Source organism: Anabrus simplex, chromosome 1 (genome assembly GCF_040414725.1).
Source record: "Anabrus simplex isolate iqAnaSimp1 chromosome 1, ASM4041472v1, whole genome shotgun sequence".
In the NCBI taxonomy this organism is placed as follows: domain Eukaryota; kingdom Metazoa; phylum Arthropoda; class Insecta; order Orthoptera; family Tettigoniidae; genus Anabrus; species Anabrus simplex.
Window position 1 is genome coordinate 55,954,573 of NC_090265.1, and position 144,179 is coordinate 56,098,751.

The 144,179-nt window shown below is 39.6% G+C and overlaps 1 protein-coding gene across 1 annotated transcript; it reads right to left on the bottom strand.

Annotated features, from left to right (window-relative positions):
• Positions 1–10,156: 10,156 nt before the first annotated feature.
• Positions 10,157–117,048, bottom strand: zfh1 (Zn finger homeodomain 1). The gene is made up of 6 exons (XM_067138799.2): positions 116,958–117,048; positions 88,377–88,684; positions 34,297–34,437; positions 15,017–17,224; positions 13,494–13,764; positions 10,157–11,677 (listed from the first exon to the last, which is right to left on the bottom strand). Exons 1-6 carry the CDS (start codon positions 117,046–117,048, stop codon positions 11,484–11,486), a joined length of 3,213 nt encoding a protein of 1,070 aa, XP_066994900.2. The 3' UTR covers positions 10,157–11,483.
• Positions 117,049–144,179: the final 27,131 nt, after the last annotated feature.

The following is a 144,179-nucleotide window of genomic DNA, read 5'->3' on the forward strand; positions in this document are numbered from 1 at the left end:
TTGGATCAGCAGAGTCATCTGAAAGGTGTGATAAGCCACAAATTTTGAAATTAGTATTCTTATCTCATTCAAGTTTGATGGAAAAATCCTAAAGCTTTTCTGAGTATCCATATATTTTTTATGAAATTTAGATTCTCATTAAGTCTTTCTTCACTGCAAATTTGGATACTTCTATTACTGAGCTGAAGTTATCTCTTATCAACATTGGTTCTTACAATGATGGCTTCTATACGCCTAGATCTTAACCAAGGCCTTTTTCAAATCTTGAATAAAAAGAGATAGTTTGCATGTGTTCGGACTCATTTCTTAACTTATTCATCAATTTTATAATATTCTATACACCATTTTACAGTGTTGTTACCACTTCCTGTAAGGCTAAATAACCCTTTTTAACTCTGAATTAGGTTAAAGGAAAGAAATTTGAGAATATTTAACTCCCTTGAACATTTAGTATTTATGCCAAACTTCAAGTTAATAACTGCTGGTAAGAAGGTGAAAACTGTAGTATAGTAAAAGAAATTAATGCCTTCATGTTAATGAAAGCACAATTTCTATGATCAAACGTGTAGCAGCAAAACAAATGGAAAGTCTTGACTAAACTAAACATCTCACATTTTATTAAAATAGAGGACAACAGATGTTTTCATTCATGTACAGCATACTCAGAATATGAACACACTAAAACACCATTCAGTATTTGTTAGACAAAGGTAATAATGCCAGGTGATTCAACGAGTAATGGTGCGCAATAAAGAACAATTTAGATCAATTCTGTCTCAGAACGTCAGAGAAGGGGTACCTACATATGCCTGTGTTCAGTATCTTGTGTGTAGATGGTACAATAATTTTATGCCAAGTGGGAGAGGAAGAGTGGGAAAAATGTGTTTCATTATTTTTGTACAAAAGTACGGATATATTCCAAGTCCTTACACATGTATGAGCAATAACTGCATGAACCTTGCATTGATTTTAAATTCAGATGTATTGGACCCAACTTTTACCTGTACTTTTCTCTATGTTGTACACAATTCACCTAACTGAAGATTTAGAAAAGTTCCCCTACAACATAAACAGTACCAGAACGAAGACTCTTAAATGGAAATATTGAACCTGAGATGCACCTACAATTCTATGAAGGTAAAACTTAAATTCTAACAACCCTTTTCAAGATTTAACAGACAAGTATGATTTATTTCATCTAAAAATCTCCCAACAGTACGTATAATTTCATCATGTAAATTTGTAATGAAGTTAAGCTAATGAACCAAAGTAAATTAGGGCAATACTATGTTATGGTGATATATTGCACCAGCAATTGGAGTATTAATCATTTTCGTTTTGTCCAGCAGGCCTGTAGCCAGCTTCAAGATTCTTACTGTTGATTACATTGGAGGAGGAAGCATGAACAGGTATCAAAGAATGGTAGAGAAATAGTTTGTACCAATCAGAAGGTACAAAGGATAGAGCTTTGAAAATCATTAAGTTTAGCAGTAAAATTAGACTTTATCATATGAGGATGTGTAAAAAAAAAGTAAAGATTCTCAGTTTTATTGCTCAGAAATAAAGAAATGAGCTCACACTACTGATATATCTGGTAGTTTGATAGATTACACACAGGTGCGCAAGTTGGAAAAACCAAAACTTTGGCATAGCAACTGTTCCGAAATGTTGAAGTACCTAAATGGGTGGTTATGGAAGAAGTGTGATTAATTTTCTTTGAGTGAAAACATGGAACCTATCTAAATACACGGGAGGACTGTGTTTGTAAATGGAGAAAAGCTTATGCCTGTCCAGCAAGTGTGGAAGTGATGCCATGAATGTGCAGAGGCTGGAAAGACTGTAAGAGACGAAGAGCAGCGTGACTGTCCATCAACATCAAATGGGTAACTTGACAAGCTGTGGTTGCGCGCAATGTTTTGACACATGAATCAAATTACAAGCTCAGCTTGCAATGACGGAGTGTCTTGTTTATTTTCACATACTAGATTCCCTTTGCAATATAAATTCTCACAATACACACGGCAAGAAATTGAGGGCATGTACTGTTGGTAAACAATGCTATATGTATTTCTGCGTGGCACTGTAATTGTAGAACAACAGTTTATTTTAATTGAAAGTGAGAGTGAAAGTGCTAAGTCAGGTCCTTCCAAATGCACGCAGCCAGTGACACAAAAGAACAGTAGTTACTAAAAATTGGAAAATAAGGACTATAATCCTGATATATATCCATTTTATGGATACGGTGGTGTTTCAGAAATACTTACAAACTTGCAATGTTTTTAGAGTAAATGGATCTGCTCTTTTTGAAACGATTTCAAATGATACATTTGTACCACAGCCAGCAGTCATTCAAGGAATGAAGTATTGATAAGCCATAACTTTCAATGGCATTAATGCAAAATGTGTCAATTATTTTCATTAGTTAATACTTTATGCATGTTTTTGTGTGACAAGTACGCTCAAACTACTGGCTAGCAAATTAAATCTGATTCCACAGTCAACAATGTGGCCATTTATTACAACTTGAATACCGACCTCGATAGCTGCAGTCGCTTAAGTGCGGCCAGTATCCAGTATTCTGGAGATAGTAGGTTCGAGCCCCACTGTCGGCAGCCCTGAAAATGGTTTTCCGTGGTTTCCCATTTTCATACTAGGCAAATGCTAGGGCTGTACCTTAATTAAGACCATGGCCGCTTCCTTCCCACTCCTATTCCTTCCCTGTCCCATCGTCGCCGTAAGACCTATCTGTGTCAGTGCGACGTAAAGCAACTAGGAAAAAAAAATACAAATTGAATGGGTTAACAGCACTGATGGAATAGTATAGGAGAGCAAATGTGTAACAGTGAATCAATGAGAGGTATTCATCAAAGAGCAGACACTTATTTTATGTTATAACAAATAATGGAGTGATGCTGAAATAAAGCACTGTTCTTTATCTTGACATGCCTTGACCTGTTCACCTAAAAAGTAAAAGCAAAGTCATCTCCGTACAGGCCATGAAGGCCCTGGGAGGGGTGGAAGGTAAAGGCTTCCACTATCCATAACCTCGGCACTCGAAGGGGTAGAGCGGTTAGCTCTACACCCAGCTGCCTTTCTCCCAGGAATTAACCTGATACTCATTTTTGAATGTTACAGTAGCTCATATCTAAAAATTGTAGGTACTGTATAGTTTAACTTTTTTTTTTGTAATTAAACACTTATTCATGCATTACAATTTCATTTATTTTTATTTCTGTCTAATCCGAGTATTTTGTTTTGTTTCTGTCTTTTTTGTGGTTCGAGGCAGTGTCTGCTCCAGTTGGCTCAAATTTCTTGGGCTCTACTGTATAGTATGCTATGGCGGCCCGAAAATTGTCATCCATATTTATAGGGTTACCATACATCCTCTTTCTCCTGGACAGGTCCTCTTTTTGAGGCAAAGAAATGTGTCCAGGTGGATTTCACAAAAATCTACAAAACGTCCTCTTTTTTGGGATCCAAAAAAAAAAAAATGCAAGTTTCAAACAAAGGAAATCAGTTGTCGCTGTAATTAATCATTAATAAATGCAACTGTAATACTTTTGACAAAAAAATCAATCTTTGATTTATTGGTGACATAATTAGGAAGTTGTCTACCCTGTATTCAAGCAGTATGTTCTGTCTTCTGCATTTGTTCTTTGGTGTTACTTCCGCTAGCCTTGGAGTTGAGGTTAAAGTTGCATTGTCTATATGAGATAGTGGTGTGACTTTGACTAATTTAAATGCAAAGTGCCGAAAAGGAAGTAAGTGTTTAATGATGTGATTATGGAGAAATACAAATCATTCAAAAGAGGAAGAAACCAACAGAAGGCAGAATGTTTGATTTGCCCTGCTGGAATATATATATATACCAGTTGCTGATAAAGGTAAGTTATTAAAGTATCGTAAGGATTACAATTGGATTGTATTAAATGTAAACCGATATTTATAATAATAGAGTTTAAAACCTTCACATTATTTTCAGGTGCATTGGAGAGAGATTTCTTCATCATCCAAATATTCATGACATAAAAGTGATAAAGACAGTAATGAGATAATTGAATGTAGTGATGATGAATAAACTGTCAAGGTACTGCAAATTTAGTGTTAAAACAACAAAGGAAAAGTCACCGTTTTAGTTTAGGGTTTAGTTTAAGTTGTAAACGGCATAATTTTATCAATAGGGATTGTCCTCTTTTTTTATATGCATTGTCCTCTTTATTTATTATGGACGTATGATAACCCTAATTTTGTGCATGTTTCTCACAGTAGGTGATACAAAGCCTTAACTCAGGAATTTCTAGGGAAGTAGGAGTCAGACTGGTCAGTTAGGGAAGAGATGGGATTCCATATTTCTTTGGCTACAGGTCTGATGCCCAAGTGACTGGTCCAGAGAGTATTAGTATACTGGAACTAATGAAACGACTAGTAACTTACTACCCACATCATATGACAACATGAAAGTAAACCATATAAAATATAGGTTTTCACATAATTTGCTTCATTGTACTGGTATTCTTTGTACCAGTATACGCTGCAACTATATGTAACTGACAAGCCAATTCCAAGGACTCTCATCACTTCTGCTATTCAGTGGAGGTGCTGGAAGACAGTTGATTTAATATCATGGCACGTAACATGTTAATATTCTATATCAGAACTGAGATTATAGCAGATTTTAGATCAAAAGGAAAGTACAGTAAAACCTACCTTTAGCGGAACCTTTATGAACCGGAAAACTGCCCATAGCAGAATATTTTCCCAGTCCCGTGAATTATGGTTTAATATTCATGTAAGCTTACCTGTATTTAGTGGAACCTATCTGGCATGGAAACAGAAGGCAACTTTGCTTCTATAATGGAAAAAATATGTAAATTTCCTTCCTAACCCTTTTCAATACAAGTGTATTCCGAATGGATCTAAGATAGCCGAGATAGCATTCGGCAAGGAAATATCCGCCTGTGTGCTCAATACTGTAATTTGGATTGCAAAAGCAGAGAAAGGAGTGTTGCCAAATACTGTACGTCAGTGCTTTCTCAAAGCCAAGTTTGTCTTGCACCCTGACAAAGGAACCATAATGAAAAAAATATTGATGTTCTACAACAAACTCTTGAACAGTGTAAGTATGGTAATGCCAATGCAGAAGATTACATGGCTATTGATCTAGAAGTTGAAACAGGGGGTGTCAGAAAACATCGAAGAGATCATCTCCCATTACCTCCAAGAAAAAGAAAACAGAAATTGATGGTGTTGACGATGAGAAGACGATGAAGATGTTTATGTAATGTGAAGTTCTACTGACATGTCCTATCAGCCATAAAGGACATTCAGTCTTTTCCGCTAACAAAAATGATGCAAACATTTTTTACATTAATTCCCATGCCCATATTTTAATTGAGAACTGTGCTACCGAAGATAATTGTGTCCAGTGTATAATTCTGGATTGCTGAAAGAAGAAAATGACAGTGCTATACCATATTACTATTGGTGTTATTTGTATAAAACATGTCATGTGTATTAAATAAGCGTACGTACAGTACTGTACAACTGTGCACTGTGAGGAGGTTATAAGCAAGAACAGATCTGGGTTAGTTCTGATGGACTAGTGTATATAAGTGTGTGATTAGTGTCATTACTGTATCTACTATCACACAAAATCATATAAATCTACTGCTAGCTTATATAATGGATGTATGTGCTTGTGTTATTTAATTTCTTAACCAACTTTATGAAACGAAATCCTGCATACAGCAGAAAAACTTTACATTCCTTTGGGTTTCCGCTGAGGACAGGTTTTACTGTAAATTCCTGATGCCTGTTAGAAAGAAATGCTTGTTTCTTTTACTCTCATAAACTATTTCTCCAATTAGGCAAGTAAAGATTTAGATTCATTGTACAGGTACCATATTATACTATTCACATATCCATTCTCTCTATATATATACTTTTTATATACAATATAAAGTGAGGAAAATATGGTCATATTTTCTGAAATGACTATTCTACATATAAGACTTGTTTTTCTTTATACCTCTCCGTGAAAAATTGGGTAGAAGAGATGATACACAGTCACTCAACCAAAATAATATTCTTACTGTAAGTTCAGAACAAACCAAGATCAAATGATTTGGATGGATGTATGGTTAAGAAACCTCTTTCTAAATCACTAACCAATCCTCATACTTAGGTCTATGCACTACATAGTTCACAAGAACAATTTTAAAGAGAACTAGTAAGGGAGAAAGTTGAAATGTATGTATAGTTTATATTTGATTAAAAGGGTTTGAAACATTCAAATAGGAAGAAATGCTGTTAAGGATTAGGGTATAATTGCATAAGAATAAATGGAGAAATCTATCAAGTCTAAATATAAACTTGAAGAACTACTAGTATTTATGATGAATGTTTTAATACCCATTTCCATTAAATTACTTTTCTGGGTCAGGAATTGTACTTGATTTCTCTGAAATATATTTATATTCCAAATAATGCATTTACAGTTATTGGACATATTTTTTGTTGAAAATACAGCATCCATAATTTGTGCTTTGAGTTCCTGCTTGAGGTTCAACAGATGAACAGGAAACGGATATAAAATTTGTCAGTCATAAATTATATCTTAGTACAGAAGTCCTTTTGTCTCTCACTGATAGTAATTTATGCCTGACAGAGTATCCATGGGAGCCAAGCACATGGTGTAGAAAATAAGTTTAGCCTCATCCACTTTTGCTACCAGGTGCCTGAGCAGCTTGCCACAGCTGTGACCCAGCCATTTTTAAAAAGCCACCTACTTGACTGCTGAGTTCCAGGTGCCTGAGCAGCTTGCCACAGCTGTGACCCAGCCATTTTTAAAAAGCCGCCTACTTGACTGCTGAGTTCTACATTAGGTGCATATTAAGGAAATCATTACTGAAAAAAATATTTACAAAAGACATAACGTCATTTTCCTTTCTGTTTCTATTTACACCCATACGTACGTCAAATATTGGAGCTGATGGAAGACAGAAAGGAAACTCAGTCGTTGTTCCTGTCCAGATTATTATTCACCCTTCCAGCGCTTTAACTGCCCACATGATCACATTTACTTTCATTATCTGAAGTTATCAGTTATTGTGCAAAATATAACATATTTCTTCTTCTGAAATCACTCTTATTACTATAAAATTTACTCATTTGAAGCTTTGCCTACTACACAACCACCATTGCTTGCGATTTCGATCAGTTTGAGAAGTACCAAAATAGGCTTGTAAACAACGAGTAAAAGAACACAAAGGGAGGGTTGTACAGTGTCAAGAAAAGATGTCACTCGAGTCATCTACTGGAAGAAAAATAAAATTCTGGGCAGAACTCTTCCGGTCTCAAAAAACACAAGCATATCAGAGCGTGCTGCAGTGAACGAGTGCTAAAGGACTTTACTCCTCTACAGACCATAGAAGACGGCATGCTTAAACGACCATACTCCTCTAAGGGAGCGAGGGTGTTGAAAGAATACAGAACAATATATCTCATTTTGGGCCTGCCATTGGTTTTTGTGGTTTTCCTATAACTGCATAGCCTTTGGTGGTGCTATTTGAGGATCCAACCAGTCTCTGGGCTGATGACCTAACAGACAGACAGACAGACAGTGATAAGAGGACAAACTAAACCTGAATATTCAAGTCTCTGGGCATTTACAGAAATCTGCCTGAAGTACAGCTGCATGTCCAAATCTAGCTAACGACCTCGATATTAAATTAGTCAATATAAAATCAATCAATCAATCAATCAGTCAATCAATCAATCAATCAATCAATAATTTAACTTCATTCTCCAATTCTTGAAATAACATATATAATGCTTGGTGAATTTATAAGATGTTCATAAAATAAGCAAAATAATGTTTTGGGTGTTACGTCTCACTAACTACTTTTAGGTTTTTGGAAGTATCTGAATTCTATCAGAACAAGGCTGGTGCATTTGAGCACCAGACTGAACTGGAATCAAACTCATCAACTTCGACTCAGGAGGCCAGGACTACTATCATCTGAGTCCCTCAGTCTAGAAACATCAACAAACTAATGGGGCAAAATAATTTTGACATAAAAGAACAAGAAAGCTTGTAAAAATCAGAAATAAAAAATAACAAACTTTGAGTATGAACTGCACCTTAGCTCTCAGCAGGATGAGCTGCCTATGAGCTGGAAGCAGAGGGTCATTATTATTTGGTGAGATGTAATAGCTCTGAGAAAGGCTCTGTGCTGGAACACTGCCCGTTTTTTTTTTTTTTTTTTTTTTCAAGTAAGTTTTTGAAAACAGAATACCGTACTAGAATGTAGATTTCGGTAAACAGATACATTACTCTGTAAAAGGTTGCTCATCCATCGTAGACGACGATGATGATGATAATAATAATAATAATAAAAGGAGACAAGTTACTCGAATAAGTTGTATGTTGCAAGTGTAAAAATTAGTTTTTAAGAATAGTTTGAGTACTTCTTAATCTCCTATATATGCTGAAAGAATGTGTAGATGTTTTGATTTCCACTTGACTTCATTTGCTGTCTCAGTAACGGCATTATGAGAGTTGATATCTTTGTATTATCTCCATTGGATGTTCCATTAGAACTTTAAGACATGATCGGCCAGTTCACTCCCAATATGACCATGATGTTCTTGTTCATCAGTGCAAATTGTTATAATAAAAAAGAAATAATAATTATTGAGAATAGTTTTAGTATAGCACCCACTCAGAGCTCTGACTTGGAGTTTAGAATTTATGGCTGATGATGCATGCAGTGACAGGTGAAACATGTACCATATGTTTAAACTTTAATATAATGATTGTATCATTGTCTTAAAGACTTTAAAAGTATTGAATAGGTGGTTTTCAATAAATTAATTGATAAATATTTTAAATATAAGTGGTATGTTCTGAGCTGTCAGTGGAGAGATGGTGTGGAATGGCATTAGTAGACGAATAAGTTTGAGTGGTGTTTTAAAAAGTAGGAAAGATCAAAGATCACAATGTGAAGATAAAGTTGGAATTCTAGAGGATAAATTGGAGCAAATATTCATTTAAAGGAAGGGGAGTTAGCGAATGAATAATTTACCAAGGGAGATGTTCAATAACTTTCCAAATTCTTTGTTGCTGCCGTGAGCCAGCATTTTAATTTCATACCATTTTGACTGCCTGTGCATCAATTTCGACTCTGGTTTACTCCACAGGATCTCCGTTGGACAAACTATGGCTGAGATTTTTGGGGCCAATGACCTAGGTGTTACGCCCCTTAAAACAACAAGCAAGCATTACCATTTAATTAATTTTGTCAAGTAAATATCAAATGTGTCGCCAGAAATCTTTTACATGCTGACATCGTATGACATGGAGTGTCGAATGGACTTTTTACAACCTTTCAAAAATCTAACTACCTCTGCTGGGTTTGAACCTGAGATCTTGAGATCCAGAGGCCAACACTCTATCACTGATCCACAGGGGTACCTTACTTCTAACCCAGTGACGGATGCAAGGAGCACATGGACTAAAACCTTAGAAAAGGTAGCAGCCAAATCGCAAATGAGTATAATAACAATGACACTGTTTGCCTTGTGGATGATATGCTTTGGAATCCCTTTTTAAAATTTCACACGCATAGGGCCCACTTCATGATGGACACGCCCCCCTCTGGCCTGCTTGTAAGAGCAAATACAATACCTATTCACAAATACTCCGGAACCATTGTCTATCACTATGCAACATGACCCTCCTCTTTAGGCATTAAAGCAGATGCATCACATAGCTTTCTCACAGGTTGCTATAATTCATAGTAAGTATTACAGAAGTTCCAGGCACTTTATTGCATACCAGAATTAATCATCATTCGTTACGATTGAAATGCTTTCATAAAGTTGGAAGAACTGTGTGAGAAGGAGTTCAATATCTCCTACCTGAATTCATAAGATGATGTCAAATTAGTGACCAGAATTTTTACCATTTAGGAAATTATATGGAGAATGAAGTATTACTCACTTATTTACCACAGTGCCTGATCTCATGAATAAATTTCAATGTTAATTTTATACACATCAAATCTTGGTTAAATTTAAATTCAAAAACAGGGAGTGACTTCTCTGCACTCCTAACTAATGATTACTGAATTTTATTTTCAAAAGGTTGATGGGTAAATGCTTTATTTTGACAAGTACTTCCTGACCCACTTTAAAATATGGCAGGATTACATACATGGAAGCTAGGTAGAATTGTAATAAAATGGGTGTTTACATTAGGCTAAGGTCTTATTAAAAATAGAATCAGGAAAAATAGATAATGTGGAAAGGTTAAAAGCAATCATCTGAAAATTGGAGGGTTGGATGTTAACAGTTTCTCCTTCCTTCCTTCCTTCCTTCCTTCCTTCCTTCCTTCCTTCCTTCCTTCCTTCCTTCCTTCCTTCCTTCCTTTCCTTTCATATATATGGCCGACCAAAACACATTCATGTTCCAAATATTATCACTACATTTCACTGCTGATCAGCACAGGACAAGGCTTAATGAGTGAGATTTTGCAAGAGATCATTTCTGCATTTTATAAATAATTCATAATACCATTTCCAGCAAAGTACTATAAACAGAATTTGAGATAAATCTCAAATATAAATTTCCATTATAATGTTATTTGGTACAAGTACAACTGTACTGGTAAAGATTGTATTAGCATCTCAAGTCAAAGTACTGATCATCAGCCATGCATGACACAAAATTTCTCACATTTTCATACACCAAAGTATCTCATGTTGAAGTATTGTCTTATAAACCTCCTACAATAAGGGTTGAAAAATTTGAGTCTACTGATATTAAAGGAATATCATTTACAGTGAAACACCTTGTGTTCCTTATATGAACAGATAAGTGTGAAACTGATTCTTCTACACAAAATGTTGAATTGTTAACAGCCATACAACAAAATGAGAATTTTGTATGTAATTACTGATAATAGTTGACATGCATTAGCACCATTTCTTGCCATCCAATACGTCTTTGACACTGCACTGTCAAAATCTCTTTTTTTCATATATTTACAAAGCCTGAGATGAAATATAACAAACTAAAGAGAGTATACAGAATTAATTCTACATTTCACTGCTGGTAACTTCACAAATGATATTCTGGTGAGCTGCTTAGACAAGACATGGAAGTATAATTTAAATGCCCAACTCAAATATAATCAAATTCATATGTCCATCCTTATAAAATGAAATTCAGTTCTGGTTTTTACAGAAAAATAAGAAAATATATACTACCCAAATGCAACAACTGAAGAGCTTTCACTTTTCAACACAACAGTACTGGCTGCATAATAAAAAATAAAAAATATCAGTTACAGTTACCTCTAGAACATGATGCATATTGCACTGCACAAAATAAAATTTGAAGAAACAGGTGATGTGCCATCCATGCAATTCACTAGATTTTTAATCACAGGAGACCCAAGCTTGCCATTTCTCAGGCACTAGCTACTCTCTATATGGCTTGCAGTAGGAGTAGCGGTGGTTCATGTGCTGGCTGTATGACCCGGAATGAGAGAAACGTTTAAGACACTTGGAACACTGAAAAGGTTTCTCCCCACTGTGGAGACGTTTATGTTCAGTGAGGTGGTGTTTGTGCTTGAATGCCTTGTTGCACACATCACATTTGTGAGGCCTCTGACCTGGAAAAAAAAAGGATGTATATTAAATGATGATTTAGCCACATACAGTCATAAAACTATTGCTAGAAGGAACTTTCTGTTAACAAGAATTTCTAACACCAGTATTATTTGATTACAGGATTACTTGATTCAAGAACTGGAAAAAATCCAAAGAAAAGCAACTAGATTTGTTCTGGGTGATTTCCGACAAAGGAGTAGCGTTACAAAAATATTGCAAAGTTTGGGCTGGGAAGACTTGGGAGAGAGAAGACAAGATGCTCGACTAAGTAACCAGGAATGAGTAACAAAGCAATGAATTAGACTGAACAAGATCCACCTTTTCAATACAAGGTGTATTGTTGGTTAAAATTACAACCTCGTGTATTTATGGTACCGGTTTCAACATCCATGGACGTCATCATCAGCCAATTAGGGTCATTATACAAAGATACATATTAAAGTTAAAACACACAAAATTGACCCTAATAATTAAAACTGTCTATAATAAGTTAAAATACAAAGCATATTAATGCTAAATGTCCAGGTTTGAATGTGTAATTTGTACAAGTTTGACAACTTGTTGGTGACAAATAAAAACCTGAGGCTGAGGAGCCTCGCAGAAAAACAAGTTCAAAGTCTTTGACACTCTTAAAATTTATAGATTTGGGTGCTTTGTGTGGCATTGGTAGCCACAACATATGCAGAGAACTGTATGCTGAGTGCAATGCGGTAAAAGAATGGTTGGTATTACTCTGTGAGCATAAAAATGACACTAAGTCAATAGATAATATATATGAAAACTATTTTCATAAAATATGATGTCATGTCCATATTATACTGGAGCGAGTGGATCTTGTGACCAGAATTGTGTGCTGACGATGTTAAAAGTGAAGATTCTCGATCCAATGCGGGCCTCGGTTGGCTGGTTGCGTGTGTTGCGAACATTCCTACTGGCATCATTGTAATGACCTATGTTGTTCAGTTGGGAAAACCACTAAAGCAGTCTTTCTGAGGTTTTAAAAAGGCAGGTGGCAAGCGAGAGTCTGTCATTATAATGAAAATTCTCCAACTTGATTGTGACTGATAGTAGGCAAGAGGGCCGACCATTAAAGTGACAATTCTCTAACCCAGTCTTCATGTAAAGAAAAGATGTTTGGTGACTTCCCCATTGCGTTTCTAGGGTAACGTTAAGAGCTATGCAATTTCATACAATCTTACTCACAACGTGTACACTATTTAACCTAGACTTCTGTGCTGTGCTGTGGTGGTTGGGAAGAAAGTTACTGATTCACTGCCCTCTGTCGACAGTTTCTGGAGTGCGTCGTGCTATTCCATGGTGGTGTTCTGTCGACAGTTTCCGGAGTGCGTCCTGCTATTCCATGGTGGTGTTATGCAGGTATTTCTGGAGTACAGGTCTCCATGTATTTGATAATGGCCTCAAGTTCAACTTCCTTCACAACCACTGCAGCACAGCATGACGATCCCTGAGTCCAGTTAGTAGAGGGCCATGGATTATATGGTCGTGACTCCTATGTTCTTTGAAGAATTTCTATTATCACTGTCAGAAGCAAACCTTCACATGCCCTGATGAAGCTGAATGTAATTTGGTGAAAGCTCAGCTTTTTTTACTCTCATAAAATATAAGAGGCTTTAATCTAGTCATCATATTTATTTTAATATTTACTGAACAGTTTCATCCACTCTACCAACTGAGCTACTCAGCCTGGGGGATGTGAGTAAAAGGAATCAGTACAGTTTGATTTGTAGCCCAAAGCAGAAAGTTCATTTGGAGTTTACTTAATTTATTCTTAGACACTGTGTGCATTTTTTTTAGTACCTGAATGTTCATATTTGTGTCGTGCCAGTGAACTCTGCTTTGAGAATGCTTTGTCACACTGGTCACAAATGAACTGGCCTTCAGGCTCCCCATCCAGCCCAGGTAGAGGGGGTAGTGCTCCTTTACTGATGGCCAATGCCAAGGCTAGTTTGTGACGTTTCGATGGTGAGGTTGCATCGTCATCACCCATTGCGTGGTCCATGTCGTGTGATACACCTCCAATGACAGAGTCATCCGCTTCATCTGTCGTGTCACCTCCATCGACATAACCCTAGAAAGAAAAAGAACCTTAAATATCTGGAAATAAGAAATTGAAGTCTCCTCTTTCCTGAAACAAATTTTACAAGGGTCAAGTTCACATACAAAATGTAATATAATTTGAGCAATCTTTTCAGAAATGATCGTACAATATAAATGATATCGAATAGGTGGACCTTCATTTTAATTTCTTATAATAATAATAATAATAATAATAATAATAATAATAATAATAATAATAATAATAATAATAATCGTATGGCCTCAGCTACCGTGTGCAGACATTTCAATTTGACGCCATCTGGCTGTCTGCTCATCAATTTCGAAGTTCCGTTTTACTCTAGGTGGCAGACCGCGTAAACCGAAACTCTCTTGGGCGTCTATGGCTGAGATTTAATGAATTTTGTCGGGTAAACACCAAATGTGTCACCAGAGATCTTTTACATGCCGACATCGTACGGCATGGAGTGTCAAGTGGACTTTTTTCCGCCCTTCAAAAATCCGACTACCTCTGCCGGGTTTGAACCCGCTATCTTGGGATCCGGAGGCCGACACTCTACCACTGATCCACAGAGGCAGCTATAATTTCTTATTAATGTGTTTCATAAATGACCTGTTGAATCCTTTCCTCCTTCAGTGTTTGTCTTATGTTCCTATTCCTTTACCACACATATGAATTTTTCTCTTCTGTCTCTTCCCTTTTCCTGTCTTTATCCAACTTTCTTCTTATCCCACACATCCCACATCAATAATGAAGATCTGCACTCCTCAGTGAGTGTTGAAACCCACCCTCTGATCAAGCTGGAAAGCATAAGAATTAAGATCTGGGCTCCTTGGTGAGTGTTGAAACCCACCCTCTGACTAATGAGGAGAGAGCCCATCTATTTGAACAAGGCAGTGTATGAACATGTGGAGACAGTGTTTGTCCTTAAGTGTTTTCATGTTTGTCCTTGTTTCTGCTTTTTTTTTTTTTGCTCTTCCCACTCTGTTCTATAATTTTACTTATCCTACTAGTATGCGTATTACTTCCTAGCTTCTTGTCCTCTAAATGTGTGGTGGTTGGATTTTGAAATAACTTCAGAAGATGTTTAAAAATTAATCTGATAACCGCTAAATGTTGATGCTATCAAATGAGCATAAATCTTAAATCTTTACTGCTCACAGACACAAATCTCAGATAGAAACTGAAAGCTATGGAGTCCAAGTTTTTAAGAGGCACCCCTCTACTGATATCATTAATAGAAAAATTCTTGTGGGGTACATACCTGTTTCCATGAACGTTTATCCGAGCTGGGACTGGAACTACATGCCCGGCCATTCTCGTGATGTGCAAGTGCAAACATAGGCATGGGAGAGTGTGAGGCATGCATATCAGCACCATACATTAGTCGATCCATAGGCACGAGTCCAACACCACCGTTTGTCCCATTTGTGAGTCCAGCTACGAGGCGGTGGGAGGCCACTGGTGGCTGGGCAAGTATCCGTGCTAGTCTGCTCCCGGTGCTCATTCCGTTGCTCAGTCCTTCGTGGGTGTGATGATGTATGTTAAGGGAGGATAAAGGAGAAGGGGTGCGACGGAATTCTGCTACAGACGACGATGAACAAGAGGAATGCGGATAGTGGGTCTGTTGGAACGGAAGGAATTGACGCAAAGTTGTATTTGCTATACCGCCTGGCGTAGGGCTTCGCGACGAAGAAGACTTCCGGCTTAGATTCATGGCTCCACCTCCTTCTTCACCAGAATCCGACTGAGCAGTAGCAGAGGCTGGCCTTAAAGGGGAACTGGATGGAGTTGAGGCCAACGAATGTTGTGATTTCTTGGTGGAGAGATCTAGGGGTTGTTCTGCACTAGTACTGGGACAAAGTGGTGAGGACCCTGATGAATATGATCCTAAACTAATAGCCTGAATATGAAGCTGTGACGGCTGAGTTGAAGGCACGATAGGCGCAGATGGTAAATTTGCTACTCCTTGCATTGATACTAGAGGGACTGAATTGAGGGGGAGGTACGGAACGTGTACAAGACGACCTTCTCTTCGGTCCCTGGCCCTTGTGTTCTGAAACCACACTTGAACGACACGAACTGGAAAACCGATTTTTTCAGCAATTCGAGAAAGTTCATCTTTTTTGGGTCGAGGGTTTATGCTGTAATGACCTTTTAGTATTGCCAGCTGCTCATCTGCTATCAGTGACCGGACACGAACTTTACGGCCATCTTCAGATACTTGGTCGCTGGTGGTCATGGAGTCACCTTCGAGTTCTTCCTCCTCCGTAACTAGATCTTTACTCGAGCCTCTTCCTTCACAGTCTTCCTCTTCACTCCCACTGAAACCACCATTGAGAGACATTTCTTCTGTCTTCACCGTGACAGCCTCTTCCAGTTTGGCAGCTAGGCCCTCGCTCTTCCGGTCATGCTGCTGGTCGCACAAGTAACGTTCGTGCTGATGGAGTTCAATTTTACTTGTGAACTTCTTCTGACAATATTTACAGGTATCTGAATTCAAGTCATCACTTGGTGCCTTCTGGCCCTCACCCACAGTCTCTAAACCACTACCTACTGCTGACGGTGAAGCAGCACTGGCAATGCTATGGCAGTCACTACCTGACGATGTTGAAGACAATTTCTGCATATTTGCTTCCAAAAGCTGTTTTGTTACTGTAGCATTTACTGTTTCTAAAATTCTTTTTACAGCTTCTAGGTCACCACTATTACTTTCGAGATCTGGTGACGTTCTATTAGCAGGAGATCTGCACCTTTCACTGTCTTCTTTCTCTTCTGCTTCCTCCACTACCATACAGTCATCCTTCTTCATTGCCTCATCGTCCTTCTTCTCTTTGTTGTGCTCATCTTCTTCTCCTTCGCATTCCTTTTTCAAATTCGTTGCAACTGTATCAAAATCTATGCTTTTACTGCTCTCCTGTTCCACTGATGCCTCCTCCAGCTTTCTCTCCTCTTCTGCTACAGTCAAGTGAGAATGAGTTGGAGCTGTGGTGAAGTGCTCTAGCAGGTGACTTAGAGACTGAGGAAGCTTATACGGGTTCATTCCTGAGGGAGGATGAGGGCTTAGATGCATGGTAGGAGCAGCCGCCATGTAGAAAGGATGCAAACTAGGAGCAGGATGAGGTGAAGCCGGGGGATAGGCACCTGGTACTCTCGGAGTTACAGCCGACAAAAAAGCGGCGGCGGCTGCATCGCTGTATTTTGGAAGTATCGGAGCAAATGCGTTGTTGTTATTGTTGCTGCTGTTTGTAATGTTGTTGTTCATGCCACGCTTCCCTCCTGGTATACGATGTTGTTGTGATGGACACTTGTCCAGCAAGGCGTTGGGTCCTCTGCCTCTGCCCACTTTGAGGTTCATGACGAGACACTTCTTGGAAGTCATATGACTGGAGTAAGAACCCGAGTGCGAGAAACGCTTTCCACAATTTGCACATTCAAAAGGCTTCTCTCCACTGTGGATACGAATGTGCTCCTGGAAAAGAGAAGAAAACATAAATTACTACATTAAGTATCATTATAATACGAGTTACTAAGTCTCCTGTAAGGATCAAGTATGGTGATCTGTAAATATCAAAACATGTTAACAATAATAATAATAATAATAATAATCATCATCATCATCATCATCATCATTTACATTATCACTAATCTGATGATTGGTCTACAGCCTCCTCATCTAGAATTTACAAGCAACAAGGAGAGCAGTTCTTTGCATTTGTCTCCTAACAACACGTACTCACTCAACCATGAAATGAAACAGTGGATTTTTATTAACTTCCAGACTAAAGTGTTTTGGGAGGATTTTATGCTTCATGTCTTTTTATTTCTTTATCAATCCTTTAAAGTTTACTCTTATAGCAATGATCAATGGACTTTACATATATAATTTCATCTTTCAAAACAACCAACTCAGTAAGAACTATCCTCTCGTCTCAACTCATTTCAAGCCCTTAAAAATCTGCAATTGGTGTACTAAATTCAAATTATAAGAGAGCACAGCTAAACAATACAGGCCTACTGTCATTTCATAGAACTGTACTGAGGCACAATACTTTGATTTATGAGTGTGTAGGTAGTACGCTTCCTTAAATTCATTTAACAAAATTACAACAGAATTCTACTTTTTACAAGATGAGGAACCAAAATTTAACATTAATGTAAAGAAATTAATATTATGAATCACAATTTCAATCTGAATGAACCAACAAAAATTGTTTCCAAACTCATGGAATATGAAAATTAAGTATGTAGGTTTGATTTAATAAACAGCACACAAAAGATGCAAAAATGTTCGTCCTTAAAGAGCTACATATACAATAATATACACGTGCATCTTCAGAGGGGCAAACTAGCAAATTTGAGCAACATGCATTCAGTAGGCTAAGTGTACTACAGTATTTCTTACATATCGAGATATAATGTCCAGTGACCTGGAAAAGTGGTAAGTAAAGATAAGTGTCTTCAACACATTCTCGTCTCTCACAACACTGACCTACAAAAGTTAGTTTCATCTAATACAAATGTTCCTGTGACTTTGGAGTACAGTATGTCAACAGTGAATAATGACTATTGATATACAAGCATTAGGTTTGGTGACTGACAAAAGCTTTATTCCTTAAGAGTCATTTATACAGGGTGAATCAAAATTCAACAACAAAACCTAGAAATGGGCTCCTCGTACAGAGAGAAGGAAAAAAAAAAAAAGTATCATGACATAGATCTAGAAATGCATAATTGCAAAGTTACCCGACCTTTAGTAACATTAATGCAATCTAACCTTCCGAACACTGTTGCAATGTTACACTGAATACGACTGGAATACCCAGTTCATGTATCAGATGAAGTGTTCAAATTGACCTCCTCTGCCTGAATAAAGGCCTCAACTCTTCTTCATATTGAATGCTGAACACGATCAAAAATGTCTGGTGTAGTGTGTACTGTCTAATAGGCAACCACAATGCGCACATGGGGTGATTTCCGACAAAGGCGTAGTGTTACGAAAAAGTTTGGGCTGGGAAGACCCGATGCTCGACTATGTGGTATGTTTCAAGCTGTCAGCGGAGTGATGGCATGGAATGACATTAGTAGATGAATAAGCTTGAGCAAAGCTTTTAAAAGCTGGAATTCAAGAGGACAGATTAAGACAAATATTTATTTATAGAATGAGGAGTAGGGCTTGGAAAATTATCAAGGGAAACGTTTGATAAATTTCCATGTTCTTCGAAAATGTTCAAAAAGAAACTAGGTAAACAATTGCTAGGGAATCTGCCACCTGGGCAACAGCCCTAAATGCAGGTCATTGATGACTGAATTGATTCATCATCAACAACAGTTGAATACACAACAGACTTCACGTGACCCCAAAGATAAAATTTCAGGGAAAGTATGTCCAGAGATAGGAAAGATCATAATATAAAGTTGGAATTCAAGTGGACAGATCGAGGCAAATATTCATTTACTGGAAGAGGAGTAAGGGATTGGAATAAATTATCAAGGGAAATGTTCGATAAATTTCCAATTTCTTTGAAAACATTTAAGTAACAACTACTGTAGGTAAACAATTGATAGGGAATCAAACAAAGGTCAGATAACTCTGCAATTACATTTCCAGGCCAATAATGACATATCCATATTTTTCTGCTCTCTATATGAGGAACCCATTCCTTAAGTTTTGCCATTGAATTTTGATGCAACTGTATATGCTTTAACTATACAATGCTGTCAGGTGAAAATGAATTAAACAAATGTCCACAGATGTACTGTACTGTACTACTAAACATGGGCGCCCATATGACAGTTTGTAGAGGGGGGCCTTGACCTGGGGGTATGTAGTATTTTTAAAATTTTGGAAAATGAATGGCGACCTGTTTTCCGCAGTAGAATAACACCCATGGTATCCGCTGCCTGTTGGGGGGGGGGGTACAGGGGGTGGGGGCACGGTACTACAACTTCTAAATAATACCTACTTTTAAATCATTTTCTTAAAATAAAAACACCTGACTACATTAGATTTTTGCCTTTCCCTGAGAGCTAGAGGGGGGCCCGGCCCCCCCCCCCATGGGCGTCCTTGCTACTAAAAGTCATAAAATTGTTATGATTTCAGTTTAAAAAATATAATTATTATATAGCCTCAGTCACTGAGCTGTAGATCTTCTTAAGCAGTATCATCTTAGCAGCTTTTTGATATTCTGATCGTACTTACTTGGAATTCAAATAGGTAGTTCCTGTGGATGAATGCATTTTAATTTTGTCAGTTGACACCAAATGTGCCATCAGAGTACCAACAACAGCAACATGGAGTGCCTAGATTTTTTGACTACTCTTCAAAAAGTGACTACCTCAGGTGAAATTGAATCCATAAACTTGAGATCATGAGTTAGACTCTCTATCACTCATCCACTGAGGTAGCTTATAATTTACAGAGAAAGTGGCTGTGCGGTTTTGGTCATGTAGCTTTCTGCTTGCATGCAGGAAATAGTGGGTTCAAACCCCACTGTCCGCAGACCTGAAGATGGTTTTCCATGGTGTCCCATTTTAACACCAGGCAAATGCCGGGGCTGCACCTTAAGGCCATCGCTTCCTTCCCACTCCTAGCCCTTTCCTACATTTTCATATTTACAGATAGCCAAGCAGCCATTAAGGCACTTGAAGCTGTCTGGGTTACATCGAAAATTGTTTGGTATTGTCATACAATACTCTTGAAGCTCTCAGAGTATAATATTGTTAAAATAATATGGGTACCGGGGCATGCAGGCATAGAAGGTAATGAAAAAGCAGATAAACTGGCAAGAAAAGGGTCAGAAACATCTTTTGTGGGTCCAAAACCAGTATGTGCCATCTCTTATAGACAAGCCCCACTTTACATAGGTAAGTGGGTACAAAAGAAACAAATGGAAAACTGGAAAAATGCTCCAGGATGCAGGCTTGTGAAAGAACTAATAAAGAGCCCAAACAAGAAGCATACTAAGGAACTGCTGGAACTCAGCAGAGAAAATATAAGATGGTTAGTAGGACTGCTGACTGGACACTGCCATCTTAAAAAGCACCTACATAGAATTGGAGTAATAAGAGGCAATGTATGTAGGAAATGTAATGATGCAGAAGAATCAACTGAACACATACTCTTTGAATGTGAGGCACTGGGAAGAATCAGAATCTCCATACTGGGATTACCTGGTGAAGAGAGAAGAAACATCCAAGAAGACCCAATGAGGAGGACCTGCAACTTTGTGAAGGGAGCAGGTATAACTAGGTGGGGATGAAGGAAAACACATGGTAGCAAAAGATCTTTGAGTTCAACACTAAAAGGAAGAAGCCCTTTCCTATCTCATCGTCGCCATAAGTCTTACCTGTGTCGTTGCGATGTAAAGCAAATTACAACTTATAATTTTGGTAATTAATTTTATTTAATTACTGTACTTCCAAAATTGCCTCTGTCATAGGTACGTGCCAAATTATATACATGAACAGTACCATAATAGCTGCTACACAGCAGCAAATTAACTCGCTGAAAGATGAGAGGTATAATAAAAATAGTTCACCCATTCATTCTGCTAGACGATATCCCTAGATTTAATATCGTTGATTTTTACGTCCCACTAACTACGTTTATGGTTTCCAGAGACGCCGAGATGCCGTAATTTTGTCCCACATGAGTTATTTTACATACCAGTAAATCTGCAGTCACAACGGACAGAGCCAGGATCGAACCTGCTAAGTTGGGCTCAGGAGGCTAGCGCTCTACTATCTGAGCTACTTACCCCAGTTCCCTAGATTTAGAACGTGAGAATGATTCTATTCACAGGCCATTAGACTTCCTTCCAGATCAATTGACACTTCTTTCAGTTTGAAATCCCTCTATATTTCTCAATAAAAATGCATGCTTTAACACACACACAATAGCAGTAATATGTAATCTATTATTGGGAAGCATTATTGTTCCACACACAAAGTAATTCTAAACAGAATGATTATTCGTGCACATGTACCGAAGAGACAAACAATTTATTTTTAATATGCTGTTATATTATGCACTGGACTAAGAGAGAGAAATCTGCTGTCACTGCTGCAGTTTATAATGGTAATGGATGAAATTAGGTACCATTAATTAATATTACTAATAAATACCACATTACAAGAAATAAATAGTAAAGAGAATAAATCAATTCACACTTACTTTGTCACACATCAAATGTGATGACTATATTGATTTATAAAATCTGGAGGGCCCATTTGGTTTTTAAGTTCATAAATGTAACTATTTCTTAGTAGTGACAGCCAAATTTGAAGCAAAAGGTTCTCCCAAGGATATTGTTTCTAAACCTTACCAAACAGAGGAAGGATATGATAATTCACACAACAAACCACATTTATTCTTTCATTCTGATTATTAGTCCCAACTAAGTTAATATAAATCATGCTAATGGTCCATGAGGACTTCATTTGCCATTTAAATCTATGCAGATCAATATTTAATAAATTAATGTAATCTACACAATAACAGTAACAATTATGCTTCCCAAATGGAAATAAAATTAAGCATGCAGGCACATTAATAAACTTAGCAGTGAAGAGAAGCAAAAGTAGTTTAGGAAATAGGCTTCCAATCGCAGAGCAAGGGAAACAAAAAGTGAAATTATCTTAAAACTTATCAACATTTTTATAATACTAATAAGATTGTACTGCCCCAGCTCGACTACCAAAATGCAAGTATTTAGTGTTAACGTCATTTAGTGACTATCAGGTCAATTTCGACATCTATAAAAATAGTTTTAAAAATCCCGATTTTAGAGTTTACTGTGTGAATAGTCGAGCCAGTCATAATATTACATTTTCCAATTTACCGTTTATCACAACAAAAAAAACCATGATGTTGGACGTGACACTAATCTTTTAAGCAAGGTTTTCCCACCAAAATGTCTGTCGAATGTATCTACAATGAGGGACATTATTATTTAACTCATCAGTATCCTTGAAACGATACATGCAGTAAGAATTAGATGCAGAGAAAGTTGACAGATACAAAAATAAACAATGTGATATAAAGTGTGTGTCATTTTTGTCATTTTTCAATCACTCATGTCTCCTGAGCAAATTTCAGAACTACCTGTACTGAAATTAGCCGAGCTTTATTTCTACATTCCTAGCATCATGCCAATGTGGAGAGGATATTTCCCCTCATTAACACACAACGGTCTAATGAAATAACCGATTTAAAATATTGATTAAATCAACCTTATTATAGAAGTATAACTTGAAGAACTTCAGTAGGTAATTGTGGTTCTTATGACTTCTGTATACTAATGGTATTCTGAAAATAATTGAACCTATTGGGATGTATTAACACAGAATAATATGACTGGTGTGCTAAATCGTGTTCCGGTGACAATAGACTTATGATATATTTTTATATTTGTACATAGGCTATTATTTATCCCTCCCTACTGTATCCAACAACAGTCCAGAGTTTTCCCGATTTAATGGAATTTTCAGTCATCAAAATTCTTTTGTACCGATTTTGTCCATAATCTCAGCACAAGCACACTAAATAATTGACCAACGTCACCAGCGTCAACATTTTGAACGCTGAATTCTAAATACTCTCACACAAGGGTTTTTTTCTCTCTTGGTGCATTCTCCCACTGCTAAGTTCCATATCACATGCTAAGTTTCTATCCAGCATACCTACACAAATATATCTAATCTAATGAAAATAAAAACATGCACTCACATGACAACGCAGAATCTTGAGGTCATTCCTAGGGGCAAATAATGGAGAGCCAGGATTTGCAGTTTGCACGGATGGCAACGATGATAAAACATAATCCACAAAAGGAAAAAAAAAATTGCACATATTAGCAGGCCAAGCAGGCAACAGGCAGCATGAGCAAAACATAAGCTATAGACACACACAACATAAAACACAGGCCATGCGGTACACACTGTTCTGATACACAAATAGCATGAGACTTAACAAAAAGCAAAACCATTAAAAAAACGGCACAGAGCCTTGGACAATAAATTACTCCATAAAACACGAATACAAGTAGATAGTCAGACAGCAGGATTGCCAAGTTTCTGTCTGAAAGAAATCAGGATTTTGGATTCGTAAATAATAATATAACGTACGACGTAATTCTTTTTTTTATCATTTTACTGTGTGATATCCAGTCGCTTTCTTAAAGCGGTTGTTCCAGTATTCCCGCGCAGAATCATTCCACTCTACTGACTTTCTACTTGATAATAGTATTAATTCAATTCATCATAATCACAATACCGAATTATAAAATCATTTTCAAAAGGACTAGTAAGAAAATTGAAATAAATATACGTCTTACGTCGTAAGTACTCAGTGCAGAACTCGGGGAAGTACCGGTACCACGCTACAACAAGCAACGATAGTTTTGTATCGTCATTTGAGCTTGCCCGATCTCCTGCGAGTGTCTGAACTACGTTGCCGCTACTTTATTCACAGCCCTCGTAGAAAGATCTGCACCAGGCGAGCCGCACATGTCCTCGGACAATATGCTAAATAAAAAATATAAAAAGTTTCTTTCTTCAACACTAACTACCGGGACTCTTCCTTGTACAAGTCCAAGGGATAATGAAAGTACTACGCCACGGCTACATTGATACATGCACGCACTTATCCTGGTTTAAGGAAAGCCTCCGTGGCTCAGGCGGCAGCGCATCGGCCTCTAACTGCTGAGTTCCGTGGTTCAAATCGCAGTCACTCCATGTGAGATTTGCGTTGCACAAAGCGGAGGCGGGATAGGTTTTTCTCCGGGTACTCCGGTTTTCCCTGTCATCTTTCATTCCAGCAACACTCTCCAATATCATTTCATTTATCTGTCAGTCATTAATCATTGCCCCAGAGGAGTGCGACGGGAGATGGGGGTTCATCCATTTCATTCCTGACCGGGTCGAATGACTGGAAACAGGCTGTTCATGTTCATCATGGTTTAAGAATGTTTCACAGATGGAATTCATTTCCACAAACCGGTATCATGTGTTCGCTAGAGCGCGATGAAAACAAACGTAAGTAGCTAGAGACATCTGTTGAGGAACTCAGGACATTAGTAGTAGAGTTGAAATGCCTACAGGCGTAATAATGAACGATGCGTTCTTAGAGAGAGGTACGTTTATTGCCTATCTGGGTGGGGGAAAAGGAGTAGGGGTATGGTTGCTATGGAAAAGAAGGAGGATCCATTCCGGTTGCCATGGAGAAAAGCCTGCTGGCCAGCTCGTGTTGCTTGGAGTTGCCAAACCTTTCACTTCTGAGTTATGTACGACACAACACAGCGGTCTGAACGAACGAACAAGTGAGCCAGAAGCGAAGGCAAAGGGAAAGAAATGAAGGAATGTGACAACACCGTGCAATTACCTCCAGCCCTATCTGTCAAAACGTTTCTTTTAATATTACTGGTATAGTCTGCAATAGGGAAGTTCATGATACTTATTCAAAGATTTATCACGAACTTACCTGTATCAAGAAACGTACCTCCCTTTACCCTGTATTTTCTTTTACCAAAGTGATATTTGCTTTACGTCGCACCGACACAAATAGGTCTTATGGCGACGATGGGACAGGAAAGGCCTTGGAGTGGGAAGGAAGTGGCCGTGGCCTTACTTGGGGTACAGCCCCAGCATTTGCCTGGTGTGAAAATGGGAAACCACGGAAAACCATTTTCAGGGCTGCCGACAGTGGGGTTCGAACCCACTATCTCCCGGATGCAACCTCACAGCTGCGCGACCCTAACCGCACGGCCAACTCGCCCGGTAAAGTGATATTTTGAAGGAAAGTAAAGACATTCCCCACTTAAGTATGCCAATTTCATTTGCGTATCAGCTAATAAAAATGAAAAAAATGAGGTTAATATAATAATAATAATAATTGTTTGACATCCCACTAACTGCTTTTACGGTCTTCGGAGATGCCGAGGTGCCGGAATTAAGTCCCGCAGGAGTTCTTTTACGTGCCAGTAAATCTACCGACACAAGGCTGTCGTATTTGAGCACCTTCAAATACCACCGGACTGAGCCAGGATCGAACCTGCCAAGTTGGGGTTAGAAGGCCAGCGCCTTAACCGTCTGAGCCACTCAGCCCGGCGAGGTTAATATAAGCAAAATAGTATTCTGGCAGGTCCCTTCATTAAAATGAATGTAATTCCAAATTAACGAATTATTGCCAAGGAAAAGCATTCTGATACGGTAGTCTGAATGCCTGAGCAGACGCGACGGGAGAGCGGACGATTCCCACTCGCCTGTCCGGCAGCCTCACTGCACTCCGTCCATTCAATATCGCTCTCTCCTGGCAACATGACAAAATATCATCAATAAAAATCCTACATTTAGAGCTGTTTCTATTTTAACGAGTGAAACATCAGGAGGACCTACTTATGATAGATGAGGAATTGATTTTTGCTCAAATGTGCATTATCTATGCGAGTTCTGCAGAATCATCAGGCTACCAAAATAGGTCTTGAGAATTTTTTATAGCACTCTAAACCAGAAATACTTAAAGCTTTTGTGTCACTGAAAATCTGGTGACACCTACGGACCACTTCCATTAAAAATGAAAATAAGCACATAAACTCAACTTTGCAGGTAATGAAAGTACTTAGATTTATTGGAAACGCATCACGTCATTACAGCGTAACATAAAGAAATGTATGAATAAAGTAAACAACTTGAACAAAAATTATATTCTTCAGTCTTTGTCACGCAATCATTAATGACCACCCCACAAGGAAAACGAAAACACAATCATCAAGCAAATTGAACGAAAGGAAATAACTCACTGTTTACTTCAGCTTTAAAGTCCATTTCGATGAGAACGATGTTGTTGTTGTATGGCATGAATAAGTTGAAATTGGGGAGTGGTATTTGACAAGGCAGCATGCTTGTCATTTTTGACATCCAGTATAATAATAATAATAATAATAATAATAATAACAATAATAATAATAATAATAATAATAATAATAATAATAATAATAATAATAATAATTGTTTTTACTACATTTTTACGGTTTTCGGAGACACCGAGGTGCCGGAATTTAGTCTCACAGGAGTTATTTTACGTGCCAGTAACTCTACCAACACGAGGCTGACATATTTGAACACTTTCAAATACCACCGAGCTGAGTCAGAATCGAACCTGCCAAGTTGGCAGGTCAAGGCCCGCAGCCCGGCATATCCAATAGATTTCAACTTCTTGTTCTGCTAGAAACAAGCCTCGCAAACGCTTGTATTAGCAAACGGAATCAGAATACCCATAGCTGTTCAACTGTGACGCTTTATTATTGTTTATTACTATGTAGTGCAAAAAATAACATTTCTCATGTATCCTTTTGCTGTTCGTGTTAAAATTACAGTGAATATAAATGTAAAAATTTCTATTTGACGTTCACGACCCTCTGTAGCCTACCCACGGACCCCTGCGCTCCATGGAATCCAGGTTAAGAAACTTCGTCCTAAACCACGGATAAACTGCTCTTACTAAACAGCGTGTACACTCGAGAGAAAATATGAGTGAGCAGTGTGTTGGAATCCAGTCGGCGGCGGCTAGTTACTGTATCGTAACATTTAACCGATCATTTTCTCATGGATTCTGTTATTTATTTATTTTCCTCATCTATTTTTAGTAGGGGCTGCCTGACCGAGGTGGTAAGGACCTGGGTTCGATTACCCCTCAGGAAGTCGAAAAAATTAAGAAACGAGATTTTCACTTCCGGAGTGCACATGGCCCTGAAGTTCACTCAGCCTACACCAAAAATGAATACCAAGTTAATTTCTGGGAGCAAAAGTGGCCGGGCGTAGAGCTAACCACTCTACCCCAAAGCCTTTACCTTCCACCCCTCCAAGGGCCTTCACTGCTTGTACGGAGACGACTTTGTTTTTCTAATCTATTTTTAGTTATATGACTTTCTAAATAATTGTATCTGTTACTAAGTGGGCACATCATAATGCAATTTACTACATAGTCTCACTTTTACAATATAATACTTTGAATATATGTATAAACATATTTTAATTACTTAATTAAGTAGACAAATTAAATCGTTTCATTAATGTTTACAATATATTTAATCACATACCAGAATAAACTATACCATATAAGAGTAACTCCAGACATACCCGGTATTACAAACAGTGGAGTTTTCTCAGGGCGTGAAAGTTTTGTGTCAACGCCCAGATAAAATCGGAAGAAAAATAATACATTACTTTACTTGACTTATTTAAATGCAATGTAACATTACAGTGCGTTTCTCTTTCATTACCGTTCGTTGTTCCACTCCATATACTGCCGTTACTCTTAGCACCGTTCGCAACCGTCTGCTAGTCTGCCAGTCCAAGGCGTTGGTTCTGTTTCCAATAATCCGGTAGCTTCACTCACTGGAATCGCTCCTTGCCTCGTGCTCGCTAAACCTGACCAAGGCGTTGTTTCAGTTTCCAACGCTTTGTGTTGATTTTTGTTTTCGAGTCCTGCGCGAGTGTATTATTGCTTACGCAACTAAATCGGAGGTTTAAATGTTTTAATATGGGCAGTGAAAGCATAGTAAACCAATTATTAAACACTAGTTTTTCGTTACTTTCTTATAGTGATTAAAAAAAAACAAGTGATTGTCAGTAGCCGGCCATGCTCAGCCATTTTTAGGGCTGCCGACGGTGGTTTGTTAATTTTCTGTACTTTACTTTTGCAATATTATATTATTGTATGTGGTATGTTGGGTATTCAGTCCAAAGACTGGTTTGATCCTCCACAGCTCCACCAACAGCTGTCATAGATAGCCTAGGTGTAACAGAGGAGGCTTACTAGGGAAATGAGTGAGATAGATTCCTGTTGCTTTCCTCACTGGGACAGAAGTTGCTATTACATATCAGTCTGCCAAGCCCACTGAAATGCATGAACCAGCTGACCCCATGAGCGATATTTTCACACCATTCATGACAGGGGCTGGCTGCATAATGAATAGTATTACTAGCAATGCTCATACCTCAGTCACTTTCATATTGTCAAAGCCAAGGATGAGACAGACAGGTCAGTGAAAGTAAATTTATTCTAACCTATACAAGAAAACATAGTGCACTGCAAACACTACATCCGGCCAGCAAAGGCATATAATATTATTACAGTATATAAAATGTTACAATGGTGAAGTGACTTAAATGGCCAAAGTATGTATGTCACATTTGAAAGAAAATCGTAATTATCTGTAGCCTTTCTCTTTTTCTCCATGGCTTTCTATTACATTAATTCATTTCGTGATGTGAATAAGCTGGTAAAAGAAATGGTGGGGGGGAGGTGAAATGTGAGGGCTTATATTTAATCCATTTATTTCATCTATAACAACGCTTGCACTTCTGGCTCAAGAAACGTCACTGATTACAATAGTCACATGCACTCATGTTTACGAGCTGGTCTTGGACTTCTGGCACCATTTACTTTTTTAAATGTACCCAATATCGGAGGTGAATTAAGTGCGCAACGTTTTCAGCCATGACTCCAATGCCTAAAGAAGAATGATATAAACAAAGTAACGCCTACGTTTCAGACTACACTGTTCGGACTGTTGTAAACGAGGCGCCACACCACATCAGGCCAGCCCTATCAAACACCTGACGGACACTGCTGACCTTCCATGTGTTCTGCTCTCGCACGCTGCACTAGTGCAACGCTGAGCGCATGTTAGAGTATCAGATGGTCATCACTGCCCTCAACAGTTTTTGAATAAAACAACATAAAATAGGAGAAAAGTAGGCGCTGAACATGATGAATTATGGAAAACAAGCCGATAAAAGGAACCCACTGAAATGAAAGGAAATGAAATGGCGTATGGCTTTTAGTGCCGGGAGTTTCCGAGGACAAGTTCGGTTCGCCAGATGCTGGTCTTTTGATTTGACTCCCGTAGGCGACTTGCGGATGAAATAATAATAATAATAATAATAATAATAATAATAATAATAATAATAATAATAATAATAATAATAATGATGATGATGACGACACATGCACCCAGCCCCTGTGCCAGGAGAATTTACCAATTATGGTTAAAATTTCCGACCCTGCCGGGAATCGACCCCTGCGACCAAAGGCCACCACGCTAACCATTTAGCCATGGAACCGGACAAGGAACATACTTTCATGAAAATTGTATTTTGCTTGTGTAGTGATAATGAAAGACGAAACATATGGAGATGCTTGGACATTCAAATTAATCTTTCTCATCATATATTTTTAGAGGGATGACTAGTCATGTGGTTTGACCATGGCGTCATCATACACTGCGGTTCAACATCTTACATGCATGTCCTACTTCAGAGGTTCTCTGATATGATGACATAAAACTCATTTCCTCAGAAAAGTTTTGCTTAATGGCAGAGGATGTGTTATCATCGTAAAAGGTGTTTCTTCTATATTAAATTATTATTATTATTATTATTATTATTATTATTATTATTATTAATAATAATAATAATAATAATGCTAGGTTTAAAGATCGGCGACCGAATTCCGAAAGGTCAGTAAAATTCCAGTATTCTGCAATTGGACGGTAGATATGGTCGCAAGATGGCAAATGCTTATTATTAGTCCGTGTTCCATCCTGACGAATAATGTTTTGACAATCCTACTTTTGAAAAGGAACACAACGAGGTAGTGGAACTGACATATTAAGTCTCGCATTCTGATATTGTTTTCGTTGTCTCTACAAGGAACGAACTATTAGTTTCACTTAACAATACCTGCAACGCCGAGCAGAGCGGTCACGTGTGTTAACGCATAACGTCTATAGAGGGGCGTGGGTTCGAACCCCACCGTCGGCTGTCCTGAGAATGGTTTTCTGTGATTTCCCATTTTCACTTCCAGGCAAATGTCGGGACAGTTCCTATTTGTACGCCACAGCCGATTCCTTCCACATCCTTACCATTTACCATTATTCATTTCATCTTCATCTCACTGGCGTCAGGAACGGCGTTCGGCAGTAAAAATATGCCATATAAAATCATCTCACCTCGTCCCGCGACCCCGTATTAAGAAACGGGACTAAGAGTGGGTACGTATTTCCAATACTGTACTTGAAACATTTACTTCGAAATTAGGGGCTGCCTGGCCGAGGCGGTAAAGGCAGACGTGGGTTCGAATCCCCGTCGGGAAGTCGTGAAATTTAAGAAACGAGATTTCCACTTCGAAGGTGCACATGGCCCTGAGGTTCGCTCAGCCAACACCAAAAATGAGTACCACTATCCGTAACCTCGGCACTTGATGGAGTAGAACCTTCATGGCCTGTACGGAGATGACTTTGCTTTGTCTTTACTTTGAAATTTACACACAAAACGCTTACCACCGAAAACAACCTACAGTTTATTCCATAGAATTGCAGTAGAACCTCTGTTAACCGAAACAAAGGCGGGGAATAGTTTTTTGAAGGTTCAGATGAAAGTAAATGAAGACAATGGGCTACAGACAACAGGCTACGTATAACAAAACAAAACTATGTTCCATAGTGCATGTAGGCCTACTGTAAATACAGAGTAGGTCCTACTTTTTTGTTCTGAAAAAGTCATATTTTCTTTTGTATTTTTCTTTAATAATAATGCCATTTGCTTTACGTCCCACTAACTACTTTTTAGGGTTTTCGGAGACGTCGAGGTGCCAGAATTTCGTCCCGCAGGAGTTCTTTTACGTGCCAGTAAATCTAGCGACACGAGACCGACGTATTTGATACCTGCAAATACCACCGGAATGAGCCAGGATCGAACCTGCCAAGTTGGGGTCAGAAGCCCAGTGCCTCAATCGTCTGAGCCACTCAGCCCGGCTACTTTTTCTTTTCCCATCGTTTGCTAGTCGCTATGTCACGCCACCGTTTCATTACCAAAACGTCAGAGTAACATAACAAATGATGTTTCTTTAGTTCGTTTTTGTAATTCATCCTTTTTTTTTTTTTTTTTTTTCCTGGTCGTTTCGATTAAACTGAATTTTGGTCAAAAGTGTTTCGGAGGTTTTACTGTAATACAAGAAATGGACTTGAGATTTACTTAACAGGCATATCACACACGATATGTGAATATTGTGAAGGACACACACTGGCTGTTACTATATTTTGCTGCTGTGAGTCAAGAGTTCCATCAAAACCTATTGGGCACCATCTGTTACATAAGGTGGGGAAAATAAAACTGGCCCCGAAAATATTTTTAAGACTGACGCGGAATTGATTCTACCCATCACAACAAATGCTGAAAACCGTGATTTCGATGCACCAATCGGTTGCTGTCACATGTCTGCGCTTGCAAATCTCCCGCATGCTCTGTCCCAAATATGTCGCCGTGTCATTGCGTGTGAGTTAGAGGAGCAGACGTGTTTAGTGACCAGTTGAATGCAACACAAAATGGCGCTCACGAAGAAACAGCGCGTATTCATTGTCGAGTGTTATGCGAAGCACAATTCGTGGAAAAACCTGCGAGTGAAGGTAAGTCTGGAACGAAGTCCTACGACATCTCAACGCCCTTTATCTGTGCAAGTGGGAATTAACGGATCGTCATGTCGAAACATTATCAAAAAGGACCTGCATCTGTATCCAGCAATGCCACAGGCCTACGGCTCTGAGAAAGATAAACAAGCAGGAAAGCTAAACGGTGAAGAAATGAAGGTGTTCCTCTGAGCTCTGGAGGTGCCACACGGAAAAACTGAATATGTACGGGGTAGTTTTAAAATAAGACCAATCCATGAAAATCTTCAAGAAAACTGAATGCGGTAATATGGACATGTTATAAGGACTGAGCCTCCAGACATAGGCTACTCCATCCCCCGCGCTATCATTCGGTCATTTGCCAACCAATTGCCACATAATTTTATACCTTACTGATGGCCGGTATAAAAGGGACTGCCTATCCGAAGAGGTCTAAATAATCTAGAAGGACATGGGTTCAGTTTTGAAACGAGAATTATACTTTTGGAGAGGCAAATGGTCCGGAGGTTCACTCAGTCTAGAACAAAAATGAGCAACTAGTCAATTCTTGGGATTAACGGCAGTTGACTTCAATAGAAAACTAGAGCGCAATACCGAAATTAGTTTACTCAAGAACTACAGGGTAATTAACCAGACCTCGTTGCTGGCAGTCAAAAGCAGAAAGGAAAGAATCATAATCCTCTGTTCTCGCTATAATATGAATTGGTAATTAGAAGGTTATGAAAAAATAAAGTAATTGCCGTGAAGAGATGAAAGAAATATTTTATGCTGCGGAAATTCTACGAACACGTTTAGATTATCCATGTGTAAAATGTCATCAATGTATGCGTGACCTTTCCGGTAATATTCTAAGATTAAAGAATACACAGAATGACCGCCCTTGTTTACTCCTTACAATGACTCACTCTTCTTGCCATCTACCATTACACTGTTTTTTTAAAGGTATAGCTAGTACTAGCCTGTAAAAACCGCCTCAGAGAAAATCATTAATTGTGAATCTGTATTCTGAGTATAGCAAACTATTCAGATGAAATCAACTATCAATCATAACAGACCACTTTTCGGGAGATAGTGGGTTCGAACCCGACTGTCGGCAGCCCTGGACATTGCACAGTTTTGTACAGTCACAACGAAGCACAACGAAACGCGCACTATTTCCGTGGTTTCCCATTTTTACACCAAGTAAATGCTAGGGGTGTACCTTAATTAAGACCACGGCCGCTTCCTTCCCACTCGTAGCCCTTTCCTGTCCCGTCGTCGCCATACGACCTATCTGTGTCGGTGCAATATAAAGCCAATTAGAAAAAAAAGTCCACTTTACTTGAAGTCTGTAACAACTTAGGAGAACACAAAATCAGTCACCTGAAATACAATCAAGGGATACAAAAATGTCTTTTGAAAGTTAATGCATAGAAGAGAATATGTTCAGATTTTGTGCAGGAATCTTATCCCAGCGTCGCGACAACTTATCTGTACGATGTAAAACAGATATAGAAAAATGTAAAATAAAAAAGACAACCTTGATACATGGAAAAAATAAATAAATAAATAAATAAATAAATAAATAAAGAATAGTTTTCCAGCGAGTGTTTATAGGCAAATATTATAAAGTCCGAATAATTCTAACAGCTGTTACTGATCCAATAGAACAAAAAATTGGTGAATAACGAGATTCGTAATCTCCTAGAATTAATTAAATGAATCTTTGACGAATTCTAGATAATTATAATGATATACCGTATCTAAAATTAACAATCCAGAATTTCCGACAAGATACTAGAATGTGAATTTTCTTCAGAAAGAATGTTACCATTTTCACACCATGAATTAAGGATAATTCTGAATGTCCAAGAAAATTATGTTTACAAATTTTCAACAGATAATTATTATAATGTTTAAAAATGAATAAAAAGCCGTGCATTATCATTTTGCTACATTCCCGTTGCAAAATTTGTCGTTCAAAATAGGCATAATTGAAAACATTCGAAAACCCAAAGGGCCAGTGACTGATATACTGACCACAGAGATATCACTCATCATGCAAACATGCTACGTATAGGACGATCATTCTTACCTTCAGGTGATGCTTGAATTTGAACGCTTTATCACACTCAGGACACTTGAACTTGCGAAGTACAGCGCTTTCATCGTGGCTGATCATGTGGCGTTGAAGACGATAAACGTTGGCAAATGTCTTATTGCACACCTTACAGGACTGAAACAAGGGAAAGGACGACGTTGTAATTCACTGGTCAAGTCCAGGGCATGCTGGCAGAATATTTCAATCAAGACTCCCCAAATCAACTACAACGAAAAACAGTTTACGTATTTCATGCACACAGTAAACGTCTAGCAGTTCTAGAAGTCTTCTAGAAGTATTCTTGGGGCCGATGACCTAGCTGTTAGGCCCCTTTAAACAGCAAACATCATTCATCAGAAGTATTCTTCTTCCTCACCATTTTATCAATTTATTTGAGTCGGCATTTGATGGGATTTAACCCGGTTTTTCGGAGGCCAACGCCCACCTTATGGTAGTGTGGTGTGTTGCGTTGTATTAAGAGTATAAATACGAACATAAACAGTTAGAATTAACATACTCGGACCGGCCGGGAATCAAACTCGGGGCCTTCTGAACCGAAGGACCATTTAGTCAAAGCGCCGGACTATAACTATACTCCTCATACATAAAGAGAATGTAGAAAGTGAAAACTGTGGACAGAGTCTGTTTGTTTCTTCATATGAGAGGGCTGGGAATATATCTTTAATTGCGACACACATCTGTAGGATTTATGCACACCTGAAAAAATGCTGAAGGTTTAAAATCTCTTAACTGTGTTTCAGGCATGCATTAAGGGTCTAAGCGAGGCTTTGTTTTCTACAAAATCTTTCTACGATTACCTATTGCAAAACTGAGGTATGACTTGTTAGAAATGTATATAACAGCTTAGGTTTTCACGGTCGGAGTTTCAATGAACAAAGAAGAAATTATCTTCTAGCATAGTCGACCACGGCCTACATGCTCGGAAGATAATTTCTTCTTTGTTAGGCATTGTTTCAAATCTCTCTGCCACTTGTGCTTCAATTGATAGTGAGAAATTGGTTCTCTGCGAATCATCTACTATTTTTTCGCAACTTCTGTGCTATTTACATGTTATACGCGAATCTTAAAGATAGGCCAGTGGCTACGTTTGCAGAACAAGGAAGAGTTTAATTTAAATATAAATTCTTGGGAATGAAGATATTTAACCTTCCCACGTCTCTAGAAAATTGTTATACTTCACAAACTGGTCAATTTTATTTTGTAGTCTGTAAGGGATATTAGAAAATGGCCTATTTAATTTTATTTGGCTGAAAAGCCTTAACAAGAGGAAATGGCACTTTATTCTATGATAGTAGTCTATTTCTTGAGCACTGTAACTACACAATAAGTTCCTTACACGTTAGGAAACTAACATTAAGAACATAAGTATTATATTACACGAAAAATATTTTAACAGCTATTCTAACAAAAATGCAGTAAGTTAAATCATAATATAATTTAGTATGTGCCACAACATGAGAAACAAAATAAATCGAAGACTGGAAATCCATAGTTTGAACGGTTATTTATCCCTTTCGGAACACTCTCTCCCTCGCACAAAGGACAGCTTGAAAGGTCATTCCTTGCACCTGAATAATGTACCATTATAGATTAATAATTGGATGCAGCAAAAAATTTGGGACCAAGTTATCATCAACCTGTGTTTTGAAGGAGGCGTAAAAATGTGCGTTATTAACCATATCCAATCGTTTCTCTAAGAGGAAGACATCGCTGAATCCTTCCAATTAGAAGAACTTGTTCGTAGCTCAATCGAGTAACTGGATATATAAGAATGAATCATCAATAAAGAGAGTGTTATCAAAGACCAATATTATTTGTAAGCAAGCAACAGAAAACAAACTGAATTCTGGACACTTGTATCAATGTTACAGCCTGACGCGCCGTGAAGAGCGAATCATCTCGATGAATCTCTTAACTAACCAAACATCATTTCCCTTCAATTGATGAGGGCTTTATTTCCTGTCATCAGACCACATTCCCCTCAGCTCATTATCCCAACCTTGTTTCAAATCTCCTGCCACTAACGGTAATTATATTATAACGGCTAAAACCGCATGTTCGTTAGTTAATTGGGTTGGTGAGGTGAGAGATTTTCTGAACAGTAAAATACGTCGCAAGACAGCGATACAGATTACAGTATATTACAGATGTTAACTAATCTTTACAATCCGTTCATCATAGGTAAAATACATACCAGTATATTGAATTATTTGTGGTCTTCACGGATAATCAAATCTCGTATTGAGTGTAGGTTATATCATTTATTAAACGGAATAAGGTTTTGAAAATTCGAATCCTCAACTCAATGGGGTGCAACAAAATATGATGTGATACTACTGTACATGGACACTATCAAAATACTTTATTACCAAGAATTGTAGACTACAAAGATACATATAATCCACTCTGTTGGTCGGGGCTAATGATTTCTATACGTGTTTCTTCAAATAGCAATAAAGCACAATCATCATTACTACCCTCTAAGAAACAATGGTAGAGATCGCAGCTTAAAACCTGATAGAGGTGGTTTAATTTTTGGAGAGGAAAGAAAGCTGTTACGGCACTCCATGCCGTGCGATGTCGGCGACATAATTCATGTTTACCGGACAAAATTAAAGATCTGTTTCTCCACCTTCTGACAGAGTAAAATGGAACGTCGAAACTGACAGTCTTAATCTCGTCAAATCAAAATGCTCACATTTGGAAACTGAGACCATACTATTAGTATTATTATCATCTTCATCATCTTCACAACGTCTAGCATTTTCAATAAATATTCTTAAAAAGCAGTTATTTTCACTCACACTACAACCTCCCCTCCTTTTCTATTGTTTTGTATTTTAGTAACTCTTCTTCTATACCGTATATAGGCCCCATATTTAAAATAATGAGTTTTGTCTGTACAATGCTCAGAATTTAAAAAGAATGACATTTCTGTAGCGGTCGTGTCAACACTAACAAGGAAATGCACTTTTTAAATTCCCGTCATTTCTGTCTGTCTGGATGTATGTGTTTTAATTTTAATTTCGTGTGGCTATTTCTAGCCGCGAGCCCTTGTAATGCAGACCCTCCGATGAGGGTGGGCGGCATCTGCCATGTGTAGGAAACTGCGTGTTACTGTGGTGGAGGATAGTGTTATGTGTGGTGTGTGAGTTGCAGGGATGTTGGAATTAACCAATGAAGGTTAAAATCCCCCATCCGGCCGGGAATTGAACCCGGGACCCTCTGAACCGAAGGCTAGTACGCTGACCATTCAGCCAACGAGTCGGACATGTATGTATGTATGTATGTATGTATGTATGTATGTATGTATGTATGTATGTACGGGCATCACGAGAAAATGGCTGAGGAGAATTTAATGAAAATCGGTATGTAGAGTCGGGGAATGATGCACTACAATCTAGGCTATAAATAATGTTATTCACGCTGAGTAAAATGGTAGTTTAGTCGAAGGCCTAACATTTAATTCTCAAATACTTATGCCATTAATGGTCCTATCGATAAACACTACATAACCAAAGTTACAGTATACAGAGTTAAATTTCCGATCATTTATGTCTTATGCATTTTTACCGTATCGACTGTCATAACAGAGATAGACTATTCGTGAATTTCTATTTTTGTTGCTAAGTACATATCTACGCCGAACTACAAGAAAATGGGTGCTACAGTCTAGGTTATCAATAATTTTTATTCACACTGGATGAAATGGTAGTTTAGGGGAAGGTGCCTAAAATTTATTTTTTAAATACATTATTGGTCCTGTTGAAAAGTATAACGTACCGTAACAGAAGTTGTAGAGAACACAAGTTCCAATAATTTATGTCATACAGTTTTAACATACCGACTATGATAACAGAATAATGAATTTAGACTTTTGTTACTTAGTCCCTATCAACGACAAGCATTGTTAACACGGAAATTTTGTTTAATCGTGTTAACTTGGGATGGTTTATGTCATGATTGTCTTACCTTTACATTAGATGCTCTAATATCCCAGAATCGAAAAAAAACGAAATGTGGTCTACAAAATCGAAAGCTCGAAAACTGATCAACAATAATATTATATTGACCATTGTTGTGATGTGATTTGTCTCTTCTGCTGCCACTCATCTCCGATAGATGGGTTTACTACTCCGTCAACGACGGGTACTGTAGCTAGTGTTCAAATAAAGAAAGAATCATCATCATAACCGCCTTTGTGGGTCGGAAGCTGAGTGTTCGTCTAATGATTCCCGATCGAGATCGTCGATTTTTTTTCAAGGGTGGGACAAATTCTTGTCACTCAATGGTACAATTGTCGACATCTTAAAGTACTCTGGTAGTGCGTGCAGCGTCTACTAGACATATTTGACTCAGGCTTAGAGTTTCCTAAGGAATACTGCTTTCGGTGATAGATGGCAGTGTAATCGAAACATCGAAACCGATATTTAAACCTATTAAATGGCAACTTCTTCTTTTAAATCATTTAAGAAAATGTTAAGTAAACAATTGATAGGTAATCTCTTTCCTGGGCGACGCACAAAATGCAGATTAGTGGTGACTGATTGATTACTACAAGGAAGTCTTCACCTGCCGACGAGGCCACACAATTAGTAGTAGTAGTAGTAGTAGCATTCTAGTGAATAAATAGCATAAGAAGTTAATTGATTACTGTATCGAAAATGGAACAATGACCGAGTTTATTGTGAGAGCATTTCCTGTACATCCACACAACTATACATGGACTGCGGTCACTTTTATCCGTTGATACGACTCAACACAACTCAATATTCAAATACGAACGAAGACGTTATTGAACACTGCATAATGTGCCACCGTAAATTCTCTGATTACACAATACCGTCGAATAGAAATATTGTAACTAAAATGAGGACGAAGAATCTAAAATAGCAGCTGAAGAGGTGAACAAATATTCCGATAATGATTCAGTTTACGAGTCTACAACGGGAAAGAAGTGAACTATTAGTGGGAGAAGACTTTATGGAGAAATAAAAAAAAATCAATTTACCCACTTAAATCTAGGAATTATATAAAAAAGGAATGTATACACATCCTGTTGTCTATTACCCAATATTTTTATTTCATTTCTTTAAATATTAAAAAAATATACTTCGCGGAAATACCCACAAAATATTCGACGCATCTAACCGATTCGTACAGCGCCATAGCAAGCAGTGGAGACTAGCGTAGCAACGTGTACAGCGCCATAGCAAGCAGTGGAGACTAGCGTAGCAACGTGTACAGCGCCATAGCAAGCAGTGGAGACTAGCGTAGCAACGTGTACAGCGCCATAGCAAGCAGTGGAGACTAGCGTAGCAACGTGTACAGCGCCATAGCAAGCAGTGGAGACTAGCGTAGCAACGTGTACAGCGCCATAGCAAGCAGTGGAGACTAGCGTAGCAACGTGTACAGCGCCATAGCAAGCAGTGGAGACTAGCGTAGCAACGTGTACAGCGCCATAGCAAGCAGTGGAGACTACCGTAGCAACGTGTAGAAGTGCGATTAGTATCTGAAGGCACAAAACCTCAGTTGTGCACATGTGTAATTGTTCCTTTGGTGAAATTTATTGTATAAGCATCAAATCAAAATCTCAAAACAAACTATTATTATCGTAGTTAAGTTGGTAAACCTTTACTTCTCTGTCGAAATTCGCTGAGAGAGCATTAAAGACCTACTATTTTGTAGCTTTTATTTTTTAATTTTGTTGTCTACCCCCCCCCCCCCCACTTCATTCACCATCCCGCCGGTAATTTTTGTTGTCGATAATTTTTTTGTGCGCCTTTCCACCACTTTCAATTCCCAATCGCCGCTAGTGAAGTGAAGTTCAAATCAATCAATCAACATTGATCTGCATTTAGGGCAGTCGCCCGGGAGGCAGATTCCCTATCTGTTGTTTTCCTAACCTTTTCAAAGAGTTTGGAAATTTCTTGAACATCTCCCTTGGTAAACTATTCCACTCCCTAACTCCCCTACCTATAAACGAATATTTGCCCAAATTGGTTCCTTGAATTCTAACTTCACCTTCATATTGTGATCTTTCCTACTTTTAAAAACACCACTGAAACTTTCCACGCCATCTCTCCACTGACAGCTCGGAACATACCATTTAGTTGAACAGCTCGTTTCCTTTCTCCCAAGTCTCCCCAGCTCAAAGTTGCAACAGTTTCGTAACGCTACTCTTTTGTCGGAAATCACCCAGAACAAATCGAGCTGCTTTTCTTTGAATTTTTTCCAGTTCTCGAATCAAGAAATCCTGGTGAAGTTGATTTCTAACCTCATGTTAATGCTCAGTTCTGCAAAGATGGGGAGAACGAATAATAGTGTTACTGGTTTTATGACCCATTTACGGTCTTCAGAGACGCCGAGGGACTGGAAGTCTGTCCCGCAGGAGTTCTTTTAGATACGTGACAGTCAATCTACCGACAAGAGGTTGGCATATTTGACCACCTTCAAATACCATCGGACTGAACCAGGATCGAACTGTCAACTTGAGCATAGAAAGCCAGTGGCTTAATAAGCCGCTCAGTCCGGTAAAAGGTGAGAACGTTTAAAATTCATAATTCAATTCAGGAGGCGAATAAACCGAGTTATCGCTGGGACTAAACCATAGTACCGGTATACAGACAAAAGTATATTTGTTCATGTTTCAAAGCTTGTCAGTGTCGATTCGATACCGGTAACTTTCAAATTTCAAATATGCGGGGAAATTTGGTGTTAAAATACTTCTGTTACCTTCACGAACTATTTTGAAGACCGGTTCTCCGCAGACAAAAGAAGATACTTGTAAACTTCTCAGCTTCATGCCAGTGGATAACATTCAAGAGTTATGTATGTATGTATGTATGTATGTATGTATGTATGTATGTATGTATGTATGTATGTATGTATGTTGGGTATTCAGCCCGAAGGCTGGTTTGATCCTCCACAGTTCCACAAACAGCTGCCATAGATAGGCTAAGCGACACTGAAGAGGCATACTGGGGAAATGAGGAGTGAGATAGTTTCCCGTTGCTTACCTCACCAAACCAGAAGTTTCTGTTCCAAATCGGCTTCCAAGCCCACTGAAATGCATGCACCAACCGACCCTATTAGTGATATTTTCACACCATTCATAGCAGGGACTGGCTGCACAAGGAGTGGTATTACTAGCATCGCTCATACCTCGGTCACTTTCATACTGTCAAAGCCAAGGATAAGATTGTGACAGATCATTGAAAGAAACAATTTTTTTTGTGTTAGTTGCTTTACGTCGCACCGACACAGACAGGTCATATGGCGACGATGGGACAGGAAATGCCTAGGAATAGAAAGGAAGCGGCCGTGGCTTTAATTAAGGTACAGCCCCAGCATTTGCCTGGTGTGAAAATGAGAAACCACGGAAAACCATCTTCAGGGCTACCGACAGTGGGGTTCGAATCCACTATCTCCCGGATGCGAGCTCACAGCTGTGCTCTCCTAACCGCATGGCCAACTTGCCCGGTACAAATTTATTCTAGCCCATACCACAAGACATAGTGGACTGTAAACACTACGTCTCGCTAGAAAAGGCATATTCAGAGTTATATACAAAGTTAAATGAAATCTAGCAATGTTTAAGTTGTTGAGATTTGGAACAGTCAATCTGGACAATGATGAAAATTGACACCAGCTAGTAGACTAGCAAAACTATCTACTGAGAACATCGCTTCCCGTGGCACGAGGTTATATTCAAGGTGGTCTCGGCTCAAGGAAGCCAGTCACTATTTTGACACTTCGAATCGATGGATAGTAGCTAACATATGTTTAGTAAATGTTTCTCGTAAATCACTCGTGAGTTTTATCATGAGACGGAAAACCAATTAAATTAATACTTAAAACTTCAAATTGAACACTGAGCTTTGACAACCGCACTTGATTTACCAATTTAGCTACGGTGGCTGAAGGCTGTGTGTTCGAGTCCCACCAATGTCTGGTTGGTCATGCTTGCTCTATATATAAGATCCCTTTGGCATATACTATACGTACTCGAGGCAACGAATAGTTTAGATCCTGTTGGAAATTGAAAATTTACTGGAGTATCTAAGTAATGAGTACAGCATGCAATACAAGAGTCAACATTGGAAGTCTTAATAACAAAATAGGCTGCAAAATCCAGTGCGAATAAAATATTCAGAGAGTGTCACACAATAGCGACAATTGGGAACTAGGAGTTGGTGGTGGTGGGGGGGGGGTTAGCAATAAAATGTACAGATAACAAAAAGTACCCGGGTTTGTGGGGTATAGAGGCGGAGAGGGGGGGGTACTACATAAATCAAAATTTTAAAAAAAGGCTACAAAATGGTAAGTTTTCTTATCTTCTCTGAGCTAATTTCGACAGAGAGTAACAGTTTCCCAAATTAAGTGCGGTAATAATATTTTTGTTGAGATTTTCATTCAATACTATACAATAAAACTTTCACCAAAGGAACAATATTACACATTTATTACTATTAAATAGAAGTAAGGCGTGATAATACAATTAAGAACCTTATAGTATTTGACTACACACTAAGAAACTAACAGACACTATAGAGACCGTCAGACTGACTAATGCGCGTGGCAAGCGGGGTAAATCATACCACAGTGTCCATGACTTTGAGGAAAAAAAAAAAAAAAACAACCTGCTACCCTTCCACACAGCACATGCAAAGTCTCCACGCCTTGCTGTGGCGCTATATAAATCGGTTAGCCGCTACAAACGACATTTTTTGCGTATTGCTGCTAATAATTTTGTTAATAATTTAAGAAAATAAAGGAAATAGCTGATAAGACAACAGGGCCTGTACATTTTTTTTATTAATTCCTTGTTTTAGCCGACTAAATTGGAATAAAAATGCAATGTTGTCGCCACAAAGTGGGGAAGGGGGGGGGGGGGGGTGAATGCTCCCCATCGCCCAACCTAATCGCCGCTACTGGTGCCGCAGAAGAGAAAAATGTTCGAAATATCTCACCATATTTTACCTATAGTTTTGAACCAAAACTCGACAGGAGTTAGTGCCGTCTGTGGATCGGTGGTTAGAGTGTCGGCCTCTGAAACCGAAGATCGCGGATATAAACCAGGCAGAGAAAGGCAGATATGTAAGGGCAAAAAGAAAAGTTAATTTGATAATCAATATCGTACGATATCGGCATGTAAATGATCTCTTGTGATACATTTTGTATTTACCCGAAAAGATAATTAAAAAACAGCCATAGATCGCCCACCGAAAATACCTTCTCTACCATCTAGTAACATAAAACGGAACGTTAAAATTGACACGCAGGCAGCCTAAATGACGTCAAATCAAAATGCATACACACGATGGCTGGGCCATATTATTATTATTATTATTATTATTATTGCCCGGATGTTTATGAAATGTCATATTTTTCCCTTTATATTATTGGAATGGAAAATACAAGTTAAGCGTTTTTTTTACGGTGACTAAAATTAAGCAATTTTTACGGGTCATATAACGTCATAGATTGGCTTTTTAACTCTTTTTGTCATTTTCTAGTAATTTTTCATATTATGGTCATAGAATATTTCCCCGTGAATTATCGTATTTTTGTCATACATTTTCGCATACCTACTTGCAGTCGTCTCAAAGACAGATTTTTCAATCTCCTAATTGTTGTCTGTAATTTCTAACAATTATCTTTCTTAGAAATAGGCCCTATATATTTATGTGAATTAGGAGGGTAAACTTTACTGAAAGAGACAAATGCGTAGAAAGCGACGACAAAAAAAAAAAAAAAAAAAAAAAAAAAAACCGAGTCACAATTGCACTCTTAATGTTTTGAAGTATTTCAAATATACCCCAATAACATCCTGCGATATTGAGCTGTCTTTTACCCCTTACTGGTGAATGTTGCATGAAAACAGAAGATCGTTCTTATTCGAAAACTTTAAAACGAATGTAATTTGTTATTGTAATTCTTTCTGATCGCACATCAAAATGTGACGTTCATTTCGTCCTTTGCAGAGCTGAGAGTTCCTCCGGATTGAGTAATTAAATAAATAAAAATATATTAATAATTAATATTATTAGACCTACATATTTATTATTATTGAATGTGCTAGATTTTAAAATTATGTTTTCAACTTAATGTTAATTTAAACAGCGGCAAGATTTCGAATATTTCGAAAATGTGACCAAAATTTTTAAAGTCATATTTATTGTTATATTTTAATATTTTAGATCATAAATCCTTGCATATTTCAAACATTTTGGGTCATAAACATCCGGACCATAATAATAATAATAATAATAATAATAATAATAATAATAATAATAATAATAATAATAATAATAATAATAATAATATAATATAATATAATATAATTATAATAATATAATAATATAATAATTATAATAATAATAATTATTATTAGACTATTATTATTATTGGTGGCAGTTACGATCGGAACATTAAGCAGAAAGATTTACACCACATTCCACATTCCACCACAGAAACACGCAATTCCTCTATACAGGTTTGGCGCCAGGAAGGGCATCCTAACGTAAAACAGGGCCAAACTTCATATGTGCGACACAGTTCACACCCGTGACCTCACAGTGAGTGAAAAGTGGTAGAAGAAGAATGTAAAAGCCTATATGATGTGCAAAATTGTTGTTTTTCCCACTCTCAAAACTTCAATCACTTCACGAACTAACGAGTTATATTTTTACAGCATGTTCCATTTTCTGACTGCGCAAAACGAAGAGGATCTATCCAGGAAGTTTTCCTCCCGCATCGCTATCTTCCTCCTCCAGTGGTTGGGTTCTGCTTATCTCCCTCTAACCTTTCCCTCAGCATGTTTCCTGTGCATGTATCACATGAACATGATTCGTCGCTGGAACACCTCATCAGTCTTTCCGGTCTGCGCCTGGTACAACCATTGGCTGCTTCGAGTACAAAAGCGTGCAACATGTCCTTTCGAAGAGATAAAACAAATGCCATCATAGACCATTTCTCTCTGTTGGCTGACCACTTCCCGAATGTAACATTGTCCATACTACCTACTAAGGAAGCTACTATGTAAATCTTCTCGTCCGCAGGATGTCAGAAGGCATAAGTTTATCTGGAGCAAGTCACCCAGTAATAAAACATCAAGGGTCTGAAACAGTGCCGTATTGAATTCTGTGGTAGGCTTTAAGCAATCGAAATCTCAAGAGCCCTCTCGCAAATTATATCCGTAATAATAATAAGAAGAAGAATCGTATCGCCTCTCAGCTATCGTGTGCACGTATTTCCGTTTGAACGCCGTTTAGGATGCCTGAGTGTCAATTTCGACTTTTTATTTTACTCCAGGAGATAGCAGAGTAAAATAGCTTTCATCCGTCTTTCAAAAATCCGACTCCATGCTACAGCCGCGTCTGCCCAAATAAATAAATAAATAAATAAATAAATAAATAAATAAATAAATAAATAAATAAATAAATAAATAAATAAATAAATAAATAAATAAATAAATAAATAAATAAATAATCGTGAAAATTATTCATCATGGTATCAGCAACCCCATCTACACTCCCTGAGAGTCCTCATCTTGGGAATCACTGTAGGTTTCGGAATTCTAGATAGATTGTTGTTATATAATTGTTTTGCGCGGCTTCTACAAAATACATATACAGTAAATAAAATAATATAGTTTATAAACTGTGCTAGCCAGTGAGCAGGCTGGATGGGAAATTGGTGGAGGAGCCAGTTCTTATCATGTAACCCCGGGATGCGGCAGCTCTGAAATAGCGTTCTGAATCACACATCGCTCACTTTCACCACATCACATGCAACATGAAAATAATATGAAGTTGGAAAAACACTAATGAGAAGTTTTCACCAGCGTTCGGCTCCACGGCATGCTGGCCTTTGGTCCAAGGGGTTCCAGGTTCGATTGCCGGCCTGGTCGGGGATTTTAGCTTTCATTAATTCCTATGTCTCGGAGGCTGGGTGTTTGTACCATCTCCAGCATTAGAATTCATCTTAGGTATGGCCCCATCCAAACAGACACGCAGGTCACCTATACGGCGTCAACTCGAAAGACCTGCACTAGACCTCTCCGAAGGCCACACGCCATTATTATTATTATTATTATTATTATTAAGTCCGCCCCTTTGGCTGAGTGGAATAGGCCTACGAGAAATGCGTACAATGGCCACAGTTTAATATAATAATGACTGTTGTTTTAAGATCCCCAGCATTGACGTAATGTAATGTCGTATGGCTTTTAGTGCCGGGAGTGTCCAAGGTGAGGATGAAATGAAGATGAAGACGACACATACACCCAGCCCCCGTGCCAGCGAAATAAACCAATTACGGTTAAAATTCCCGACAATGCCGGGAATCGAACCCGGGACCCCTGTGACCAAAGGCCAGCACGCTAACCATTTAGCCATGGAGCTGGACAGCATTGACGTCATCCACTGTGTGTAGTTCTAGTTCTAGTAAGTACACTCATAGGAGATCTTAAAGAATAGGCCTACTTCAACAGAGAGATGCTATATTCACAATCCACATAGAATATTTGCTTTAAAGACAACTAAAAAAAAGAGTTAGGCATAACTGGAGGAAACTGATATTATGAATGTGTAAAACTTTCTGAAGCAAAGCAGAAAATGGATGTTCAAAAGTACAATGGTTGTGGAATTACATTATTATGTATTAACAATTAAGCAGTTAATTAACATAAAGTTATTTCAAATCTATAGTATATAGTAAGTTAAAATCAATCACTATATAAATAAGTTTGAATTAAGTTAATCTCATTTTATTAAATGCACATGAAGGTAAGGTCGGGCAGACCACCAGGCTTAATAGCCTGAGTCCCGCCATGCAAAATAAGGCATTTAATTAATTATTATTAAAGAATGGAAATCCAAACAATTAGGTAAACTAAGTTCGACTCTATAAGAGCGCATGCCTGGAAGTGGCGTTCTGAGATGATCGAGTAGTTGAATACATTTAAAATTATTTCAGAATGAATGCTGTTAAGGAATGTTGAAAAATGGCAACAATACGCCCAGGCTTTCAACTAGAGTATCATACTTAACACTAAAAACTAAAATAATTATGTTTTTAAATTTCGTGTGGCTATTTCTAGCCGAGTGCAGCCCTTGTAAGGCAGACCCTCCGATGAGAATGGGCGGCATCTGCCGTGTGTAGGTAACTGCGTGTATTTGTGGTGGAGGATATTGTTATGGGTAGTGTGTGAGTTGCAGGAATGTTGGGGACAGCACAAACACCCAGCCCCCGGGCCACTGGAATCAACCAATGAAGGTTGAATTCCCCGACCCGGCCGGGAATCGAACCTGAGACCCTCTGAACCGAAGGCCAGTACGCTGATCATTCAGCCAACGAGTCGGACAAAATAATAATAATAATAATAATAATAATAATAATAATAATAATAATAATAATAATAATAACCAAATAAAACTAAAATAAACAATAATAATAGGCCTAATAATAATAATAATAATAATAATAATAATAATAATAATAATAATAATAATAATAATAATTCGGAGAAAAAGAAAGAACAATATTTCCATGAAAATCTCCAATAGAAAAGTTTCATTATCCTATATGAAGAAAATGTATTTGAAGAGTTACATACTTTTTTTTCGAGAAAATGTGTAGTAATATTTGAGACAATAAAGTACGCCAGACGATCGTTATTTACGAGGTAGAAAGAATAATGTGGATGCTATGAGTCTTAGAGCAATAATGTAAACAACCATTAAGCAGCCTCCAACGTGACCTGATCCTCTCCATATCGTCAGTACCGTGGAAAAGATCAGATTTCAGGGGGAGGTGTTTCACCGCATGGATGTTGTTATCCCAACCTTTAAAGAGTATACAGTAACAGACGTATACCATTGATGGATTGATATTATCCTGCAGGTTGCACAAGGAACGAATTATATTTCCGGCTGCCCACAGGATTTACTTCGTAATGGGCCTTGTATGTTGAGTACCCATACCAAAGGCTGGTTGGATCCTCAACAGATGTCACAGGTAGCCCTACCCAGACAGACCCTCCGTTGAGGGTAGGTGGCGTCTGCCATATAAGTTAGTGCGTGTAGTTGTAGAAGAGGAACGTGTTAGTCTATGTGTGGTAGAAACTAGTAGTGCCAGCTAAAATCCTACAGCCCTGCCGGGAATCAAACCCAGGGTCTTTCGAACAGAAGGCTGTCATACTACCATTCAGTCGAAGAGGCGGAAATAATAATAATAATAATAATAATAATAATAATAATAATAATAATAATAATAATAATAATAATAATAATAATAATAATAATACTTACTAGAGCATTTATCTATTCGCAATATTAAGTCCACTTCAATATTTTAACATTTTTGACAAGCCAGGCGTCCACTCCGGTTAGAATGAATCTCTATGGACTGGCCCTATTTGGTTCGCTAAGATTGAAAAATAACCTCCTTTAACTCATTGAGAAAAGCAACAGCAAACAACTACCTCACTGTTCATTATGCCATGTACGCCTTATTGCTTATTATGATACCGCCAACGGATTTTGCGCTTTCTCTACAGTCTAACCGTATAACCTTTGGAGGTACTATTTGATATATATATATATATATATATATCTATTTTTTTTTGCAAGTTGCTTTACGTCGCACTGACACAGATAGGTCTAATGACGACGATGGGATATGAAAGGCCTGGGAGTGGGAAGGAAGCGGCCTTGGCCTTAATTAAGGTACAGCCCCAGCATTTGCCTGGTGTGAAAATGGGAAACCACGGAAAACCATCTTCAGGGCTGCCGACAGTGGGGTTCGAACCTACTATCTCCCAAATACTGGATACTGGTCGCACTTAAGCGACTGCAGCTATCGAGCTCGGTATATTTGAGATTTAACAGACAACGCTATTAGACTGGAAACGTTGCAGAAACAATTCAATATCTAAGACATAACCATATACATTGATTACTCATTCAATTAGCAGGATAAAATATATCATGTCAAACAGAATTACAGTCGAACCTCGATATCTCGAACCTCCATTACTCGAATTTTCAGTATCTCGAAGTAACTTAAATTTCCCGGCCGTTTTTCCTTTTCTTCACGTGTATTTATGTCTCTGAAACTGAAAAATGAAAATCCACAGCCTGTTTCCAGTCATTCGACCGGGTCAGGAATGGAATGAATGAAGCCCCACCTAGCGGCGAGGATAGGAATTGTACCAGCTGCCGAAACCTGGCGCACAACTCTGGGGCAATGATTAATGAATAGCAGATGAAATGAAATGATACTGGAGAGTCTGGAATGAAATATGACAGGAAAAACCGGAGTAAATGGAGATAAAACCTGTCCCACCTCCGCTTTGTCCAGCACAAATCTCACATGGAGTGACGGGATTTGAACCACGGAACCCAGCGGTGAGAGGCCGGCGCGCTCCCGCATGAGCCACGGAAGCTATTTATATCTCTATTACTTGAAATTCGGTTACACGAATTTCTCGAAGCAAACATTTCCTCCCTTGAAGAAAAAACTACTCTATAACTCGAATTTTGTGCAACATTAACTGTGCTATACGGCATTTGTGGTTTGTGAGGAACAGTTAACAAGTAAAGAAAGGGTTAGAGTGATGCTGGGAGCTAATATGAGGGGAACCGAAAAACTAAAACTTCTAGTGAACGGAAAATCGTTGAAACCTCGCTGTTTCTCGGGTGTGAATTAATACCGGTCACGTACGAAAGCAACCCCCGAAATACCGGATGGCGAGCTCCATTTACGAATCTCGGCTGCGCGGTATTGACGAGAAGTTTCAACGTGAAGGGAGGAAAGTTTAACAGTAACAAACAGAAGAGACTAACGGATTTTTCCAAAGGATTTAACGAAGGTATGTTTCTTGTTTCACTACTGTATGTACTGTATCCTATTTCTAAAAAGTTACTATAATAAGGGTTATAATTAAAGTGATGCCGTAAAATAAAATTTGTTTGTATATTTGTAAATCATCATCATCATCTGTTTACCCTCCAGGTTCGGTTTTTCCCTCGGACTCGGCGAGGGATCCCACCTCTACCGCCTCAAGGGCAGTGTCCTGGAGTATCAGACTCTTGGTCGGGGGATACAACTGGGGAGAATGACCAGTACCTCGCCCAGGCGGCCTCACCTGCTATGCTGAACAGGGGCCTTGTGGAGGGATGGGAAGATTGGAAGGGATAGACAAGGAAGAGGGAAGGAAGCGGTCGTGGCCTTAAGTTAGGTACCATCCCGGCATTCGCCTGGAGGAGAAGTGGGAAACCACGGAAAAACACTTCCAGGATGGCTGAGGTGGGAATCGAACCCACCTCTACTCAGTTGACCTCCCGAGACTGAGTGGACCCCGTTCCAGCCCTCGTACCACTTTTTAAATTTTGTGGCAGAGCCGGGAATCGAACCCAGACCTCCGGGGGTGGCAGCTAATCACGCTAACCACTACATCACAGAGGCGGACATATTTGTAAATACTGTTAAAAATAATGTATTCAGTATAAGCCCGTAGCTACATATAATTTAATTATGTGTTATATACCCTACATGCTCGAAAACGGTGTTCTCTATATCTCGAAATTTCGATAACTCGAAATAAAATGTAGCTCCCAAGGTGACTCGAAATATCGAGCTTTCACTGTAATTTTATATTACCGGTACCTTACTTGGTACTGAAACGTATAGTAGCCAATTGTGGGTAGCTGCATATCTATTTATTTTTCATTAAAATTTGTTTCAGACCTTACTGTACAATGAGTGGCTAACGAATCAAAATTATTTAGACTTTCAAGCACTATTTTTATTTTGTATAATGTACAATTTAATTTACAAGCCTATTTTATTTCTAACAAAATATATCATCCCTTTAACATTTTGCAGCAATCAAACTTCACTCACTGTCAGTACAACTCAGATGACCGGAGACATTGTTTTGATGCTTGTTGCTTGTTGTTTAAAGGGGCCTAACATCTAGGTCATCGGCCAGACTTTGCTTTATTTAACCCTTCAACAGCACGTAAATCTTTCCAGTGATGCCACAAATTGATCAGCCTTTCTATAAACTAATTGTTTGTGCACTTGGCTTCATTAATTCTGTCTCCGAAGAGCTTCCATGTATCCTCAATAGTGTTAAATGTCTGGGCTGTTTTCGGTCAAATCTAACAGTATCACTCCATTCTGTTGAAGATTGCTCATTGCAGTGTTACTTGCGTGACACTAGAAACCATGTCCATAGGTGTTGAAATAGACAATGTCTCCAGTAGCCTACTTTGAGGTGCACGTCCTTCAGTCTATATCAATAACAAATCATCTCACGAAAGTTCGTCTCCGCAGCGTAACGGTGAGCACGATTAACTGCCATCCTTGCGTGCCACGGGTTCAACCCCCGATACTGCCAGAGATTTAAGAATGGGAGGAGGGCTGGTATGTGGTTAAAATTGGGGGTTTGCCTAAAAAGAACGACACCACCCCGAGACGAGGACACGAATTATAGTCCGGCGCCGGCTCCATGGCTGAATGGTTAGCATGCTGGCCTTTATGTCCAAGGATGAATCGAATTGGGGAGAGGAGATCGATTTGGCTAAATTTGACGAGAAGAAGAGATAGCATGATAGGACACATCTTAAGACATCCAGGACTTCTTCAGTTGGTTTTTGAAGGAAGTGTAGGTGGTAAGAACGGTAGGGGTAGACCAAGGTATGGATACGACAAGCAGATTAGAGCAGATGTAGGATGCAACAGTTACGTAGAAATGAAAAAGTTAGCACAGGATAGGGTGGCATGGTGGGCTGCATCAAACCAGTCTATGGACTGATGACTCAAACAACAACAATCTGTATTTGTCCAGAACTAAGGTTTCATATAAAATTGCCGCGCTAGTAATCACTGGACTCCAATTGAAAAGATAATTCGTAATTATTTTCAGATTTACAGCTTTCACCTGCTTTCATACGCCATTGACAGCACACGCGTTAGTTTCATTTGTAATACCCGGTTTCATGGCTAATGGTTAGCGTGCTGACCTTTGGTCGTAGGGATCGCGGGTTCGATTCCCGGCAGGATCGGGAATTTTAACCATCATTGGTTAATTTCGCTGGCACGGAGGCTGGGTGTATGTGTCGTCTTCATCATCATTTCATCCTCATCACGACGCGTAGGTCGCCTACGGGCGTTAAATCGAAAGACCTGCATCTGGCGAGCCGAACTTGTCCTCGAACACTCCCGGCACTAAAAGCCATATGCTACTTCATTTTTCAGTTAATTACTTAGTAATACACGGTACAATATTAGTATCTTCAAAAATCAAACTATCTTCGATCAAGATGTAAAATTACGGGTGCAAAAGGAATACCGTATATCAAAGGTTACGGCAGACGAGAGGTAACTCTAGAAGACTTAATTAGAAAAATATTGGAGGGAAGAGAGAGTGCGTGTGGAAGGGCGTTAATGTGCAGCTAACAAGTTAACTACGAACTAGTATACAACAACAACAGCTAAGCTGTAAACTTTATCATGGGGAACAGGTGTCGCCATAGTAACAGCGAGTAAAAAAAGAAAAGAAGCCGAAGAAAAAGCTCCCATCCTCCTTGTAGGAGGCTGGCTGCACCATCTGCCACTCACTCACCGGGGAGCCAACGGGTAAAGGGCGCCATTTTTCTTTATAAACAATTCTCAAGAGAAGGTATACCAAGGTGGACGCACAGTTCGTTCGTTTCTACTTTCAACAGTTTTTGCGAAAAATGATCACCAAATGAATGAAAAAGAATACATTAGATCGGTATTTGTAACGCCATTATTTTCTTATTATTCAGCGTTGAGAAGCAGACAGTCAGGGAAATCGGGACGCATAATAACAGTACAAAGGGGTTAAAATTACTCTGTGCTCCGCTTTCGCTCAAAGGAATCATGGTATATCCCTACTATTTTTGTATTATTCTAATACGGGAAAAGGAAGGAAGACACTCCTTTACTTCATGTCATGTTTACTTCTTCGGGTACAAGTGTAGAATGCGCGGGACTGAAGAGACAGACGATCGATCAAATCATGAATGAATGAATGAATGAATGAATGAATGAATGAATGAATGAATGAACTGAAAGAATGATCTGCATTTAGGACTGTCGCCCAGGTGGCAGATTTCATATCAATTGTTTTCACAGTATTTGCAAATTTACTGAACATCTCCCTTGATAAATTATTCCAATCCCTTACTTCTCTTCCTATAAATGAATATGTGCCCCGATTTTTCCTCTAACCTTATCTTCATCTTTCCTACTTTTAAAAGCTCCGCTCAAGGTTATCCGCCTAATAATGTCATTCCACGCTATCTCTTCGGGACATGCCACGTAGTCGAGCATTTCGTCTCCCTACTCCGACGTCTTCCCAGCCCGAAGTTTGCAACATTTTCGGAACACTACTCCTTTGTTGGAAATCACCCAGAACAAATCGTGCTGCTTTCCTTTGGATCTCTTCCAGTTCTCGTATCTGATAATCCTGCGGTGGGTCCTATACACTGGAACCATACTCTAATTGGGATCTTACCACAGACTTATACACGCCCTTTCCTTTACATCCTTACTACAATCCCTAAATACTCTCACAACCTTGTGTAGAGATCTGTAACCTTTCTTAACAACCTGGTTAATGTGATCTGCTGTCCATCTCACAACATTGTCTAGGTCTTCTTGGAGTCGCTCACAGTCCTAGAACTTATTTACTACTCTATACAGTCAGTGTACATACAGAACGATCGAATGATTTGAGTCAACAGTATTGAACTGTACAGTGACAAAAATCATTTTCAGTTACAAATCAAATGTTCTAACAAACAAGAACTCTACGGTTTTATTTTTTGTGACTGAAAGATCAACTGACTGTTGACTAAATATTACACCAATCCCACCAACCTCATAGACATGAGTATATTACAGTAAAGGATCGTTGATGACCCCGTTGTTATAAATAAATTAATAATTACTTAGTAATATACAAAATTATTATCTTCAAAAATCAAACTATCTTCGAGCAAGATGTAAAATTACGGGTGAAAAAGGAGAACTCTAGAAGTTACTGAATTAGAAAAATGTTGGAGAGAAGATAAGAGTATTTTATGATACCTGCGAAGGATATACATTTTATGACGCAAATATTTTTGATCAACCTACAGTATATGTTGATGAAACAAACTGCCATATCCGATGAGTTCAGATTAACCAGAGGAAATGGGCATGTCTATTTATCTGAAATATGTTGTCTAATTAATTTTTGATATATAAGAGGACAACCATTGAGGAAATATTAGCCCATTTGTCGTTCAAACACAATTATGAGCATGTATGGCTTGATAAAAATGACCTTGGGGCCGATGACCACGAAGTTAGGTCCCTTAAAACAATAATATAGTTTCGGGATCTTGCACTCGTGGAGAGGTGCTGCGGAACGCCAGGCGTAACAAGATTATGTCCGGTATAGCAAATTCCCTCAGAAAGAAAAAAATATAGGGTCGCCGAAGAGGTAGGCCTGTCCGAACTTGCCGATAACGGTAGCAGTAGGAGAATTGACATCATAGCCTACAAGGAATCAGAGGGTGTGGGATATGTAATAGACCTCACAGTTCATTTTGAAATCTCCACAGAGAAACCAGAAGACACTGATAGGGAAAAGAAGCTTTCTATGAACCGAGCATAATTTATTATAAAGATAACTTTGGACTGAAGGACATCAAAGTGATAGGATTAATGATAGGAGCTCGAAGGGACTATTCTTCGATTCATTGCGAATTTTTGGAAGCAGTTTAATTTACATGTTCCGGAACTACAAACTACAAAAGTTACGATGTTCAATTCCATTACTGAGAAATCATTGCTACGTGTTATAACTCTTATAGTTTAAAGACATTATGAAAATAATGCATTCAACAAAATTATTGTAAATCAAAATTATAATTTAATTTGTTTCATTATGCTCTGTTCACTGTGGCAACCTTCGACTGAGGGAAATTTGTAGTAAATAAATAATCATTAGTAAGTGGAAATTGTCCAGGTTTCTAGCCCGTAATCCAACTGCTCCCAACGATCCACACAGAGTTTGTGCCCGTCATTTTAAGGGCCCACTTTTTCCGAAGGACTATTTTTTCTATCCGTAACGTACAGCCTTGGTATTTGTGTGATGTTATAACAGGAACTCGTGGAAAATTATCTTCCGACGGGGAGTTTCGAACCCACCACCTACCGAATACAAGTAGTAGTTCTTAGATTTCTAGTGTTTTATGACTACCTGAGAAGGATATACTCTTTATGACCTAAGTATTTCTGATCCACCTACAGTATACTCTTCATCGATCATAACTGAGTATTTTACGAAACATGAACTCCAACATATCAGCATGCTCTGTTAAGGAAGAAGAGGATGGATTCCGTTGCATTCCTATAGCCTATAATCAGTTTACTAGTGGAGAGAGAACGATGTATCTGAAGAAAAAGAAGAAAGGCAGATATAAGAAGGTAATCTTCAAAGTCTGCACTAAATAAACAATTTTCATCACCCACGGCACACATATGTTTACAAATCCATCAATCTGTGATAGCTGGTATAAGGGTCGAGATTCGTAATTCACATTTTCAAACGTTGCAGTCAAGGTTTTTACGTCCCACTAACTAATTTTTGATGGTTTTCAGAGACGCCGAAAGTGTCGGAATTTAGTCCCGCAGGAGTTCTTTTACATGCCAATAAATCTGCCGACACGAAGTTGACGTATCTGAGCACCTTGAATTACCACCGGACTGAGCCACGATCGAACCTGCCAAGTTGTGGTCAGAAGGCCAGCGCCTCAACCGTCTTGAGCCACTCAGCCGGGGAGGACTTAACCACATGTCAAAGAAGGCGAGTTACTAACGGAAGAAATAATAAAAACGAACTCGGTATTTTACGGCAGGACATCGTATATGATTGTGCTGTGGAAACCTTGAAGTTATCAACATTTTCCAAAACGTAAGAGTGGTCAATCGAATAATTCCTACACGATGCATGCGATAGATAGCGGCTTGACGCACATAGCGACCATCGATACTTGTTCGAAAACCGCAATAATCACGCGATAACACTATTACCTCACCAAATACCGACAAATTGCGGAGTTGACGGTCGTGTGTAGCCACGGAACCACGAGGAAACGGAGCCGTTTTCAACGCTGAGGACGTACTATACAGTATTCAATCACCAACTAACCATTCTTCTTCTTTCTGGCTCCCCAGATGTCTCTTGTTATGAGGAAGGCTGTAATACCTATGACTTGAAAAGTACAGTTGCTCGGTATTGAGATGATGTCGGCCATCATTTTCTCCAGTGTGCAACACCACATAGGCCGTTGTAGGCTACAAAATTCTCCCAATGAAATATAAGTTACCTTCAGTCCGACTCCTTCACTGAATGGTCAGTTCTTACGGTCCTGGGGTCGATTTCCAGCGAGGCCGAGGATCTTAGCCACTTCTTGTTAATTCTTCGGCTAGGTAATTGTGATCGTCACAATACATATCCTCATTTTCATACACTACCAAGTACCATGGGAAAACGCAATTTTGAATACTTACATCCCTCCATACTGGCTTGGCATCAGGAAGGGCCTCCGGCCATAAAACTGGCTTAATCCGGATTAGTGTTGACCTTAGATAATTGAGAAAAAAAGCCAGAAATAATAACAATAATAATTAATTTGTATTTAGTTCTTCGAGATATGTAACAAAAATATACCATAATTGTACAATTCATTATCGTTCTAAACCAACGTCATCAACATACGGGGCAATGGAGCCCACTATTATTATTATTATCATTATTATTGTTTTGAGGGTCCAAGCATAGTTGTCATAGGCCCCCTTTAGGAGTGAAAGGTTAAAGGTTTCGCTATCCGTACCGGGCGAAGCAGCTGGGACGGTAAAGCGCTGGCCTTCTGAGCCCAACTTGGCAGGCTCGATTCTGGCTCAGTCCGGTGGTATTTGAAGGTGCTCAAATACGTCAGCCTCGTGTCGGTAGATTTACTGGCACGTAAACGAACTCCTGCGAGGATAAATTCTGACACCTCGGCATCTCTGAAAAGCGAAAAAGTATAGTGGGACGTAAAAACCAATAACGTTATATAGGGCCTATTAGTCTATTATTCGCTATCTGTAACCTCGGCGCCAAGTGGGACAGAGCCGTGAGTTTTATGCTCCGTCACCTTTTCTCCCAGGAATTAACCTAGGAAGTAGTCACTTATGTTGCAGACTCGGTGTAAGTACGTCACGAAAAGTAGAAGTTTAGTTTTCAAACATCTCAACTTCCTGACGCGGAATCCATCCGGGAAAACTTAGCGCGCCTTTACCTTCTCAGCAAGGCAGACGTCATCTCGCTGTTTTAGTCCTCCTTAACTAAACTGAATCATGTTGCCAGGTTATAGAGTACAAATTCCTCAAGACGGTACAATGTAGCTCACAGGTGACATAATCATAGGTAGCACGTAAAAGTTGTATACCGGGCGAGTTGGCCATGCGGTCAGGGCTAAGCGGCTGTGAGCTTGCACCCGGGAGATACTGGGTTCTAATCCCACTGTCGGCAGCCCTGAAGATGGTTTTCCGTGGTTTCCTGCCCGTTAAAAAGTCTTTCATTTTCCCGCGCTAGCAACGTCTTCTTTGTCGGTGCTGCTTTCACAAACCGCGCAACGAAACTGTCCCTCACATTTTTTAATTGACTTGCCACTAATTTTACGCTCACCGAGCTCGATAGCCGCAGTCGCTTAAATGCGGCCAGTGTCCAGTATTCGGGAGATAGTGGGTTCGAACCCCACTGTCGGCAGCCCTGAAGATGGTTTTCCGTGGTTTCCCATTTTCACGCCAGGCAAATGCTGTAGTTGTACCTTAATTAAAGCTACGGCTACTTCCTTCCCACTCCTAGCCTCTTCCTGTCCCATCGTCGCCATAAGACCTATCTATGTCAGTACGACGTAAAGCAACTTGTAAAAAAAAAAAAAAAATAGTTTACGCTCATGAATCCATACAGTGGCCAGCAAACGCTCTTCAATCGTATAATCACTTGTATCAGCTATTCTTTCATTATCTTGGCACCAACTGCTGTCAACAATCGAAATCGATAACAATGGGTATCTGACAATACAGTAGACATAAATAATGAGTAGGGGTATACGGACTTTGTGCACACTCTGTAGAATGAGACGACACTGCTCCAGATGTGGAGATAACCACTGCATTTGAATAACGAAGGATTAGTTTAATTTTCTTTGTAAGTGTTTCATTGGAAAAATATAGCTTGAAGAAAAAATCATTCCACTTGATCTATCCAACGATGAAAGCTTTTTGTTCTTCTCCGGTCACTCCTACTACCCAAGCAAATTCTTCTAAGTATCGCCAATGTTCTATTTTAATAGTCACACCGGGATAGCTTACGTTCGTATATTAAGTTGGTAAGTAGAGAATTTCATGGGCGCAGCCAAGGAGTGGCCACGGGCAAGGTTCGTGCACATACCTTACAAACTTTATGAGCTAACGTGATAACAGTCGACGAAATGCTAAACAAAATGTTGAGGGCATTCTGGACAGATCATGTGACAACAATGTTCTACGGAGAATGAAGAAAAACAAGAATGTACTGCTAAAAGATTTCACACAGTGGATTTTGCAGGCGCAACGACGGTGATGGTTTTCTTCCATAAATATTGTCTATGCTATTAATAAATCATAAGGTCAAACACAGTAAAGAGCAGAGTTGTACTTGCCCAATCTCGTGTTCTCGCATGACAACTTTATGTAGCTTTCTCTAGAGAACAAGGTTTTTCTAATATTTTTGTAGGCCTATCTATCAAGAAAAGCGAAAAACAATCTGTCAAGGAATGTTCTTTTTAAGGAAGTGTTTTTTTTTTAAATCTATTATCTCCAAGAATGTTTCTGAATAATATTCAATAAACGTTTGTGAAATATTGTTTCAAGCAAATTATAATATTTTTTTTTTGTGAATATATTTTTGCTGGTCCGCCCCTGTGGTGTAGTGGTTAGCGTGATTAGCTGCCACCCCCGGAGGTCCGGGTTCGATTCCCGGCTCTGCCACGAAATTTGAAAAGTGGTACGAGGGCTGGAACGGGGTCCACTCAGCCTCGGGAGGTCAACTGAGTAGAGGTGGGTTCGATTCCCACCTCAGCCATCCTGGAAGTGTTTTTCCGTGGTTTCCCACTTCTCCTCCAGGCAAATGCCGGGATGGTACCTAACTTAAGGCCACGGCCGCTTCCTTCCCTTTTCCTTGTCTATCCCTTCCCATCTTCCCCATCCCCCGCAAGGCCCCTGTTCAGCATAGCAGGTGTGGCCGCCTGGGCGAGGTACTGGTCATACTCCCCAGTTGTATCCCCCGACCAAGAGTCTGAAGCTCCAGGACACTGCCCTTGAGGCGGTAGAGGTGGTATCCCTCGCTGAGTCCGAGGGAAAAACCGAACCTGGAGGGTAAACAGATGATGATGATGATTTTTGCTGAATATCAATTGTATTGCATTTGATTTTTATTTGATTTTCCGTAAGTAAATTTAAACACGTTTTGCTAACATCTTTTTACCCTTCCTAGGATGTTGTGGTTAAGGGGGAGGGTCGGGTTTCTAGTACGCTAGTTTCTATACAAATGTTTCAAAACTAAACATGTTTTGTACCTGTTATAATGTACGGGTCTTAGCTTAATGCGCAGTAACGCGATGCCTTGAAAGAGTATTTTACTGGAGTTTCCCTGTATAGTACAACAAGGTGAAAGAATAACGTGCCTGGTAGACACACGAGGATCACAGAATGTGATGCCAGGGTAAGCTGTTGTGGTCCTAATGTACGCTAAACCACGAGCAATTCCTGTTACTGCTTGAAACATCAGGTAGCCACATCCTTTGGTTTCTTCACTACGAGAAGGTAACTATGTATAATGGCCTGCGCCTCAACAAACTCGGTGAAATATTAACCACAACGCTGAGAGTCGGTTCAGCTTGGAAGTCAATAAGAGAATACACACAAAGAAAATAATACTCTCAGTGCAACATCAACGTAATATTCATAACGTTATTGGCTTTACGTCTCACTAACTACTTTACAGTTTTCGGAGACGCCGAGGTGCTGGAATTTAGTCCCGCATGGGTTCTTTTACATGTCAGTAAATTTACTGACTGACGTATTTGAGCTCCTTCAAATACCACCGGAGTGATCCAGGATCGAACCTGCCAAGTTGAGGTCAGAAGGCCAGCGCCTCAACCGTCTGAGCCACTCAACCAGCAATGTAATATTCACACAGGAACAATATGTGCTCAGTTGCCTCGCGGTCCTGCGTTAGCAGACTATGGTCACTTAAGTAGGTGGTCCTTTCCAAATAGACCTGTAAAAGTTAGGCCTATTATAAACTTAAGATGAAAATTGGTACAGAAATATCAAATTTAGACCTAATTACTCCTGCTGCTCTTTCTTCCTCAACAAAAATGGTCTCTTTAGTCATACTTCCAATGCTCCCTTATTAACGCGGACTTAATTAACACTGGGCTCGGTGGGTTCGAATCCCACCGTCGGCAATCCTGAGGATGGTTTTCCGTGGTTTCTCATTTACTCACCACGCTGGGACTGTACCTTAACTAAACCCACGACTACTACCTTCCTAATCCTAGCCCTTTCCCATCCTTCCGTCGCCGAAAACCTTCGATGTGTTAATGCGACGTTAATCCACTTGCAATAATAATAATAATAATAATAATAATAATAATAATAACAATAATAATAATAATAATAATAATAATAATAATAATAATAATGTTTCTTTCTTTCTTTCCTTCTTAATCTGGTTACCCTCCAGTGGTGGCTTTTTTCTCGGACTCAGCGAGGGATCCCACCTCTACCGCCTCAAGGGCGTGAGACTTTGGGTTCAACTTGGGAGGAGGACCAGTACATCGCTCAGTCTGCCTCACCTGCTATGCTAAACAGGGGCCTTGTGGTGGGGATGGGAAGACTGGAAGGGATGGATGAGGAAGAAGGAAGAAAGTGGCCATGGCCTTAGGTTAGGTACCATCCCGGCATTTGCCTAGAGAAGTAGGAAACCACGGAAAACCACTTCGAGGATGGATGAGGTGTGAATCGAACCCACCTCTACTCAGTTGACCTCCCGATGCTGAGTGGACCCCGTTCCAGTCCTCGTGCCACTTTTCAAATTTCGTGGCAGAGCCGGGAATCGAATCCGGGCCTCCCGGGGTGAGAGCTATTCGCACTAACCACTACACCGCAGAGGCGGACAATACCTACTACTACTACTACTCCTAATAATAATAATAATAATAATAATAATAATAATAAATAAAATGGAAATGGCTTATCAACTGGCCAAAGACGTTTACAACAAAAAGTCCGCAAAACTCACACATTATTGCACTGTCATAAGACCATAGGCTTTGTATGCAGTGAAATGCCTTCATATGAACAATAAAGGCCAGGTAGAAAAATTGGAAATTAAAGAAAGAAAGAGAAAGAAAGAAATAAAGAAAGAAAGAAAGAAAGAAAGAAAGAAAGAAAGAAAGAAAGATCTTGAGCTGTAAGTTATACTCACGACCAGAAGATTTCTAATGCCATACGGGAGATGGGGATCACTTATGAAGATATACGAGAAAGCAACCCACTCGGGGGGAAACTAATGGGCCACCAGGGTTTTCAAGAAAGGCCAAAATTGAAAACGGGAAAGATGTGGACGGAGGAAAGAGAAGAGCAACACCGGCAACGAATGAAGGAGCACTGGGCAAAGATAAACACCCAGAGAAGAAAGCTGAAATAACGTGGTCCTTAGTACGCCGATACGAACAAATAATAATAATAATAATAATAATAATAATAATAATAATAATAATAATAATAATAATAATAATAATAATAATCATGCGATAGTCTAAGTTAACACGCCTTTGTCGTCCTAACACACGTAATAATAATTTTATAGATTTTATGTAAAATTTTATATATATTTTATAACTTAAATAATATGATTATGACTCGCACTTCTTTAAAGCAAAGAACTAGATTTCACCATCTAAGGTGCGTACCTCTTCAGAAGATATCTGCTTGTTACGTCAAGAGGAAAATGGCCTCGCCAAGCCAGACGTTGGCGGTGTGGAAGGTAGGCGGTGTCTGACTGATATGAATACGACCCACTTAATGCCTAGCAGACAGTAGCATATACTATCCCTCATCGGCACTCTAACCTCACTCCTCGCCTCTCCCCGTCTTTCTTTCTCTGCTTTTATCTGTCTCTTTGGGATCCTCTTTAAAAAATGTCCTCGTCTCCTTCCAACATTACCGTGTCGAGTCTTAAAGGCTTGTGAATTCGCTGACCTTATTTGTGCCTACTTGTTTTCAAAACCCCCGATTGAACGGAGTGGTTTTGTTTCTTGCTCGCGCTCTATCACAGAATGACTTTTCACACGGTTCGTCTTTGCATGCGAGTTCTCACATGCCGCTTGTTGGTTTCTTATTGCATTGCATCTGCCCTGAGAGTGACATGAAACAGCAAGTGTTGTGTACACGTGAAGAAATTCTACACTTCAACTTTACGTGCGCTTTCATAATGTCAGAAGTATTACGTAACTCTTTCCCTCTGCCTGCTTTTACTTTTTATTCCATACCGCCGTAAAGAAAACAGTCCCAACGGAGGACTTGGGTTGCGTAACACGGAAGAGCTTCTCATCAGCTAGGATTAATTAACTCCAAACAATTGACGACTGAAACAAATTCTGAAATAAATACCTTAATTTAGTCAACTCATTTATTAAGAACTAGCACCGTGTGCCAGTCACTGCTGAGCTAGTAATATTGTGTCCCTCAAACCACCAGCTGGTAGTGTCATTGTCACATGCTCTCTTTCAGACTTACTGCTGCGACTCGAAACTCCCATACACGATGATACTTGTATCGATACATGTTACAAGCAGGGCTTGCACCTTTTAACCGAGAAAATACAGAACTCGGAATCTCAAATCACTATTCCTTCGGCCTTAGGACCTATCACATCGATGGTAATACTGGTCGCTTTAGTGCTAAAAATCCAAACCAAATCCCACGACACAATAGCCCCGTAGGGCCATGGCCTACCAAGCGACCGCTGCTCAGCCAGAAGGCCTGTAAATTACGAGGAGTCGTGTGGTCAACACGACAAATCCTCTCGGCCGTCATTTTTGGCTTTCTAGATTGGGGCCGCTATTTCACCGTCAGACAGCTCCTCAGTTGTAATAGCGTAGGTTGAGTGGACCTCGAACCTACCCACAGATCCAGGTAAAAATCCCTGACCTGGCCGGGAATCGAACCTGGGGCATCCGGGTAAGACGTAGACACGCTACCCCTACAACGCGTGGCCGGCTTGTCGCTTTTATGATACCACAACTTGACTTCTACTAAGCTATGTTTGAATCTTGTTACAGTCTGATTTTTATATCGTATAAGCCTAATGGTAAACTTCTTCTAGTTCTGCTAAAGCTATGCCATGTTCTTCACTGGCTTCAGGCTCGACACAATAATTGTCCATAACGTGTGACTTATTTAGATTTTTTCGTTCTTATTGAATTTGACATTACTTTAATGCAACTTAGCATCAGTCAGTCCTTAATGTGTCATTTTTATTTCACACTTTACACCTTTGAACCTGATACATCCATACCCATACTATATTTTTCTAACCATTTGTAGCTTCACGAAACGTACAGAGTCGTTTATGTTTTTTTGCTTGCAATATTCATACACTCCACTTCGCAGTCTTGATCACCTTGCTCAACAGCAATTTTTCCTTGTTTTGAAAAATCATATTTTCAATAAAACTGAATAAGAATAGAATACAACACTCGCTAAGTTATTCATCTACAGCCTCACTAATAAAAACTCCCTACACAGTTGTTTAATACTTGTATAGTTACACATTGAATAAGCGCTGCACATGTTTCTTACTAATACACGTGGTATACGCACTGTATTACTATACTGCAGGTATACACTCGTTGCAAGCCATAGGAATCTCTTCCTGCAATTCACTGGCGTATTTCTTCGCTTTCACCGCCTTTATGATGGCTTTCGCTGGTTATCTAGGAGCAAAACCTTTCAAGAATCCGCGAGGTAGCACGAACAGAATACTCGAATAAACAGGAACAGAACAGTAATACCCATATTTCAACGGTATCTTATTCTCACTAGTAATAAGTGTGTCACTGATAATAATTACTAACCTCGTTCCGCGCTCATGTCCGTAGTGCTGTGAGAACATGAAGTTCTCACGATATAGCCTATAGCCACCTCTTGAATCTCTCAGTAAGTCATTTGTCTGTGGCAATAATGACAATTCGAGCATACTTTTCCATAAATACATATTTCATTTTAAACTTTCGTCATCTAGGAGAAATGGATTATTCCGCTTTTTAAAGTGTTTTATTTTGCGAATATGTTCAGTCTCCATAACCTGTAAATGTTCTATGCCTTCTATGTTACAAAATAATATCGTGGAGATCATCAACGTTATTTTCCATTCTTTCAATTTGTACTTAATTTATAAATCGGATATTTTAATACGATTATATTACTGTAGACAGCAAATACCACTAAAATAAACTACCATTCGTTTTTTTTCGTCACTCGCTGCTATACAACGCTTATACAAGGGTCATGGTCTGTATAAGCAATTTAGTGAATAACTGTAACAGATTTATACACAAGAGGCGTATACACGATTTATTAGTAACAAATTGCACATAAACGGTGTATAAACCTTGTATAAAAGTTATATACCGTTTATTAGTAAGACTGTTAATGTTCAGCACTCAACAGCGGTCTGTTAACATAACACTGGTACCAACCACTAATTAAGTAATAATTGAAGAACGTGAGCAGTGTTGCAGACACAATTAATTTTTCCGCTGATGGAACTCGTCAAATCTACTAACATCCATTATTTGGTATGAAGTTAAATTTAACTTCGACTACAAATCGAATTCAGAGCATTCCGCGCCCCGAAAGATTTTCAACCTGGACACGGGATATTTTGCTCGAATACGGGGAAGTCCTGAGAAATACGGGACGGGTGGCAACCCTGGTTGCAAGTATTATTTTAGTAACACGGTACAAAACACAACGTGTATTTGACATATCAGCAATAATCTCCACTTGTATTGTTAGTATCTCTGTCGTGAAATAATACTTCGAACGTGCAACTGATAAACTTCTTCCATTATGTTCTAGCACGTTTGTGCCAATCTCTTTGTAGCGAACTAAAAAGAAAACAATTAAATCATATCCGCAGATGGGGATTTTCGGGAAGAGTTATTAAATTATACAGGTTACATCTGTGTTCGCAGGATTCTGAGTATAAAGACTATTGAAATAGACAACTTCGGGAAACAGCATCAACTGAACTTGTTGAAAAATATAAGGTATGCGGATTCGTTGTGTTTTCCAAAGAGAACTTACAAGTTGTAGGTTCATTGAAAAGTGAGGCATCTTCTAATGAAATACATGACCTAAACTTGTGATATTACGATATTTTAAGTTTTAATGACTTGCCCATATGTCTTTCTTAACGGATATTCTAATTTCTTCTTTGAACAATTATGATAATGCTATTGCAGCTGCTATAAACACAGGTTGGAGTGGTAACATTTGGTCTTGCATTCTGAACTACACTCATGCCTCAAGATTCGACCTTAGTTTTAGTAGGCCTATATATATTATGTTGAACTGATAATTGACGTAAATCCCAGATGAGCTTTTAGTGATTTGTATGGATACCAGTATTACCTCAGATCTTAACACTCTTTACTCTCAAAGACTGTTGTTGATGGAAAAGTAATTTTACAATAATATTTTGATCAAATTATGGTTAAGTGTATCAAAGCGAGTTCACTAGCAGGAATCAACTCAATTGAAGTTTCTATAAATTCAAATATTAACCACCATAGGTCCGTAAAATGATCACCTATGCTCTTAATGGGAGCATTTGAGCTATGCAGAGTGAAGAAGAAGGATACCATCACTTGAATATCCTTATTACTGTTCAAAGTTTCCTTACATACAGCAAGTGTGCAAAACAGGACAAAGCCTGGAGGGTATTTCAGCTCCTGCAGTGAAAACCGGGACAACTTGAGCCTCAGTTAGACTTTGTTAGAACACTGATAAAATCGTAAAAATGGAACTATATTGGGTCCGAACGGTATGATATCATAAAGTAGTGAGTATTCTAGAAGAGTGAGTGATCGGAAAGGGCTGGTATGTTAATAGGTGAGGTGTGAAGGCGGGCGCCCTAGGAATAATATTAACGCATTGGAACATCCATTAAGAGGCTCACATTTGACCATTCGCGCAACTGGACTGCGAGTACTATGGTTATAACACATGCGCACTGCAATCAAACACTTAGCATATAGGCCTAATAGTGCTATGTGTTTGGCTGTTCGTGATGTTACTGTCGGAATTTCATCCTGAGAAGATTATTTAAAATCTTCTTGAATTTACTGGTGACCACTAGGATTCAGAACACCACAATCAATTCATCAATTAATAGCCTGCAGCATTTATGAACATATAACTTTCCAAGAAAAATAAATTTGTGATTTGCGGCGCATTGAGTGCTTCAACACGGGAATGAATGTAAATTATAACGCTATCTCAATATCCTGATGGATACCTTCAGTGCTGTCAGAGCAACGCCACGGATGACACCTTTTTGATTCTGAGCCTGTCGCAGAAATTGACAAAGAAAAACGTAATCATGGCTCTGCTTCCGATCTTAAATCGCATGACTTCAAGGTTCTTAAGATGATATTAATTTTTCTTTTCTTGCTTTAAGTCGCAATGACACAGATAACTTAGGTCTTACGGCGACGATGGGATAGGGAAGGGCTAGGAGTTGGAAGGAGGCGGCCGTGACATTACGGTACAGCCCGAGCATTGTTTGGTGTGAAAATGGGAAGTTATATTTATTTAGTAGAAGATACAAGGGTTGCAGCTGTTCTTTTTCTCTTTGTGGAATTCTACTGGCTTTTCTGACTGTTGGTTCCATTATAGGCCTATACCCCCGCTTTTCTTTTCTTTTTTTTTTCTTTCTTTTTTGTTGAAGGCGATGATTTCTGTTCGAAAAATGTTGTCAGAAGTGGAGAGGTCGCGAACTACTTCATACACTACTATGGCCAGAATCGTTCAAGCTCTAGGCCAAGATGGAACGCATTCGGTGATGTCTGGCATTAATTAGTTTCATCGTAGGCTATATACATTGATCTCGATATGACATTGTATTGACCAGGTGCGCCAGGATTTAATTCCGCAACCTTCAGCAAGGAAGACAAACGCCTAACCAACTGGGCTACACTACACAGTCAATCGCCTGATGAAAGAGAAAACATTATGATCCGAAAGGCCATTGTCATAATTACAACCCTGATGGCAAGAATCACAGTCAAGAAAAAACTGATGACTTATGTTTGTTTCGTTTTCAATTACTCTAAATTTAACATTAAGATGGGACCTTCAAGATTTTTTAAATAAATACTCGTCACGGAATAACAAGCTCTACCTGATAGTGTATTCCACAAACATTCGAAACCAGACCCAGAGTGGGTCTCGGTCCACAAGTGGCCACGGCTGATCCGTGGTCCGACAGCTCTGCACTCTGACCGGTCAACCGAGCAGAAGAGGGGTGGCCACGGCTCTACCGTAGCTCTACGCCTCTGCATTCGGGAGACGGGACATGGCTGGACCTCACGGCTGGCCCCAACCGTCGGCTGTCCTGAGAATGGTTTTGCGTGGTTTTCCATTCTCCTGCACTAAGGTGAATGCTGGGACAGTTCCTAGTATAGCCCCCTCACCTTCTCCAAGCATCTCCTTCACCGTAACAAATCTCCCGGCCTGAGAGACGGCGTCACCGGCTAAGAGGTCCGCCTCCCCCTTAAAACATTTTAATAGTAGTAGTTCAAAACCACTGCTCTGCGTTCGTTGATTGAAATCACAACGCCCACACGAAGTAGCTTACTTATGAGAATGACTTCCAAAAATACCGACTCTTGGAACGACACAGAATTGCCTACTGAGCAGTGTGTGCAGCAGGTGGCTTTCATAGGAGAAGAGTAAAGTGAGCAACATGTGAGCAAAATGAAGAATAGGAAAGAGCTAGCTGAATAGGGATAACGGGATTGTGTGGATGGTGGAGCAGGCAAGTGTACTTCCTGGACAAACCGGCTACTCGCTAATGAAGGCTCTATGCGTCATAAAATATTGTTACAGTATTTCAAGATTCACTTCCTAGCACAAAAAGTGATCGGCTGAAAATAAGTCCCCGAGTACCAACTCGACCGAAAATAAGGAGAACGTAATCATTGAGATTTCTTGGCTTGGCTGAGGTTTGTCTACACTTGGCCAATAAAACGGTGTACTTGTATGCTTTGGGAAATGGTGTAAATGATAACACCAGAAAAATTCTGGGGCTTAATTAAGGCCACGTTCAGTTTTTTCCACTCCTGTCACACCGTCACAATAAGACCTATTGTATCTGTGTCGGTGCGACGTACAGCAAATTGTAAAACAGATAACATTCATTGAGAATTGCCCAAACACTGCTTGTCGCGTATTCATTTTATTATTCATTTATTTATTTATTTACTTCTTTTTACAAGTTGTTTTACGTCGCAGCGACACAGATAGATCTTGTGGCGACGATGGAATACGAAAGGAAGCGACCGTGGCCGTAATTACGGTACAGCCCCAGCATTTGTCTAGTGAAAAAAATGGGAAACCACGGCAAACCATCTTCAAGGCTGCCGACAGTTAGGTTCGAACCAACTATTTCTCGAATGCAATCTCACAGCTGTGCGCCTCTAACCGCACGGCCAACTCGCACGGTACTACAAAACTACCATATCATAACACAACAGGCACTTGATTTAAAGTAGCCTAGTGTCTAATTTTCTTTTTAAAAATCACTCATCTAACATAACAGAACTACGGAAGTTTTTTTAAATTTTATTTTCCGCCATATAGCAGCTTGACATAGACTACGAGGATTTTAACCTTTGGTTCAAATATCTATATTTCAGAAAGAAAAAACCCGACCCACGAGGGATTTTTTCTTAGGTGTCGATACGTAAATAGGTAATTAAAACATTAACCAATTAGGAAGTTCTAATTCCATCTGCTAAATGTGTAGGCCACTAGAAACCCGATTCTTTGTGTGAAAATTTAGATTGGATTAGAACTCATCTTTTATAAGTCAGAATGCCTTTGTTTGTCTGTCAAAGGAGAAACTCTTAGTTTTTTTAATTCTTATTTTGCTACTGGTTTAACGTCAAAGATTGTCTGCGACGGAAAGATGCGAAACCACGGAAAACCACCCTCAAGGCTGCCGACAGTGGAATTCGAACCCACTACCTCCCGAACGCAAACTCACAGCAGCGCGACCCTAACCGCTCGGCCAACTCGCTCGGTAAACTTCCTCTTTTCAAAGCTCTATTCTGAGTATCATCCAATATAAGATACACCTGAACCATCACACAATGCACTTTGCTGTAGCAAACAACTACTGTACATCAACAAAACTTTTATCTCAGTATTCACCTCGTAAGAGTTAAAAATAGCCTCATTCTTGTTATAAGACGACTAAAAACTGGCCGGCTGTCAACGTCCCATGTAGCAAGGGCCGTATGCGGCGCCATTCACTTGTTTCCTAAAAAAACATGCCCCCCTGCTGCTCTACAGAGTCGTCCCGCTTCTACCTACTCGCCCTGCCTTTACGGTACAACGCAGTTTTCTCTAATCTTCAGTGTTCGTATCGTACGGACCGAAAATAACTCAGTAGACAATCGCATGTCCACAGCTGAAGATCTCGAAAGCCTCGTGCAACTAGTAGATTCTTAAAAGAATGTTGTTACTTTTCCCTTTGGATTTTTTTTTTTTTTTTTTTTTTTTTTTTTTTTTTGCAAGCTGCTTTACGTCGCACCGATACAGGTAGATCTTATGGCGACGATGGGATAGGAAAGGCCTAGGAGTGGGAAGGAAGCGGCCGTAGCCTTATTTAAGGAACAGCCCCTGCATTTGCGTGGTGTGAAAATGGGAAACCACGGAAAACCATCTTCAGGGCTACCGACAGTAGGGCTCGAACCCCCTATCTCCCGAATACTGGATATTGGCCGCACTTAAGCGACTGCAGCTATAGAGCTCACTACAATCCCTTTGGGAAAAAATAATCAAATGTTCATTATAGGTCTTTCAGTAAGATGTGTGATGCGATGTTACCAAGCAACCATGCAGGTTGTGATGTGAAGTATTGATGGATGGCCATGACATGCAGATCTACGGCCTGTGCAGCTCTCAAGGTGTTGTTGCTAGGTAACATCGCGTCACACATTTTGTTACACGACGCTATTTCGTTACAAACATTTTCGGATGAACACTAACTCAAAACATGTTTGTGTCAATTACTAGGCAAGAGATCAGCTGCTAACGTTTTGTACCCTAAATCGCAGGATTACGACAAGAAAATTATTTTCGCGTTTTCACATGTAAAATAATTATGGTGATGACAACCGTTAGGTGATCCTTCGGAAAATTTTCTCCGCCTTCTAATCGGTTTACAAACAGTCCAGCCTGGTTTTTCTGCTTTGAAAGCCGACTTAATTTAACTAGGCCTAAATGGCGCACTCTCTGAAGCAGTGTTATAGAAAAATACCAAACCATACCCTCATGGCACAACAGCCCCGAAGGGCCATGACCTACCAAGCGACCGCTGCTCAACTCGAAGACCAGCAGATTATGTTAATCATTGTCGGGTTGGCGTTTGGAAGGGCGTCTAAGCTTAAAGTAGTCCGCCCCGCGGTGTAGTGGGTAACGCGTCCGCCTGTCACCCAGCGGCCCCGGGTTCGATTCCCGACTGGGTCAGGGTTTTTAAATTGTACATGATTAATATCCCTGGCCTGGGGACTGGGCGTTTGTATCGTCCTTAATGTTCCTTTCCTCACATTCAACACTTTACACAACACATACATTTCCAAAAACACGCAGGTTCATAACATATAGTGCAAAGTAGGGGCAAAAGATCTACTTAGGTCGATGCCCCGAATAAATAGCATTATTAATTTCTTTTAAAGCTTAAAACAGCGCCATGTTCACACCCGCGACACTAGACTAGTGGAGGCATTAGTAAAATAGTAAATAAATAAATAAATAAATAAATAAACTGAAAGCGGATGGAAACTTCGGAGTAACAAAGAAGTTTACCAGAAGGTGGAAAGAATCTCAGAGACTATGAAGAAAAGGAGGCTGGCGTTTCTTGGACATCTATACAGAATGAATGCAAACAGACTTACCAAACAGATATTTGATTACTTCTGGAGAAAAAAAGACCACTACAGCGTGGATTAAGGAAACGAAGAAGGATATGGAAAGGTTAAGCATCTTGGAAGACCAGCTGTTAGAAAGGAATACGTTTAGAAACACACTGAAGAATTTGGAAGGTGTTCTAGCCGCAGGAAGAACTAGTAAGACCGGAAGAGCCTGGACAGATGAACAACGGAAGCAGGCCAGCGAACACATGAAGGAGTATTGGACACAGAGAAAACTCCGCACGAAGAGAAAGAAATGAAGTTGTAGCGTGATCCTTAGTGGTCCATTCGCTTGTTAATAATAATAATAATAATAATAATAATAATAATAATAATAATAATAATAATAATAATAATAATAATGTAGCGGTCACTTGGTAGGCCATGGCCCCTCGGGCCTGTTGCTCCATGGTTTTTTTTTTTTTTTTAAGGTTCTATACGACATTGGCTGCCGAAGTGAGCCTCTGTATTTGACGCCACTTTGCTAATAAAACAATGTACTTCTATGATTTCAGAAACTTTTAGAAACCGAAGTGCGCGACGCTAACGTGCAGATCTTGCGAGTTGATGCCCTATAAGCGACCTACGCACTTGTGAGGATGGGGCCCTACCTAGGATTAATTATAATGTTGCCAACGGCACAAACACCCAGTCCCCAAGCCAGAGGAATTAATCAATGAGGTTAAAATACCTGACCCGGCCCAGAGTCGAACCCAGGACTCCTTGGACCAAAGGCCAGCATACTAAAAATGTATCCATAGAGCCATTTATCCATTATTCTTCTTCTTCTTATTATTATTATTATTATTATTCTTATTATTATTATTATTATTATTATTATTATTATTATTATTATTATTATTATTATGTTTAACGTCCGCTCTGACTTGTAATGGTCTCAACAGATGCCAAACAAGGCAAAACCAGATCATGAGGGGCTGTGGAGACCTGTGGAAATCTGTAAGATGAGTTGACCTCATGTCATATGCCTCTCCGAAAATCAGAAATCTCTTTCCTAAAATTTTCAACGTTTTTGACAGGGAATCGAACTCATGTTCTTCCGGGTAAATAGACAAGCGTTTCTCAATCGCTGGGCCGCCGTCTCTCAAAGGTTGAGAACCACAGGAATAGCGCACGTCTTGAGCACCTGGGTTAGGCGCCTCTTTTCAACAGACGCCATGGTGTGGAAAATTTGTCCCACATGAATTCTTTAACAAGAATAAGAATAAATCACGTTCCTTTTTTTAGTATCCAACTTAATCTATGTTTGCGGTATTCTCAAAGTTTTACCGCTGCTGCTGTGATCGCAGGAATAGATCTTATGAATCTCACAAAGAACAAAGTGAAAAGCAGGTGTTAAAGCGCCAAATTTATGTATTATTTTAATTATTTGTACGATTTTATTTGTTTCTTAAGGAGGAAGTCAATCTTTTTAGTGCCGACTCAGTTAATAATTTCGTGCTTCAGCAGACTGAGAGGCTTAAAATGTTGTATTATTTGTAGGTCTAGTAGCCCCCTCTATGGATCAGAGGTAAGAGTGTTGCACTACTGAACTAGAAGAAAATGAGGCAGCACAGTCAATAGGCCTATTATTTACACTATTGAATTGAATTGAATTGAATTGTTTTCATTCCTCCCCTGGAGGAGGCGGCGGGACTCTTAGACGGTGACGCCGTCTCTCAGGCCAGAAGATTCATGGTAGTGATGGAAATGTGTGGAGAAGGTGAGGGGCTTGGCAACCGTGGCCTATAGTGTATCGGGGTAAGATGGTAATCGGGGTATGATGCCTATTTGCTCCTGTTGCTTCACTGTGTCGAGAGATCTCAGCACTGATCAGTCCACTACTTCCTTGAGTCAGTGTCTCGAACGGCAAGCGTTCAGTGCAGTTGTTACGGTCATTTTCCGCCTTTGTGAGCTTAAAATCGGTGGCAAGTATTAAAACTTACGCTGTGAAATATTTGCAGATGCATTTAGAAACAATAATAGTGATTTCTATACCGCTGCACCAGTTGTAACTATGTGTTAATCATGTAGCGTATATCTTGAAGTGTATGTGTGTCAAGTTACTACCTGTTTGCTGCCATATTGGATCACATATTTCAACTGGCATCTCACCCCGATCCCTGGGAAAGACGCCATATTTTCTTCGGGGCAAGATGGACACTCATAATAATTTACCATATATATATTAATTTGCCTAGAAATTATGTAAGAACACAAATAGAGGTCAGTGGAGTGAAGAAAGTCTCCATTGAGCAATGGACCGTGTAGAATCTGGTGGCATGAACTTTTTTCGAGCTTCTCAAGAGTATGACATTCCATATCGGACCGTGAAAAGGCGGATAGGGGAAAACAATGGCAAAAAACGAGGAATGGGACCTCAAAGTAAGACATTTAAACATATTTGAGTTTCAAATCATAAATAAATAAATTAAATAAATAAATAAATAAAAGTCAGAACTAATGACAATAATAATAATTACCATAAAACAATATTACTTTTTAGTAATAAATATTGTGTGTTGTTTCGTAGGTTGTCTTGGAACAGAAAATGAGAAACAACTTGTACTCTACATTAAGAGACTACAGGCTTCCGGATTTCCTGCTACCTGAGGTGGTTTGCGAAAACTAGCATTTCAATTTGACGAAGCGAATAATATTCCTTATCACTTCAACAAAGGATGCTTGCACGGCTGGCTAGGATTGGTTGCAGTCATTCTTGAGACGTTTTCATGATCTTGTGAAGAGAAAACCTCAAGGTCTTTCCATCCATAGGGTAATGGGACCCAACAGAGAAGACATTGGAAATTATTTCAAATTATTAGAGGATGTTCTCTTGCAGAATAACGGCTCTCACCAGCCTGCTCGGGAACTGAAACTCGTACAAGTGTTGCAGCTAAACCAGGGACCTCGTTTGAAAAGATTGCACCGATAACAATTTTGGAACCGCTCGAAAAAAGAAGGAATAAAACTGGATATGTGTTGACAAACCAGAAAAACCTAAAATGTTCGAAAGAAGCACAACACAGAAGGACCGGCCCGAAAAAAACTCCTCCTACCAGCAAACAAGAGAGAAAAGGAAAATCGACTGCTGAAGACAATAACTGTTGTGTGCAAAAGAAACTATTACGAAAGAACCGAACCTCAAGTGGTCGGAATTCAGCACATTCACTGTAAGAAATAGCTTCACGAAACATGCACAGATGAGGCAGATATGTATAAAGACTGCGCTAAAAACAGTAAACATCAACCGTAGAAGGGTTGGTAATTACAATGTATTATTGTTTATTTTTTATTATTTGACCATAAATCACATACTAAAATTGGTAACATTCATATATTTGTATCCAATTTATTTTGCCATCTTACCCCAATCTTCGGGGTGAGATGCCTAGTACGCTAACCTGTAAAAAATATTATACTACAGGATACAGATATTATGCTTTTAGCAAATACAGTGATTTTCAGTTTGAAAAAACCTTGCCAAACATGTGTAATAAATCTCGTTTTGAAAATCGCAGTATTTCCCCTCCTAATTTCATGTGGAACCAAAAAGTATGGCATCTTCCCCCGATGTACTCTATATTAGGAACTGTCCAGGAATTCACCTCAGTGCAGAATGAAAAACCACGGAAAACCGTTCTTCGGTCAGTCGACGGTGGGGACCAGCGTCTTTCTATCTCGCGAATGCAGAGGAGTAGAGCCACAGTAGAGCCGTGGCCACCCGTCCTCTGCTCGGTTGGTCGGTCGGAGTGCAGAACTGTCGAACTACGGACAAGTCGTGGCCATTTGCAGGCTGAAGTCTACTCCGTAACCGCCAACCTACTATGTTCACTGTCTCACTAACAATAGAACCTGTGGCTTACGTTCACAAGATTAAGGATTCCAGGAAGCAAATATATTTGGAGAACAGCATCACAGATATACAAGACACCTAAATACTGATAGGCCTATTGTAAAATAATGAGTACATAGTGCGAGCATAATTTGATTACATGAGCAAGTGGTTTTTTTTTTTTTTTTTTTTTTTTTTTTTTTTTTTTTTTTTTTTTTTGCTAGGGGCTTTACGTCGCTCCGACACAGATAGGTCTTATGGCGACGATGGGATAGGAAAGACCTCGGAGTTGGAAGGAAGCGGCCGTGGCCTTAATTAAGGTACAGCCCCAGCATTTGCCTGGTGTGAAAATGGGAAACCACGGAAAACCATCTTCAGGGCTGCCGATAGTGGGATTCGAACCTACTATCTCCCGGATGCAAGCTCACAGCCGCGTGCCTCAACGCGCACGACCAACTCGCCCGGTGAGCAAGTGTTGACATCTTCAATAGCTCGGAATAAAATCACGTATGGCCATATAAAAAAATGACTTCATCTTCTCTTAATTATCCAGATTATTCCACTCTTTGATAAAGAGTTTCTATACGTCATTATTTTATTAAGTTATTATTAGTCTATTGTTATCGCTCGACCGAACGAAGTGGCCGGGCTTGTCAACGCGCTGCGGCCATGGAGCCACGCTCTGAATTCAGGAGACGCATGGGTTCGAACCCCACGGTCGGCTTTCCTGAGAATGGTTTTCTGTGGTTTCCCACTTTCACTTCCAGGCAAATGCCGGGATACTTCCTATTCACTGACTATATCCGATTACTTCCACAATTTCGTTCACTATCATTCATTTGATTTTCATTAGCTCCTCAAAAGTGGTTGGCGTCAGGAAGGGCATCCGGTCGTAAAACATGCCACATAAATTCATCTCACCTCAGCCCCGACCCCGTAGCAAGAAATGGGACTAAGGGGTGGACGATTATTATTATTATTATTATTATTATTATTATTATTATTACTAGATCTATTATCGCTCGGACAAAACAACTTCGTTCCCCACCGGGCGAGTTGGCCATGCGCGTAGAGGCGTGCGGCTGTGAGCTTGCATCCGGGAGATAGTAGGTTCGAATCCCACTATCGGCAGCCCTGAAAATGGTTTTCCGTGGTTTCCCATTTTCACACCAGGCAAATGCTGGGGCTGTACCTTAATTAAGGCCACGGCCGCTTCCTTCCAACTCCTAAGCCTTTCCTATCCCATCGTCGCCATAAGACCTATCTGTGTCGGTGCGACGTAAAGCCCCTAGCAAAAAAAAACTTCGTTCCCCTGTAGGTGGAGGCGATAGAATACATCCCCGTTATCATCTGTCTATCGTAAGAGGGGACCAAAATCCCAGGGGACTCTCATTTTGAGCTTGGATTCATGACCCCGGGGCCCATAGCTGAACCTGGCACTGCTTCCACTTACCATCCGATCTTCTTTGGTCAACTGTTGTTCTCTTCCAACCCCGATGGTATTTTTGCGAGACCTATGAAATCTTTCAATTTCACGCCCTTCGAGACCCTTCCCTTCGTTCTTCCAAGTTTCAGGTCTCTTCCTTTTTTCTCTTCTGGTTAGTGTTACGAAAAGACTTTCTCTTAAAAATATATGCCAACATCACCGGTCCAGATTGAACATCAAGAATATGGCCTTTAAGTTGACAGATTAGAATTAAAGCTCACTTCTTCACTATCAATAGGATGTTAAATAACAGAACAGTAGGTATACGAAGGCACATAGATAGTTTTCTATGAACAAATTGTTGAGCCTCAAAGAGGATGTGATGTCACGTCCCACAACCGGATTCGAACAGGGTAACCTGAGCATTCACGGCAGCAGTAAAGGTCATTGTCTCTTGAACCCAACGTGCACACACATCACAAAAACAAGAAAAATCACATTCTTTTTTCACTCTTTACTATCTAACTTCATCTTTTTTTGCGGTATTCCCACGGTTTCACCGCTGCTACTAAGATCCCAGGAACAAAACAACAAAGTAATAAGGGAGAGAGGTAGGGTGGGGGACGCCAATCTAGCCCAGCAGCTGTTAAACTCATTATAGAGGGGCATGGCGTCATCTTCCTCGTGGCCCCGCCCTCTGACACCGAGATCGCATTCCAGGATCCATGGTGCCCCCATCCATACGTTTATACACACGAACAAAAACAGCAGGGTATATACTGCCGCCCGCCATGCTAAATACAGATATGACGACATTATATCAGCCTCCTTCACAACAACAATAAAAAGTGACCTACTCTTATGAGCCCTACGGAATTTCTTCTTTTTGTAATGTGTGAAAACTGTACGGGAGATGGCCAAGTGACCTCTAAGAACTCGCTCGCCTGCCTGGACACTATATTTTGTCAATTAAATTGTGTTAAACAGATGGAAGTCATAAAAGAGGGCGCTTCGTTCTTTGTACACATCGTCCAGCCCGTCTGCGGTGTGTTCTTGAAACAATATATCAAACACTTTAGGAGAGAAGAGTTTAATTGCAAGGTGACTAGTATTTCTTTCAATTAAGCAGCGAAGGGTCACATAAAAACGAGGACAACATTTGGAGTGACATTCTATTAATAATGGACTCAGCTTTTAGACTGCCGACATGATCAAGTTTTCAAAAAGAAAATCTGAAACTCTCCGGAGCAGAATGAAGGTGATAGAGAAATGATGCTAACATAATGAGGTCCAATGATAAAGACGGAAAGAAAACTGTAAAGCAGACAAGCTAAAGAACGATAACATGGAGTAGACTTAGGAGTGGATAATGTTGAGAAATTCAAGTAGGAAATGATATGATTAATTTAGCGGCTTTCTTTAGTCAAAGAAATAAATGTTTAGTCAGTGCCATTAATCTCAGTTAAGAGCAAAGTAAAAAGAACGCGTTATCTATTGTTTTCATTTCTTTTACAAGTGAAATAAGTTAGTGTTCATAATTTTGTTCCTTTCTTGCATGGTATAACTTGGTATAACTTCGGGTATGTAAGCCGGTTTGTAACATGAGCGATCGACAAAAACATACAACACAAGACAAAGAAAATAAAACAAACCAGGACTGTTTTAAGCTTCTAAATGTATGCAATGTAGATGAGGGAAAATGACCAAAGATGCCTCATGTCTCTGATATAAATCAACAAGAACATTTATTTTTTCAGTTTGTGCTTCGATTTTATTTTCAATCAAACCACAACCGGTGACACCTTGAAAACTGTGTTATACAGAGCTCTGTGTAACCAAGTGCCTGTGATAAGTTCTATTGTATGATTAAGCCAGGGGAAACTACTTTGCACCGGCTATTTGTTATTGCTTCACGAAAGTTCCAGACTCGATTCACACATTAAATGTGCCAGTTTGATAACCTAAATATGTTCCTAAACTGCACCACTATTGGTACATCCTCAAATCTTCGTCGCTAATTACAGATAACACTTGCATGGCTTATTTTCGTGGAAGTTCGTAATAGTCTAATTGCTCATAAATACGGGAATTTCTCGATTATATTTTTAAAAAGGTGAATGAGAAAATCTTACTGATGATGCTAATAGCCATTATTAATTAAATAAATGTCATTGTTCGGAGATTCCGAGGTGTCAGAATTTTGCCCAGCAGTCTCTAAAGGGCTGGTAAATGTACCGATATCCAGCATAATTGAGCATATTCAAACACCAGCAGACTAAGCCAGAATGGAACCCGCCTACTAACTGCAGTCACAGAAAACAAGTGCTGTACCATTTGAGCCACCCAATTTGGTTCATCCTGAATGATCTGACGACGTAGCCTAACAATAATAATAATAATAATAATAATAATAATAATAATAATAATAATAATAATAATAAGGACATTGTAGCATAGACAAAATTAGTTAACACATCGTCACTCCTATGTCAAACCCGCGAATGTGACAATGCTCTTCCTATATATTATTTCCTTTAAGACGACATTCCGGAGATAATAACCGACATTTTTGTCATTTTGGTGATTTTTTTATGACTGAAATTGAAAGGATTGAGTTTCATTTTTCTTGTCACGAAGTTATTCCGCTGAATTCAAACAATTTATCACTGCAATAATGCTTTGTTTGCCAATTGTCATTTTACATTTAAATCCCATTTTCTCCCATAGAATATTCGGCCAAAGGTAACAAAATTTGTATGGTATATGTATCACAAATACATTAAGAAATCTGCATATGGAATTTCTGATTGCAGATTTTTTTTCAAGTAGTGGAGATTTTTAAGTCCAAAATTTTAGAATGTATAAATTACACAAACTTCAGTACGATATTATCTCCTTATATAAATTATGTACAGAAAAATCGATACGTAGTGCTTTTAAAAGAAGTATTATCTACCTAATTAAGAATTTACATTAACACGTTAATTACATTTCATGAAAAAAAATGGAATTACAAATTTCAAAAGAAAACATTATTTTGGAAAAACTATTAACTGTAAGTTATATGACAGAAATGTTCGTGATGTCTCTACTTTTATGTAGGTGACATTCCCACAAAGTTTCGTGAAAATCCATACATAAGGTAAAATTATCTTTTTATCTGCGGAGTCACGCCTCCCGGCTACCTGCGGACGGGTAAATATGTTAGTGCAAAGAGAAATGTTACTATGTGAGTCATAATGAGAATGCACATAGGCCTACCTGTATACTGCATAACTTAAGCTATGTAGCATACACATCTCTTTCACTTTTTCCGGACATCTGCGTGGGAAAGATTTCGACAGAGAAAATCTTTTACAGAAATTATGACGTCGGGTTAGGTTGACACCGTTCGGGTATGTAAGTCGGTTTGTAACATGAGCGATCGACAAAAACATACAACATAAGGCAAAGAAAATAAAACAAACCAGGACTGTTTTAAGCTTCTGAAATATGAACAATAGAAAACAATATGTGGGAATGATGAACCCAGGATGTGTAAAAAAAAAATCTGACTCAAGATGTCACAAAAAGAAAGGGAAAAGAAACACGGAAGATTCAAGGCACAGATCCAAGCATGTCAGAAGGCAGAATGGAACTCTATTTGAGATGGCGGGAGTAAACACTAGCATTTTAAAGAAGGGTTTTGAATATCTATCGTACCAGAGCCCGATTAACGAATAATCCAACTAATAAATGATCATTGAAGTAGCTTCAGAGAATATCCAGATGTGGTTTATACTTGACGTTTCCCCGCAATGCTGACGAACAGAGTCTTAAACAGTGCTGCGTTGCGATAAGCTCGCTTAGTTTACATACGTCACATTTGTCGCGCCCGACACCTTCACTTCTTGTTGGATATCGCTTCGTCTTAGCGCGATTCCAATTTGTAGGGTCATCTTTGGTGCTCCCGTGCGTCAGAGGTAGAGAATCAGGGTCATAATGCTCAGGTCTGCGGGTTCGTTGCCGGCCGAGGAAGTAGTTTCTGAAGGGCGGCAAAAACTCTAGGGCAATCCATATTTTCGGTCGTTGACTTAACGTAATACTACCAAAATGAACTTGGGAGGAAGATAATATCATGGCTGGGTGTGCAAAAAGGTGTTAAATCATGACAGCATGATTCCGAGAAAAACACGTTTGAAAGTTCAAGAACATACAGCAGAATTAAGCATTTCATGAATGTTTAAAGAACAGTTTGTACTCTCCTCCACCCGTAGTCAATGGCAGAACAGTGTCTTACTTTAAATTATCCCTTCCTGCTCTTTTAACCAAGGTTTTCTCTATCCTACACACTGGTGACAAAATTAAAAATGACAATTTTAGCCGATTTCTGGTGTCCGTATCCCGTTTAGTGTTTAGAGTGCTTAAATGTGAGAAACTTGCATCGTTAGCCTATATCTACGGGCACATTAAGAAACGCCTTGTTAGGAGGATAAATTTCAGATCTTCAGGGTTTCTTTATGTCCATATCAGGCGTGGCTTTACGATACGATCAGCAGAGGTGCAGAACCACCAGAATGAATGAGCGATCCCATCCTTCATATTGTGTGTCGTTATCGAACCAAGGATCGACACCCATTCGAATACTGATGATCTGGCAATCTTGTTTGGATCTGTGAACGACAGAAAATTAGGTTGAAAGCATGAGGGCACACTTAACTCATCTTTCTCCGATAGGTGGTGAAGAGTTGCCCACAAGGTTCTGTACGATCTGCACACACGGCTGACCTCTGTCGTTAACATTTTTTACATTTTTTTTTTATAAGCAGAAGAAAGGCTTTATTTTGTGTAACATTTTAACTGTTGCTTTTCTTTTTGTACAAGTTACTTATTTATATCGTCGAAATCTGGGTCTTACAAATTGAAATGTATGTTTACCTGATTTTTATTTTTTTTATTTTCGGAAACTTCAAAGGTGATAGGACATGGAGTAAGGCATTTCTGAGGGAATGGAGGGCTCAGTTGGCAATAACCGTCTGCAATAAGAATTTAGATGTGTCTATTAGGTGGGATCCCTCGCCGAGTCCGAGGGAAAAACCAACCCTGGAGGGTAAACGGAAAGAAAGAAAGAAAGAAAGAAAGAAAGAAAACAATTATTTTGTTTGCCATGACGTTCGAGTTGGAATGTAATGAAACCGTGATGACCATCAAGCAAAATTCGAACTCTGTCCAGTCTAAGACGTATACGCTATTTTACTGTGAGTGCTGACTGTGTCAGTGATGACAGTAGTGTAACCATGCAGGGAAAAAAGTCCTAGTTGATGTTCAGACTTACTACTGGAAGCCGAGACCTCATTATTATATAATTTAAGACCCAATACATTGGAATAAGAATGACCCTGGGCAGGGTGACTCAGCTTTCTGAGCGCAAGTTGACAGGTTCGAAGGTGCTCAAATGCACCTCTCTCGCGTTCCAAAGATTTGCAGCACGTAAAAGAACTACTGCGGGTATGTAAAATAATAATAATAATAATAATAATAATAATAATAATAATAATAATAATAATATTTTCATAAAACAGATCAATTTCCTGGCCTGTGATCATCAAAAACACTAGAGTTATTGACCCCGAGTCCAGTTCCCCGAGAGACTCGTCACGTAGGACCAATCAGCCGTCAGCTGAGGATATGAGTTATGTGTCCAACAGCGATAAAGTAGGCATTAATCCCACGATGATTAGCTACGAATAAATCATCGAGCTGTCACATCCTGCGAAAAAAACTGTTTAAATGGTCAACTTTTCAGGCATTTAAAGACAATGTAATGTTATATAGGCCTATTGATATAATAACTAAAGCTCTATACATATAATAAAATCACCTTAGCAACCTGCCATCTTAAGTCTCGTTCCACGAACTGGGATTCTCCAATGTGCCCTCGAATATTTGCGCCAACAGTAGCTTTCAGGCACAGGAGTTTAATTTTGGAATAGCAAGTTACTTCAGTCTCAACATTTTAATAATAGGTTTAATTAATAATTACAAGCTTTGTTGCAATGTTGCCTGTTTAGAATTATAACAACTTGCACTTTACAACCGGCCAACAGATGATAAATTTACAAATTAATTTAACCTTTTCAGTGATAAATACACTCGAACCTCCATTACTCAAATTTTCAGTATCTCTAAGTAAAATTTCCCGGCCGTTTGTTCTATTCTCTCTCACCGGGCGAGTTGGCGGTGCGCGTTGAGGCGCGCGGCTGTGAGCTTGCATCCGGGAGATAGTAGGTTCGAATCCCGCTAACGGCAGCCCTGAAGATGGTTTTCCGTGGTTTTCCATTTTCACACCAGGCAAATGCTGGGGCTGTACTTTAATTAAGGCCACGGCCGCATCCTTCCAACTCCTAAGCCTTTCCTATCCCATCGTCGCCATAAGACCTATCTGTGTCGGAGCGACGTAAAGCAACTAGAAAAAAAAATGTCCTATTCTCCACGTGTATTTATTTCTCTATTACTCGAAATTCGGTTACTCGAATTTCTAGAAGCAAACATTTCCTTCTTTGAAGCAAAAAATACTGTGTAACTCGAATTTTGTGCAACTTTAACTGTGTAATACGGCATTTGCTGTTTGTGAGGAACAGTTAACACGTGAAGAAAGGTTTACAGTGATGCTGGGAGCTAATATGACGGGAATCGAAAAACGAAAACTTCTAATGATCGGAAAATCGGCGAAGCCTCGCTGTTTCTCGGGTGTGAATTAATTACCGGTCACGTACGAAAGCAACCGCCGAGGTCACGAATGACAAGCTCCATTTACGAATCTCGGCTGCGTGGTATGACGAGAAATCTCAGCGTGAATGAAGGAAAAGTCAACAGTAACAAAACAGAAGAGATTAACGGATTTTTTTTTCCAAAGGTATTAACCGAGGTATGTTTCTTGTTTCACTACTGTAGGTATGTACTGTATCCTCTCTTTTATAAAGTTACTATAATAAGGGTTATAATTCAAGTGATGCCATAAAATAGAGTTTGTTTGTTTTAAAATACTGTACTCAGTATAAGCCCCTAAGATACATATGATTCAATTATGTGCTATACATGCTCAAAAATGGTATTCTCTATATGTCGACATTTCATTAACTCGAAATAAAATTTAGCTCCCGAGATGATTCGAAATATCAAGGTTTCACTGTAGTTTCAAATGAACACACAAATCTATGCTGATTTATTTAAACAACATTTTACCTCGACTTAGCTCTGGGTCAATTGAACACATCCACTGTTTAAGTACTGTATCGCGTCGGAAGATTTCCCAGCACGTAAAAGAACTCCTGTGGGATAACATTCCGGCACGTCGGTTTCTCCAAATTCCGTAAATGTAGTTAGTGGTAAGTAAACATATCTATGTATTAAAAACGTTTACTAAAAACAACATTACCGAGCTCGATAGCTGCAGTCGCTTAAGTGCGGCCAGTATCCAGTATTCGGGAGATAGCAGGTTCGAACCCCACTGTCGGCAGCCCTGAAAATGGTTTTCCGTGGTTTCCCATTTTCACACCAGGCAAATGGTGGGGCTGTACCTTATTAAGGCCACGGCCGCTTCCTTCCCACTCCTAGACCTTCCCTGTCCTATCGTCGCCATAAGACCTATCTGTGTCGGTGCGACGTAAAGCAAAAAAAAAAAAAAAAAAAAAAAAAAATAATAATAATAATAATAATAATAAAACCAACACACTGTTCAGTTCGACTGGCGGTTCTACTGGACCAATTTGCTTCATTCTTCTTCAATTATGTCCGGAATTACCTGTCGGTGAATCATCATAGGTCTGTAAGTTCAGTCAAGTATGAGTAATCCTAAAATCAAATCCCTAAATGAGTGTACTTAGCAAGTTGCACACAGTTAAAGAGCAATATCTTCACGTAGATATCGGAGAAGCTAAACGATTAAAAATGGCAGCACGCAAACATGTCAATGAAAATAGATACACATATGACTTACTATCTGGAGAAAAATACTGTGGGGTAAGACACCCCTAGCACCCCTACAGTTGGGTACTGGGAAGGACTGACATGAACAATCACCGAAAACGACCAGTATTAGTGTCGAATCCATAGTTTTTAGGGTCACTGAGATGAATTTTGACACTCTGTATACCGTTTAAGTGTAAGTTGTGTTCATCATCCATCGGCATGCGAGTCACAAGAGGTGCAAAATAAAATCCACAGTTCTAGCCCTTCAATGTTGAATATGAGCTACGAATTTAGGTAAATAAAATATAAGAAAGTATGAGAATATATTCTTTATTTATTCCTAAAAATTATAATCATTTCTTAATCATCGTTATCCGGTCGATTAGATTAGCAGCTTGCTATTTTCTACGACTTCTTCTTAATCTGTTTACCCTCCAGGGCTGGCTTTTCCCTCGGACTCAGCGAGGGATCCCACCTCTACCGCCTCAAGGGCAGTGTCCTGGAGCTTCAGATTTTTGGGTCTGGGATACAACTGGGGAGAATGACCAGTACCTCGCCCAGGCGGCCTCACCTGCTATATTGAACAGGGGCCTTGTGGAGGGATGGGAAGATTGGATGGGACAGGCAAGGAAGAGGGAAGGAAGCGGCCGTGGCCTTAAGTTAGGTACCATCCCGGCATTTGCCTGGAGGAGAAGTGGGAAACCACGGAAAACCACTTCGAGGATGGCTGAGGTGAGAATCGAACCCACCTCTACTCAGTTGACCTCCCGAGGCTAAGTGGACCCCGTTCCAGCCCTCGTACCACTTTTTAAATTTTGTGGCAGAGCCGGGAATCGAACCCAGACCTCCGGGGGTGGCAGCTAATCACGCTAACTACTACACCACAGAGGCGGACTTTTCTACCACTTCGAGCACTAATCCGAGTCAATGCACAGTTTCACTTAAACCCTTTTAACTACATTCGGTGCGGACATTTTTCAAAAATCAAAAAATGCCTGAGGGTATTGAACCAAGGAACACATTAAAGAAAGAATTATGTGAATTAAGTTAATTTGCCTAGGATTTGAATCAAAACAAAAACGAGTAGTCTAAAGAAACAAGCGATTTTAGGCTGTTTTTTCGAAACTGCATTTAAGGCCGGAATTAATTTTCGAAATTTGGATTATAGTTCGATAGAGCTATCCAACACTCACAATTTGAAACCTTTCCGGGCCCTTTATCCCTTCAACTTTCGGCACAATTGAGGAAATTGCTTAATTTTACGCTTTTCATATATTTGCTAAGATATAAATTATATGCTATATATGCTAAGATATATTTTCAACATTCAAACGTCCAAAGTGATCGGGATTAGTGTTGTACCCACAGTTTTCGGGTACGCTACGCTAACTGGCGGTAGTCCCAATTACGGTTGGAATCGTGTACACCATATTCATAGAGCGACGCGTAAATATATACAGTCATCACTTATTTTTATTATCTATTTGAAAAGATGAACTACTTCGCAGACACCATGGGCTGCACAAGGACAAACTTCTACGCAGAACAAAATAACATAAAATTAAAACTTTAAACTAAACACAAAACAATAACTCTAAAGCTACAAAATAGGTCGTAACATATCAGTCAAAGTCACAATAAAGAATCTACAACAAATCACTTGACACATTATAACAGGTAGTACAAATCCCAAGCGTAAACACTTAAAAATATTCGGGTAGCGCATGGAGCATTTTCATATCAAGGTACGTTATCTGACCTATTGTCCGGCTAAATAATTAGCGTGCTGGCCTTTGTCACAGGGGTCCCGGGTTCGATTCCCGGCAGGGTCGGAAATTTTAACTATAGGCCTAATTAGTTAATTCCGCTGGTACGGGGGCTGGCTGTATGTGTCGTCTTCATCATCATTTCATCCTCATCACGACACGCGGGTCGCCTCTGGGCGTCAAATCAAATGACCGGCATCTGGCGAGCCGAACTTGTCCTCGGACACTCCCGGCACTAAAAGCTATACGCCATTTCATTTCATCTGACCTATTTATAACGAATTTGCGGAGCAGGACAGGTTCATGTAGTTCAATATTATTCCTGACGTTATCTTCGACATAAGTATGCACATTTATTTTACTTTTGTACAACCATTTATTAGTCTTTTAATGATTTTTAAGCTTGTGGTACTGTAAGAACAATTTTCGGCGTTGCATCCTGTAACAAATGTGGTTAAACTACTGTGAATGTCATCAAAGTCGCAAATTACAAATTATATTTTGGTCAAATATTTGGTTAGTTGTCAGTCATTTTCACATACTACGATAATTTTTCTAGTTCTAAATAATCAGGAGAATCGTTGTTCAATCTACGTCCTAATAGTATCGCCATAACCAGCAATAGCTAGACAAGTATGATGACAGGTACCGATGAAATATAATATTTCGTCAACATCATTTGTAAGGTTAAACAAGATTAAATGACTTTCTATATAAAACATATAATTAATCATTGGTTGTTAGAGAAATAGGTTAAATGACAAAAAGAGAAATTTATAAGATAAAATAAACAACATGAACGTCATGAACAACTGGAAGAGAAAAACCTATATGTATATTAGAAGATATACACCACGATCTTATTTAAATCCACGAAATTAAGTACAGCCGGAGACTTCTTAAACTAAAAATTTAAGATAGTGAGGAACAGGAAATTAATTTTTATTAACAAGTTACGAATTTTCCGAACGCAGTAGGCTGTCAGTGCTACTTCTTAACAAAGAAAATCCTTCATATTGAAGTAATGCGTATTAGCGTGTGTGAAGTCTGATAATCTGTGCGACGATCTACATAACTAAACGATTCTTATACGGTTGGTGGAAATCGATTGATGACCTGAAACTTGTAACTATGAAAGTGTTCAAAATTCTAGCAGATAGGCTGCTATCTTTAGTTTGAATCACTGACAACATGAACAAACGTGAATATGTTTAAGAACTGCTGCGTGAAAAGTTCAAGAATTTTTCATTTATAGTGTACAGATCATCCCGTGATAACAATAAATTTCAACCTGTAACGAACTTTCCAAAATTTTCAGTTTCTTCCGGGTAAGAGTTGAGGTTTAGAAGATTTGCACACAGTAAAATAAAGACATGGAAGTACGTAAGTCTACATTTATTTGTTCAAAATAGGCTATGGAGTAACGCAGAACTGCCTTGGTTGTATTTGTTATTGTGTGTTATTCATCCTTCGTGGGGAAACACGAGAGGCGAGGCAGGGAGGAATCTGTTAGTAGTGGAACCGATATTATACCCAGCTCTAACTTCCAAAAGCCCTCATCCCACTATCAGTCACTCATTCATAAATAATCTATAATTTATAGGCCATTGTATAATTAGGGGGTCACCCGAAGTCTTTCTTATCAAGCTACGTCCTCACACAAAGAATGCTGATGTAGTACTCACCACCTGAGCGTTGGGAGAATGCAGCAGCTCATGTTTCTCCAGCTGATCCTTGTGAAGGAACGTGGTATTGCACTGCGGGCAGGCATAGCCGCCGCCATCGCCCGCGGGTCGAAATTTGAATTCCGCAGGGGACGGTGATCCTGGGGACGGTAACGGCGCCTCGCTTTCGGCGTCACGATGGCAGGCCGCCACATGCTCCTTAAGCGCCTGGAAGCCGGGATACCCCTTGTGACACTGCGAGCACTTGATGAAGTATTCGGCTCCTGTGGGGTCTTCCACAGCCTTGCCAGTCGTGGGTGTCAATGGAACTGAAACATAACAGGCGTTAACATTACTTAACCGATACAAGTCGACAAACTGCTAAAAGGAGCATATGGTAACTTTTAGTTCGTAGGATAGTACTCTCAGGAAGAAAAACAAGACCACCCGAAACAGTTAAACGTCACTTTGACGCCTACTAGAGCATGAGTAAGCTAGTGCTTTTGTTGTAGCAGCAATCTACTTTTCTACGATACATATTAGCTATTATTCTGCTATAAATCCTTAAACACAGACGCACAAAAGCGTGCCATAACTGCTACGTTTCAGTTTATCCTACGGTCAACTGTAAGACTGTAATTTGATGTATCAATTGTTTCAAAACGTTATGAGTTCCTAAAAACTATCACCAAATTATGTCTATTCCTAAGTCCTCGTCTAGAGATAAAAATTACAACCTTACGCTGTAAAATGTTAATGTAAGGAAGAATCATTATTTGGATAATCACACAAATGGTATAGTTGATAAAGTTAGATCTCTTCATATGGTTTTTAGGGGCTGTAGTAAGGATGTAAAGGAGATGACGTTAAAGTCAGTAGTAAGACCCCTATTAGAGTAGGGTACCAGGGGATGGGACCCACATCAGGATTATTTGATTCGAGAATTGGAAAATTTCCAAAGGAAAGCAGCACGATTTGTTCTGGGTGATTTCCACAAAATAGTAGTGTAACGAAAATGGTGCAAACTTTGGGCTGGAAAGACTTGGGAGATGAACAGCTCGTCAAAACGGGATGTTCCGAGTTGTCAGTGGAATGACAATAGTAGACGAATAAGTCTGGGTGAATTTTTAAAAGTAGGAAAAACAAAAATATGAAGATTACGTTCGAATTCAAGAGGAAGAGGAATTAGGGATTGTAATCATTTACTAAGGGAGATGTTTGAAAATTTCCAAGTTCCTAAGTAGACAGCTGATAGGGAATCCGCCACCTGGGTGACATCCCTAAATGCAGATCACTGGTGGCTGATTGATTGATTGATTGATTGATCCGACGATCGTACCCCCGCTCTACATCGAATTTTCAGCAGGTTTAAAGAATTTGGAACGTGATTTTACGAAATTCAGGACTGTAGAAAGGGAGATTTAACTTACACTTGTGTAGGGTGATGTGGTAATTTAGAGTAAGGTGTAAAACGTACAAATAACTCCATTAATATTACTTCCATAGAAGATATTGCATACACAGAGTGAACTGGCTGCGCGGTACGAGTGGTGTAGGTGTAAGCTCGCATTTGGGAAATAGTCGGTTTGAATTCCACCGTCGGTAACCCGAAAGAAAGTCTCCTGTTTTCACACCAGTTTGCACCATTTTTGTAACACTACTCTTTTGTGGAAATCGCCCAGAACAAAGCGTGCTGCTTTCCTTTGGACATTTTCCAATTCACGAATCAAATAATCCTGACTGGTGTACGTTAAGGCCCCACCTTCCTATTCTTATCTATTTCCGATCCCAGCATCTGCACTACACGATGTCCTAGGATATACCAGTTTAATTACCGAGTTTCCATCTCCCATTTAGTCCACAAATCTTCTTTCAACGAACTGGACTGTAAAATATAATAAGAAAATCTGTGGAGCACTATAATTAGTGAGAAATGCAGAAATCTAACAAACCAAAATTCATTTTTTATGGATCAAAGGGCATGCAGGAACAGAATACAACGAAACAGTAGTAGACCTCTCAGCTAAACAAAGTATTACTGACGCACAGTTCCGTGCTATCGCACTTCCTCATACAGACTTCCTTCCCATTATCTGTACGAAAGCTCGCGAGAGATGGTCAACGAAATGGACTACAACAGGTTTTCACAGAGGACGATATTATACTGCGTTCAAAACCAATATTCCTACTAAGCCATGGTTTTGTTATGTCAACCTCATTCATCGGATTAAAGTACTCGACATCCCTATGTGTAATTATGATCTCCGTGTACAGCAGCTTTGGATCATATAGTTTTTTTTCTTTTTACAATTTGCTTTACATTGCACCGGCACATAATGTCTTATGGCGACGATGGGATAGGAAACGGCTACGAGTGGGAAGGCTACCGACAGCGGGGTGTGAGCCCACTATCTCCCGAATACAGGCTGATAGTTACGTAACAAACCACGCACCCACTTGCTCGATGTATTTGTTTGTTACCGTGGTTGTTTTACTTTCTTCATACTTTATACGTAGCCTAATTCTAGCGGAATTTCTCAGAAATGTCTGTAATTCTTTAGTTTTGTTGCGTTTAATCAGAGATACTGCACCGAGTTTCCGATACGAATTGATAAAAAAGAATGAACTGTGAACTTTAACAATTTAATTCCAGTGAAGGAATGTGTTTGAAAATTTTTGTCTGCAAGTGCCGACCTTCATTAACTCATTTCTTCAACGACTGTCCCTTTTATCTTTCAGGTATATGTCATGTTAATTAATTTGTTGTTTTGCTGGATGCATGGCTAATATGGCTGAAAGCCAAATATTTTTAAAAAACTTATTGTGTCCAATTTTTCTTATTTACTACAATCAGAGATCTTTACTGCAGTGTCCTAATATGAGTCGCTAACAACAAAACTCCTCCAACCATTTTTTTCTGTTCGATGTAAATTAGCTTATTTGAATCCACTGCAAAAAGTTGCAAACGACCTCTTTAGATCATAACATCTAGTTCGCGTAGATTACTCCATCTCGGCGTACAGGAAGAAATATTTTTTCCTCGTTCCAACTTCCTGCTTTTCTCTCACTCAAAAGTGACTCTTTATTCACATCACTAACCTCTTTAAAGCGTTTCCTAGAACGTGAATCTTGATTCCTCTTTCTACCTCTTCTTGATTCCTCTTTCTACCTCTTCTGATCTCGTATCTCTAATACCCATTGGTTGTTCGTTTTGTCAATTACCTCATTAATGCCATAATTTCTCTCTCCCAGAAGCTCATATGGCCTCAAATTGAGTCCGATATAACTGCACGATTTTTACTGTAGTAATTCAGCACATTATTGTTATTGATATGAAGTAAATAAAATTTAAAATATTAAGTCAAAATCTATATAAATAGCTCTGGCTGTGTACATTTGATATTTTCATACATTCTCACACCATCAGTTCAGGTGCAACTACTGTATTTCCAGAAAAATAGTGGGAAGAAATTGTGCAAGGGAAAAATGGAGAAATAAATGTTATATAGGATCCTCCTCTCCTAGGAGCTCCCAGTCGGTTAGACGCAGCCTCCAGTTGAGCCCGACATTGATTCTAATCATTTTGGTTACGCTCCTTGTTTCATCTTCCCTGTCCGTCCTAGCCGATCAGCTCTTAGATTTCTCCGACGCTGTGTGATTAAGATACCACCTCGTCCTCATAGTCATTTAGGCCCAGGCGCGGTTCTGCCTTTAGGTCACATGGTCACGTGCCCCTCAACCGATTAAAACTATTATAAAAATCAGAAAAACATTATGCACAATTACTGTCAGGACCACCTTCAGTGAGTTCAAGAGGCTATGATTCACCATGGTTGTTCTTGTTCTAGCAGCCCTGGACTAAACTAGGCAACATAGTAAAGGTCTAATCCTGGATGGGACCGACTCGTTCTTATACCTGAACATTATCCCCTCATTCAGCGAACTGTGAGGGGTGAAGGGGGTAATGGCAAATTCCATTGACCCGGTCACAGTATTTCTACGACGTGACACTTCAGCGCTGGTTCGTATTTTGAACTTACTTCTCCTACAGCCTACTAGATAGCACCCAGCTACACTTTCTTGTCGGCATATTTATTATTAACGCGCGCAAAGGTAGTGTTTGTAGCAAACCTGTGCTTACCTTGTACGTCTGTTAGATTAATCGTGTCCATCGGTGTCGATGTTCATTGTAAGTCTGAAAAGTGTGTGAAGATTAGTGTGATGTATTTGAGTGTATTCCTCTGCGAGCATAAGTGTTTTTAAAATGAATCAAGTGAGCTACTTACAAACAACATCTCTTAATTACGAAAACAGATTATTAGCTAAAGAAATGGGCCGACCAAGACCAGAGCTTAGCATAAATAGTTCAAAGATAAAAATAGAACCTACAATCGCAGTTTCATATACAAGAAATAAGAAGGTAGATGATAGATAGATATTTATTTCATTAATTAATTACAACGAGCCAAAGGCTCATACAGAGGAGTTGTACAATGAATAATATATTCAATGGCGGATTAATTTAAGATTAATTTAATTGATTTAATTGATTCCTAGTGTTCCTAATTCGTTGAATGTGCCCCACCCATTTCTATCACCACGAGCCGCCACTGTTTAGGCCTAATGACAAGTCATTTTTCCAATGTACATTTTGTTCTAGGTCGAATGATTTCTTCTGTTAACTTCTATTTTCTTCTTATTCAATAATTATTCGTGATAATCTTCGTTTACAGACAGTATTCTAGGGCGTTAAAATATTATTATTATTATTAGGCTATTATTATTCTATTATTATTTTTTTGCTAGGGGCTTTACGTCGCACCGACACAGATAGGTCTTATGGCGACGATGGGATAGGAAAGGCCTAGGAGTTGGAAGGAAGCGGCCGTGGCCTTAATTAAGGTACAGCCCCAGCATTTGCCTGGTGTGAAAATGGGAAACCACGGAAAACCATTTTCAGGGCTGCCGATAGTGGGATTCGAACCTACTATCTCCCGGATGCAAGCTCACAGCCGCGCGCCTCTACACACACGGCCAACTCGCCCGGTATTATTATTATTATTATTATTATTATTATTTGTTACTGAAGTTGGCACAACTATGGCCTGCATAGAACTTAAGGTTTCTTGACCTTTCTTTTCTTTTCTCTTCTCCTCTCTTCTCTTTCCAAAACCTCTCCATTCTTTGCTTCTCATCTTTCTCTCCTATTCGGAAATGATCCGTTCGGGCCTCCGATGTAGTGATTTCTTTTCAAATGATTTTAGACTGTCGACTCTGCTTCTGAACTCTCTTCTATTGTGGATCACCTGTAGTGGAATTCCGCATCCCTCTTGGCCGCTTCTACCCACTTGAAGGTGGCCCATGATGTATTTGAAGATCTTCTTGGTCAGTCTTTTTGTCATCCGTTCTTACTAGCTGTCCGACTCCAGCCTTCGTTTCGGCATTGCGTCCGTGACATTTTCAGTGTACTTGTAGAGCTCCTCATTTCTTCTTTTCTTTCAAGTCCCACCATTAGTCTTCTGCGGTCCCAGAATTTTCCTCACAATCTTCTTTTGCTTCTTCTCGAGTTCTTATAACTATCTTTTTTAAATTTAAAACAAGGCACTCTGAAGTGTACAATCCTTCCGGTTTTATTACTGAGATTATTATTATTAATTCACAGGATTATCCTCCTTCTTCTTCTTCTTCCGGGCAATGTTCCCTTCAAGATGTGGGGGTCCATATTTCTGCATCTCGCTCTCCACTTCGTCCTATCTGCAGCACCACTGGACTAGACACCGATGGCTTCCATGTCTTCTCGCAATAATTACCCGAAGTCGGGGCGCCTGGTTCGGCCTGTTTTAGAATTGTAGTTCCGTAAGAGCGTACAGTCCGCGAAACTTTTCGTGATACTTCGTTTTACGGGGATGAGAAGGAGAGAGCTACCCCGGTTCCGGTAATACTGCCAACTGAATGGAAATGGAATCTGAATTGTATCGATAGTATGATCGATCGGTATTAATTTTCTAAACCGTCGTCCGACTCCATGGCTGAATGGTTAGCGTGCTGGCCTTTAGTCACAGGGGTCCCGGGTTTGATTCCCGGCAGGATCTGGAATTTGAACCATAATTGGTTAATTCCGCTGGCTCGGAGGGTGGGTGTATGTGTCGTCTTCATCATCACTTCATCCTCATCATGACGCGCAGGTCACCTGCGGGTGTCAAATCGAAAGACCTGCATCTGGCGAGCCGAACTTGTCCTCGGACACTCCCGGCACTAAAGGCCATACGCCATTTCTTCTTCTGAACCGTCCTTTCCGTGTAGGAGTTCTAGGTTGTTCCTGCGATATACCTTGATTTTCCTTACTCATGTTTAAGCTTAACCCATATTTTGACTTTCCTGTGCATAAATAACAACAGTATTTAAAATGTTACAATTATACCACCAGATGTCTCACGGCAATGCATACTGGTTTCATATTTTTTGTGTCAGAGGTTGCCAGTACGAATATCGAAGATAACCGAGGTCTACCGATTCAGCACTAGTGAGCCGAAGTGTCACTAAAAGTTTCGCGCACTGTACTTAACCTGCGGAAGAAATTATGTTGCAGCAACGAGTTTCTCAACTTTCAGAATCAGAATACAATAGTTATTTACGCTACACGGGCCACAAGTGGGGGTTTACGTACGAGTTGAGATGTTTACGGCCGACAGGCTTGGCCTAAATTTCCGAACGAATACGTGAAATACTTTGGCCCATGTAATGTACAGTCAAAGAAGAAAAAAAAATAATGAGCGCAACTGGACAGATGCACACCAAATTATATCGTGCTGGAAGAGTGTAAAGGGGATCACACCAGAATACTGAAGGAATGCTTGAAAGAAATACACGGTAGAGAAGAAGGACTAGCCTTTCCAAATGGGTGACGAAACGACGGGAATATTACACTCAATTCTCGATTTACCGTAATCGGAACAACCGCGTTGCGGATTAACCGCGATATCAAAAACACTAGAAATGCACGAGTGGATGAGTTACAGTACTACAGAATTACAAAGGGTCGGGATAATATTGCCAAGTCGTAATAGTAGCAGGGGCGGCGCGACCTTGAAGTTTTGAAACTTGAGAAGCAAAATAAAGAAATAGTGTTTCTCGGCACAAAAACAGAAAACCATGACTGATTATTTTCAGTAAAGTTAGGCAGTCTGAATATTTGTCTTTATTTTTCCATTTATTAATTTTGCTAAGTGCTAGTTTTACAGCGACATATTGGGTAAGTTAATAAAAAACAATACAGTAGTATTATTTATTATAATTTTAACTGTTCTATATTTAGTTCTATTTTTAACTTATTGCGGGTTAACCGCGATTTTACTTATCAGAGAAACATTGTCCCTGTTAATCAAGAGTTGAGTGTACAACCAAAAACGGTCTGCCATTAGAAATTAGAAGGAGGTAGGGACAAAACGTGCTTGTCAGCTTGCGCAGGAGGGAGAAGGGCGTACAGCAACAAGTCAGGTTCAGAAAGATCGAGAGAGCCCAGTATTGCCAAATATAGCCTATAAGAATATTAGCAAAACGGATCTACCGCAATATTTACCTACGCAGAAGAGGACACAAGCGAGACCAAATTATCACTGCCAGATGCAGGTGAAGGAACGAAGCTCTGGCCAACAGGTACTGGGATAAAGAAAATCAAGAAAAGGGCAGAATCCATGGAGAAAGTGAAGAGACAACGGAACAACTTGCATACGAATGTAGGCGGGCAAAGAGTGGCGCCGAAGAAAGAACGCGTCAAGAGGCCGTCGGGAATGAAAGAGAGGGTGGGGAAATATGGATGAGAGACGTTCTACACCAAGGAAAACCTTGAACGAGTGTAAATAACAATTGTATAAATATTATTTTGTATTTTGTAGGCTACGAAAAAAACGTCGAATAGGCCTACTGGTATTAACATTGCAAATGCGAAATTCCATTCATTCTTTGTCGAAAGACAAGAAATAAAACTACTACTACTACTACATGTACTTCCCTCGCATTTAACATGCTATCAGACTGCATTTTAACTATTCGACTATCAAAATATATTTAGTTGGCGTGAGTGGCTCAGACGGTTGACGCGCTGGTCTTCCGACCCCACCTTGCCAGGTTCGATCCTGACTCAGTCCGGTGGTATTTGAGGGTGTTCACATACATCAGCCTCATGTCGGTACATTTACTGGCATGTAAAGGAACTCGTGCGGGACAACATTCCGGCATCTCGGCGTCTCCAAAAACCGTCAAAAGTAGTTAGTAGGACGTAAAAGCAAATAACATTAACGTGTAAACAAAAAATATAATTCACGTCTCATGTAGATACAAACCCTCTGCATACCCACAGCAAACATTAGTCTGTATCTACAAGTTTCTGAAAAAAGTGTACCTGGAAGGAACTTACATAATACCATGAGCTCATTATTTGTTTGAGCGACTGTACAATATTTTATTCATACTTGGCCTTCTTTATTTTTATTTAAAGAATATTACGATGAACAGATACAGTTCAGAGCCCTGTATTCAAACAATCAATGCAATCCATGAAAAATCGATATAATACAATGATTGGTTGACATACGATGCAGTGTTACAAGCTGGCATACAAGTAACTGGTTTTTTTCTTTCTTTCTTTTCTGATGGCTTAATTTATCTATTTGGCGATAGAAGTTTGGGTGCAGTAAGTGACAACAGTATCGTTAAATTCGACTTTCCATTCACTGATGAACGGTTTTTCGTGGTTTCCCATTTTCACACCAGGCAAATGCTGGGGCTGTACCTTAATTAAGACTACGGCCGCTTCCTTCCCACTCCTAGCCCTTTCCTGTCCCATCGTCGCCGTAAGACCTATCTGTGCCGGCGCGACGTAAAAACAACCAGCAAAAAAAAAAAAAAAAAAAAAAAGAAGTAAACATATTCTAAAATTCGACGCAGTATACGATACATAACATTGTAGGATTCAGAATGCAATAGGAGTAACACCTACAATGAAAAGCTGTGCCGAGATTGACAAGCGCACCTGCTCTGCGGCCGGGAACAAGGAGACGCGAGTGCAGGTGGCTGAGCAGAAGCGTGACACACAATGCAGATATCATCAAAATGTTACTGAGTCATAGGTGAGGGCAGACAACAAGGTTAACACCGTCTCATGTGCTGGACGTCATAAACACTTGCTTTAGGGAGCAATATCATTGTTCAAAATCGCTGCACTGACATACCCCGTGTTACCATGAAAGTGTTCTACACCGTAATAATTTGGGTCGTCCGCCTCTGAGGTGTAGTGGTTAGTGTGATTAGCTGCCACCCCCGGAGGCCCGGGTTCGATTTCCGGCTCTGCCACGAAATTTGAAAAGTGGTACGAGGGCTAGAATGGGGTCCACTCAGCCTCGGGAGGTCACTGAGTAGAGGTGGGTTCGATTCCCACCTCAGCCATTCTGGAAGTGGTTTTCCGCGGTTTCCCACTTCTCCTCCAGGCAAATGCCGGGATGGTACCTAACTTAAGGCCACGACCGCTTCCTTCCCCCTTCCTATCTTCCCATCCCCCAGCAAGGCCCCTGTTCAGCATAGCAGGTGAGGCCGCCTGCGCGAGGTACTGGTCATCCTCCCCAGTTGTATCCCCGACCCAGAGTCTGAATCGCCATGACAGTGCCCTTGAGGCGGTAGAGGTGGGATCCCTCGCTGAGTCCGAGGGAAAACCCAACCCTGGAGGATAAGCAGATTAAGAAAGAAAGAAATTTGGGTCTAGGGCTATTGAGGCCGAATGAATAGCGTGGTTCGTTAGTCGTTTGTATGTTCAAGGGTATGGGATATAATATTGGCACGGCCGGATGGCACTGAATTTTATTTATTTATGCCTTTATAAGTAGTAAACGTAGAGCTGTTGGCCCTCTCTTACATTTAACCACACTTTTAATGTTGAAAAATTACTACGAAATACGTAAAATTAAGCAATTTCTTCCATTGTACCGAAAGTTGAAGGGCTAAAAGGCCAGGAAAGGTTTCAAATTCTGAGTCTTGGATAGCCCTATGAAACTAAAAAGATAAATTTCGAAAATCACTTCCGACCTATATGAAGTTCCGGAAAAACAGCCTAAAATCGCTCGTTTCTTTAGGGTCTAATCGTTTTCTTTTTATTCAAATCCCAGCCAAATTAATTACATGATTCTTTGTGTAATGTGATCCTTGGTTCAATACCCTCAGGCGTTTTTTGAATGTAGTTATAAGGGCTTACGTGAAACTCTACATTGACTCACATTAGCGCTCGTAGTGGTGCTCAAGTGAAACAATACATTGACTCACATTTGCGCTCGTAGTGGTATAAAAAGGCAAACTGCCAATCTAATCAACCGGATGATGATTACGAAAAGGATTGTAATTTTTAGGAATCAATAAATAATATATTCTCATACTTCATTCTATTTTATTTACCTAAAATTCGTAGCTCATAGGATGTTTTCAACACTGAGTTGCTTGCCTGAAGGGCCAGAACTGTGGATTTTTGATTACAGGTTGCATTGTTTTTATTCTAGCTTCCTCTGTGGATCAGTAGTAGAGTGTCGGCCTCTGTACCCCAAGACAGTGGGTTTAAAACCGGCAGAGGTAGTCGAATTTTTGAAAGGTGAAAAAAAAAAAAAAAAAAAAAAAAAGTACATTCGATACTCCATGTCGCACAAAGTCGGCATCTAAAAGATCTCTGGTGACACATCTGGTGTTCACCCGACAAAATTCATGAAAACTTAGCCATAGACGCCCAAGAGAGATTCGATTTACTTGGCGATCTAGCGGGCCTAAAACGGAACGTCGAAATTGACGAGCGGACAGCCAGGTGGGGTCCAATTGAAATGTTTCCACACAATAGCTGAGGCCATGCGATTATTATTATTGTTTTACTCTTACAAATTAATTCCTCCTGGCATTTTCCCCAACATCTTGGAGTCGGTACTTCGTGTAGATTAGGGCCAGGTTTACGGACGGATACCCTTCCTGACGCCAACCCTATGTGGAGGGATATAATCGTTATTACGTGTTTCTGTGATGGTTAGTGACCGGCTCCATCGCTGAAAGGTCAGCGTCTTGGCCGTCGGTCCTCGGGGCCCCGAGTTAGATTCCCGGCCGGAATGAGGGATTTTAATCTTAAAAAGTTGGTTCGGGGATTTCGACTTTTGCTGTCCCCAACCTTACTACACCTCACCACACCGCACAAGACACTATCTTCCACCACAATAAAAAGCAGTTTTCCATACACGGCAGATGTCACCCACACTCATCGGAGGGTCTGCCATACAAGAACTGCATCAGACTAGCAATAACCACACGAAATTATTATTATTATTATTATTATTATTTGGCGGTGTGGTGTTTGCTACTGTGTGGAAATGAGGCTGTGTACAAATACCCAGCTAGCGAGTCAGATTAATTAACCAGGCGCGGATAAAATACCAGCCCCCCACCCCCCCTGACTGGGAATCGTATCCCGGTCCCTCCGATTGGAAGACTAGTACAGTGGCCATTCAGCCAAGGAGCTGGACTGATATTATTATCATTAATATTATCATGTGCTTGCCGAGGTATTGTGTAAAGTATTTGAAGCGTAGGGCCTATGTGGAATAATAATAATAATAATAATAATAATAATAATAATAATAATAATAATAATAATAATAATAACTTAATAATAATCGTATGATGTCAGCTACTCTGTGCAGGAATTTTGATTTCACGCCATTTAGGATGCGTGTGTGTCAATTTCGACGTTGCGTTTTACGCTACCAGATGCCAGAGGAACAGATCTCTATTCGACGATATAATGCTAGAACTGTATGAGTAAACATCGTATGTGTCACCAGAGATCCACAAAGATGTGATAAAACATAGGTGAAAGAGCAATTAGTGTCAAAGTAAAATATATGCGCCGGCTTACGAAACGACTCACACGCGTCCGTTGCATGACTGTGGAACTATTGCTGGAATAAAAATGACAGGTAAAACTAGAAATCATAGAGATATGCCTCTCCTCCGTTTTGTCCATTACTAATTGCATATGCACTCACGCGGAGCGCGATAAAACTTATTTACCAGATGAATGTGCTTTCTTTTCGTCCCAGAATCCCCTCACTATGACTCTTCTTCCGTTCATGGAGTATTGGTTCTTGACTTTCAGTGAGGAGGCATACATAAATATCCTTTTAGTAAGTCTTTCACTGTCCATTCTTTGATATGGCAATTTTTTAAAAATGATATTTTTTTTTTTTTTGCTAGCGGCTTTACGTCGCACCGACACAGATAGGTCTTATGGCGACGATGGGATAGGAAAGGCCTAGGAGTAGGAAGGAAGCGGCCGTGGCCTTAATTAAGGTACAGCCCCAGCATTTTCCTGGTGTGAAAATGGGAAACCACGGAAAACCATCTTCAGGGCTGCCGATAGTGGGATTCGAACCTACTATCTCCCGGATGCAAGTTCACAGCCGCGCGCCTCTACGCGCACGGCCAACTCGCCCGGTAAAAATGATATTTGTTCGTGGCGTCGACCTCTGTAGATCTTTTGCCACTACTTTCCCCACATGATAGGGACCTGCGTGTAAGCGTAATTGCGGAAGTGTAGAGTGTTGAATGTGAGGAAAAGAACGTTAAGGACGACACAAATACCCAGTCCCCAGGCCAGGGATATTAATCATTTACAATTAAGAACCCCTGACCCGGCGGGGAATCGAACTCGGGGCCGATATTTTCTCAGAATTCAGATAGACCAATAAAACAGGAGACATCATTTTCATCCACACTCCTTCTATACTGAGCCGAAACTGTTCCTAAGGATTTTCCTTTCTTGTTTTTTTCTAAAATTTTAGTTAGTGTTCAGCCTCCAATGATAAGGGTTTCTGATGCATATAATGTTTCAGGCTTAATTATCATGTTGTAGTGTTTTAATTTAGCGTTCCGAGATGTTGACGTTTTTAGTAGCCTATCTGTTCCATGTGATTATTATTATTATTATTATTATTATTATTATTATTATTATTATTATTGTTATTATTATTATTATTATTATTATTATCGACGGGACATGAAGCCGTGTTAAATAGATTACTGCACAGAATTGTCAAATACATACAACGACTGTAAAGATATTTGTACAACTAGATCTAGCAGAAATGTACGAAAGAAAAATCTGAAATTGCTTACAGAAAGGTAAAATTGTAATATCCAAAATTTCAACCGGAAGCAAAGGATTAATTGAAATTACGTTATATTCTTAGGCAGGCACTGCTCTGACTCATTCGCTGCAGTAGGAAATAAAACAAATGGCATGGTCATGGCCTTGACCTTGACTTCGTAACTGGACACGTAAAGGGAATCAATATTAGCCAACATAAATTAGTCGCGTATATCAATTCTCCAAATCAGAGATATTCTTCATGTTCCGGTGTACATGATGGAAGGAAGGAAAAGACGAATCCATTGTCAGGCATCTGGAATGCCAGCCATGAGGTTAGGCCCTCAGCCGACAAGCAAGACAGTTAACCGAAGTCTGCGTGAGGTCATCGCTTCTCAAGTCAGCAGAGGTCAACAATAAGATATGTTTAGACTTTCTTTGCTGCAACAGTTTAAAGAAAATAAGGCCTATACAGAATACTTAAAGGAACACGTGTTGAAAAACATGACCTGACCTCGCCCATCATCGAGTGCAAGTGGGGTCAAAGCTCGCATTCTTCTTCCTCTTCTTACTGTTCCGAGAAATGGATCTTAGGTAATGGAAGCTTCTGAGCGAGGAGTGGCATTCCTCAAATTGGTGGGATTGTTAACTGGCGGTAAAAAATATTAATGAAGTCAATTTCCACTGACAAACAAACCCTTTGTGAATCATTCTTATCATGCGAGCTGGAGGGAAGGGTATTTGCTTGAAAGAAAACTTGCATTACACGAATAACAGCACAGAACTACTCTACAAAGACCTATCATCCATCCAACAGTGCTATGAAGGCCATAATACTAAACCATAGGTTCAAAATTGGTTCATAACCAAAATTCTTTCTTCGTCTAGCGTCCAAGAGGTAGGTGAAAAGACTCTATCTTATTCAAAATCGACTTCTTAAACAATAAAAATAATTACAATGAAGATTGTGAACAATTTCGGGGTTGACGGCCGAAACATACCAAAAAATAAACGTATGCCGTCAATACAGAATGAGAGAGAGGTGACAACTAACCGTAGCTTCTAAATATTTGTCGCTGTTGCTGCATCAGTTTAAGGATTTTGGAATCATGGCCAACAATTTCATGTTGGAAAGGAAACGGTAGCAGACTCTCACGACAAAACGTAGCGGTGGCAAGAGGCTTTGAGCTCTTGTACTCGATTTCGAAATAAATACACAAAATACGGGGGGGGGGGGGGAATATGTAACAAATTGAAAGACAATACAGAATTTTAAAATAGAACATAGGCCTACCCTTTTATGAGGCAACATGTAAAGTACTTCACCTGTATGGCGTTTACTTTGGTTCATTTTTTGAGCATAGAAGTACCTATGCAAACCCGAGACTCTTAATCTAGGAACATAACTCTTTTGGAAATTTGCGACTAGATTACTTATTTACCGTGTTTATTATTCTCTATATTTTTCCACCAACTAGGAAGCGGATAATATTTCAGCTAAGAGAGCTATGAAGGCTGTAATACACTACAACACCGTTCAAAAATGAGTACAAAATCAAAATTCTTTCCTCGTCCAGTATCGAATTGGAACTGTCCACTTTATTCAAAATCTACTTCTTCGAAAAAGTCCTTAAGATAGAATACAATTTCTGGGTTGATTATCCCAGCTACCAAAAACAAGTATGGCATAAAGACAGAAGCAGTTGTGCTGATGTGAGGAAATCGATTGTTTATTTATAAATAAGTTAATTGTTGCTGCAAAATTTTTAGGACTTGGAACATCGTTGTCAACAATTCAGTGGATTTACTAGATACGAAGTTGTCTGTGTGACTGCGATGATGCTTGTGTACGTGTCATTTCTTATTAATTGGGGCTAAGGTTGGGAAGTACAACTAGCAGCTCTGTTTAACACGCGGAGTCATCAGATACATTTCCTTGTTCAATCAATTATTGTAATCCTTGTCTAAGATTTGGAACGGGGTTCGCTATGTCTCGTGAAGTCAACTGAGAATCTGGCTGATTCAATGTTACATTATTATTATTATTATTATTATTATTATTATTATTATTATTATTATTATTCCTGGCCTTTCACCAATTACTAGAGGCTGGCACGTCTTGTGGATTACACCCAGTTTTATGGCCGGGAACCGTTCCTGATGCCAGCCCTACCTGGAGGAAAGCATTTATTGCGTTTTTCTGTGGCCTAGTGTAAAGAACTGCATCCATAAAAATTCCATTCGTAAAGTAAGGCATGTATAAATATCACCGATGGACGGAATAAACAGGAAATAAACAACAACGAAGAATGGCAATATCTTATCATGAAAATAGGAAAGAAAACGTCGCTGGAGATTTTCAAAAATGTCCCATGTAGTTCGTCATGAATCGATGCCGAGGTCGATCAACACTACTGATGAACGAAAGAACTATCTTCAGCACGTATAATTTGGGATATGATTTCACTTGACGGGGCTACTAATGGTGATTGATTCAATTTGTAGATGAGAGTGAGATCTCAAGAGTTTCTCATGGGAGATGGTGAGAGAAGCAGCCGATTTTGCAAACCACCACGGTGGCAGACTCTCACGACAAAACGTAGCGGTGGCAAGAGTCGTTGTACTTGACTGAGAATTATCTCTATTTTTTGAAAAATTATGAATCCTGTGCTTGTGTTATAAATGAGATTCTTCTCCTATAGATGGTTGGCGACGTCTGCTGAAAGATAAGACACCTTACGTCTGAACTCTGAATGTGCTGCTGTATACGCCAAAAGAATGAACACAGTAACACTATACTATAGTATAAACAGAGAGGCAATAACAAAATTTTCAAGTTTCTTTAAACAGCCCGAAAAACAAGAGCTGTCATGACTGATTATACTCAAGGGGGGTTTACACATTCTTCAGTGGAGTTTCGCAGTCTGATGAAGATCAGGCATCCGTATTTAAATTCCATTCGGTTTGGTTTCTAAATAAGATAGTTTCGCGTCTGTGGATCCATAGTAGTCATCAAGTGGAATTTAAATGAAATATTAAACTGATCGTCCTTTTCCCCAAATGCAATGCCACTACATTCAAAATGACGGGGCTACTAATGGTGAATGATTCAATTTGTACATGAGAGTGAGATCTCAAGAGTTTCTCATGGGAGATGGTGAGAGAAGCAGCCGATTTTGCAAACCACCACGGTGGCAGACTCTTACGACAAAACGTAGCGGTGACAAGAGTCGTTGGACTCTTGTAAACGATTTCGAAATAAATACACAAAATACGAGGGGGTTATGTAACAAATTGAAAGACAATACAGAATTTAAAAATAGAACACACCCTTTTATGAGGCAACATGTACAGTACTTCACCTGTATGGGGTTTGAGCATCGAATACTCTTAATCTAGAGGCATAACTTCTTTGGAAATTTGCGACTAGGTTACTTCAAGGTTACTTATTTACCGTGTTTATTATTCTCTATATTTTTCCACTCTAACGCACTGTTTCCCTTTCATTATTAAAAGAGCTTGTATTTTAAAAGTAAATCGTTATCCTAAAGGACAAAACACCTCGTACATTTACTTTCCAACGTCTGTTGGCTTTAAAATTCATCTCTATACGCGGATAGAAGTTTTCCGCTAGATAAAAGCAATCGAATGAAAGAAAGCAGAAAATGATAGAGTAAGTATTAAAAAAAAAACCAGCTTCAGATTAATGTGAAGTACAGCTGGAACTCGAACGTAATGACATGCAGAAAATAGTACATTAACACTTCTTCCTGGATAGCAGCGGAAATTACAATCCATTGTGGAAGTTCTGACATAAGATAAACACGCCATATACTAACGAAATGTCAGAAAGGAATGTAAAATAATTGATCGACAAAAATCTTGTGAAATACACGTGAATCCTCTTCCTCATTCCGTACACGTTGTCAGGGATGTGGTGATTGTCTGCGACACAATCATTCTCCAGTTCTTGCGATATATTCCTACCTGGAGGGAAATTTGAAAATTGCTGCCAGTTGTTCAGCAAATCTGAGTTGACCAGCGTCGAGGAATTTGGCCTCTGAGTGTCTTACCATTTAATTTGCCCTCTATTATCAAAAGCTCGAAGTTGTCTTGTTTTAAAGCATGGCTAAGATATACGATCCTCTCATTGATAATGCCGCGCATTCTCTTCCGAATTCCCAATTCGTTGTTGATGGATGCGTTTGTAAGCGTTTCGATCCTTAGCTGACATGATATTCTGCGAGTGGGTGAACTTCAAGGTAAGGGAATATTACTTCCCACCATTTAGAGCAAGTTAGAAGGACAAACTAGAAGGGACAAAATTAAAACATCCACCCTCATTAGAAAATAGAACTATTCCAACAAAGCGGGTTCGATCCTGGCTAAGTCTGCCGTATTTGAGGATGTTTAATGCGACAACTCCGAGTCGCTGGCTTCGGACAAGTCGAAAAACTTCTAAGAGGCGAACTCCCGACACACCGATCTCTCTTAAAAGTATATTGTAATTTAATTGGCGTTAAAAAATAACATTATTTTTCATTGTGCGTGACTCAAGGGAATTTCTCGTTGTAGAAAAAGGTAAACAAATGAGGCAGTACTTCATGAAATCGTTAAGTTTTCTGTGATTATGTCGTGAAAACTATTTTACACCAAAGATATATCTACTTTTCATGTCAGCATCTCATTTTACCCAATTCGAAAAGATTTTTCTCGAGGAAACAAAACAGTGATATTATCAGTCCATAGGCCTACTCAACAAAGCAAAAATTAATTTGGTCGGGCCTATTCCTAACAAAATTGGGAACACTCTTCAGAGAAAATTGATCTCTCCATAAATATGACATAAACTCCAAATAATTCAGAACACGCCTTTGCAGTACATTAATTAGTGGCCATAAGTGTAATTTAAAATATTTGATGTAGAGTCCTCGATCAAACGTGCTCATTTTCATATGTTTATGTATAAAGGAAAACAAACCTTAAATACATTATACTGTTGGAGTGCGTAAGTACATGACGCAAACATACATTTCTACAGTACGGTACGGCGTGGTTCATTTTCTTCAACACATAAGCATAGCAAAATGAACACAACGAAAATTGTTCTGATGGAATCCGTTGTGGCATAGGAAAATAATGGATAGGAAGAGCATATGAGGCATCAGAACTAGACCATTGACATGGTTACGGGTGTGACAGGAAAAGGAGATCATTTCTCTGTCTGCTAAGTTCATTACCTGATTTCTGTGAATCTTGCCACTTGATAGACACCCCTATTTTTATACTGGTAGGCCTACCCAAGGTCTTACCAATTCTGATATCAGTAACAGTTAGTCAGTAATGAATAAATCATCTGAAATATTAATTTTGTAATCAGTGGTTAGGGGTGTGACATATACCTCAACTACACATTATTTTCTGTCCAGTGTAAGTATATTTGCAGTATATTCTCAAAAGCAATGTTAGAAAGGGTCCCTTCATTACAGTTTATATGAGTGTCACGCATTGCCTGCTGCTCACAATCAAAACTCTTAATTCCAATGGCTCGGGGGCTGGGTGTGTGTGGCACATTCAACATTAGAAATCATCCTAGGTAGGACCTTCATCTTCACAGACATGCAGGTTGCCTAATAGGCCGTCTACTAGAAAAAGACCTGCACCAGGCCTCTCCGGAGGCCATACGCCATTATTATTACTACTTAGAATATAAGTAATTTCAAGTTGTCATGTACTTTGTTTCCTCTTTTATGTATTTTTTCTTTCGTTATGATAAAATTATTTTTCATATAGACTAATTTATTGAAATATCTTGTTTTCATGTAGACCTAATTGTTGTTGAGTAATCTACGTATGTTTTAAATTCATTTCGTTGTTATAGGCCTTCTACTGTAAGCGGACATTACCATCAGAATATTTCCCAATAATAATAATAATAATAATAATAATAATAATAATAATAATAATAATAATAACATAGTGAAAAGATGAAAGCGTACTGGAAGAAAAGGAAAGAACAAAGAATTGAAATTGGCACGTGGTCCTCTGGTGGCCCATTCGAAAGAATAATAATAATAATAATAATAATAATAATAATAATAATAATAATAAAACACTTCGATTTTCTCCCTAGAGTCGGTTTTTTCTATACGTGTTAAGTCCCGGTCCCAGTAAACTTGGAAAACCGTACAATGCTGTAAGGGAAAAACAATGAAAATATTTCTGCTATTCAAGTAACCAGGAAGTGAGTTTATATAACAAAGAGTTTGTAGAGATACGATGCGACGTCCTTGAAAGGCGCCACTGAAGCACAGCGTTGATGCGGCTGAAAATAAAAGAAATAATGTTTTTTCGCCATAAGGATTGTTTGGCTGGAAAAGATCTAGGGTCTTAATGGTACTCGCCGTTGTATTTACAATTGTAGACATGGAGGAGCGTTGTTCCGACTCTGATAAAGTTGCTTTGAAGCAACATTTAAGAATTCCCTTCAATCGAACCGCCTACGTTTGTTTTATTAAAATTTTCAGTCTTATGATGATGATGCTTATTTACAGTGGACTAACATCTAGATCATCGGCCCACTTCAGTCTTTACGACTGTTTTGAGGCAGAGCTTTATTCAAGTTCTTTGGAAATAAAATCACGGTCCAGAGTTTAAGTACTGATCGAAGCCTGTGTGCATACCATGAAAATTATTCCTACATTTAATTCACCTTTCATTGTTAATATAGCAAGCAAGTTGGCTGTGCGTTACGGGCCGTGTAGATGTAAGGTCGCATTTGGGAGAAGGTGGATTCAAACCCCACCATCGGCAGCCCTGAAGATGGTTTTCCGTGGTTTCTCCATTTTCACACCAGATCTCTCTGAATTAGTGTGACGTTAAACCTCTGGCAACAAAATAATGAGAATATTCCTCTAAACATTTCTCTTGTAGCTGTTGCCACATGTTAAGTGTTCTTAAGGTATCAAGATCAACTGCTCAGAGTAAAATGTATTCAATTGCCGAGTTCTTATTTCGGAAATGTATTATTCTTCACTTGTGTTATATAACCTGAACGTTCAGCTTTGAAAAATAACTCCTCCAGTAGGCATATTTTAGAGTTTAATATAACTTTCTATGTAGTCAGTAGACTAATTGTTCTATCATTTACACTACAAGGTCTAATTTGAATGGCATAAAATATATATCTTAAAAAAACAGTGGCGCTACTGTCCTAATGGGCCTTTGCCTACCAAGCGACCGATGCTCAGCCCAAAGGCCTGCAAATTACAAGGTGACGTAAGGTCAACGCGACGAAGCTTCTCAGACGTCATCCTTAACTTTCTAGACCGGGGCCGCTACCTCACTGTCAGATAGTTCCTTACTTGTTCTGAGCAGGCTGAGTGAACCTTGAATTAGCCCACTGATCCAGGTAAAAAACATCCTATCTTTTTTTAAAAAATTTGCTTTATGTCGCACCGACACAGATAGGTCTTATGGCGACGATGGGATGAGAAACACGCCTAGGAGTGGGAAGGAAGTGACCGTGGCCTTAATTAAGGTACAGCCCCAGCATTTACCTGGTGTGAAAATTGGAAACCTCGGAAAACAATTCTCAGGGCTTCCGACAGTGGGGTTCGAACCCACTATCTCCCGGATGCAAGCTCACAACTGTACGTCCCTAACCGCACGGCCAACTCACCCGGTAAATCCTAATCTGGCCGGGAATCAAACCCAGGGCCTTTCGGTAAGAGGTCTTGCATAAAATTAAATATGTAGGCCTATAATGAGGGTTGCATGAGAAATCAAAACGGGGGTCAAATCAGGTAATGACAAACTTCTCCGTTAATAACAGATGTATGAAAAAGCTACAAAAGAGGTGGTGTGCAAAATATCTATCTTGTAGGTTTCAAGAATATTCTTCCGTACGAGGAATAATAGCAGTCACATTTTAAGATCTGCTGTCACTCACCTGCTCTAGGTGACATTACTACTCTATTAACGACGGGTTTGACAACTGTGAAAATAAGAGCCGAAAGATAATGGTCATAAAGTAGACCTACTAGTATTGGTACAGTAGTTATTTACTTTACTTGTCAGGTGAATGAATATACAATGAGTGTCGTCCTGTCTATATGAGAAGTCAGGTTGTAAATTTCACCAAGAGGAAAAGCCCTTAAGATTTAATTACTGTATTGATAGAGTGAAAGTGCGGCATGGGGAACACTGTACGCCGCTAGGTAAGGAAGGATCTCCATTGGGGTGCTCACAATAATGAGACTGTAAATAAAGATTAGAGATCATATCATACGGTTCTGAGGGTACTTACAGGTTGTTGTAAGGATGTAGCCTAAATGAGAGGGCGTATAAGTGACTCGTAAGACCTCTATCAGAGTACGATTCCAGGATTACTTGATTCGAGAATTGGAAAAGATCCGAAGGAAACACGTGATTTCCGACAAAGGAGTAGTCTTTACGAAAATGTTGCATAGTCTACATTAGGGTAGGAAGATTTGAGAGTAAGGAGACGAGCTTCTCGACTAAGCGGTATGTTCCGAGCTGTCAGTGGAGAGAGGGCATAGAATAACATTGAAATGGCGTATGACTTTTAGTGCCGGGAGTGTCAGAGGGCATGTTCGGCTCGCCAGGTACAGGTGTGTTGATTTGACTCCCGTAGGCGACCTGCGCGTCGTGACGAGGATGAAATGATGAAGACGACACATACACCCACCCAGCCCCCGTGCTAGCGTACCAATGAAGGTTAAAATTTCCGACATTGCCGGGAATCGAACCCGGGACCACTGTGACCAAAGGCCAGCACGCTAATCATTTAGCCATGGAGCCGGACATGGAATAACATTAGAACTCTTGAATGGGGTCTTTAACAGTAGCACAGCTCATGATAACGTTGAAATACAAGAGGACAAACAGGGACAAATATTTGTTTATAGGAAGAATAATTTACCAAGGGAGATCTTCGATAAATTTACAACTTCTTTGTATAAATCATTTAAAAAAAGATTAGATAAACAACTGATAGATAAACTGCACCTAGGCGACAGCATATCAGTAGTGATTGAAAGGCTATGTTTCACTTACGAGACACCATCTCTACAGCTAAGGAAGGACATATGCGTGTAGTATACTTTGTATTCAAGAGCAGACTTGTCTTGTTTAATAAATCGTTATAAAATATAGTGAAGAGCAATAAAATAACTAATACGAACGGTATTTAATAATGACAATACTGAAAGTGAATATCAAACTAAAAGGTGACAAGAATAAAAATATGAATCTAGACCAGTGCCCATGATGTCCGGTTATATCCAGGTGTTCAATGTCAGTTCGTAACAAACAAGCCACTTGGATCAGGATAGACATGCACGTGCGACCGAAGAAAGAACATGAACGTTATCGCACTGAATGCAAGTTTGATTGAGAAGGGAGCAGTTCGGCGACAATTGTCACAGACTTGCGTAATTCTAGGTATCCACGTCATTCATACCTCGCACTTGGTTAAGGTACAGTGAGTTATCAGAAATTCTGGACTACGTGCAGTACACTCAGCAGACTTCCCAGTAGCGCTTCGCCCAAACAAAGCGCTGCGGACAGGTGATGACTCACGGACTCGATTAGGAGGTCGTTTTGATGATGAATCAATGGGATTCTGATGTGGTAAACTGTAACGATATCGAACAAAGGACACAATATTTCAGGTGTATCAGAGTATACAGCCCAATATGGCAAAGCAGTTCTGAATCCAAATTCGACTAAATTAATTTGATTGAAGCATTGAAATGAAATGTCGTATGGCTTTTAGTGCCGGGATATCCCAGGACGGGTTCGGCTCGCCAGGTGCAGGTCTTTCTATTTGACACCCGTAGGTGACCTGCGCGTCGTGATGAGGATGAAATGATGATGAAGGCAACACATACACCCAGACCCCGTGCCATTGGAATTAACCAATTAAGGTTAAAATCCCCGACCCGGCCGGGAATAGAACCTGGGACCCTCTGAACCGAAGGCCAGTACGCTGACCGTTCAGCCAACGAGTCGGACAATTGAAGCATTAAAGACCCAGCATACAACAACAGATTTCGTGTTTATGTTGTAAACAACGAATCAGAGTACTAATTTGCAAATACCTTTACTTCTTTTTTTTCTTTTCGGAAGATATCATAGCAACTCCAAACGTGAAATTTACTTTCAGAAAACTAGATCAGCTGTGATATCTAAGATATGTTTAGTGCCAACTTGCATCTGATTTTTAGATGTAAACAACAACAACAGCACCATTCTTTTCCCCATAATATTCTTGATAGTTTGAAAACACCTTTGTTCGAGTCTTCAGAAGATACCACGAAAATTTCGAATGTGAAATTTGCTCGCAGAAAAAATGGATCAACTGTGATACTCACTTAGGACCAATGTTTTTGATATATATTTGTTTACAAGCTTCCCGCAACAGCTGCAGGTTGCCCAAGGACAAAGAGTACCTGAGTAACAATAATAGATATAGATGAAGAGATTAGCCCTACACGAGATAGCATAAAGTTACATAAGACTATGCAAAAGAGTGAAGCACGTCAAATATTTCAGTAGTCTATCGAAGAAATTATAATGGAAAATGAAATACGCCTACTCAGTAATCCTGACGTGTATCTAGCCTAGACAACATATACCTCGGCCTCGTAGTTTTCTGTATTATTAACAGGTAAGAAATACCAAATTCCGTGTGGTTATTTCTACCCTGATGCAGCCCTAGTAAGATGGAAACTGTATGTTATTGTGGTGGAGGATGGTGTTGTGAACAGGTGGCAGATAAGTTATGGAATTTGGTATTCATAAATATACATACAGTACATTCCCTTCCTTTCAGATACACGGAGGGAAGGTGAGTCAAATACTTTGCAATCCTGCTTAGCCTACGTAGGCCTATACAGTAGTATCTATGGAGTGGTTAATATTATTTTATTAAATGGTCATCAGCACAGCGAGTATTTATTGGTACGGTAAAGGAAATAAGAAAAGCTAGAATTGTGAATGCTACCGTGCAGAGGGCGTGACGGCCGAGCTACCACGTTACTAAATTCTCATGGAGATGGTCACGGGCTGGACCTGGTCGATGTATCGTGAAATCTGAAGTCGTAAATTACAACTGAAAACTTGCGTATATTCCGGTATTCTCCTACTTGAAATCGAGTATGTCAGTATTTACTTCAAACGAGTAAGCAAAGATCAGATTGTGGGTAACTGGTGAAAATTACCAGGAACTGAGAAGTAATCATTCACCTTTGACTTCCTGGTCCACTTTTATACGTTATAGAGATATAAAACTGTGAATGAAACACTTATACAATAAATCTCCTTCGAACTGACTGCATTAGTCTTGTCACGAGAAGTTACGAGGAAGTTTCGTCCCAAAATATTTTGTCTGACCAGAGTCCCCTCTGTAAGCTGTAAAGTATGTAAAGCCAATAAGAGAAAGTAATGGCGAGGACTTTATTTTTTTGGTATTATTTTGCAATAGGCTATTACTACCCACGATCAAATACAACGCAAAATTTCTCCGCTGTTCTTAAATTAATCATACCGGCGATCCACTTCTGTAGGCCGTATAGGCCTTTTATATTTTTTTCTTTGGTGGATATGCCCCACTTTACAATCGAGCAACCTGAGGTTTTGAATTCCAAACCTGGGAAGAACTTTCACAGTACCTTCTCCGGACACCTTGCCTCCCGAAACCGAAAATAAATTACTATTTTTATGCAACAACTAAATATGACTGAAAAAGACCGCATCAAGAAGTCTGCCATGAGGGGAAAATGTGTTCTGAGGCATTCAACAGACTGGAAGTTGAAAAATGTAAACATTGCACAAGACAGTCTGAAAAATAATTCTTGTTCTTATTATTGTCACATCACTCCACCAATATTATGTATACGTTGAACAGTAACCCAGCCCCACCCACTAATTCCCTGGCAACAAATCGTTTTAAGCCAAACCCACTGACGAAATGATAATATACAAGGAAAGTAAGATAAAATTCGTCCTCTGAAAGATTTTAATATGGAATATGCATGTAGGTGGGTATCGAGAACTTTGGACTGTTTGGAACTAAATCATACCAATTCTATGGGTTCCTACTTTGAGAAGGTTAGCTTCATTACGAAGTTCATTATATAGCTCGAAATGACAACCAGTACTTTTTGTATACACCCGGACTTACTTGACAGGCACAAAGTATTTTGTTTCAAACATTACAAGAATTAGTAGGAATTTGGAATTAACGTCACGTTTCCGACCAAGAGTGCATTCAACATTATTATTCTATACCTAGGTTCTTCCGCGATGATTATGACGACGCCGTTTCAATAATTTCAGTATCAATTGTTCGAAGTGCTAAATTGATAGAAAAGACATTCCAGTTATCAACATAGCACTAACCAGGTGCATCTTGATGACAGTGAACTTGATTTTCGCAAATTTTATAACGTGTATGATGAATCACGGATATTGGCATAATATATCTGGAAATTGCCTTGAATATTCAGTCCGAATATTGTTAAATCGACATTTTGGCATTTTAAGTGAGATGCACTTTTATGCATAGTTCCCGTGATGTCAACAGAAGTTCATTCCTACAGAAAGATCCTATAGGTAATTTAAAGTTGTTTGACATAGCCATTAGTACAAAATAAATCTCATAAAAGAATTCTTGGTTTGTACTATTCAGGGCACAAGTTAAAGACGCCAGGAAAATAGTATTTTGTAGTAATGTATTCTTTTCACTGACCTCGATTCAAATTTTTGGACCCTCCTGAATAGTATAATATATATATGGGGTTTTAAACATGTAGGGTATATTCATTCACCAACAAAATTCATCGATTTTGATAACAAACTGAAAATCAATTAGATTTTCTGAGTGACCGAAATTCCTAAAGATTAAAGAAAACAGGACATTTCAAATCTATCGACCTCTAACAAGTAGCCTACATGTTTCGAAGGCAATGCTTTAAGTCATTTTTTATAAACCAATGATATTTTAAAATAAATAACGTTGATAACGAGAACATAAAAAAGGAGTTTTAGCAGTAAAATAAGGAAAATCATAATGCTCAACGTCTTCGCGTATGAATTACAAAGAAGCAGATTACAGTATGCCTCCTCGGACACAGATACAAATAATTGCCAAATTCCTGACACCTGATTTTACAACAAGACGAATTTCAATAAGATTAAATACCATGAGAATAGGAACAATATAAACACATCACCGACATAATGAGACAAAAAGCGCCTACACGGAAACAAAATACAGCAGAGGCGAATTTTGGAGGGAAACAGCGCGGCAAGCGACAGCAACAAGTTACACTAGCAGCCGCTAGAGCGCATCGTCACATCCGCTACCTACCGCTCCTATCGGCCACAATATGAAGCATATGTAAGCTAGGTATTCCCATTCACGTGCAACAAAATCAGTCATCCCTCGATTGCTTAGAAAGATAGCGAATTTTGATGTCGGCAATGGGAAAGAACATATAGTAATGAAATACAACAATATGAGCATATAACATCCCATTTAACAGGAGAAAATGAATATAAAAACCCTCATAATTTTATATCACGAAAAAGTAATTACCGTACGTTAAATCACTTAGAAAGAAGAACACTTTTCATATTAATTTGTTCGTTCTACTAAGAATAAGAAACATCATGTTCAAAGAAACGCTTTTCGTGTTAGTTGAAAATACCTGTTAGTTATTAGAAGCAAGAAGGCAATGAAGAAAACACAAGTTTCGCACACCAAATATTTCACTATCACAGCTACAGTAATCATCATATGAAGTAATAAGATTTCATTCAGTTTCAAACCATGCAAAGCACAACGGAGATCATAAACAGAGACAGATAAACAGATACTAAACCAATACAAAAAGATACGGCGCTTTCGTTGAACTCCTTGGTTTTTCACTTATAGGCAGGTACTACAGACATCACGAAAATGTCCGATCTCAATAAAACTCAACTACAGAAATAAATCGCTATAGGTACTTATACAGGTAGGCTACAGACGCCGGCATCCTTTTCATGGCGAAACGAGGCTGCATACAAATGAGTCATTCGCTCATGAAGATAGTCTATATAGGCGAAGCACTAGCGAAAGAGTCAACATGTGATGCTGACAGAAAACAAACACAGCCATTGTAGGAGAAGAAACTTTTATGAAGGCTAATAGACTAAAGAAAGCTACCCTTAGCCTTCCAAGTGTGACCTTTTAGATTAAGTAACCTCTCGCCGAGAGCTTCAACTCGAAACCAAGAGTCACCCACGAGATTAAACGACAGAATACATGCGTACCTCCTAGTCTTATTATCTTTCACACAGATATGTAGCTTTGAAAATTACGTTAAGAAGACACGTGTAATGTCCTTGAATGAGCTTGTTAAATTCTTGTACATAATCACGCCATAATACTCTAAATCAACAAAGCAAAAGAACACACAGTGTTAATTTGAAGTCTACTAATGTGACAAGCATTAATTATTACACCGGCTGGGAAGCACCGACAACAATGTTTACATGCGCCAAGTTCACAGGTAGCCTACTCAGCTGATGAGCTAATATCACTATCTTATGTAGAAACTCGTTTAAAACTGCATAATTAAAAAGAAACGTACCTGACAAGATAAGAGACATTTTATTACTACGCAAAGTGGTAGACCCTCTTGTCTAGACAATTGCACAGTTCCTGAATGTCCGAAGGTATTACATCAAAATAACGAAGTGGAGTTTTCATAACTTCAAACGGTTAAGATTCACTGTCATAAACACCATATTTTCACACTGGTCAGTAACAAGTTCATTACATATTTTGCATTGCTGATAATATAGAACAGAATCACGTGAAGAAAAAAACTGTCAATCAATTAGTGCAATTTATAAATGGAAAATAAACTCAGTAGAAGTTCGGGGATTCAATTTTCTTCCTCACTCAACTTATAAACTAAACAAAACTTTCTCTATCAGCACAAGACGCGTAGTCATGGATTTGGCGATGCTATCAGATATAATTTGACTTTTAATATTGAGGAAATGAAAGATGCAACTAACGTGTTCAGTCTAGATAAGCAAAATATCTAGCGCGAATAACAGGGTTCAAAATTAAATTATTATTAAATGTTAATAACAGAACAGTTGACAAGAGCTCTGACAGCTGATAACATCAATGTTTATACTCCGCTGTTTACATCTGAACATTTCAAAAGAAAATTTTACTACTTTAACTTCCAGTGCTATGCAATAAAATTCTAAAATCTGATCTACTTCTTTGTTATGATACATTTTGTGAAGAGCGGAATGCGTTATTTTTCCGTCTCGAATTTTCAAGAACAAAATACAATCTGTAAATAAAAGCACATGATTCTTCAAAGTTCGTTAATGAACAGGTAACTCACACTGACAGGTGCTCCATACGTTGGCGAGACTCCATAGGCGGTACGAGTAACTATCGTAACAGCCAAACATGCTCTCTGTACGCGCCACCATGGCCCACTGGCGCGCGCCCGTTACGGCCCGAACACACAAACGTGGCTTCTCCCCCCCTCTACCTCACCCTGCGCGCGCACCGGTGCACGAGGAGGAACGACCCCACACGAGTACAACCGAAACGTACGGATTGCCCCTCCTCTTAAAAACTATTATATACAACACTTCAATAACCGCCACCCCCTCTCTCACACACTGTTGTTTCGTTTCCCCCACTACCACCACTTCCACCTTGCTCAACCCCCCACCCACCTTCCCCTGTTATCGCCCCACTCCTATAAACAAGTAGATCAGACTGATATCATTTGATTTTGATGGATAATTAATCATCTAAAAGTGTACTCCACCATACCTGATGCTGAAGGTGGGTAATTATTGATCATTATCACATAATTTTGCATCTCAACTTCTCACAATTAGTTATAACTAGACGAATATGTTTTTACAAAAATACTTCAGGTGTTAAGAAGAAAGCCATACTCTCCAGTGCCAACTTGGTTAAGGCGACACTCCGGAGATAAAAGTCGATATTTTGGTCATTTTAGTGGCATTTTTTATGACTGAAATTGAAAGGACTGAGTTTGTTTTTTCTTGTCACGAAGTTATTCCGCTGAATTCAAACAATTTATCACTGCAATAATGCTTTGTTTGCCAATTGTAATTTTACATTTAAATCTCATTTTCTCCCATAATATTCTGCCAAATGTAACAAAATTTGTAAGGTATTCTATATGCATTACAGCTACATTAAGAAACCTGCGTATGGAATTTTTCATTGCAGAATTTTTTCAAGTAGTGGGGATTTTTAAGTCCAAAACTTTAGAACGTAAAAATTACACAAACTTTAGTACGATATATCTCCTTATATAAATTAAGGTTATGTACAGAAAAATCTATACGTAGTGCTTTTAAAAGAAGTATTGTCTACCTAATTACGAATTTACATTAACATGTTAATTAAATTTCATGAAAAAATGGAATTAAAAATTTCAAAAAATCATTATTTTGGAAAAGCTAATGCCTAATTGTATATGAAAGAAATGTTCGTGATATCTCTACTTTCATGCAGGTGATATTCCCACACAGTTTCGTGAAAATCCATGCATTAGGTAAAAATATCTTTAAAACTCCGGAGTGTCGCCAATGTAACTTTAAAAGTTGAATAGTTTAATAGTAAAAGTTTTCAGGTATGTTATAGTGTTATAGCCTACTTATATTTTATTTTGAACTTCGACAGACTGTTTAGCCTTAGGCTACGTTAATAGTGGACATTTCATTACTAAGATAAAGCAGGCCAATGTTGTTCTTTCAGCTGTAAAAATTTGAGACTCTAATTTACATGTTGTTAATAGAAAAGAAACAAAATATATGCAAAGAAGTTCTGTTATCTCTAACGGCAAAGAATTATGCTTTATAAAAATATTGAGTGCCTTTACCGGGTTGAACCGTGGTATTGTTTTATATACCATAGGCTATGTAGGCGTACAGGATGCCGACGTTTCCAACACATTGCATCGTCAGCATTAGTAGATTGATGTAAACAAACACAAAGTCGCCTGCCTACAGCATATTATCTTCCTCGCTGAATAATTATTCCGAGTTGACTGCGCGGTTTGGGTCACGTAGCTTTAAGCCTGCATTCGGGAGATGGTGGGTTCGAACCCCCACTGTTAGCAAACTTGAAGATGCTTTTCCACGGTTTCCCTTTTTTCACACCATGCAAATGCCGGGCCTGTACTTTAATTAAGGCCACGGTCATTTCCTTCATAATCCTAGCCCTGTCCTGTCTCATATCCTATCTGCGTCGGTGCGACGAAAAACAAGTAAATTACTTTCATAAGTCAACGGGGGTCGGTTGAATACACATTTCTCCAGATCAAATCGCACATGGAATACCATTCAAAAAGTAATGGATGTTATATGGTAGGCTATGTAGTATTTAGTGTACTGGCCTTTGGTCCAAAAGGTCCTGAGTTCGATTCTCGACTGGGTAGGGAATTTTAAACTCCATTGGTTATTTCCGAAGTTCGGAGGTTGGGTGTGTGTGTCGTCTTCAGCGCTGAAGCTTATCATATGTAGGACTCCATTCTCACAGAAGCGCAGGTCGCCTATCAGACGTCAACTCGAAAGTCCTGCGTCAAGTCTCTCCGGAGGCCACATGCCATTAATTGTCCGGTCCATGGCTAAATGGTTTGCGTGCTGGCCTTTGGTCACAGGGGTCCGAGGTTCGATTCCCGGCAGGGTCGGGAATTTTAACCATAATTAGTTAATTTCGCTGGCACGGGGGCTGGGTGTAGGCCTACGTGTCGTCTTCATCATCATTTCATCCTCATCACGACGTGCAGGTCGCCTACGGGCATCAAATCAAAAGATCTGCATCTGGCAAGCTGAACTTATCCTCGGACACTCCCGGCACTAAAAGCCATAGCCCACGCCATTTCATGCCATTAGTTAAGCAGTCTACAGTAATTGTAGTCTACACTGTTTTTATTACCCATAGGCCCTAGTGAATTAATTTTCTTTCTTTACTGATTAGGCTCTTTAATTTGAAAGTCTTAAGCACATCAAAACCAACAGTTACAATTCCATTTTCTCTGATTGAAAATATTAAATCCATGGTATTTCTTAGGTAAGATTCACATTTATTGGCTTATTAATTGCAAATATGTTACGTCGTTAATTTATATCCGTTTGCATGGTTGCAGGTCCTAAAATGGTTGGCTTTCATACAACTTGTGCCTTATACAAGTCATGTAAACATAGTCGGAAACGTTTAAGTGAAGGAATACAAGCCAGGTAGGATATTCACTTGCTAGTTTCTTCAATCGAAATCTTTCCCGATATGCCCTATTCCATTCAGCAGCAATGTTAGGAACTATAATTATCTGTTGAGCAGATTGAGCTCGTCTCTTCTTACTGCGAGCCGTGTGTACTGCACCGCGGTTCACAATAAATTGACGTGTTCAAATTTCATTCAAGTTTGCAACTTAAAAACTTCTGATGGAATTGACCAACAGAAATGATATCCATGTCGTTGGTTTTGCCATTTCTTGCCCTTTTCAACGATCTAACAAAATAATATTTAGCTCTCTTATGTTCAATTCCAATTGAGATTTCTCGAAGGACTGCTTTTGAAAAAAAAAGGGGGGGGGGGTGAAATTTGACCCCTTATATCTCGATACTCAATGGTCCGATTTTACTTCCGCTCAAAAGATGTGGACCTTTTCTTTTCGAACAACACCTCCTTCATTTCGATATAGTAAAAAGTGAGAAACTCACAGGCGGAGCACGATTGTCAGAGGAAGTCTCTTGCCACCTTACGACAGAACCTCGTACGGAAGGATACTGACGGACATAGATTCGTAATTTATTCCGGACTATCTGGTGCTTTTAATGACAAACTAATTTCTAATGCCTAAACTTCTTTTTTGCTATTTTGCTATTTGCTTTACGTCGCTCCGACACAGATATGTCTTACGGCGACGATGGGATAGGAAAGGCCTAGGAATGGGAAGGAAGCGGCCGTGGCCTTAATTAAGGTACAGCCCCGGCATTTGCCTGGTGTGAAAATGGGAAACCACGGAAAACCATCTTCAGTGCTGCTGACAGTGGGGCTCGAACCCACTATCTCCCGATTACTGGATACCGGCCGCACTTAAGCGACTGCAGCTATCGAGCTCGGTGCCTAAACTTCTAAAGCTACCCACTACTGCTATTAAAACTTCAGTACAAGGCATCTCACCGCACCTGTTTACCTCGAACACACTGGGGAAGTGAAGCCGAACTCTTGCCTTGTTTACATCGACCTACCATCGCTGACAATGCTTGTACCCCTACTCGATCCGAGGTAATCATTCTCCCCAGACAGCTAAAATCAATTACGGAGGTGAACGCTGATCACTGTGCCTCGTCTTATGTCACATTTCCATTCCCAGGCTTTCGCGAACGTCGGAGTACTTTTTTATATTTTTCACTGAGTGTTTGCAAAGCCATCTGCTCTATGAAATTACTCTCTATCTGCTTCTTCTATTTTTAATAAATTTGAAAACGGTATGATTGTAGAGGGCTGGTCTCGCGGTGTACGGGTAAAGTGCCTGCCTCTTACCCGGAGGCCCCTAGTTCGATTCCCGGCCAGGTCAGGGATTTTTACCTGCATCTGAGGGCTGGTTCGAGGTCCACTCAGCCTATGTGATTACAATTGAGGAGCTATCTGACGGTGAGATACCGGCCTCGGTCTATAAAGCCAAGAATAACGGTCGAGAGGATCCGTCGTGCTAACCACACGATACCTCGTAATCTGTAGGCCTTCGGGCTGAGCAGCGGTCGATTGGTAGGCCATGGCCCTTCGGAGCTGTTGTGCCATAGGGGTTGGTGTGATTTATGATTGTAGAGGTCTGGACATGATTCTTGATATAGATAACTTACAATACTGAAGTAGATGACTCTATATTTTCCCAGTGTGTGAGTAGCTTGCTTGGCGCCTTGTAAGTGAGGCCAACAGGATATTCGTAAGAAAACTCGACATTCGGTTACAATTCCAGATGCTTTTTTTAGCTTTCAACTTCAGTGCCCTTTTGTAAATATCCTTAGGCCCTACTATCATAGACAAATTTCAATACTTCTCTAGCATTAGTCACCTCCTCTAAAATGAAATGGCGTATGGCTTTTAGTGCCGGGAGTGTCCGAGGACAAGTTCGGCTCACCACATGCAGGTCTTTTGATTTGACACTCGTAGGCGACCTGTGCGTCGTGATGAGAATGAAATGATGATGAAGACGACAGCCCCCATATCAGCGAAATTAACCAATTTTGGTTAAAATTCCCGACCCCGCCGGGAATCGAACTCGGGACTCCTGTAGCCAAAGGCCACCATTTAGCCATTGAGCTGGACAGTCACCTTCTCTACCTGTACAGGTTCCTTAGATAATTAAACATTCAAGTTATAATTACTGGTTTTACATAGATTAGTCTGATTATGTATCATTACACCAAACTTTTTGAAAAAACGTGTTTTGAAAATTCACTTCATTAACCTTACAAATGTTGATTTTGTAAATCAATAACCAACTACCATTAGTCCTTAATGGTATGTTCGAGGAAGGTCATTCCAGGAATTATTAATGAACAAGGGGAGTGTTTAACCCCTATATGAGGATTTGCAGAAGGCAGAAGTATATTTAGAGAGCAGTGTGAAAAGGTACCAGTAGTTGAACATATTCCAATTCACTGTCGGGATGAGTTGCTCAGAAGGTTAAGGAGGCTTTCTGAGCCCAAGTCGGCAGATTCTATCCTGGATCAGTCCGGTGGTATTTGAAGGTGCTCAAAATACGGCAGATTTGCCGGCACGTAAAAAAAAAAAAAAAAAAATCCTGCGGGACAAAATTCTAGCACCTCGGCGTCTTTGAAAACCACAAAAGTAGTTACTGGGACTTAAAACCAATAACAGTAATCGGGAAATAGTGGGTTCGAGCCCCACTGTCGGCAGCCCTGAAGATGGTTTTCCGTGGTTTCCCATTTTCACACCAGGCAAATACTGGGGCTGGGCCACGGCCGCTTCCTTCCCATTCCTAGGCCTTTCCTATCCCATCGTCACCATCAGACCTATCTGTGTCGGTGCGACGTAAAGCAAAAAAAATAATAATAAAAGACACTCACTTATTTGGTAGTCTATGGTCTAGGATGTACGTGTGGCAGCGTACATTGATTGGCGTCAAAACACCGTGTGTTAGTGTCAAGTCGGTGAATTTAGGAAACGATACACAAACCATAGTCTAATACTTCGATAAATTACACTCAGACTACAATACCTCCTCAATGTCTTTCATACTCTCTTTGTATAATAGACTATACCTACTAATAGAATAAAATATTCCAGGAACTTTTCCAGGATATTTCCTAAAATGATTAAATATTCCAGAAGTATTTAAAATGTTTATAAATATAGTCTACCTAGTGCCTACCACAAATATTCAAATGTCCGGGGTACATTACGTATCCAGTATCTATAGTGTCGCTGAAGAAACACTACCGTGTATGTGACAATGCTCTTCCTATCCATTATTTTCCTTACTGGTCACGCCTCCCAGCCACTATGGACATGCAGTCCATCAGAACATTTCCGTTGTGTTCATTTTCCCGCGTTATGTGTATTCGAATGTTATGTTTGCATGACATATTTACGCACTCCTACTGTATAATGTATTTAAGGTACATTTTCCTTTACATACGATCACTGGAAAATGAGCACAATGAAAATACTGTTCTAATGGACTGCACATCTGTTTGTATAGGCTATCTTTCTTTGTTTCTTAATCTGCTTACCCTCCAGGGTTGGGTTTTCCCTCGGACTCAACGAGGGATCCTACCTCTACCGCCTCAAGGGCAGTGTCCTGGAGCTTCAGACTCTGGGTCGGGGATACAACTGGGGAGGATGACCAGTACCTCGCACAGGCGGCCTCACCTGCTATGCTGAACAGGGGCCTTGCGGGGGGATGGGTAGATAGGAAGGGATAGACAAGGAAGAGGGAAGGAAGCGGCCGGGGCCTTCAGTTAAGTATCATCCCGGCATTTGCCTGGAGGAGAATTGGGAAACCACGGAAAACCACTTCCAGGATGGCTGAGGTGGGAATCGAACCCACCTCTACTCAGTTGACCTCCCGAGGCTGAGTGGACCCAGTTCCAGCCCTCGTACCACTTTTCAAATTTCGTGGCAGAGCCAGGAATCGAACCCGGGCCTCCCGGAGTGGCAGCTAATCACACTAACCACTACACCACACCACAGAGGCGGACTGTTTGTATATCACTCTGCATAAATTACATATCGACCAGTCTGAAAGAGAAGAAGAATGAGTAGCCTAGAGCCTATGTGTCCCTCCCCCATACCTGAGTTTGAATAATTGTATTTTAATCATAGATTATTCTTTCTTCGGTATAAGTATTTTGCTCAAAACAAAACTTAAACATGAAGGCCACACATTTAGATCTTTTTATTAGCAAAAATAAAGCATAACGGGCCAATACTGAACACTCTAACCAGTGGACGAATTTGTCAAACAGTTGAGTTTAAAATTTCAAAGTAGGGTGTAAATAATTCAAACTATTTTTACAAAAATTATATGTCTTACGTATTTTAAATAACAACAAAATAGAAATATAAGTCCCTCAATTAAGGCTTGTTTGATTTCTATGTAAAAAAATCAAGTGAATTGATGTTCTCCGGGTCCATGAGCGAGAGCTATGTTTGGCAAAGGGAGGTGATGGAGTGGAGAAGCAATTTTTCAGGGGAAAAGCGAATCAAACCAGTGTTTGACTCATTTCTTTATGGAGTAGGGACAGATTTCTGAATCTAGTTCAAAATGTAAAAATATTTTAGCCAACTACGGAAACAAAAAGTAATGAAATGACAATTAAATACTTTTCACAATGGAAGACTAACCCTGTACTGTATTTGTTTGGTTAAATTAGTGATCATGAACTCGTCATGCACAGAACTGTGTAGTAGGTGAATCCCGTCATTTTTTCCCGCCCGCAGTGTTTTACGTCATGTAATCGAGCAGTGAATTCAAACAACTGTAGGCCTATTATTAGTAAGTGCGGTAAGCAGTTTATACGGTATAGTTTTTAGGTGGAATTTACTTTTAAAAATAAGTAAAATGGTAGCCTACGATAAAGGTAATTGGTTTCGCTTAATGATTTTAACGCTAAGCAAAAGTTAATCACGGGAAGAACGTGAAAGAACTGAGAAGCAAAGTCGAAAATAAAACTTTAGAAAAACGAGGCAAGAAGGAGGAGGATTAGGAGACAAAAAAAAAAAAAAAAAAGAATAAGAACGTAACGGATGTTAGGTTTCTTTAATACATAGCTTGCATATTGGTAAATGGGTTTTTGTCTTCATACATTTTATTGTCTATTTTCTGTCATTCTTGAAAAATGAAAATCTACAACCTGTTTCCAGTCGTTCGGCCGGGTTAAGAATGAAATGAATGAAGCCCCCATCTAGCGGCGAGGATAGGAATAGTACCGACTGACGAAATATGTCGCACTCCTCTAGGGCAATGATTAATGACTGACAGATGAAATGATATTGGACAATATTGCTAGGAATGAAAGATGACAGGGGAAACCGGAGTACCCGGAAAAAACCTGTTCCGCCTCCGCTTTGTCCAGCACAAATCTGTGTATGCGAGGATCTTCAAAAGGCAGAAGTATTCAGTCAGCAGTATGTAAAGATTGTTGGTTACAAGGATAATGTCCAGATAGAGGAGGTGACTAATACTAAAGAAGTATTAAAACTTACCTATGACAGCAATAAGATACAAAAGTTGAAAACTAGAAAAGCAGCTGAAATTGATAAGGTTTCGGGGGATATACTAAAGACAATGGGTTGGGATATAGTACCATATCTGAAGTACTAATTTGATTTTTGTTTGCATGAAGGAACTTTACAAAATGATTGGAGAGTTGTAATAGTAGCCCCTGTATATAGGTCTAAAGGAAAGGGTGATAGACATGAAGCTGAAAATTACAGGCCAGTCAGTCTGACATGCGTTGTATGTAAGCTTTGGGAAAGCATTCTTTCTGATTATATAAGACATCTTTGCAAATTTAATAAATGGTTTGATAGAAGGCAGTTTGGGTTTAGGAAAGGTTATTCCACTGAAGCCCAACTTGTAGGATTCCAGCAAGATATAGCAGATATCCTGGATTCAGGAGGTCAATTGGACTGTATTGCGATTGACTTATCTAAGGCATTTGATAGGGTAGATCATGGGACTACTGGCAAAAATGAGTGCAATTGGACTTGACAAAAGAGTGACTGAATGGGTGGCTCTGTTTCTAGAAAATGGAACTCAGAGAATTAGAGTAGGTGAGGCTTTATCTGTCCCTGTTAAAAATTAAGAGGGGAATTCCTCAAGGCAGTATTATCGGACCTTTATGTTTTCTTATATATATCAATGATATGTGCAAAGAAGTGGAATCAGAGATAAGGCTTTTCGCAGATGATCTTATTCTGTACAGAGTAATAAATAAGTTACAAGATTGTGAGCAACTGCAAAATAACCTCGATAATGTTGTGAGATGGACCGTAGGCAATGGTATGATGATAAACGGGGATAAAAGTCAGGTTGTGAGTTTCACAAATAGGAAAGGTCCTCTCAGTTTTAATTACTGCGTTGATGGGGTGAAAGTTCCCTTTGGGGATCTTTGTAAATACCTAGGTACATAAGGAAAGATCTTCATTGGGGTAATCACATAAATGGTATTGTAAATAAAGGGTACAGATCTCTGCACATGGTTATGAGAGTATTTAGGGGTTGTAGTAAGGATGTATAGGAGAGAGCATATTTGTCTCTGGTGAGACCCCAACTAGAGTATGGTTGCAGTGTATGGGACCCTTACCAGGGTTACTTGATTCAGGAACTGGAAAAAATCCAAAGAAAAGCAGCTCGATTTGTTCTGGGCGATTTCCGACAAAAGAGTAGCGTTACAAAAATGTTGCTAAGTTTGGGCTGGGAAGACTTGGGAGAAAGGAGACGAACTGCTCGACTAAGTGGTATGTTCCGAGCTATCAGTGGAGAGATGACGTGGGAGGACATCAGTAGACGAATAAGTTTGGATGGTGTCTTTAAAAGTAGGAAATATCACAATATGAAGATGGAATTCAAGAGGACAAATTGGGGCAAATATTCGTTTATAGGAAGGGGAGTTAGGGATTGGAATAACTTACCAAGGGAAATGTTCAATAAATTTCCAATTTCTTTCCAATCATTTAAGAAAAGACTAGGAAAACAACAGATAGGGAATCTGCCACGTGGGCGACTGCCCTAAATGCAGATCAGTAGTGATTGATTGATTGATTGATTGATTGATTGATTGATTGATTGATTGATTGATTGATTGATTGATTGATTGATTGATTGATTGATTGATTGATTGATTGAACACATGGAGGGACTGGGATTTGAACCACGGGACCCAGTGGTGAGCCACGGAGGCCTTTCTACCATTCTTATTCTTGTTATTATTCAGTGTTCTTAATCTTACTATTTTTTTACCGGTTTTTAATTACAATTTTCACTGGAGTACGGACTTTCAGAGTGAATATAGGGAAAATTTGAGTAGTTTGCAGGTCATCATCGAGTACTCAATCCACAGACTGGTCTTCTTCTTCTTTTTTCTTCTTCTACCGCTTTTCTCAAATCGGTGGGGTCGTGGGTGTTTGTGGATTTGGCCCTGCTCTACGGCCGGATGCCCTTCCTGACGCCAACCCTATAAGGAGGGATGTATTTACTATTTCCTGTTTCTGTGGTGATTGTAGTGTAGTGTGTAGTAGGCCTACACAGACTGGTCTGCTGTCACGAAATGATGCTAAGCCGTACGGTTGTACGCAGTCCTTTCCATTGCTACGTAGTTTCTCATTCCGGTATCTTCCTGAATTTGTTTGAGATAAGTTATGTATACCTTGGTCTTCCTCAGGCTCGCTTTCCGTTAATGAATCCTTCCATAATAATTGTCATCAGCTCAGGATGGCGTAAGGCGTGGCCCCACCAAGAAAGTCGTCTTTTGCGAATCAGTTCTATCAGAGATCTCTTCCGATTTATTCTGTGCAGTACCTCGGTATTTGTCACGTTTTCTATCCACGAAAGTGTCAATTCTTACGGGAACACCACATTTCAAAGGCCTCAATACACTTTACACAATTTTTATTTATTGTCTGTGTTTCTGAGGCGTACAAAAGAACAGTCCAAACAAAAGTATTAGGATCCTTATACGAAGGGGGAGTTTATTTCTACGCAATGACTTCTTCTTCTTCTTCTTCTTCTTCTTCTTCTTCTTCTTCTTCTGTATAAAAGCTATCTTAACTTTAGCAATTCAGCTCTTTATCTCTGCCACATTCCTTCCATCCTCAGTCATTTTCTGGCCGAGACAGGTAAACGTTTGGACTTGTTTGATCTTGTCATTGTGGATCGTTAGGTGGAGCAGTTTTAGCGATTACAGGTCAGCAGGTACGTAAAATAAAATGGGTTGGCAACACTGAATCAAACAAATTGGCAACAATACTCGCAAGCAACTTATCATCGCGTACGACTGATAGGCTTCTATGAATAATGAGCAGGTGGGTACCCGGGTTTTCGGATATCCATACCTGGTGTAAGGGGTACCCGATTGTTTTCGCTTAGGGTAACTCCTCTGACGGGAACACGGACTTAATTATCCGATCTCGTAATCAGCTCTAATTCAAACTTGTGACCTTAACTTTGACATTTCGATTTGCTTTACGTCGTACCGACAAATATTAGTCTTATGGCGACAATGGGATAGGCAAAAGCTAGGAGCGGGAAGGAAACGGCTGTGGCCTTAATTAAGGCACAGCTCCAGCATTCGCCTAGTGTGAAAATGGGAATCCACGGAAAACCATCTTCTGGGCTGCCGACAGTGGGGTTCGAACCCACTATCTCCCAAATGCAAGCTCACAGCTGCGCGCTCCTAACCGGCCGCTCGGTACCTCGATACGTGGATACGGGTTTCCTAAGTTGGTGAAAATAAATATATTACGTCTCGTCTTAATTCCGGATAAAGGACACTTTCATTTTGTTGGATTATTATTTAAAGGTTGTCTCTTAAAATGTGCCGTTCATACAGCCCTTTCCCAGCCACTCGCTGTCTCTCGTGCCTCGCTCTCAACCTTGACAACCCGAGGTTGCCACATGCCAAGTACGGAGGCTGCCCACTTGGAATCGCCTGTCTTACGATGTCGGCATGTAAAAGGTCTCTCGTGGCACATTTGGCATTCACCCGACAAAATTAATTAACATTCCGCCATAGATCGTTCAGCAGAGATCTGGTTTATTCTACCTTCGGACGTCCTACTACTTTTGTAATTGTTGGGGACCATGAGATGCTGGAATTTTGTCCCTTTGAAGCTCTTTTTAGTAAATCTATTGATACGAGGACTGCGCATTTGAGCACTACTGATAGAATTAAATAGAACGTCGAAATTGACATTCTGGCAGTCTAAATTGCGTTAAATTAAAAAGCCTCTCTAGGCCAGACGATTATTAGCCTATGATTATTATTACTTACATCTCACACCTTCTGATAGTAGCAGCAACAATTAAAAAGTAATACACAGGATGAAAATATTGTCGCTGTTCGGGCAAAAGGTGATATCTCCTAATTGCTCTTTTATCCATTATTTTCCTTAAGAATGGTCACCGCTCCCAGCCACATGTGCATACCTAGTCCATCAGAACAATTTTCGTTGTTCATTTTCCTATGCTTAAGTTACGTGTAAAGGAAAATGAACCTTACCGTACCGCACTCTAGGAATGTATGTTTGCATGACTTATTTAGCCAGTGGCATGCGGTGAACATATTCATTACCCCAGCTGCAAAAATAGGTTTTTTTAGATATAAACAATCGTAGCCCCACTACACTCTCTAAAGTCAACATTACTATTTTAAGGCTGCATTTTTCGTGTAAAGGTCTACCTGAGAAAGATCTTTCAAGAATAGTCTCAACCACACGATCGTACATACTTCCAAATTGATATCCGCGGCAGTGACGACACCATCATAACTTAAGCTATAGCAGATTTTAAACAATGTACTTACAGTTTCATCCGGTGACGCTTCGTGATAGTACAGTCATGGTTTTCACAAAAATACACTGGGACTAACTATTTGTTTTTTTACTTAAAAAGCCTAATCTAAACTAATCAGCAAAATTTAACTGGTATTTTACCGTCGTTGAAATGTTATAGTTTCACTCGCACACTGAGTATACGTGCATCGACGACAAACGAGGGAAAATATTTGTGACGACGTATAACGCACGTTATATTCATGAAGAATGGCACAGAACTCGCGAAGCCTTCACCTATAATCCAAGAGGAACACTACAAAAATTCACTATATACCACCATCACAGACACCATTCGCGCTTAACTCTGTGTTCATGCTGGGCAACCTAAATATTTTTCTGCGGCTATCGGAACACATACTCTAGACGTGCCGTCAATGAATTGCTCGAAAAAACTGTATACTTGCCGAAATCCAAGACTTAAATATATTCTTCTATAAGGTACATCCGGGACAGATGCCGCTCCGGTACAGATGCCGCATACACTGTAGCTAATGGTTCCCATCGTTACAGCTAGATGGCAACATGTATGGTTTTTCAGTTTCTAAGGAAGAACTACTGTCTGCAAGTGTGACGAAATTTGCTCGTATGTTACGTCAATTATAGCCGATATCTTGAGGCGAGCACATGTTTCCTCCTGACAAAGTTTTTCCGTGTGTTAATTTGTTGTGTATTAACTTGGTTTCAAATGCTTAAATCAGCCCTTTTTAGTGCAGTAGAAATCAGAAGCATAGCTGTAGTTGACAGCTTATTTTGGGCCATGATAGCCATGAGGTACAACAACAGGAGAGTGCGGCGTCTCTACCTGATAGTTGGGAGAGTTGCCGCACAACAATCCGGCTGAGATGCCTCATTGCTATCAGATTCTAAAAGCGATCTGGAAACATTCAATACTATTCAGAGTGTACCGGCATTTTATTCGAATATTTTATCGTCTAACGATTTTTAATATACATAATTTTTATTATTGCTTTCGTTGGCAACATTATTTTATTATATAAAATTATATTATTTTCAGAATAAAAATGTACGACATGCCTGCTCAGTATAAAAGTAAGGGCACTGTTAAAAGACTTCAATGGACAGAGGAAAATTTAAGAGAGGCTGCTAAAAGACTGAAAGCAAAGGAAATACGGACCAGGGAGCAGAATGGTACTGTAGAATTCCGGAACGAACACTGAAACTTAGAATGCAGTCAAGAAATCTGCAAAAATGTTCTCTGGGTTCAGCAGGTATAGCTACTTCAATAATCACCGAAGTCAAATTTATATGACTGGATCCAGTGTTTGAGTTACAACTAGTGGCTGCGTGAATCTTCCTCTACACATAACGACTGTTGCAGCAAAATTGCTAGAGAACAAAGTTTTAAGAAACAATCTGTAAAAATTTGTAAGAGGATAAACATCAGTCTTTGATTCAAGAATCCTGCCTTAGACATGTTTTCAAATTGCTGTGTCAGTACAGAATTATGTTCATTATTATTTTGATGTTTCCTTTATATAACACAGTGAAGAATCAATTGCACACGCACATTCACAGTAAACCGAAATTAAAATATGATTAATATAATGTTGTAAATTATGAGATAGATTCTTTTACCATTGAATGATTATATTATATGGATATAATTGTCCTGTAGTACGCTCTATTGTTGAGTTATATTAAAGTTGAAGAAATTGACTTCAATTTGATTTTCTCATTAATTTACTTGCGGCATCTCTCCCGAGCAAAGTCAGCATCTATACCGGGTTCCAGGGAGAGACGCCAGTGATGCAACAATTTCTTTGTTCTTTCCTTTCTCCTATTTACTTTCAATTACCAATATTTTGTTCATCTCTGATCAAATGTACATGTTTTCAAAGTAAATTTACCGAGATTTAACAAAAGACATAAAAAGTGCGCCAACTTTACCGGAATTACCTTACTACAATTCATTTCATATAGGCACTGGCTCTATTTTTATTAGCAAGACGATGTGCAAGTGGCTATACTGTTAAAATGTTTATATTTTTCTTGTAGTCTTTAGTGTGTGGCGCAGAAGAATTCGAGTGTCAAGTATTAAAACTAACACCCCTTACCTAAGCTAGCTCACCTGTCGCCGTAAACTGCTGTCGGGGCAGGGGGCACAGCTCCGCCTCGAGGAAGCTTCATGTGCATGCGTCACCCAAGCGACCTTAAATTTCGCTCGGGGATAGCTCTCTATCGCGCCGGCAAGGAAACTCAGCTCGCTGGAGAAGCTGAACTGCGATAGTGCGAGCGGATTGTCGACACAGCTGTACTTGGCTTGGCTTAGATGTTCGCAATTTTTTAAACATTATAAAAAGCGTTCTGAGGAATAAGTAGAAAATGTGAATACAAAGTTCTTTACCCCAGCAGCGCTGGGGTAGATGGGGTTCAGTGCGCGCCACTGTAATTTACTTAAGGTAAAGGGGCCTACAGCCAGTTTAAGCATCTTGTGCTGTCTGGATGACAGCTGCCCAGTCAGATAGCGTAAAGATATTGGACTGCCACGTGATTTGATTGACAACATCCCCAGCTGTACTGCCTGGCGTTCATGACCAGAGCAAGCATAACGTTGTTGGTATAACTCTTCCCCAATCCCCCCTCAAAGCCCATATGCTTATTCGTGTCCCTTTCGAAGTATTCCACTTTAACGTTATGATGGTCTCAAAGAGGATTTCCGGTGGGTGGCCACTGAATATAGCCTCTAGGGATTTTACCAGGCTGTGCGGAGTGGAAGCGATTGTTTACAACTGATGAACATCTTATCGACTCCTTCACTACTCATATCATCGTGACATCCGCGTTGCTCTCTGATGCATACGACAATACTTGCACGTGTTTCGAGATATTCTGCGTCGTACTGGCAGACACATGCTATAAATACAATCGGAAGGTTCAACCACTAACCACAGCAGATCCGCAGCTTTAAGGAGTTGTGGTCTTCCAAAGTAAACTGACGTAGGCTTACTGTGCGGTAGGCCTACTATAATCTGAAATGTCAAACCCCACGGTCGGCAGCCCTGAAGACGATTTTCCGTTGTTTCACATTTTCACACCATGCAAGTGCTGGGGCTGTACCTTAATTAAGGGCACGGGTGCTTCCTTCTTACTCCCAACCCTTACCAATCCCATCGTGTCCGTAAGACCTATGTGTCGGAGAGACGTAAAAAAAAAAAAAGAACGTACCGAGGTGGTGAAGCTGTTTCTAGGCAAAACCTCCAATGGAGGTGAACTGCATGTACAATTTTAACCGCATCCCAGCCCTCCTGCCATTCGCAATTCCCTGGCAGTATTGGGAATCGAACCCGGGTGTCCGAGGACTGCAGCTAATAGCGCAGATGTGGACACCAACTTAGTGATATGAGGGGAAGTTGTTTGAGCAGAATGAATGCATAACCCGATTTCCACAGCAACATGACATAATTTCACTCTTATTCACGACCGAGAATAAGTTATGTGTTCGCAAAGGTGTGTAGAACGAAACACAGTTTATAACTTGAATGTCAATGCGCGGATACGAGGAAACTCTTTATTTTGTTCCAGCTTCTTATAAAATACAAGAAGGCCATCTGGAATATTGTAATACCTATCGTTCAAAATGTTGTTACATTGAAACTTTATCAGGGGGTTGGGTGTATGTGTCGTCTTCATAATCATTTCATCCTCATCACGACGCACAGGTCGCCTACGGGAGTCGAATCAAAATACCAGCATCTGGCGAGCCGAACTTGTCCTCGGACACTCCCGGCACAAAAAGCCATACGCCATTTCATTTCATTTCATTTAGGCCCTACCACTTTTCCCTTTGCGAAAATCAAATAATCATAAATATGTCTCCCGGTTATAGCAATCCATCAACGGCTGCTAATTTCAGATGGCAACTAGCCATAAGACATAGCCTGCACTGTTGCTAGGTAACATTGCCTAACCATTCATCCATGCTTTACATCACTGCCTGCACGGTTTCTACTGTAGGTAAAATTGTCTAACCATTCATCCATGCCTTACATCACTGCCTGCACGGTTGCTAGTAACCATTCATCCATGCCTTACCTCACTGCCTGCACGGCTGCTAGGTGACATTGTCTAACCATTCATCCATGCTTTACATCACTGCCTGCACGGTTGCTAGGTACCATTGTCTAACCACTCATCCATGCCTTACATCACTGACTGCGCGGTTGCTAGGTGACATTGTCTAACCATTCATCCATGCCTTACATCACTGCCTGCACGGTTGCTAGTAACCATTCATCCATACCTTACATCACTGCCTGCACGGTTGCTAGGTAACATTTTCTAACCATTCATCCATGCCTTACCTCACTGCCTGCACGGCTTCTAGGTGACATTGTCTAACCATTCATCCATGCCTTACATCACTGCCTGCACGGTTGCTAAGTAACATCGTCTGACAAACCTTCCATACCTTACATTACTGCCTGCACGGTTGCTAGGTAATATTCTCTAACCATTCATCCATGCCTTACCTCACTGCCTGCACGGCTTCTAGGTGACATTGTCTAACCATTCATCCATGCCTTACATCACTGCCTGCACGGTTGCTAGGTGACATTGTCTAACCATTCATCCATACCTTACATTACTGCCTGCACGGTTGCTAGGTGACATTGTCTACCCATTCATCCATACCTTACATCACTGCCTGCACGGTTGCTAGGTAATATTCTCTAACCATTCATCCATGCCTTACATCACTGCCTGCACGGTTGCTTAGGTGACATTGTCTAACCATTCATCCATACCTGACATTACTGCCTGCACGGTTGCTAGGTGACATTGTCCAACCATTCATCCATACCTTACATCACTGCCTGCACGGTTGCTAGGTAATATTCTCTAACCATTCATCCATGCCTTACATCACTGCCTGCACGGTTGCTAGGTGACATTGTCTAACCATTCATCCATACCTTACATCACTGCCTGCACGGTTGCTAGGTGACATTGTCTAACCATCCATCCATACCTTACATCACTGCCTGCACGGTTGTTAGGTGACATTGTCTAACCATCCATCCATACCTTACATCACTGCCTGCACGGTTGCTAAGTAACATCGTCTGACAAACCTTCCATACCTTACATCACTGCCTGCACGGTTGCTATGGTTACACTTCCATCACACATTTTCTCGCGTCACGTTACACTAATTTTCGGATGACCCTGAGCCATAAGATATATTTATGTCAAAATGTTTACTTCAGACTACATTGCAAAACCATTGTTGAATTGTTTGTGTTATTGTTTAGGACTTCACTGTAGCTGTCGGTGTTACAATTGGGCAAGTCACATGGTTTTAAAAAGGGAATTCTTCAAAATCTTTGCCCTGTCGACATATTTTCGCCTTGCCAAGAAACATTTAAATCACTCAAATGGTTAGTAATCGGCTGAAAAGGCAAGGTGAACAACCCAACGCGTCACTCTCTGAGACACATCGCATCAACACCCGCTCTCACAATAGGAACATCCTGTAACGTTCCAGACGTTACAGTGTAATTATGTTAATTTTATTATGTGTAATTAATTCAGGAATTTAACGTCATGATATTTATTTGGTATGTAATTGTATTATAAGTCATGTTTAATCATTTGCTCACTATCATTTCATTAATTTGTAACTATACCGGGCGAGTTGGCCGTGCGCGTAGAGGCGCGCGGCTGTGAGCTTGCATCCGGGAGATAGTAGGTTCGAATCCCACTATCGGCAGCCCTGAAAATGGTTTTCCGTGGTTTCCCATTTTCACACCAGGCAAATGCTGGGGCTGTACCTTAATTAAGGCCACGGCCGCTTCCTTCCAACTCCTAGGCATTTCCTATCCCATCGTCGCCATAAGACCTATCTGTGTCGGCGCGACGTAAAGCCCCTAGCAAAAAAAAAAAAAAAAAAAAAAAATTGTAACTACGACTCATAAACGAGGGCTGAATATCCTAATATTCACTTAGATTCTTGCGACAGTTGGTTAAAATTAACTTGCAGTAGATTTCAGTTATCTTGCCACATCACCGAGGAGGAAGGGAGGACAAATTTAGACACCAAGTTCTGGGAAAAGCGAGCACGTGTTCACGCGTCCTAACGTAAGCTACCGTATTTCGACCAGAATTATTCGAACTGATCAACGCCTATATTTTCAAAGGAGCGTCATGTTGCCATGGATACTGATTGAAAGGACGAATAGAAGAACAGTTGATATCTTGTGTGGGACCCATCTACTCTAAAATCTAGAGTGGGGAGAGAAGTGTCATCTGATTGGACCACGTGTAGCGGCCTGTAATTAGCGCGAGAGAAGGTTATAAAGAGCGTGTTGGAGCTCGTGGCATTACTGAATCAGACTTATTCATTCTTATTCGCTCTCTACATTATTCTACGAGTTATTCTACAGCTTCTACTTGATTTTCTACTTGATTCTTTCTTCTCGATACTTAGAAATTCTGAATGAGGGGTGTATAGCCACTCTTATCAGGAAGTACGTACAGCACGGCTATAAGACCGGTTTGAACCAGTCTAAGTCAATAGATAGTTTTAATCTAGATAGAAATGAAACTTCAGAGAACATTTTCAGTAAAGTTGGAAGGATTCTTAATTGAGTATCCTCTCCATATAACCCAAGGTGGTTCTTCTAACTATGACGTAGGGCTTATCTCCAATATATGGGATAAAGCATAATAGGGAGTGTTAGTTTTGAAGTCATCTTCCAATTAGTGGTGGGTGCAATTTGCAAGGCAGGAATGGTACTGAACTGCAGATGAAGAGATATCAAAGACGACCGGTGATGTTCCCGCTACAAGGAGGGAAGCTTTCCAAGGACCAGCAGAACAAGACGACATGGTGAGCAAGCGAGTTAAAGATATTGCAAGTTTTCGCGAAGTAGAGTCATTCAATTTTTTATTAAATTCATTTTCTATGTTAAATTCAGTTCTCGTTAAACCGTCGTCATTCATATTAAATATAATAAATAGTATTTTTCTAGTTTATTTTAATCAATTTGCCTTAATTAGCCTTTTGATTTCTAATTCTCCTGCTTAATGATTAGTGTACTATCACCTCACCCCTGTGATAAGAGTCTGTCCAAGCTTGATTATAAATTTTATCTTTAAGTCCTCAACTTAAAGATTGGCGCCCTTTACTTGCTTGGTTGCATTTCTCATTTGATGATTGTTCTCCGAGAGGGGAAGTCACATAAATGGCGCCCAACGTGGGGCGAGAAAATCATTAAGTACGGAGCAGTTAATAATAGTAACAATATCAGAATTCGTATTGTGGGCAAAATTTGGATATCCACGTTTCATTAAGAGTGTTTGATTGTGGGAAGGGTCATGGCTGATCAGACGAAAGAAGAGAGGATGTTGCGCAGTGGACGGGCGATAAAAGGCAATAATGTATTGAGTTCAGAGGAAGAGTTGTGTAGTCTTGTAGAGGAAATTGAAGATAGAAGTGTAAGTAGTATGGAGAGTGAAGGCAAGCAGAAAGAAGTCAGTATGGAGTCAGATGATAGTAGGATGGGGGGCGAAGCGGAAGTAAACACTAACAATGAAAGTAATAATAATGATCAGTTAATGGGAATGATGCAGTTAATGTTAAGTAAGATAGAGGACAGTAAATCTGAAATAAAAAATGAATTGGAACAAATTAAAACAGATGCAGAACAAACTAAATCTGAGCTTAAAAGTGAATTGGAACAAATTAAAACAGATGTAGAACAAAATAACACTAAAATTGAGAGTATTAAATATGAACTTAAAGAACAGTTAGAGCAAACTAAAGCTGAATTAAGTAGGGAGATGAGGGAAAATAAGGAGGAAGCGAATCGGAGAATGTACGAACACAGTAGGCAGTTACGCGATCTGGTGGTAAAAAATGAACATTTTAATAAGCGATTAGAGGACCAAGAAAGTGAATATGTACGGCAAGGGAAAAAGGTAGAAGAAAAGTTTGCGGAACAGAGAAGTGAATTCCTGGAATTAATGGGGAAGGAAAACAACTCTACTAGGGAGGAAGTAATGAGGCAGGTCACTAGTATTGATAAGAGAGTTGAGACTCAAAGAGGGGAAATACGGATATTTAAAGACCACGTCCAACAAGAGATTGACACGGTAAAGCTTAGAATAGAAGATGAGACTCGGGCAAGTGAAGAAAGGTTTGCGATAGCTGAAGAGAATAAGATTGAAATTAGGACATTGAAAGAGAAACAGGTTAATTTGGAGAGAGAAATTGATAGGAGAGACAGAGATGTAGAATGCCGGATAGAGAAAGCAGAAAATCAGTTAAAACAGGTGGCAAAGGATAAACAGGTTTTCACGGGAAGGCAATGTCTAGGAAATAGCTACATTAGGGAAATTGAACTACCTAAATTTAATGGGAAACAAACGAACCCGCTAGATTTCCTTAAGATGATAGAGAAACGGTTTGAAAAGCGTCTAGAGGAAGGGTCTATGGACTGGGAAGACGTTATGGAAAATATTGACCATGCTTTTGTAGGAGAAACTCGGTCTTGGTTCATGGTATATAGGCAAACGATGACGAACCTGAAAGAATTCAGAAATAAGTTTAGAGAGAAATTCTGGAATGAAGCGATACAAGCTAGGGAGAGAGAAAGGGTGGTATTTGGCAGGTACAAACAGCATGAAGGAGTTACTATGACCGAGTACTTCCTGGCACATGTCATGATTTGTCAGAACTTAGATGGTATAACCGAAGGGTCTGATGTAGTAAGACTACTTTTAAGACATTTTCCGGACAGGGTGAGAGAAGCGGCCTGCATGCAAAAAGTTGGTACTATTCAGGAGATGGAGAATCTACTAGGCAGTTTTGATGCTTTAGGTAACCTTAGGAATAGAACGGAGAATATTCAGAACTTTAGTCATCACAACGGAATGAGACATAACGGTAGTACACAGAATCACGAAGCTCGCAATCAGTTCAGACCTCAGCAGAACAGCAGGAGAGGAGCATCTGAATATAGGACAGGAAATTCCCAACGGAGGCCAGAGCAATGTACTAATGAGTCCAACGTCAATACACAAAGGGAACCTTTAAACTAACGAGAGGCTGTAATGTTAGGTCAGAATTCCAGCCTAGTAAGAAGGTAGCGAAGTGTCTTGCCATGAAAGTGTTACCATATGACCTCGATGTTAGGGACGATTTGTTGTATGAACCCGAGCAGAATAATGGAGATTCAAGTAATAAAGTAGTCAATCCCGTTGTTAAATTGAAAGTTTGGGGGGCGTGGGTTAAAGTTTTGATTGATTCTGGTAGCCAAATATCATGTATTAGTTCTCAGTGGTATGAGTCATTAGTGAAACAGGGTATTCAGTTGGAGGAAATGCCTGTTAAGTCTACTTTCATCATTACGGCTGTTGGAAAGAGGTCTAAGCAAATTTGTAAACAAGTAGCTGTCCCGATCTGTATTAATAATTTTATTAGCGTTCAGATATGTTTGGTAATTCCGCATTTAATATTTGATCTTATCTTGGGATCTGACTGGTTAACGTTAAAATTGGCTCAGTTAAATTACAATGATCTAGTGCTAAATTTGAGGTGGAATAATGAGGATATTAAGGTCAAGTTTGAGGAGGAAATTCAGAGGAAAACGGAAGTTAGTACAGTGTGGAGAATGAAAGAGGTTTCTAAAGTAAATGAAGAGGCTAGTGAGGGCCTGAAGTTGTGTCAGTTGTGGATTCATGAGGATAAAATATGTGGCTTGAAAGAAGCCGTAAGTAGAAATGAGTTGAATGAAGTCCAGAAGGACAAGTTATTTGAAGTGTTATGTGAACACGTGGAGATTTTCTCCGAGAAACCTGGTGTTACCCATCTGTATGAACATTCTTTTTCTGTGCTGGATAAGACTCCATTCAGCGGACCGCGATATCCGATACCACACAAATATGCAAAAGCCGTAGAGGATCAAATTCAAGCTATGTTAGCAGACGATGTGATTGAATTATCAAACAGTCAATATGTTAATCCCTTAATTGTTGTGCCTAAGTCTGATGGATCAATACGTTTGTGTATTGATGGCAGGGAGATGAACCGACGTATTGGTGCTGATCAGTTGAGATCACAAACCATTGAAGAGTTGATACAGAATTTTCAGGGTAAGAGTTGGTTTTCTACGTTAGATCTTAGGAGTAGTTTTTGGCAGATACCTTTGAGATCAGAAGACAGGCCTCTTACTGCTTTCAGCTATAAGCATAGTTTGTACCAATTTAGGCGTGTTCCTTTTGGGACCCGTACGAGTTCGGCCGCTTTAATTCGCGCACTAAGTATTGCCTTGGGAGATGATACTGGAGATTATGCTACTATTTATATCGATGATTTGGTTATAGGATCTAGTACCTTTGAAGAGCACTTGGACCACTTGGAGAGGGTTTTTTCTAAATTAGAGTATGCTGGTTTTACTCTGAAACTTGACAAATGTGTTTTCAGTAGACGAGAGGTGACTTTTTTGGGGCACCGTGTATCGGCAATGGGAGTGACGCCTGAGAGCACAAGAATTGAAAAGATATTGAATACTACGACAAGTAGAAATATTAAGGAGCTCAGATCGTATATTGGTGTATGTAATTTTTTCAGACGATTTGTAGTGAGATTTGGTAACTTACTAGAGCCATTTAGAGAACTATTGAAAGCTGGCAGTAAGTGGGAATGGACACAAGATCATGATAGAGCTTTCCTAAAATTAAAAGAAGGATTCAGGCAGGCGGTTGTTTTGAGATACCCCATGCCCGATAGGAAGTATGTGTTGCTGACGGACGCATCTCACTGTGGTATTGCTGGTGCACTATGTCAAGTGGTAATTTAGGGATTGTGTCTTTAGCTTCCAGAGGTTTAAGTGCTGCTGAAAAGCGTTATACTATAACGGAACTTGAATTCCTAGCTATCGTATACTCCCTGAGTAAATTTAGGATGTATGTTTTAGGTACCGAATTTGAAGTTAGGACGGATCATCATGCTCTTTCTTTTGTATCCAAGTGTAAATTATCATCTAACAGAGTTAGTAGATGGATACTCGCCCTACAAGAGTATGATTTTAAGGTAACTCACATTAAGGGAAAGAATAATGTCCTTGCTGATTTATTGTCACGTGATCCGAAGTTGTGCGAAGAAGGTAGCCTTCTAGAGCCACGTGAGGGCATTATTATATGTACATGTCTGTCTAAGGAAAATGAAACTGCTCTAAATAGACTACGTAACCTATTGGTTGAACAGTCGGTAGACGAAGAATGTCGGGAACCTTTGTCTGTACTTCAGGGAGGAGAGCAGTTCACTGTGTCGCATGGTAGGCACACGTACAAACTGGTTAACGGGTTTCTAGCCAGGAAGTGTGGCGAGGATCTCTGGGGGATTTGTGTACCCAAAGCGCTACGTGTGGAATTGATTTGGTTTATCCACAAGGAATTAGGACATTTTGGAGCTAATAAAGTTCTGTATGAGATCCGACAGAATTTTATATGGGACAAGATGGGAAGAGATATAAGAAAAATTCTTTCCACTTGCGATCTGTGTCAGCGTAGCAAAGTTCCTAACCGCTATTTAGAAGGACCTCGTCAAGCAGTAATCTCAGAAAGACCTGGTGACTTGGTGTGTACTGATTTATTTGGACCTGTGGTAAAGGGACAGTTCGGCTTCCAATATATTTTAGTCATTATTGATGCCTTCTCGAAATTGGTCAGATTATACGGTATGAGAAAAGCCACTGGAAAATCTTGTAGTCGTATAATCAAAGAGAAGTATATCCCTGAATTAGGTACTCCTCTTAGAATATTATCAGACAGTGGACCGCAATTTATTTCGAGAAAATGGAAGTCCATAATTAGAGAGCTAGGTATTACACAGGTTCATTCATCTATTAGATACCCTCAGGGTAATATGTGTGAGCGCGTTATGAAAGAGTTATCTCGCATGTTTAGATGCTTAGTGTTCGATAAGCATACAGCCTGGGTGGCTCATTTATCCCGCATAGAGACATGGATCAATGCAGTTCAACATGAAAGCACGAGATTGACGCCGTCACAAGTTCATTTTGGTTGTAAGCCTCAGAATGAACTAGTGAGAGCATTAGGTTTGCCTGAGGAACCCCCTCGTAATGCTGAATTTTACGTCCGACTGGCACGGGAGAACCTGATTAAATCTGGAGATAAACGTAAAAGGCAACAGAAACGTAAGGTACGGGATAACTTTGAGGTAGGTGATATGGTTTTGGTGAGAGTTCCAATGTTGTCAAATAGTGAGGATAAGGTAACAAAGAAATTTTTTCTTTTATATCAAGGCCCTTATAAAGTACATAGAAAACTTGGACCCTGTGCTTACAAGTTAGCGGATGGCGAGAGCGTAATGAATGGTTCATATAACATTAGTAGTTTAAGGAGATACCTGTCGTGTGAGGTGGCTGAACCGGATTGTGAGATATAGGTCAGTAACTCGGGGAAGTTGCTACTTGTTATGTCAGACTACGAGCGGTATGTGTTTACGTCTCAATTGTGGTGGTATTTCCTAGTTGTGTTTGTAAACAAGGGAGATGTTTTGTGTGACGGTAGATTTACGCTCGTTCATTAACGATAGATCATCTGTTTTCCGTATGTGAGGCCATGAAATTTTATATATTTGTTTTATGAGATGTTACAGAAGGCTAATTAAAGCTGACGACGGCAAATAATTAATTTTCCCGTATGTGCATTTCTAACTTGCAATAATTTTACCGTGAGCTTAAATCACGTGTGTATTTGTGTGAAGTGTATTGCATCCTGCTTCAAGATAAGGTTGAAACATTCGAAAGAGTGATAAAAGTGTAAATTGTTTGTATCATATGTTTTCCATTTTTTAATGTAAAATATTGGAAGAGAACGTGTTACTGCTATCTAGCAAAGAATGTCGGAGAGATGGGGAGTCAAAGGACAGATAGACACTCGGCAGAGTTTGTAATCTGAATTGTATATATATTATGTTATATTCTCTAGGATAATCTTGTTTTTTACAAAAATGGAAAGTTGCTTGTGTTGGGCATAATTTAGCATCTAAACCTCAAGATGAACTGAAATAACAGACAGTCGCAATGGGAAGCAGTCTAAGCGAGATATGGAAAGAGTGAGATATAATTAATTGTATGAAAATACTGTCGCTCGTAATGGGCAGGTAATAGAGGTATTTCAAGTCAATGTGGGAGTAAGTGTGTGAGTTCTCAACTCATGTGATATTTGTTAAGAACTCATGGGGGCGTATGTAACGTTCCAGACGTTACAGTGTAATTATGTTAATTTTATTATGTGTAATTAATTCAGGAATTTAACGTCATGATATTTATTTGGTATGTAATTGTATTATAAGTCATGTTTAATCATTTGCTCACTATCATTTCATTAATTTGTAACTACGACTCATAAACGAGGGCTGAATATCCTAATATTCACTTAGATTCTTGCGACAGTTGGTTAAAATTAACTTGCAGTAGATTTCAGTTATCTTGCCACATCACCGAGGAGGAAGGGAGGACAAATTTAGACACCAAGTTCTGGGAAAAGCGAGCACGTGTTCACGCGTCCTAACGTAAGCTACCGTATTTCGACCAGAATTATTCGAACTGATCAACGCCTATATTTTCAAAGGAGCGTCATGTTGCCATGGATACTGATTGAAAGGACGAATAGAAGAACAGTTGATATCTTGTGTGGGACCCATCTACTCTAAAATCTAGAGTGGGGAGAGAAGTGTCATCTGATTGGACCACGTGTAGCGGCCTGTAATTAGCGCGAGAGAAGGTTATAAAGAGCGTGTTGGAGCTCGTGGCATTACTGAATCAGACTTATTCATTCTTATTCGCTCTCTACATTATTCTACGAGTTATTCTACAGCTTCTACTTGATTGTCTACTTGATTCTTCGTCTCGATACTTAGAAATTCTGAATGAGGGGTGTATAGCCACTCTTATCAGGAAGTACGTACAGCACGGCTATAAGACCGGTTTGAACCAGTCTAAGTCAATAGATAGTTTTAATCTAGATAGAAATGAAACTTCAGAGAACATTTTCAGTAAAGTTGGAAGGATTCTTAATTGAGTATCCTCTCCATATAACCCAAGGTGGTTCTTCTAACTATGACGTAGGGCTTATCTCCAATATATGGGATAAAGCATAATAGGGAGTGTTAGTTTTGAAGTCATCTTCCAATTAGTGGTGGGTGCAATTTGCAAGGCAGGAATGGTACTGAACTGCAGATGAAGAGATATCAAAGACGACCGGTGATGTTCCCGCTACAAGGAGGGAAGCTTTCCAAGGACCAGCAGAACAAGACGACATGGTGAGCAAGCGAGTTAAAGATATTGCAAGTTTTCGCGAAGTAGAGTCATTCAATTTTTTATTAAATTCATTTTCTATGTTAAATTCAGTTCTCGTTAAACCGTCGTCATTCATATTAAATATAATAAATAGTATTTTTCTAGTTTATTTTAATCAATTTGCCTTAATTAGC

What these genes read in the sequence shown, in the direction of transcription:
- zfh1 (XM_067138799.2), bottom strand. Translation starts at nt 117,048, where the DNA reads ATGGTGGCGCGTACAGAGAGCATGTTTGGCTGTTACGATAGTTACTCG. An exon ending in CGTATGGAGCACCTGTCAGT is followed by an intron (nt 88,685 to 116,957) that starts GTGAGTTACCTG and finishes GTTATGTTTCAG; the next exon opens with TTCCATTGACACCCACGACT. An exon ending in ATAAACGTTCATGGAAACAG is followed by an intron (nt 13,765 to 15,016) that starts GTATGTACCCCA and finishes TTTTCTTTCTAG; the next exon opens with GGTTATGTCGATGGAGGTGA.